General features: G+C 44.8%; 2 protein-coding genes across 2 annotated transcripts; one reads left to right on the forward strand and one right to left on the reverse strand.

Annotated features, from left to right (window-relative positions):
• Positions 1-17,735: 17,735 nt before the first annotated feature.
• Positions 17,736-41,686, forward strand: CD8A (CD8 subunit alpha). Its single transcript, NM_001246223.1, is given in 6 exon segments — positions 17,736-17,927; positions 18,071-18,436; positions 19,910-20,026; positions 21,678-21,785; positions 23,100-23,130; positions 41,542-41,686. Coding segments are annotated over 6 exon segments (714 nt in total). The 5' UTR covers positions 17,736-17,872; the 3' UTR covers positions 41,579-41,686.
• Positions 41,687-54,537: 12,851 nt separating this feature from the next.
• Positions 54,538-116,408, reverse strand: RMND5A (required for meiotic nuclear division 5 homolog A). Its single transcript, XM_056813180.1, has 9 exons — positions 114,934-116,408; positions 92,209-92,351; positions 77,381-77,515; positions 73,988-74,088; positions 60,576-60,742; positions 59,176-59,341; positions 58,383-58,485; positions 57,813-57,967; positions 54,538-57,344 (listed from the first exon to the last, which is right to left on the reverse strand). The coding sequence occupies exons 1-9, from the start codon at positions 115,073-115,075 to the stop codon at positions 57,281-57,283; spliced, it is 1,176 nt and encodes a 391-aa protein (XP_056669158.1). The 5' UTR covers positions 115,076-116,408; the 3' UTR covers positions 54,538-57,280.
• Positions 116,409-144,179: the final 27,771 nt, after the last annotated feature.

Raw genomic sequence — 144,179 nt, forward strand, 5'->3', positions numbered from 1 at the left:
AGCTTCCATGATGTCATTTAGAAAACCAGCCACATGAGCCTCAGAGTAAAGGGAACAATTCAAAATTGAGGTTATGAAAATGCTTGAGTTCGACCATAGAAATCTATTCCATTTGTGGAACGCTGTGTAATTACAATGGCCAGGTCTGACCCCAAAGAGGAGATGAGAAAAGGTACTTGTACCTCCTTTCTTTACAGAGGGGAGGACTATGGCTATGGAATGTCACCTAAACTGGCAGGCAGACCAACATGTTGATCAGTTTTGCAAACCTGCTTCCCCATTCTTCCCCCTCTCTTTCTATTATTTTTTCTTTACACTCTTGCTTTCTGTTTTAGTAGCAATCCTAAAACAGAAGGGCAAGGACTAGGCAAATAGAGTTAAGTGACTAGCCCAGGGTCACACAGCTAGAAAATGCCTGCAACCAGATTTGAACTCTTTCTATTATTTGTTAGAAGAGTAACCCCTGGGGACAGGTAGATTATTTGGGGAAAAGTGATATATGAACAAGAAATTTCAGTAATCTAACATTTTTTGATAATTTGAATTCAGGTTTGATGCATAAATGTGATTCAACTTTTATTTCCCAGGTGACTAGCTTTTTTCTTTTCCTTAAATTGCATTCAATGATCTTAACACCAAATACAACAAGTTTTTCTCACTCTTCATATTCCTTGACCTTGACACTCAAAGTTCTATGGATGCTCTCCCATCCTTTAAAAACAAACAAACAAACAAAAACTCTTACTTTCTTCCTTAGAATCAGTATTGTGTATTGGTTCCAATACAGAAGAGTGGGCTAGGTGATGGGAGTTAAGTGACTTGTCTAGGGTCACATAGCTAGGAAGTGTCTGAGCTCAGATTTGAACCCAGAGCCTCCTGTCTCTAGCCTGGCTCTCAATCCACTCAGTCACCTAGGTCTTCCTTCCCCCTTTTTTTTTTTAAACATCACTGCCACTTTCCAATGACTCCTCTTCTCCAGCCTCCAGAGAACAAACTGTAACAAATAAATACATCCAAGCAAAAGAAATCATTGGCCATGTCTGAAAATGTTTGACTCATTTTGAACCAATAGTAGGCTGCCTCCCTGGCAAGAGACCTCCTTGGGAGGAAGGCCAATTCTTCCACATAATCTCATTCACTTCCATTTTTCCACCTAAAATTACCAGGTAATTTCTAAGTGTCTATCTCCATCCCCAACCTCTCACCCAATCTCCAGCCCTATTCTTCCATCTACTTATTGGATATTTCCACTTAGGCATTCCTAGGATTCAAGGTCCCTCTGTAATCAAGCCCCAACCTATCTTATTGACCTTTTTCCAACTATTCATCCCCCCCAAATTCTCCACTCCAGCTAAACTGACACCCTAATGGCTCCCCAAACATACCATGTAATTTCCACTTTTGTTCATGTCCTTCCATTTTCTCAAAACATCCTTTTCATCCATCTGTTCGATTGATTCAATATTCTGTATTTCCTACCTATTCAAAACATTTCTATGTTATTTGCAACCACAATGGAAGAATCAGAGAGAGACTAGCTGAGCCATAGCTGATGATCTGGCACGGGAAACTGACTATTTTAACCCTCTTATCTGGAGTCATGATGATCCTCTCATTTTGTTTCTTTGATTTTTTTGGGGGGGTAACTGAGACAAAGGGATGCTCCCTCATATCCTCTCTTTCTGTTTCCTCTGTTTTTGGTCTGGGATTTTATTTGAGATGAAAGATCTTGAGGCAGAGGCTAGAGATGCTGAGCCCCAAACATTAAGCAACTTGACGGAAGCCAGTAAAACTCTGATTAAGGAGGTGCCCTAGTTGAGATGAGGTGTATTCCAATGGAGCTATTGTGTTTCTTCTGGTCATATACCTGTCAGGGAAGGAATGAAGGAAGGAAGGAAGGAAGGAAGAAAGGAAGAAAGGAAGGAAGGAAGGAAGGAAGGAAGGAAGGAAGGAAGGAAGGAAGGAAGGAAGGAAGGAAGGAAGGAAGGAAGGAAGGAAGGAAGGAAGGAAGGAAGGAAGGAAGGGAGGGAGGGAGGGAGGGAGGGAGGGAGGGAGGGAGGGAGGGAGGGAGGGAGGAAGGAAAGAAAGAAAGAAAGAAAGAAAGAAAGAAAGAAAGAAAGAAAGAAAGAAAGAAAGAAAGAAAGAAAGAAAGAAAGAAAGAAAGAAAAGAAAGAAAGAAAGAAAGAAAGAAAGAAAGAAAGAAAGAAAGAAAGAAAGAAAGAAAGAAAGAAAGAAAGAAAGAAAGAAAGAAAGAAAGAAAGAAAGAAAGAAAGAAAGAAAGAAAGAAAGAAAAAGAAAGGAAGGAAGGAAGGAAGGAAGGAAGGAAGGAAGGAAGGAAGGAAGGAAGGAAGGAAGGAAGGAAGGAAGGAAGGAAGGAAGGAAGGAAGGAAGGAAGGAAGGAAGGAAGGAAGGAAGAACCTACTTTGTTGTAAGCTTTACAAATACCATTTGATCCTCACAACAACTCTGAGAAATAGGGGCTATTATTATCTTCATTTTGAGGAAATTCAGTTGAGAAAGCTTAGGCAGGCCTAGTCACACAACTAGAGTCACATAAATAGAGGCAGGTTTGAATTCAGGTCTTCATGACTCCAAGCCCAGCACACTAGTCACTGAGGCACCTTGCTGTCTCTGCTGGAGATAAATTAAAACCCCTCCCTCTTATAAATTACAGGTGTGCATTGCTGGGAGCTTCTTACCATCCATGCAGACAGTCCTTGGAGGAAGGAGACAGGATGAAGAAAGTTTATCTATTGGTCTGCATGATATCACATGTTTTTAAAACTTGGTCACAAAATACTGAAATGTCTGGACCTATGGATGCTGTGAGAAGATAATGAAGAGAATAAACTATTTCACCAGGTTAGGGCTATGAGTCAAAGCTCCAGATAACAAACTTCCTATCTTATTATATCATATATATAATGATTCATGTTTTAATATTTCATTTCATCCCCTAGATTAATTTGGGAACTGGTCAGGGAGGAGTTAACAAAGCTTCTTTTGCATTACGTGGATCTTCTGTAGTGGGTGAGTAAGTCAAGTGTGTGAAAGCTGAGCACTCTCTAGTGGTCATCGGTGATGCTGTAGCTTCTTAGAAAATGGACCAACTTCATTTCCTCTCAATGGAAGGACTGAAGAAGACTGTGTGGGTAGATCAATTAGAGTGTCACCTAGTGAATAAATCAGTCATGACACTCAACTAATAAAACTCCTTTGCTGGATAATTAACATGGTAGCATGCTGTTTCCCCTTATGATTAAGAAAGACAGCTGTTGAGCCTCAACAAAATATTATGATTATCCAACCTTTTCAGTTTATGCCATTTTAATGAGATTGTACCAGTGATAATAACTGGTATTTATATATCTCTTTAAAGTTTGCCAAATGTCTATTTGTAAGCACCTTATTAGAACCTAATAATTCTGTGAACCCCCATTACATTAAGATCATCATTCTGAGTATGAAGCTTCTTTCTATAGCATTGTAGATGTAGATACAGTTATAGAAGCCCTATATCTTAACTTCACAGAGTAGAGGAAGATTTAAATTAATATCCAATAACTCCAAGTATTATATTTTATAAGATTTATTAATAATCACTTGAAGTAAAATGAATAAAAGACAAAAAGTAAAAGCCTGAGTAAAGAGACTTTTTCCTAGCCGCATTTGTGCAAAGAGAGAGAGAGAGAGAGAGAGAGAGAGAGAGAGAGAGAGAGAGAGAGAGAGAGAGAGAGAGAGAGAGGCGGAATTACACACAAACTTTTTCTCCAAAACATAAGGACCTAAAGTGAGAATGAAAATGGGATGCTGGGAATTGGAGTCCTGGGGTGCAGATTCTAATTACACAGTAGCCTACCATTGCTCCTTTTGATGAAATCTTTTGATTTGTGGACTCTAGCCATCTTTGTATGGTTTCCTGAAATCTTCTTTCCTAACAAAAGAATAAAAACTCAGAAAATGAATTCTAAATATTTTACTATACACACAGGCAGAGCTCCTTCCAGGAAATACTTGGCTCTTGTAATTACAGTAAGGAAGTCCCACTTCTACCACCAACTCCCTGGGTAACCTCAAGGCAAGTCATTTAACCTCTCTCATGAGTCTTGATTTTATCTGTAAAACAAGGGAGTTGGATTAGATGATCAATGACATGCCTTCTTCTAGCTCTAACAGTCTCTGTATAAAAATATACTCTACTTGGGTTGATGAAAGAAAAAGAGACAGAGACAGAGAGAGAAGAGGGGGGGAGAGACAGAGGGTGGAGAGAGAGACAGAGAGAGACAGAGAGAGAGACAGAGAGAGAGGAGGGGGGGAGAGACAGAGACAGAGGGTGGAGAGAGAGAGAGACAGAGAGAGACAGAGAGAGAGAGACAGAAGAGAGGAGAGAGAGAGAAGAAAGAGAGGAGAGAGAGGAGAGAGGGAGGAAATAGGAGAGAGAGAATGAGAAGTGGGAGGCATCAAAAAACTGTAGAAGAGAAAATAAATTATGTTAACAAACAAGAGAGCAATCAAATGCAAGAAAGCCAATGGATGGACAGATTTACTATATGGCATTGCATAGTCAAAAGAGCAGATTATCGTCTGATGTAGTTTCTTAAAAAAAAAAAAAACCCTTACCTTCCATCTTGGAATCATTACTATGTATTGGTTCTAAGGCAGAAGAGTGGTAAGGGCTAGGCAATGGGGGGTAAGTGACTTGTCCAGGGTCACACAGCTGGGAAGTTTCTGAAGTCAAATTTGAACTTAGGACCTCCCATCTCTAGTCCTGGCTCTCAATCCACTGAGCTACCCATCTGCCCCCTGATGTAGCTTCTTAAAAGTATTAAGTTTGTGGAAAAGTCACAGATTTCTAAGATCTATAATATATGGAAATACCTACCTACAAGTCAAATCTAATCAGTAAATCACATTTTTCAGGCATCTATGATGTGCCAGGACCTCGGTTAAGCAATGGCATGGGGAGACGGAAAGGCAAAAACAGTCCCTGTCCTAAAGGAGCCAATATGCAAACAACTAAATACAAGCAAGATGCCCACAGGACAAAGTGGAGATGATCGCAGAGGGAAGGGGAAATAGTGAAGACTTCCAAGAATTGATGAAGCAACGAGTGAGCCAAACGAGGAGGATAATTTCTGCGATGGCAAAAACCCTCTAAAGGCTTCTTGCAGAATGTAGAATTTTACTTGAGGCTTAGAAGAAGTCAAGGAAGCTCAAAGGCAGTGATGAGGAGGGAGAGAATTCCTAGCAGGGAGGACAGCTGGGGAAAATGAATGCCACAGAGGAGTCCGGTGTCGCTGAATCGTAGAATACCTGGAGGGGAGGAATGGGCACAGCCCGGGGCTTTGGAAGACAAACAAGAACCATCTGAATCCTGAAATGAAACTGAGACAGTTTGGAGAAGGCGATGCCTCCTAGATCTTCTAAAGCTGCTCTCATTCCAGTCAATGCTCCTAGGACATGCGTAACCACCCTCCAAAAATCAAAAAAAGCCAAGGAAGCGCCCAATGGCTCTCTGGGACCATGTCTCTTTTGGCTACGATTCCAGAGCTGTCATTTCAGGAGTTGGCTGCCCATCGCCGTCTATTTTCATACCCCTGCCCTGCCCTCTCCTAAAACTGCAGCAAACGTGTTTAGATTTGTATTTAAGGGAGAGGAGACAGGGACTAGAACGGTGATTTCATTGGCCTAGGGAACTCCCAGATGAAGGAACTCCTTCAGCCAAGGCTGGTCAATACCATTTCTCAATTTGTCATCTTAGGGAGTTACGTAGAGAACTAAGTGATTTGGCTAAAGTCACACAACCCGTATTTGTAAGAGGAGAAAATTAAACTTAGATTTTTCTGACTCCAAGGCCAGTTCTCTCTCTACTATACCATATTGCCTTTCAATTCCCTTTTTATTCAAAGGGAATTCAAACACATTTATTTTGAGATGGAAACAAATTGGAATTTAAAAAAAAAACTTGTATTTGACTCTTCATAATCTCATTTGGGATTTTCTTCCCAAATGGTTTACCATTTCCTTCTGTAGCTCATTTGACAGATGAGGAAACTGAGACAAAGAGGGTTAAGTGGTGCAGAAATGGAGATTTTTGAGCCTTTGGACTTCATCCCCCAGAAGTCCCTGAGTATTTCCCAAAATTCCATTTTCCTGCATCCTCACATTTTGCATGATTGTATTTAAGTGGCTGTAACTCCCCCCTCTCTTTCTTGGGCCTGTGACCTGGCTGAAATCAGTTCTTTTGTTTTAGTATTATTAATAAAACTTTATAAAATATAATAGTTATTGATTATTAATTTGTTTTAGTATTATTAATAAAACTTTATAAAATATAATAGTTATTTATTATTAATTTGTTTTAGTATTATTAATAAAACTTTATAAAATATAATAGTTATTGATTATTAATTTTAAAATTCGCAGTGGCTTGCCTAGGACCACAAAGCAAGTAAGTGTCTGAGACCAGATCTGAACTCAGATCTTGCTGACTCCAGCACTAGTGCTTTATCTACTGAGCCACTGCCTATGAATACAGAAAATAATTTGATACGGGAAACAAAAAAATGGATTCAATAAATCAAAATGAGGGCTTAAGATTAGATTCCTCTTCCTCCTTGTCCAATCTTAGCTACTCTGTAAAAGCCCCAATCAAACGTACCCTCAGAGCCAAAAAGGAAGAAAATAACTTCTGTTCCTTTCATAGAAGCAAAAAACCTGAAAACTAAGCAAGTGTCTGTCCCTTGGAGAATGGCTAAATAAATGATGATGTATGAATGGAATGGAATATTATTGTCCCACAAGAAATTATGTAGTGGACACTTTGGGAGGAAATAGTGAAGACTTCTGTTAACTGATGCAGAAGCAAGTAAGCAAAACTAGGAGGACAATTTATACAACGGCAACGAAACTATAAAGAAATACGACTCTAAAAGACTCGAATTCTGATTAATATTACAAACCCTGATTCCCAAGTACCAAAGATGAAAAATGCATGCCAACCAGAGAAAAAGATCCAGGCACAGCTATTGAAAATTTATTATTAATTTGACAATAAATATTTTCTTTTTCCTATCCACATAAATGCACTTTAAATAAAGTAATTACAAACAGATATTACAATTTTACCTTGAAATAATTTTTTTATCTTTTTCTCTATTTTCTTTGACACATCATTTTTAAAATATATATTGCAGGGGGGCAGCTAAGTAGCTCAGTGGATTGAGAACCAGACCTAGAGATGGGAGGTCCTGGGTTCAAATCTGACCTCAGACACTTCCCAGCTGTGTGACCCTGGGCAAGTCACTTAACCCCCATTGCCTAGCCCTGACCACTCTTCTGCCTTGGAACCGATACACAGTATTGATTCCAAGATGGAAGGTAAGGATTTTAAAAAAGCTTATTATGTGGCTGTGTGACCCTGGACAAGTCACTTCACACACACACCCCCACTGCCTAGTCCTTACCACTCTTTTGCCTTGGAACCAATACACAGTATTGATTCCAAGATGGAAGGTAAGGATTTTAAAAAAGCTTATTATGTGGCTGTGTGACCCTGGACAAGTCACTTCACCCCCCCACTGCCTAGTCCTTACCACTCTTCTGCCTTGGAACCAATACACAGTATTGATTCTAAGCTGGAAGGTAAGGGTTTAAAATATATATATATATATTGCATTAATTGGCATAATTTGTATTGTTAAATTCTGATCCTCCTAAGACATATATTTTTGTATCCATCCAATGTAAGAATTTGTTTTGCTTGACTATGCAAATATGTTATAAGCATTTTCTTTCCATTAGTGTTATCATAGGCCATTGGTGGGGAAAGTAGGAAGGAGAAAAAAATAATAAAATTAAAAAAAAATACTAAAGCTGTTTCATCCATGAAGGTTTCCAGATAAGTCAACAAAGCTCTTTCTTGGCCCTGATTTCATAAAACATTCTGCTTTGCACTTTGGGAGGGTCTTTTTTCTTTTGATGAAAAGGTTAGCATATTGCTCTTTTTCTTTCCTTATTATAAATCAACTGACTTCTGATCCCCCCACCCACTAGTGCCTCCCACCATTTACAAAATTCCCTCTTGTAAGGTTGGGGCTCAATGACTCAATGGATCAAGTCATCCCATCCCAACTACATCTAGGGAAAGAGAGTGAATATTTTTAAACACCGCCTATATGTCAAACACTAATATTTCTAATACCTTTAAGCAAAAGAAAACATCTTGATTGAGTCCAGCTACTCAGGGGGGTTACTAATACCTAAATAGCTCTATTCCACCAATCAGAAATATAAGACCAAGTTGAAAAGACCTTGAAAGCCATTGGACGAAAGGGAGTAATGTGGGCAGGAAATCCCTTCTCCCTGATGGAGGGTTTGATCACCTTCTAGTATATACTAGAGCTGGGGTGGAATCCAGCAGATTTTAGATCATGATAACCTAGGAGAGAAAAGAAGAGAGAAGACAAGTTCTGACCAAACTCCCAAGGAGTCACCTGGGGTAGGAGAAGAGAACAAGTCGTTCTCAGTTTTGGTTTCCTCCTCTGCCATCTTGACTGAGAAGAAGCTTATACACTAGCAAGGGTCTAGAGGATTTGGTCTCTTTCGTTGGCATCCTAGCTGTGTCCCTGGAGTCGGTGGCAGTGCCAACACTGAGATCTGAGAACTGACTGGCCATAATACTTAGTGTCCATTCTAAGACTGAGGATAAGGGTTTCTAAACAAAAGCAAAACTCTTACTTTCAGTCTTAGAGTGGGTATGGATTCCAAGGAAGAAGAGCAGTAAAGGCCAGGCAACTGAAGTTAAGTGACTTGCCCAAGATCACACAGGTAGGACATGTCTGACACCACATTTGAACCCAGGACCTCCTCTTCTGAGCCACCTAGCTGCACCAAGCTTTTAGGTATTGTTCATTTATTTTAATCATGTCTGACTCTTTGTGACCCCAATTTGAGGATTTGGGGGGCAAAGTTATTAGAGTGGTTGACCATTTCCTTCTCCAGCTCCTTTGGCAAATGAGAAAACTGAAGTCAACAGGGTTAAGTGACTTGCCCAGGGTCATACAACTAGTAAGTGTCTGAGGTTGGATTTGAACTCAGGAAGATGAGTCTTCCTGACTCCAGGTTTGGTGTTCTGTACAATATGGTGCTACCTAGCTGCTTTGCACATAGTACGTGCTTAATAAATGTTTTCTGGTTGGTATTTATATTTAAATATAATTATATTTAATAAAATATTAAGTTAATTTTTAAATTACTAGAATATTACATTAAATTAAATATTAATTTCTTTGTAAGTGTGATGTTAGTAATGAGAGTAGACAAGTCTAAAAGACTCAGTGGATAGAGACTTGGATCTGGAGTAGTTAGGAAAACCTGAGTTCAAATCCAACCTCAGATGCTTACTGGTTGTGTGACAAGTCACTTAAACTGTCTGCCTCAGTTTCCTCCTCAGTCAAATGGAGATAATAATAGCACCTATATCCATGGGTGCTGTGAGGATAAAATGAGAAAATATTTGTAAAGTGCTTTGCAAACCTTAAATGATGCTATAAATGCTAACTATTATTCAATCTTTGTGACTCTCTCCCATTAGTATCATCATCACCATTATCTAGCAAGGTGACATGCATGGGTCCTCCAAGCATTACAAAGACAGTGCTTAGCACAGTGTCTTGCACACACATAGTAGGGACTTAAATAAATTTTTTATTAATTAACAACCAGAAGAACAGACTTTTTTGAAAAATTAATTTCACGTACTAGAGAGAAATCTGTATAGCTAAGGTATGCAGTGTGTAGAGTGCCAGACCTGGAGACAGGGAGACTCATCTTCCCAAGTTCAAATTTGACCTCTGATACTTGCTAATTATGTGACCCTGGGCAAGTCACTTCACCCTGTTTGCCTCAGTTTCCTCATCTGTAAAATGAGCTGGAGGAGGAAATGGCAAAGCATTCCAGCTTCTTTGCCAAGAAAACCCCAAATGTCACCTTGAAGTCAGGCACAACTGTACAGCAATAAAGACAGAGATCTGACCTCAGAGTCAGGAAGACGTGTTTTCAAATCCCACCTCTGGACACATAACAGCTATTACCGGGGCACAGCCCTTCACATCTCAGTGCTCTAATGGAGGCAATTTTCTACATCTTTAAGTTGCAGTTCACATGCATTAGTGAAGGAAGTTTCCTCAGCTGGGAGAATTCTGTACCAATAAAATCCCAAGGAAAACCTCTATCTTTATTATGAACTTGCCAACATCAACAAACAAAGAGGATTTTGTATGAAATCTTGAACTTGCTATGCACATTTGGGGTGGGAAGAATGCTTCCCGCCCCCCCCCCGAAATTATATTTATTTACTTATTTATTTTTACCAATTACATGTAATAACAAATTTCCATATAAGGTTTTCAAAGTTATCTGATCCAAATTGTCTCCATCCCTTCTTCCCTCCCCTCCTTTGGAGCTGGAAAGCAATTTAATCTGGGTTATACATATAGTTTTTTATTCATTTTTGTGAGTGAATAACCTTATAAAATTCAAACTCCAAAACATACACCCAAATAAACAAGTGAAAAATCATATATATTTTCACCTGCTTTCCTATTCTGACAGCTCTTTCTCCGGAGGTGGCGAGCATTCTTTGTCATAAGTCCTTCAGAATTGCCCCAGATCATGTACTGCTGAGAGTATCTATGTCTTTCACAACTGATCATTCTATAGTGTTGCTGTTATTGTATACAATGTTCTCCTGGTTCTGCTGATTTCACTCTGCATCAGTTCATGAAGGTCTTTCCAGCTCTTCCTGAAATCATCCTGTTTATCATTCCTTACAGTACAATAGTAATCCATCACCATCCTATACTACCATTTGTTCAGTCATTCCCCAATTGAAGGACATCTTTTTAGTTTCCAATTCTTTGCCATCACAACAAGAGCAGCTATAGATATTTTTTCATCCATTTATTTATTTGTATTATCACGCAAAACACACTTCCATGGTCATTGTTGAAAGAGGACACCATACAGAACTAAAACCTCAAAATAAAAATGTAAATACTCTAATGTATGCTTTGATCTGCACAGCTATAACTATTTTTGCATAAGTATATCCTTTCCCATTTTTTTTAACTCTTTGGGATTCAGGGGAGACGTGCAATTAACTTTAATAAGGTCTTAATTATTTTTTTACACTTCTTTAATATGTTAACAATACTTGGGAGACAGTGTGGTGTGATAGAAAGAGCATCAGATTTGATGTTAAAGGATCATATCTTCTTGGGATTTTGGGTAAGTCATTTGAACTTCTCGCTGTCTCAGTTTCCTCATCTGTAAAATAAGGGACATTGGATGAGATGGCCTTGAGGGCCTTCTCTAGCTTTAACTATATGAATCAATGTAGTGTTATGATTATCTTTGCATGTATATAATCTATTTCCTTTGTATATATGTGATCAATTCCTTTTACACTTGATAAATTTCCTTTTATGTGTATAATCAATTTCCTATGCATGTATATAATCTATTTCCTTTGTATGTCTATAATTGATTTCCTTTGTGTGCATGTAATTCATTTCCTTAGTATGCATGCAATTGACTTCCTTTGTATATATGCAATTTGTTGCCTTTTATATGAGTAATCAATTTCCTTAGTATGCATGTAATCAATTTCTTTTGTACAGATGTAATTTCTTTCTTTTGTGTGCATGTGATCTATTTGCTTTGAATGTATATAATCAGTTTCCTCCTCAACTATGAGTTCTCTGAGAACAGAAACCAATGTCAGTTAAACTCTGCATCTTCCTTGAGACCAGCAAGGCGCTCCTTGTGCAATAGCTGTTTAGAAAACATTTACTAAACTAAATTTGCCGAGGATCATACTAAATGTGAATTAATTCAAGGAAAAGATATTTAATCAAGAGAACACTTTGGTTGGAGGAGTGGAGGATGATATACGTCTTTAAGTATCTTTTCAAATAAATGTTATTGTTGTCTTTTCTTTTTGTACCATCTAGTTTTCTCTCTCTTCCCCTCCTCCTCTCTCTCAGAGAATTTTTTCTTCAAGTATTTGAAGGGCTAGCATGTGCAAGGAAGGATTATTATAGCCTTGTTCTGTCTGGTCCCAGAGAGAAGAATTAAGAAGTGTGGGTGGAAATTACAAAGTAGCAGACTTCAACTTGAAGTAAGGAGCTCCTCACCCCCTAAACTAATAGAAATCATCCCAAACTGGATTGGGCTGCTTCAGAAAGGAGTGGGGATCCCACTGCTGGAAGTCTTTCAGCCAAGGCTAGATATCTACTTGTTAGGTGAGGTAGAGGGAATCCTCTGCCTAGAACAAGACCTAGATCAAGATTCCTGGAGTTTACAAGCCTAAAGGGCCATAAAACTGTATACACCCTTTGACCCAGCAATACCACCACTAAGTCTATACCCCCAAAAAATCAAAGATGGGGGGAAAGACCTACTTGTATAAAATTATTTATAGAGGTTATTTTGTGGTGGCAAAAAAAAATTGCAAAATGAAAGGATGTCCGTCCATTGGGGAATGGCAGAACAAGTTTTGGCATTTGGTTGTAATGGAATACCATTGCAGCATAAGAAATGACAAACAGAATGATTTCAGAAAAACTTGGAAAGACACATAAAATGTTGCAAAGTGAAATCAGCAGAAAAAGGAGAAGATCGTATACCATAACAGAAATATTGTATGATGATCAACTGTGAGGGACTAAACTATTATCTACAACGCAAGAATCCAAGACAGCCCCAAGGGACTCATTGTGAAAAATGCTATCCAGAGCCATAGAAGGAACTGTTAGAATGTGAATACAGACTGAACCACACTATTTCTCACCTATTTCCTTCATGAGTTTTTCCTTGCTTGTGTGACCTATGTCTTTTTTCACAACATGAGGTACATGGAAATTTGTATGACATTAAAACACTGGAATAACCTTACTTTCTGGGGACTGGGGAGGGAAGGAAAGAATTTGGATTGCAAAATGTCAGAAAATAATTGTTTTTAAAATAAGGCATAGAGGAGCAGCTGGGTAGCTCAGTGGATTTAGAGACGGGAGGTTCTAGGTTCAAATCTGGCCTCAGACACCTCCCAGCTGTGTGACCCTGAGCAAGTCACTTGACCCCCATTGCCTAGCCCTTACCACTCTTCTGCCTTGGAACCAACATACAGTATTGATTCTAAGATGGAATGGAATGGTTTTTAAAAAATAAAAAATAACAGAAGGTATAGAAAAAACAGAATCATTAAATTCATAATAAGAAATGATCTTGGAATTTTAAAATCACGAATCCAAAGCTAAAAGGCCCAAAGAAGTCATTGAGCCCTCTCTTCATCCCTCTAGTTACTCAGTGCTCCCTCCTCCCCCCGTTATCTTGTATTTATGTATAGTTTTTACATAGTATAACACTTGCTGTCTCCCTCAATAGAATATAAACTCTTTGATAGAAAGGGATGGTTTTTTGTTGAGAGGTTTTTTCTTTACAACCAAAACATTTCATATGGTGCCCGGCAAGGAACGTTGATTGGTTGTGTCCACTTTACAAATGAGAAAACTGAGATATGTGGAGGTTAAATAGCTTGTCTAAGGCCACAAAGCTAGTAAATGGCAGCACTGAGATTAGAAGGCAGGCCCTCCCAACTCCAGACACGTTATGGTCCCCAGGGCCCAGTGATACCTTAGACTAGCTGAGATCCCTTCCATCTCTGATGCTCCATGGTTCACCACATGGTATCCAAGCTACTGGTCTACCTAAATGCAATTGAGTTTAGTTTTGTCTCCCAAGCTTTGGGTCTGTGGTCAAATCTAGGTCATGGGAGCTCATCTGACTTGAGCACTGAAAGACTTAGCCAAGTCCATGTTCGGTCTGCAATATGTCAGGGTCCCTCTGCATAACTCATAGCATCTGCATGCTTCTTGCAGGGAGGAAGTCGCTGTGGTTTCGTTGAAACCCCACTGAGTTCGGCACAAATATCATTGGGGTCATGAAACCACCTGGGTGGGTTTGACACCCCCCCCCTCCGAATTGTGCCCCCCTCAGTGCAACTCAGTACAAAGAGCTTGCCCAAGCGCCGACTGTCTTTCTGAGCTCAAAGGATGGAAGAAACTCTAGCCAGCTGCAGCTGGTTTCCTGGAGGCTGACACTTGGATGCCTACTTCTTGGTAGTGTTCTAACCATAACCTCCCCAGCGTTCACTCCCATCTATCATAAAGAATCTTGATTTTCTAAAAGTTCCATTATTTTATTTTGTGGCAATTCAGTGGAGCGTGAAAGAGTTGCTGTGGCTGAGTCGATCTCAGTCCTATCTGACTCTTTCTTCATGACCCTTTTTTTGGATTTCCTTGACAAACATACTGAGGCCAACAGAGTTAAGTGACTTGCCCAGGATCACACAGATAGCAAATGTCTGAAGCTGAATTTGAACTCGGGTCTTCCTGACTCCAGGATCAGCACTCTATCCATTGCACCACACATGTCTTTAAAATATATATATATATATATACACATATATATTTAATTAATTAATTTAAAATATATTTCCATGGTTACATGACTCATGTTTTTTCCCTCCTGCTCCCCCACCTCCCTCCCATAGCCAACACACAATCCCACTGGGTTTTACATGTGTCATTGAAACATGTGTCTTGTGTTGAAAATGGAGAAAGACAGTGTGGGATAATAAAGAGCCCTTACTTCAAGAGCATATTACCCTGGGCAAGTCACTTAGCAGCTCTATGCCTTGGTTTCCTCTGCTGTTAAATGAGGGAGCTGAACCTGAACGACTTTAAATTGATGGTCCCACGACTATGGATAAGTCAACCGACCCTCAGACCCTCAGGCAACTTTCTCAGCTCGTTTGTTACAGAGCACTATGGGTACTGCATTGGCAGAGGGGAATTTCCAGCCTAAAAATATCCTACACAGATTCAAAAAAATCCCAGGTTTGATCCAAAACCAAGCCATATTGTTGCTTCTTATTTCTATATCAGAATCATTTCTGTATCTCCCACCTCACCACCCACCACTGCCTCGAGCCCTCTCTTCTAACAAAAGAAAAACCCTTCAGAGAAGCCCACCAAGAAGACAGAGGCTAACTTTTGTTCAGTTATTCGGTCATGCCTGACTCTTGACACCCAATGGGGGTAGGCACTGGAGTAGTTTGCCAGTTCCTTCTCCAGCTCATTTTACAGATGAGGAAACTGAGGCAAACAAGGTTAAATGACTTGCTCAGAGTCACACAGCCAGTGAAGTCCAAGACTAAATTTGAACTTGGTCTTCCTAACTCCAGGCCCAGTGCTCTAGACACTGAGCCACTATTCTACCAATATTCCTCCACCTTTCTATGAAAAGGAGGGAGGTACTCTTGTCCTTTGACCCTCCAGGGCCAATGATGGTCATTACAATACACAGAATTTAGTTCATCTTTCCTGCTGACCAAATCTGGTGTATATATAAACCAATCTTATTTCTTCCGCGTCTACATCTCTCACCCACAACCCTCTAGTTCATCTTTCCTCTCTTGGACTATGGCAATAACTTCCTAACTAGGCTCTTTTGATTCTCCATCATCCTTCACATAGCAGCTAAACAAATATATTCCTAAAGCATAGGCATGACTCCCCAGCTCAAGAAACCCCAGTGGCTCCCTCTTGTCTCCATGATCAAATGCAGACTCCTCTCTGTGGCATCCTTACAGTCTAGTTCTTGTCCACCTTCCCAGACTTATCATATATTATTCCTCTTTGCACTCTCTATAGATTCATGAATAGCTACTCATGCATAGCTTTCCATCCGCCATCTTTGTGCCTTCATACCTGGTCTATACGAGTCGGTGGTAATAACATTAATTACCACTAATTACTATTCATTACCTTAAGATTTCAAGGAAGGGAGAGATCAAACAAAAAGTAGACTGGGGAAGAAAGGGAAGATTTCTCCCAAAGGTGGGACTTGGGCCAGATCTCAGAAGAGAAGGATCTAGAATGGAGAGAGGAGGAGATGACCCAAATGAACCAAGACCCAGAAACAGAAAAGAGTATGTACTCAAGGTAAGGAGTTCAAGTTCGCGGCAGATTCCTTTTGGGGAAAAGTCCATTCTAGTGCTAAATCTGATGGTCCCATATCTTAAGCAAGAGCTCTGGCAAAAGTATGCCTTCCAAGGGGCAGCTGGGTAGCTCAGTGGATTGAGAGCCAGGCCTAGAGATGGGAGGTTCTAGGTTCAAATCTGGCCTCAGCCACTTCCTAGCTGTGTGACCCTGGGTAAGTCACTTGACCCCCATTGCCTAGCCCTTACCACTCTTCTGCCTTGGAGCCAATACACAGTGTTGACTCCAAGATGGAAGATAAGGGTTAAAAAAAAAAAGTATGCCTTCCCCTCTCCCATTCCTTCCTGAAAGAAAGCTCTCTCTCTCTCTCTCTCTCTCTCTCTCTCTCTCTCTCTCTCTCTCTCTCTCTGTTTCTCTCCCCCTCCCTCCCTCTCTCTCTCCCCCCCTCTCTCTCCCAACTGGAAATCAGAAGCTCTGACCCTAACTAGCTCCGTGACTAAGCACATTGCTTGACCCCTGGGCCACTGTTCCTCCTTTTTAAAATGAGGGGAGCTAGACTTGGCCTTCGAAGCTTCTTTTCTCTACATCTATGATTTTCTAGACTAGGTTCTGAACCTTTTTTGTGCCCTGGGCCCCTTCGGCAGCCTGGCGAAGCCCATGGGACCCTTCTCAGAATCATATTTCATGCCTACTCTCATAACCAAAGGAAATGCTAAGTTTCATTTTGAGGTTAGTGAAAATTAAGAAGTGACTTTATTCCCACCCAAGGTAATGGACTTCCTGAAATCTAGCCATTGGCCCCAAGAGAAAAACCACTTCTGGGTCCTTAAAGCTCTTTTTCCTGTCCTCTCCCTTCTTCCTCTGGAAGGCTTAGGAAGGAAGGTCCCAGACCACCCTTGAGGATGCCTACTCTGTGCATAAATGACTTTTTTTAAACCCTTCCTTCTGTTTTAGAATCTACTGGTCCCAAAGCAGAAGGGTGGTGCTAGGGACTAGGTGTGACTTGTCTAGGGTTATACAGCTAAAAGAAGTATCTGAGGTCAAATTTGAACCCAGGACTTCCTCTCTCCAGGCATGGACGTCTATCCATTGAGCTACCCAGCCACCCATAAAATGGATCTTTTCTTCCCCTGTAATTGACTTTAAAACAAACAAACAAATAACCAGCTCTTACCTTCTGTGTTGGGACCAAAGTTGGTTCCAACGCAGAAGAGCTGTAAGGGCTGGGCACTTGGGATGAAGGGACTTGCTCAGGGTCTCCAGTGAAGGCAGTGCTCCCTCCCTACTCTGGTCGGGGCTCTCCTGGGTCCCCTGAGCCACCTAGCTGCCCTGGTAGTGACTTTTAATAAATGCCAGTTGAGTTAAATCGAATCACGTCTTCTTCTCTCCTTTTCTCTCTGTCAAGTCTGCTCCCGAGATCAGGCTAGGCTTCCCAAGCCCTCTCCCCTAGCGCATCCCCAGCCGCTTATCATTTGCCCTTTCCCTGGCTGGACCAGAGGATGCTTGGCAAAGATTCTCACAGCTCAGCCCCACCTGCAGACTTCTCTCCCACGCTTTCCCCTGAGCCCCCTCAGCTCTACGCCACTCGCAGGTGGGAGGTGGCCAGCCTCGGGGAGGGAGACTTGCTCTTTTTTTGTGGGGTGACATCACAGCCTCTGGTCTCCCGGGAGCACTGCAGAGAAGCCTCCCCACCCTTCGCTCAGCCGGAGCAGCCCCCCTCCTCTTACCTGGAATCTTTCCGTTTTCTGGCTCCAGTGGGACTGCTCGCTGGCCCTCTGGCCCGGCGGGAAGTTGCAAGGGAGCTAGGGATGGGCTGGCCCTCCGCTGTCCGCTCCCTGCTCTTGCCGCTCGCCCTGCTGCTGGGTGAGTAACCCCTGCGCGCCGAGGATTTATGGCCCTGGTCAGTGGCCGGAGGGGCGGGGAGAGGGAGGGATCCGGGGCTCGCGGAGTCCCTAGGGCCGTGGCTCGAGCTCTTCTGCCCACGTCTCCCGCTCTCTCATTCCCAGAGCCCCTCGGAGCCCAGGAGCACGTGACATTCCGTATGAATCCAGTGGAGAAGCGGGACGCCGGGCAGGGTCGGGAGCTGAAGCTGCAGTGTGAAACGGTAAACTCTTCCCCGACGGGCTGCTCGTGGCTGCGCCTGACCCCCGGCGCCGTGGTCCCCACCTTCTTGCTCTACCTGTCGGGCAGCAGCCAGAGTGTCAAGGTGGCCCCAGAGCTGGACTCCAGGCGGTTTGGGGGTTCGAGGTCCTCGTCCAGCTACTTCCTGACCCTGAAAGATTTCCAGAAGGACGACCAGGGCTACTACTACTGTGTGGTCGCCCGCAACTCGAGGCTATTCTTCAGCCCCTTCGTGCCCGTCTTCATGCCAGGTCAGGGCTGGGCCCCGGGGATGGCACGGCTGCAGGGGAGCCTCCTGGGCTCCCAGAGGGTCAGGGTGCGCACAGCCTCCCGGGAAGGGCGCTTTTTCTGGAGCGGCTCCAGAATCCCTGGGTAGCCTGCCCCCGGAAAGCAGCGTGCCGGGCCGGCTGTCCGAGCTCAGGTGAGCAGCCGTCAACCCTCACCTGTAAAACGAGGGCATCCGAGGGCCACCTCTAATTACAGAAAGGGTCCATTGGATGTGCCCGTTATTATTCGGGATCATTAGCGCATCCTCCCTCTCCATCACAGCCACCCCCAACCCAGAGCTACCCCGCTAGATCCAAGGAACCCAGAGAGACCCGCAGACGGATTCTACACAAAAAGTTATCAAATGGGGGAAGCTGGGTAGCTCAGTGGATTGAGAGCAAGCCTAGAGACGGGAGGTCCTGAGTTCAAATCTGACCTCAGACACTTCCCAGCTGTGTGACCCTGGGCAAGTCACAACATCCATTGCCTTAAAAAAAAAAGTTATTGGATAATCCCAATAATTTTAGATACCCCCCCCAAGGGAGAAAGCACACTGGGTGGAGCCCCCTGTGGCAAACTCCACTAGGACAAGAGTGGCTCAGGATGGGCACCGGTGAGTTGTTTTATGCTATAATTAGCATCCCTGAACCTGAACTTCCAAACTGACGGGCTCACACCCATCTAAGTGTTTTAAAGTTCTGAAAGTGCTTTTTGCATAATATTTCATGTGCGCCTCACTTACAAATGAGGAAACTGAGGCTCCCAGAGATGCCCTGATTTTCCAAGGTCATATATGCACCACAGTTAGCTAAGAGCCAGGACTAGACCCCTCTCTAAGCCAGAAGTGCTCTTTCCATTCTTCCCACCCTTAGAGAGGAAGACAGATCTAGGGAGGTCCAACAGTTTACTCAGAGATGATAAATAGCAGGATTAGAACCCAAGGCTACTGGCTCAAAATCCACAATGGATCTCTTGCTCCTATAATCTGGGAGAATGTTGTTCAGCCTGTGAAACAGATAACCTATGCATAGACAAAAGACAAAAAAACCTTCCACCTCTGAATTGGGAAATCTCCTGCTCCATCTCTAGATAGTTCCAATCTATCAAGTGAATCCTGTTAGGATTGACTCAGTTTGCTCTCCTGTTGAATGAATGAATAGCCTGGGCAGAAATTTCCTCCACTGACTAAATTGTGCAAGTGGTCCCTCTGCTTCCAGCCTGGGGAGAGAATTAGGGAATTTGGAGGGACCTGGGAGGGAATTTAGGACTGTTTGGTAGATAACAGATCCCTGTGGCCCAGGATCTCAGCATTCAACTGAGAAGAGAGGGAGGATGTGTCTTGCCTGGGGATAAGGAGCCTGTAGAGAAAGATCCCTGACTTTAAAAGAGAAGGAAAAACTAAGAGGAGAGTCCACAGACCCTTTTGATTCACTCCCCATCCTTTTGTCTCTGCCCAGTAAAAGCCACCACAGCCCCTGCACCCAGGCCCAAGCCCACCACTCCTGCAGCCACCAACTCTTCCATCCAGAATGCTGCAGGATCTGAGAAATGCAAGTCCTTCTCCAACACTTCAGGTGAGGAAATGAGTCCAACCCCCCCCTTCCCGCCCCCCTGCTGCTTAGGTTTGGGGGCTCCAGGGAAAGCCTGACATCTCTCAATGGAATTAGAGGGGTTGTGCCAGCAGAACACTAGAGTACACCAGAAGCTTGGACTTTGTCCCCCACACACACTCTCTCTCCCTGCTCATCACTGTCTACTGGCCCCATTCTCCAAACCCCTAGTGCTGGCCAACAGCAGGCAAAGGACATACCCAAGAGATCAAGGAAGGTTTTATTAAGTTCATGAATGCTCCATGTAGAGCACTAATGACTGCCAGCTCTCAAGAAGCTTATAATCCATTTGGGGTGAGGGGAGAGAAGGGTTAGGCAGATTCACAAATCATTATTGGTTACCTTGAGGGTAAGGTCCAAGCTGAGGGCTATGAATAATTGGAGGGGGGAATAGAGAAATCGAGTCCAAGTGGGGAAGGTGCGGAGTGGGCTTCTTAGAAGTTGCTTCTGAGTTGGCATGGGAGGAAGAGAGAGATTTTGACGAATGAAGTAGGGAATGGGAGGGTGTCCGTTCTAGGCACAGAAAACACTACCTGCAAAGACCCAGAGAGGGGAGCACAACTTAAGGAAGGGAGGGTGAGGAGTCCGGTTTGCCTGGAGTCTAGAGAACTAAAAGGGGAAGAATGTGAGCTAAGGTTGAACAGCTCATTTGAAACCAATGTGTAGAAGGCCTTGAATGTCAAAACCAGGAGTTTATACTTTATTCTGGAGGACCTACAGTATAAAAAGGATACGGAAGTTACATTGAATTGGGAGAACAAAGTCCCTTTATTTTTTCTTTATTTAATTAATTTGCTTCTTGATTATATTAAAATTCCCAGTTATCTCCCCCTTTCCTCCTCACCCTTCAGTAGAGAAGGCATCATTTGATCACAAGAAAATGGATATATAAACCATGTCTTGTTTCTGTTTATCAGTTCTTTCTCTGGGGGTAGACATTCACAAATGTTTTCTTCAAACATTTCTGTAGCTATATATAAAGTTCATTTCATAATTTCATGTAAGTCTTTCCTTTTTTAAGAAAATTAACTTGTTCATTGTTTCTTACAGTGGAGTAGTATTCCAGCACAATCATATGCCACAACTTGTTCATCCATTCTCCAATTGATAGGCTTCCCCTCAATTTCCAGTTACAAAGGGAGCTGCTATAAATAAATTAGAACATATAGGTTCTTTTCCTTTTTCCCATTCACCTTAGATCAATTGGGTACATAGCTATATATATTCTCTGGACATAATTCCAGAATGCTTAGTTAGATCATTTCACAGTTACACCAACAATGTATCAGTGTTCCCATTTTTCCACATCCCTTCTAATTTTTGTCATTTTGCTCTTTTATCATCTTAGCCAATGGAAAGCCTTTAGAAAGGTTTATTATTTTCTAAATGCTGGAGAGGACATCTTTGGCCAAAACTGTGCTAAAATAGCCTCAACTGGCAGGATTCTCTAAAAACCAGGCAGGTTGAGGATCCACCCTGTGTCCCCTAGGACTGAGAGGGAATGAATTCCTGCTTTCATTTGGATTTCATCTTCATTCTGACAGCTTCCTGGAAATGTTAGGAATTCTGGGATCCAGCACACCTTATCAAGTTTCCCTCTGTTTTGTGTATACAGAAAAGAATGGACTGGATTTCTCCTGTGACCTCTACATCTGGATGCCCCTGACTGGTGGCTGTGTTGTCTTGCTCCTGGCCCTGATCATCACCATAACCATCTTCCGGAGTAAGAGGCATTCTTCCTTTCCACACATCCCTCCCCACCCCCAGAGTGACTGCCTGGTCTCTTAACTCCAGGAGGGTAGATAACACTCCCTCACACCATGCCTGCACTGGGTCATTTTGGCCATTCTTTCATAGCACTCCCCACTGTCTTGTAGAGACTAGAGTCTCTTTCCCAGTGTTACACACTTGGGGGAGCTGAGACTTAAACCCAAGTCTTCTGATCCCCATACCAATGTTCTTTCCCCCACAGCAGGGTCCCTAGAGCTCAGCTACCAAAGCTAAGGAGACAAAGCCTCAGCGGCAGGCAGCCTTGGGAGGGAAGGTTTTATTTGTGGCAACCCCCCAGATCACCCAGTTTTGAGATGACTGATTCAATAGAGCCTGTCTCTGTTGGGTACATACCGTTCTATTCAGTCAACCCTCTGTCGTGTTCCAAAATGAACTGGCCTTGGAGCCAGGAACACATGAGTTCAAGTCCTGCCTCTGACCCATACTGGAAGGGGGATCCTAAGAAAATTGCTTAAACTCTCAGAGCCCCCAGGCAACTCTGAGATTTAGTAGCAGAGAACCTGTGGCCTGCACTGGTATAGGAAGTTTCCTCACCTGGTTGTTTCTTCTTCAAGTGAAAATATAAATCTAGTCCCTCACCTGTGTGCCAGGTCCTGGGGATACAGAGACCAAAACGTCTGTCCTCAAAGAGGACTATGGGAGATATAACATATCCATGGAATAAATACAAAGTAATTGAGGTGGGGTCAGCCACTACAACTGGACTGAACACAGCCTTAAAGGGACCTAAAGGTTCCAAGAATCAGGGATGAGGGGAAAAGGTATTCCCAGCATAGGGGACAGCTTGAGGAAAGGGACTGAGTCAGGAGATTGAGTGTCCTCCTGGAGATTAAGCAATTAGATGGATTTGGCTGGAGTAAGAAGTGGGCAAGATGGCAAGTGGGCAAGTGGGCAAGTGGGTAAGAGGGCAAGAGGGCAAGTGGGCAAGTGGGCAAGAGGGCAAGTGGGCAAGTGGGCAAGAGGGAATAATGTGTGATCAGCCTAGAAAGACAGGCAAACAGACAAGAGACTCTACAATGGATGCCCCATTCTTGCTCTAGGACACCAGCTTAATGGGAGGAATCTTAAAAGGAGGAGAGAATTAGTCAGTCAACAAGAATGAAAGTGCCTACTATGTTCCAGGCACTGTGCTGAGCTCTGGAGATTCAAAGGAAGGCAAAACCCATTCCCTGCTCCCAAGTAGTCTAAAGGATAGATGTCACATTTCTTATCTGTTGTTTTTTAATTCTCTGATTTTTCCCCCAAGGGTCACGAAGACGAGTCTGCCAGTGTCCAAGGTAAGTCCCCCATAGTTTCTTTGGGTGAGATGGTTGTGACTTGAATTACTTGATCATTATGCAGTAAATGCTTGATTGAGGCGATGTGCTTGGAATAGAGAAGTCTGGGGCTCAGATCCTGCCCCCAACACAATCACCGATCCTTTAAGAACTTGATGAACACTAAAGGCAGAATGTGGTAGATCCCAGCCTCAGAAACCAGCAGCTCTGGAGACGGGAAGGAAAGTTCAAGGGCTGGTGATGCTCATTATTGGGAACAGAGCTGGCTGTGAAATGAGGATCCTGGGAAGGGAAGCATGAATGGACTGGCTGCCTCTGTCTTGACCCAGCCTCCATAATCCAGAAATTTTGGCATGAATGTTTGTGAGTCATAGACAGAGCTATATCTGGCAGGGAAAGGCCATCTGGTCCAACCCTCTTTCTTACAGAAAGGGAAATTGAGGCTCAGGAAAATAAGAAGACTTGTCTGAAGTCATACAGGTAGTCAGCATTAGAGGAAGGATTTGAAAAGGAAAGTAAGCTCAGGGAAGTAATAAGACTTGTCCAAGATCATACAAGTAGTCAACATCAGAGGCAGGGTTTGAACTCTTAACTCTAGAATCAGTGAGTTTTCAGTTGGACCATGTTGCCTCAGATATACCAGGAGTTGTGATCAGATTCCCTGTACTCTTAGGTCTTCTGCTCTGATGACCTACTTGAAGAGTAAAAATGGGATTCTAGGCAGTTTATTATCTTTTGATTTTATACCATCTTCTTTTCTATATATTTCTTCCCTCCTCTTTTTCCCTTGGTGGCAAAGAATAAAATAGACATAGAAGGAAAAGCAGTTCAGTAAATCTAGCTATGAATTAACAGTCTGGCAGTATCAATGAAGCAATGAGCATTTATTAAGCATCTTCTGTGTACCAGGCACTGTGCTAAATGCTGGGAACAAAAACACAAACCTGGAACAGCCCCTATGAGAAGAAACAACATGTACAGATCTAAACATAGGAGATAATTGGGGGGGGGGTGTAAAATTAATGGTTGGGAGAAACAGGGATAGCCTTGTATTTGTTTAGTTGAAAGCATCAAGCACTTGACCTGTCTGATTTTTTTCCCACTTAAATGACTCTAATGGCCAAAATGCCTACAATGGTGCCTGATTTGGAGGTCTCTATAAATTATAACCTAAAAATATCCTATGGAAATGAAGCTATAATATATATTATATGTTATATATATTAGAGGGGCAGCTAGGTGGCTTAGTAGATAGAGAGCCAGGTCTGGAGTTGGGAGGTCCTGGGTTCAAATGTAGCCTCAGACACTTCCTGTGTGACCCTGAGAAATTCACTTAAACCCAATTACCTAGCTCTTACTGCTTTCCTGCTTTGGAACTAATATTTAATATTGATTCTCAGACAGAAGGTAAGAGTTAAAAAAAATACATCATCTAGACAGTCCAGGAAAGAATCAAAACAAAAACAAAACAAAACAAAACAAAAAAGCCCTATCACCTTCTACCTGAATGATCTAGTGGTTTTAGGAAGAGAAAAAAAAAGTTCTTTCTAATACAACAGATTTAAGCCCCTAGTGCATGCAAGGCACTGCAATTTTAGCTTCAAATATGTAGATAATGATCTCTATTCTCCACCTCCTTTCTCACCCTGGCCTCAAGGGGTTGGAGGACTGCCAGCTGACAAAGGAACTTGAGGACCAGTTGAGCCTTCAGGGGGCTTAGAACATGTAGGGGATTGGAAATTTTTGCTCTCTGCCCTTTTAACACTTTGGTAGAGGATAAAACTGTAGAGTTTTGTGAGAGGCAGCTTCATGTAGGGGACAGGGTTTTGGTCTTGGAGTCAGGAAGAAGTAGGTTCGGAGCTCAAGGATGAAATAGATAGTAAAACTATACTAGTGGGAGACCTGAACCTTCCTCTATCAGATCTAGATAAATCAAACCCCCCAAAAAAAAACTAAGAAAGAGGTAAGGGATGTGAATGAAATCTTAGGAAGAAGTGGGTTCAAATCCATTCTTGGACTCTTATCAGATGTGTGAGCCTGTATCTATAGTCCTCCATTTCCTCATGTGTAAAATGAAGGAGATTGACTGGGTGGCCTCTTCTAGATCTAACGGCAGCTAGGTAGCATGTTGCACAGAGGATTGGACTTGGAGTCAGGATCTACCTGAGTTCAAATCCAGCTTCAGATGCCTACTAGCTCTGCAATGCTGAGCAAGTGCCTAAAACTCTAGCTGCCTTAGTTTCCTCATATGTAAAATGGGAATAAGAGCACCTACCCCCCAAGATTGTTGTGAGGACCAAATGGGAAGATATTTTCAAAGTGCTTGGCAAATTTTAAAAAGCTATACAAGTAAATACTAGCTATTAAGAAATAAGATCTTTTCAAAAGAAAAGGATTCATTATATTGTCTCACTCTCTCTTCCCTCAGTAAAATAAGTACATACCCAGAGCTATTGTCCCTCTCATTTCCAGGGAAGATTAATCAGTGAATTATTAATTTAGTAGTAATTATTTAGATAAGATCAGTACCTTTGTTTTCAGTCCTGATTACCTATTTGACCTCTTACCATTAAATTCACTGGCACCCTACCTTTAATCATTGAGCAATGTCTTCATTGAGGCTCATTTCATTGATGGAGAAACTGAGGCTCAGAGCAGTAAAGTGTGACCTTGGGCAGAGATGGGATTTGAATCCAGGATTCTTCGATTGTAGAAAGAGTGATTGGTCTTTCCATAGAAATGCATGGCTAAGGGTTTTCCTGCTTGAAAAGAAGCCCAGCCCCAACAGAAAGAGTTCCCAGCCTTTAAACAAGAGTATGAAGCCAGCCACCTTGTCTTAACTTCTGAGCCACTCCTCTAAAAAGAAGAAATTACAAAAAGTTTTGGGGTTCTGGGGGTGGGGAGGCAGGTACATTCTGACGACTGGCTATCTTCCAGCACCCACGTTGCTGAAAGAGAGGAAGAGGGCTCAAAATGAGGTCAACTGATTTCTACATTAAGCCACCAACCTGGACATTTGTGGCTGTGAAACAAAAGATTCTTTCCTGAGTTAACCCTTAGAAAATCATGAGACAGAATCTATTCTCCCTTCTCTTAAATTCTATACAAAAGAGAATTGACAAGGGGCAGCTACATAGAGACAGGAGGTCCTGGATTCAAATTTGACCTCAGATTTTTCCTAGCCATGAGAACCTGGGCAAGTCACTTAACCCCAATTGCCTAGCCCTTACCTCATCTCTGCCTTGGAATCAATACTTAGTATTGATTCCAAGGCAGAAAGTAAATTGACAGGTACCAAGAGTTGCAAAGAAACTGTTCAAGTTGTATCTGGCCATAACCATCAAGTTACCGTTCTAGACAATTCTCTAAAGCTTCAAGTTGAAGAGAAGGTACTATCTTGTCTCAGGAGAAGGAATTTCCTCACTGAGGAGTTTCTTTTGCCAATGAAACCGTAGGCCCTATCCATATGCTATTATTAAAAGAAATAAACAGGGAAACTACATTACACATAAAGAACCATAGACAATGAACCAATATCCATACTAAACATAAAAGCACTGATGGCATAGTTTGAAATTCATAAAGAAAAAGATAACTGAATTGCAAAAAGACATAGATAGAAACACAAAAATCATAGGAGAATTTACTGTTTCTTTCTCAGACATTTTCCAAATGGGAACATTAAAGAATGTACATATTTCTCAGCACTATATCATACTTTTACAAAAAAATTAATAAATAAAAACCTTAAGCCATGCATGCACTGTGGCACAGAGGCTAGAACAAAATTATAATTAAATGTAAATAAATCATAAATATATAATATATTCTTTATAGATAATAATACAATAAAAGTAATTATCATGGAGTAGACATAGACAAAACATACAAAAACTAATAAAACATTATAGGAAACAATAATAATGCGAAAGAGAATTAGAAAAATAAAACCATACTAAAATTTCTGAGATGCAACTAAATCTTGCCTTTCAGTAAAATTTGTCTTTGAAATCATATATTAACAAAATAGAAAAGAAAGGGATTTTTAACCCCCCATTGTCTAGCCCTTACCACTCTTCTGCCTTGGAACCAATACACAGTATTAGGTAAGGGTTTTTAAAAAAGAAAAAAAGAAAAAAATTAAGAAGTGGGGCAGGTATATGGCTCAGTGGATAGAACCTAAAAAAGAATTTTTAATCCAAACTCAAAAAAATAAATAGAAGCAGCTATGAAATAAAAAAGAGATTCAGATTAGGATTATTGGCAGTTTCTTCTTTTTAGAGGAGGAGCTCAGAAGTTAAAACAACAATATGGTTAGCTTCATATTCTTGTGTAAAATGTGGGGAATTCTTTTGTTGAGGCTGAGCCATCTTTTCAGGCAGAAAAGACCTTTGCAGGTCAGACATATTTATAGATAAATTCTATCTATCAAGTGTTTAACAAGCTATGAATATGTCTGCCACACAAATTATATTCTCAAAAACGGAGAAAAGAAAACACTCTAAAAATGATGAGGCCAATACAATTCTAACACATAAACTGGGGGAGGTTAATCTTAGCAAAAAAGCTGTTGCAATAGAGCTAAAAAATGATTAATGATGGTCAAGTTAGGTTTAGAAAAGGGATGGAAGAACAGAATAGCATTAGGAAGACAGAGTCTAAGGGGTAAGGTGAGGGTGAGAACATTGATTTTAGAGAAGTAGGGAGGCAGAGGCAGAATTCAAAACCAAGTCTATTGATGTTAGGTCTCTTGTACCGTGCAGTCTCCTGGCAGGGGAGGTCTCACAGCTTTCTGTTTGTTTCCAAATGATCCTCTGTCTGTGTAAATTCAGTTTACACAACATAAATCTGAGAGCTTCTTATATGAATGAGAGGACTTTTTCCATTTGCCTTATATTTTATGTCCCCATCTAAGAACAAGATAGATCTTTCAATTTATTGAATTATTTTTTCCTAGTTCTGGATCTATAAAGAACTTTGGTGGTCCTTAGATGCTACCCCTCCATTTTTCAGATAAGGAAACTGAACCTCAAAGATGTCAAATGACTTGCCAAGGGTAATACATCTTCTAAGTGCCTGAAGCAGGATTCAACTGATCCCTAGTCCAACAATACTATAAGTTTTCAAAGAGTGGTCCAGGGATCCTTTGAGGATCTCTAAGACTTGTTCAGGGGGTTCTATGAGGAAAAAACGATTTTCATGATAATACTGTCATTTTAATTTCTACCCTGGTAATTATCAATAGATATAACCCACATAAAAGCTCTTCGGGGTTCCTCAATATTTGTTAAGAGTGTATAAAGCTGGGAAAGCTAGGTGGCTCAGTGGATAGAGGATTAGGTCTGGAAAGGGGAGGTCCAGGATTCAAATGTGGCCTCAGACACTTCCTAGCAGTGTAACTCTGGGCAGGTCACTTAACCCCAATTGCCTAGCCTTTAGGCTCTTCCCTTGGAACTGATACTTAGTATTGATTCGAAGACAAAAGGTAAAGGATTGAAACAATTAAAAAGAAAGTGCAAAGGAGTCTAGAGATCTGCTTCTCATTTTATTTCTTCCATTGTGGTTTCATAGTTTTCTTTGAGTAACTTTGTGTCCAGAGTTAAATTAATCTTTCACTATTTCAAATTCATGTTGCTACTATGAGTGAGAATACAACTGGGGAGTGAAAAGGCAGATTTAGATAGCTACTTTACATAACTTATTATCTACCTCTAGTCATTTGGGGGAGAATTTTTAAAAGTATTTGTATTTGTAGACTCAGAGAATAGCAGAGTGCCTGCTACATAGTAAACAATTAATGCTGATTGACTGACTAAACATGTTGTAACAGAGCCATAGCTAGAATGGGGTCATTATAGCTTTTCCCAGGGATGCTAAAATTTAGAGGACACTGGCACCACTCAATCAATACAAATTAAAAATTTTAACTATCTTAGTTTAAAATAGAAATAGCAGTCCTTTTCTTTTCCCCAACTTGTTTGGTCATACGCTAAGTGAAGTAAAGACTCCAGTCTTCCTGGTGTTTCCCTGCTGACTCTTTTGAATCTATCTTTAAAAGTTGGTTTGAACGTATATTTCATGAGTTTTCAGGTTGCTTGCTCAAATTTCAAAAATTGCTAGTTAAAGCTTTATGTGTGACAATGTATTCTATTTGCTAAGATTTAATTTAAGATTGTTTTTGCCTGAGTTCACAAGTGAGATCAGTCAATGATAATTTTCTTTTTTGGTGTTGTCTTTGCCTGGTTTATAAAAGAAAACCATGTATATTTCGAAGCTGTTCTGTGGCTGGCATCAATGTAGCACTTGAAAGGCTTTACAAAATTCCTTAGCTTCATTTAATCCTCACAACTACCCCCATGAGGAAGATGCTATCATTATCCCCATTTTTTAGATGAGAAAATCAAGGATGGAAAGTTTCATTACTTGCCCAGGGAAGCATAGTTAGTAAATGTCTAAATAATTGAATTTTGGTCTTTTGACTCTGGGTCCAGTGCTCTACCACTGAGCCATCTGGATGTTCTTTACAGCTTTAGGAAAATCCTCCTGTAAGAGAATTTAATCTCATGTGAGTCAAATACTTTTCTTCATCTCTAGTTTTCCTTTTTGGCATTCTTTAACTGTTGTTGTTGTTGTTGTACAATCATGTAGATTCTTTGTGATCCCATTGGGGGTTTTCTTGGCAAAGGTATTAAAGTGGTTTGTCATTTCCTTCTCCAGCTCATTTTACAAATGGGAAAACTGAGGCAAACAAGATTGAGTGGCTTGCCCAAGGTCACACAGTTAATAAGTATTTGGGGCTGGATCTGAACTCAGATCTTCCTGACCCTTAAGTGCACTGTTCTATCCACTGAGCCACTGACCCCCCCACCAGTTAATTAATAATATTCCCTATTTATTCCAACTGGTTATATACTCTTTCTTGCATTTTTAAATCCAAGAAATTTGTGCTTTTGTAGGGAATCATCCATTTCTCCTTGGTAATCACATTTATATGTATAAACATGGTATTTATTTCCTAAAACAAGATAAATATTCCCTAACCTCTTTTAAGTTGGTAGAGAATCAAGGTAGCATAGTTTTTGTTTGTTTGTTTTTAAAAGGGATGCTGAACTTTATTGTAATCAGGAGGGCCTTGGTTTAAATCCCACTTCTGACACTAATTCTCTATCTGAAGGCAAGGCTCTATCCCACCCTAGTCCTCAGTTTCCTCATCTGCAAAATGGAGATTATAGTACCTCCTTCAATTCAGTGAGGTTAACTGAGAAAATATATGTAAAGCATTTTGCATTTGTTAAAGTATTAGATAAATGTTAATACTATTTTTCTAATTTTTAATTTTATTCATTTGCTTTATTATCTTTTGATTGGTTAGCTATATTGTTTTGTCGGTCCCACTCCTTTTTTCAAAACAAGATCTAATACTTAAAGTTTCCATTTCCTCCTTTTCTTAGCTGAATCTGTGATCGGTGGTCTGAAGTCCTTCTTTTGAGTTTAGAGCCTGTCCCTTGTTAAGCCTCGTGATTACAAGTCTTAGTTTCCTCAGCTGTAAAATGGTGAAAATAATACTCAACAAAGGTTATTGGGAGAAAAGCATTCTATAAAGCATAAATTGCTGTTCTCCTTCCGAGTTCTTTGGGTCTGTTGTTTAGTCATTTCGGTCATGTCTGACTCTTCATGGTCCCATTTTGGGGTTTTCTTGGCAGTGTTACTGGAGTGTTTTGTCATTTCCTTCTCTAGCTAATCTTATAGATAAGGAAACTGAGGCAAGCAGAGTTATGTGACTTATCCAAGATCACACAGCTTGTGAGTGTTTGAGGCCAGATTTGAATTTGGGGAGATGAGTCTTTCTGACTCCACAGCCAGCTCTCTATACTCTCTGTCACCTAGTTGCCTAGTTCTTTAGATAGAGAATTCATTGTCCTACTTTGTCTATCATTTAAATTTTGACATTGCATTTGTATTTTTATTGGTTTTTTAAATATTATGTATCATATTCTAGGTTTCCTCTCTAATTCTGGTGTTATCTTAGCAATCTGGTTGCCTTTTTAAAAAATTTCCATGAGGTCGGAAAGTTCTAAATTATGTTTCCGTTTTCTAATTTTGTTATATCGAGGTCTGAGAATATGACATGTAAATCTTCTGCTTTTTTGTGTTCTTCGGAATCCTGGCATACAGTCAATTTCTGTGACTAATTCACATACATTTGAAAATCAGACGTTTCTCCTAACATATGCTGATGCATTCTAACACATCCTTCAAACTCTTTCATTTGTTTCAACCCTTCATATGCTTGCTTTGTCATGATCTTTTTAAAATTTTTAGTTAATTTAATTTATTATTTATATACATAATATAAATAATATATTTAATTAATTAATAAAAATTAATTAAATTTAATTTTTACTTTGTCACTTTCTGAGAGGAGAGTGGTGAGATCTTCCATTACGGCTACACTTTTATATTTCTCTTCACAGCTCTATTAATTTTTCAATTTTGCATTTTGCTATGTCGTTAGAGATAAATAATTGGCACTCTCGAGGTTCCATTTTTTGGCCATTCTTTAATCATCTTGCTGATTTCCTTTAATGCTCTTTGCTATAAAACCTACTTTATTGAATACCATATTACAGACCAATCCTTAACTCACTTAGATTCCTCTCATTCCTTTCAATTCAATTGAATAAATATTAAGTAAATACTGATGAATATTTAAGCTATTAATGATTAAAATCTGCACTAAGACTTTGGGACACCTCACATCAAGAATCTTATAATGGGAAAATCAGGGAAGCCTTCATGGAAGTCATCAACTCAGTCTTAAAGGAAAGCAAAGAGCCTGGAAGGTAGGGGCAAGTGAGAGAGTGCATTCCAGGCAGGGAGGAAAATGACCTTTGAAAGTAGGATTGATGGAGGCTGGAAATTGCATTAATTTGGGGTTTCTCTGACCCTCATTTTCCAATATGTCTTTCTTCTTCCCCACACCTCCAAAGGCATCCCTTATAACAAAGAAGAAAAGAGAGAAAAATCAGCTCAGCAAGCCTAACCGACAAGATCAGTGGAATCTGACTGTTCTACCTTCACGGCCCCCCACCTCTACAAAGAGAAGGAAGTACATTCTTGCCTTCCATGCCCGTGACCTTTATTTTATAAAAAGGGGTCATGATGCCTGTGTACACGTTAGAAAAAAAATTTTTTTTTTAATTTTAAGCCCTTTGCTTCTGACTTGGAATTGATACTAAGAATTGGTTCCAAGGAAGAAGAGTGTTAAGGGCTGGGCAATTGGAGTTTAGTAAATTTGTTCTGTATCACACAGCTAGGAAGTTTCTGAGGTCAAATTTGAACCCAGGGCATCCCATCTCTAGGCCTGGCTCTCTATCCCTAAGCCACCTACCTGCCCCTTGGGTACATTTTTTAAATCTATTTTTAGGGGGCAGCTGGGTAACTCAGTGGATAGAGAGACAGGCCTAGAGATGGGAAGTCCTGGGTTCAAATCTGGCCTCAGACACTTCCTAGCTGTGTGACCCTGGGCAAGTCACTTAACCCTCATTGCCTAGCCCTTACCACTCTTCTGCCTTGGAACCAATACATAGTATTGATTCCAAGATGGAAGGTGGGGGTTTAAAAAAAATCTATTTTTATTGTGTAGTAAAAAAAGGGGGGAAATATATTGATTAATTATTAATGGATTAATTATTAAATTAATAAATTAAATTAATTATTGATCAAATAATAAGATAAGAACTTTAAGAAAAGGGTCTTTGAGGGTACAGGCAAGGCAGAATGCTGTGCGTGAGATCAGAATTTGGAAGGTGAGAAGCAGATGAAATTCTGACAGTCGGTGACTGAGCTGAGAGAGTTCCTGGCACTCCCTCACTAGCTTCAATCAGAGGAGACTCTCTCAGGCTTCTGGTGAAGACAGACATCTCGCACCTTGCTCTTTGCTACATATAGAGGAGAGACTCTAAACCAGCTGAAGAATCCATCTTGGAGAAAGAAGCTGCCCATCTGCTTTGGTGGAGAAAGATCAGAGGCTCTTTGCCTGAACTCTGCCCAGCTTTTACTTGGAGACATCTTTAATAATCTTAAATTAATTTTAATAAGGATTAGAGTTAGATTATAGTCAGATAGCGGTTTGGTTTGGGTTTGGTTTTCTAAGTGGTGGCAGTTTTAGTGTAGCCGGAAGAACAGAAGAGCCTGCTGCGAGGCAGACGTAGTGGGGAGTGGTTGGCCAGAGTTCCCTGTTAGTGGTAAGGCTTCCTTGTCATTAATTCTTATATTCATGTCGTTAAATATAAATAAATAGCTTTTTATTAAAATATTTAGTCTCCAAGAAACATACCTGGTGAAGGGAAGCCATCCGTGGCTTTCCTTCTGAAGGGAGAGCTGAAAGAGACTTTTTTTTTAAACCCTCACCTTCCATCTTGAAATCAATACTGTGTATTAGCTCCAAGGCAGAAATGGGGTAAGGGCTAGGCAATGGGGGTCAAGTGACTTGCCCAGGGTCGCACAGCTAGGAAGTGTCTGAGGCCAGATTTGAACCCAGGACTTCCTGTCTCTAGTCCTGGCTCTCCATCCACTGAGCTACCCAGCTGCCCCTCTGAAAGAGATTTTTGTGAACATCAACAAAGTATTTCTCCACAGCATCTTCCTCAAACCAATCAATAATAATCCTCCATGTTTCAATTGTTTTAAAACATCTAAAATTTTTTTTCAATTAGTAAGCATTTTCCCCCTTACTTCCATCTCACTCACCTTGCATTGCATAGAGAAAGAGAGGTGGAGATAGAGAGAGAAAAAGAGAGAGAGAGAGAGAGAGAGAGAGAGAGAGAGAGAGAGAGAGAGAGAGAGAGAGAGAGAGAGAGAGAGAGAGAGAGAGGAGAGAGAGAGAGAGAGAGGGAGAGAGGGAGAGAGAGAGAGAGGGAGAGAGAGGGAGAGGGAGAGAGAGAGAGAGAGAGAGAGAGAGAGAGAGAGAGAGAGAGAGAGAGAGAGAGAGAGAGAGAGAGAGAGAGAGAGAGATGGAGGGAGAGAAGAAGCGAGGGAGGGAGACACTTCCTAATTGTGTGATGTTGGGCAAGTCATTTCTCCTCTATAAAAACCTTCCTCCCAAAGTGGTTACAATATTCAAATAAGATAATATTTGTAAAGTGGCTAACAAATCTTAAAGTGATCTGGAAATGCTATTATTATTATTCAACTATTCATTGGTCTGCATACATGGGTTGTTTCCTGATCTTTCCTCTGGTGACCTTAGTTTTAACTTTAATATCCAGCTAGGACACATCTGACATCATAAGCCGCCCATCCATATTTTACTGCTGGGTAAGCACACCTTTTTTGCAGTTGGTCACTATTTGCCTCCTCTTTTTATTTACATATTTTCTATAGGAACCATGAAGTCATTTTTCAAATATTTTAATAATTACATTTCAACAAAATTGGTTTCCTTTGTATTCCTGTATTTTATTTTATTTAAAAACATGATATGCCAAAGGAATCCATACAGTGAAAAAAGGTTAAGAACCTCTGATCTAATCTGACCTATTTTGCAGATTAGGAAACTGAGGCTCAGAGAAGCTTAATCACTTGCCTGTGGTCAAACTACCCATTGTGGTGTCATAAGTAAGTGGTGGAGCTGGAATTTCGACCCACGTCCCCAACTCTGAATCCAATGGCCATTCTTTCACCTCTGCCATATTGCCTCCCTCCATGACCTTGTCCTCTTGAACCAGAACCCTCTTTTTCTTGTGGTCCAATATATGCTAGGGGCTTCTTAGCAGTCTTTGTTCTCGAGTTGGCTCCTTCCACCTTTAGCAGCTGCCTTCCTCCCTCTGGCCGTAGCCTCTAGATTCTTCAAAGTTTTGTTTTACATCAGCATCTTGGCATGTTCCTTTTTCCATGTGACTTTAGTGAATGATGGAGCTCCTCCCTTGTCCCCAAGACAGTGCAAAAATGGTACTTGCCCCAAGCCTCCTAGTTCAACCCTTCCCCAACCCATCCCCTAGCAGCATCTTCCATGACAGATTGCATCATTCACATACACTGAAAAAGAGCCTTGTTTCTAGATAAGAGCTCCTGGGTTCATCTCTTGGCTCAGTTATCCATTATCTACCTCTGTGATGCTGGGTGAGTTATTTACGAGAGCCTCAGTTTCTTAATCTGTAAATGAAGGGATTAACTAGCTAATCTCCAAGGTCCCTTCTGGGTCTAGGATCCTTTGATAATGGCTGGTGAAGCTCAAGAGTCCACGCTGTGCCCCCCCCCCCACACCTTTCTATTTCTCTTGATTGTTGCTATAATGTTTGTTGATTGGAACTGGGTGGTTCTAGGGGTTCTTTTTTGAGATTTTTCTCATTGCTTTCTCATTCTGTCTTACTGGTATTTGTTGTCCCATCTTTCAGGAAGGACATTTCTTTTTTCAGTAATATTAAACAGGTAGGACATTTATCCTCATTGCTAGTATCTACCCTACCACCATCTTCCTTTCCGTTGTTCTCTGCCAGTTATTCTTGAGCTCTTTCTTGCTATGGCATGTTGTGGCTCCCCATGTTTTTTTTTGGAGGGGGGACAAATGATCTTCAGGTCAAAAAGTTTGAAGATGCTCCTGCCACAGTGCTCAAACCACTGGAAGGACAGAGTTATATTTACACCATGAGATAGTCATGGAATCTTAGAGCTAGCCAAGACCCTGGAGATCTTCAACGTCCAAGGAAGCTGAGGTCCAGAGAAGGCAATTTACCTGCCCAAGGTTACAGTGAGTTAATGGTCAACCAGTAGCCAGATCCAAATCTCCTAACGATGCTTTACAGAATTATTTGGATGTGCAGAAAATGTGTTGTTTTCCTGTGGCTCGTGTTGGAGTGGTCCATCTGACGGTTCTGGGGAATAGAACCCTTTCTCTACAAAATGAGACCTGTTCTGCTTTTCCCATGGTCACCTACTTTCTTTCCTGTGTCTCAACACTGGTTCCTCCAATTTCAAAGACCGGATGATGTCTCAATTTCAGACAAAAGAGCTTCCAGACTCAAGCATCCGCCTACCTGACTCAAAGCAGTAAATGCTCGGGGTGGGAGGCTTGCTTTACCCACTGGCCCCTCTTCTCATCTCCCAACCCCCACTCGTCCCCAACCCCCCTTGTGCTCTCTGATCTGTGCTGCCTTCCTGTGTAAGCTCTACTTTAATGGGTATTTTCACCAAGTCTGGGGTGAGGGTCAGAAGGGATATAATTTAGTCTCCTTTGGCATTAGCTTTACCTGTCTTGTCTGTTCGCTGTTCGTCCTGCTATTTACCCAACTCAAAACTCCATTTCCTGAGTGAAAAATGAATTAAAAGAACTTGGGGGCCACCTATGTGGTTCAGTGGACTGAGAGCCGAGACAAGAGGTTCTAGGTTCAAACCTGACCTCATATACTTTCTAGCTGTGTGGTCCTGGAGAAGTCACTTAACCTCCAATCCCATTCCTTACCATTATTCTGCCTTGGAACCAATATACAATATTGATTCTAAGATAGAAGGTGAGGGTCTAAAAATAAAACAAAAAATAAATAAATGAAAGGGATGTTGACTCTAAAGAGAGCTTTGTTCCATGCCTCATTTTCCCTTCTCTCTGTTTTCATTGTTTCTCTTCCTTTCTATTATTGTTCTCTCTTTTTGCCCTTTTCGTTTTTGCTTCTCTTTCTTGCTTACGTAGCCTTAAGCCTGGTGGAGAGGGCAAAAAATGAGATGGGGGGAACATGGCTACCCCTTAACCCACCACCCCCAAGAATTTCAAGGCAAAAGAAGCGCCACTGGCCATTGTGATTTAGATCAAGCAAGACCCACCCAAGGCAAAACCATGGAGTAGAGGAAGTTGTCTCTGGTGTCCCCACATCCTCCTACACTTGTGTCCCCCACCCTATCCTGCCTCTCTCTACCTTCCCCCACACCTCCCAGGCACTCTTGGTTAAAACTGCCATGAGCACCCCACTCAGGTCTGTACTCCATGCTCTGAACCTGTCGGGTCTCCATCTTTCTTTTGTCCTGAGGACTGAGATGGGGAAATCATTGTGGGTTTCCAAGGTGATAACAGGTTTGATGGATGGAGTTTGGGGCATGGAAGCAAGGAGATTTGTGTTCAAATCCTATCTATGGCACTTGCTACCTGTGTGTCCCTGGGAAAGTCTCTTAGCAGCCCCATCTAATGGATTTGATGGCCTCTTGGATTTCTACCAGGTCTAAATCTATGATTTTACAATCCTGATCTGAGAATATACACAAGTAACACTTTTTTTTTCAATCCTAACCTTCCACCTTAGAATCAATATTCGGTATTATGTCACATATATATCATTATATAATCTATAATATAACAATATTATGTTCTATTTATTATTTATTTATTTATCATTTATTATAATTTATATATTTAAAAGTGATCTTAATACAAGGGATTGACTTTAATCAAGGGAAGCAACTTGTTAGCAGAAAGAACAAATGAATTTGGAATCAGAAAACCTAGTTTCCAAGATCCTAGTTGCAAAGATTAAAATTAATCATCGATCACTAAGTAGTATATTTTAAAAGTTTTAGTAATAATAACTAAAGTAAAAGGAAGGACCTTAACTCAGTCCAGTCATGTAAAAGAGAGAGAGAGAGAGAGAGAGAGAGAGAGCATGGGAGGAGTTACATCCAGTTAAATACCAATAACGTGATCTCACCAACGTGGAAATGCAGGAAAGATTATAGGGAATTTTGGGAAATACTAAGGACTTCTGGAGAATGAAGTCAAAGGTTCAAAATCTCCATTTATACATAGTTCTTCCATTTATGACCTGAGTAAACATACCTCTGTGACTTCCTATCTGTGTGGCCCTTGCTTGAGTCACTTCCCATCCCTGGACCTCAGTTCCCTCATTTGTAAAATGAGAAGGATGTACACAATGTCTTCCCAAGTCCCTTCTTACTCCAAAGCTAGGATTCTATGGAGTTCAGAGCTGGTAGATCCATGAGAGAAGGAGAGGCTGAATCTCCCTGGAGTCTACAGGTGAAGACACCCTAAGCATCCCGCTTACAACTCACCCATCTTCGTGTTTCCTCCCTGGGCAATAATTAGCAGAATCGTAGGGTTGGAAGAAGGAGGTCAACATAACCCTCACTTAAAAGGCTTTATGGATGGCATGGCTACACAGGGGAAGTGACCTGATGCCTGATGGAGACCTAATTGGCCCAGATGGCCCAATACTTGATGGCAATTGTTGTTGGTTGGTCCTTGGGTCACATCCAACTCTTTGTGGCCCCTTGGACCACAGGTATCCATGGGATTTTCTCGGCGAGGATACTGGAGTGGTCTGCCATTTCCTTCTCCAGGAGATCCTTTTTGTGCTTTATGTTTTATAAACCAACGGATACAGTGGCTAAGAGCTTTAGCCCCTGACTAACTTGGGTGACCACTTGCTTTGCCTTTATGAGACTTGGTTTCTTCATCTGCAAAATGTGAGGGATAAATTTGATGCCCCTTACCTCACCAGATTACAAAGATGTGCAAAACAAGATAGAAACATAAACTGTTATTTTTATTTATTCCAAACTTTACTGAGAGAATGAATAAAAAAGTATTATGGGGGCCAGCTAAGTGGCTCAATAGATAGTCAGATCTGGAGATGGGAGATCCTGGGTTCAAATCTGGCCTCAGATACTTCCTAGCCGGGTGACCCTGGGCAAGTCCTTTAACACCCGTTGCCTAGTCCTGACTGCTCCTCTGCCTTAGAACCAGTATATCTTAGGATGGAGGTAATCTCATCATCACAGCCCTCAGGAAGCTTCTCTTTCTAATAAGGGAGATAATATACATGGGGAACAGTGCCCTGGGAGTGGGGCTTTGGTCTAGAAAATTACAGGGAATTTACTGTCAATGAAAACATTCAAATGAGCAAAAGAAAATAAGAAAAAAATTGCTTATGAGACTAAGTTCCATTATTTAGGATTTGCTTAGTTTATTAGCTTTAGCCACACAATGGCCAAAATTGTCCTGTGTCCCTGGTGCTCTCTCAACTCATTTTCCACTGTGTATTTTTAGGGATTCTGTTGATATTAACTTTGCTTAAAATATACTATATAGATTTGTCTACATACATACACAAATGCACTTATATGTATATACACACATATATCTATACTAGAAAATAGAATTGTTTAAAACATGGTCATCAGTTTTTATATTCTTCTGTTTCTGATTTCTTAAGTCTGGATCAAGAGACAATTTGGTGCAGTATATTTGAAAGCAGAGGACTTGAGTTCAAATCCTAATGCCATTATTTGCTTCTACCCACAAGACCTTGGGCAAGTCATGTTCTTTCTCTGTACCTCAGATTCCTCATTTGTGAAATGAACAGAGTTAGACTGGATGGTTGCTAAAATTCCTCCTAAAATCACTTTATTTAAGTCTTCCCAGATAGCTTTGTATTCTTCATATCTGATTCTTCTTTGGCGGATAGAGTACTGAGCCTGGAGTCAGGAAGACCTGCGTTCAAATCCAGCCTCAGACACTTCCTAATTGGGTGATGCTGGGCAAGTCATTTTTCCTCTACAAAAACCTACCTCCCAAAGTGGTTGCAATACTCAAATAAGATAATACTTGTAAAGTGGCTAACAAATCTTTAAGTGATCTGGAAATGCTATTATTATTAGTCAACTATTCATTGGTCTACATGCATGGATTGTTTCTGGATCTTTCCTCCTGTGAGAATCTATTTTTCATACACTATATTAATTCCTACGATTTAGGGAGAATTACCACATATTCTTCTGTCTGGGATCTGGGTCAGAGATACCATCCAATCGGCTGCTTTTTGCACTTTCTTTGGCCTTGGAAATCCCAAGGAACGGCCATCCTTTTGAACAGAATTTGGTTAATAAATGAAGGGAATGAGCGTTCTTTTCCTTTGTAGGGGACCTGTGTACCCGTGGGGATGGAAAGGGGTGGCTATGTTGATGGAGCACCTTTGAATGATCTATCACTAATCAGAGATGCCTTGGGATGATCATAGGAAGGACCGAATATGGAGCTCCTGGAAATCTCCTTATGAGGTTGCCAGACTGTAATTAGAAAATGTTGTGCCTTTGAACTACCTCTCCCAGCATCCCTTTCCTCTTTCTCCCCACTTCTGCGTTTGTTACGCATGTGTATAGTTCTATAACTCCTCTCTAGCTCTCTCTCTTCTTTTCCCGTGTGCACCGCTGGCTGAGCTCTCTCTTTCTCTAGCCTTTTATTTTCATTTTTTGCTTCAAGTTATTATTCATAAATTTTATTAAATAGAATACTCAGAATATTTTGGATACTGATTTTAATCTCACAAGACCCAGCTCCATCATGGCAACCGTTATCACTTTCTTGGTCCCAATGCTGGTTATTATTCATAAATCTTATTAAATAGAATACTCGGAGTATTTTGGATACTAATTTTGAACTCACAAGACCAAGATCCATCATGGCGACCGTTATCACTTTCTCGGTCCCGATGCTGGTTATTATTCATAATAGAGAATACTCAGAGTATTTTGGATACTAATTTTAATCTCACAAGACCCAACTCCATCATGGCGACCGTTATCACTTTCTCGGTCCCAATGCTGGTTATTATTCATAAATCTTATTAAATAGAATACTCGGAGCATTTTGGATACTAATTTTGAACTCACAAGACCAAGATCCATCATGGCGACCATTATCACTTTCTCAGTCCCGATGCTGGTTATTATTCATAATAGAGAATACTCAGAGTATTTTGGATACTAATTTTAATCTCACAAGACCCAACTCCATCATGGCGACCGTTATCACTTTCTCGGTCCCGATGCTGGTTATTATTCATAAAATCTTATTAAATAGAATACCCAAAGTATTTTGGATACTAATTTTAATCTCACAAGACCCAGCTTCATCATGGCAACCAGTATCACTTTCTCGGTCCTGATGCTGGTTATTATTCATAATAGAGAAGACTCAGAGTATTTTGGATACTAATTTTAATCTCACAAGACCCAACTCCATCATGGCGACCATTATCTCTTTCTTGGTCCTGATGCTGGCCTGACCAATAAACCTGATGTAATAAACTTCTCTTCTTACCCCAAAAATCAATCTCAAGATCATTTTCATTGTAAAATAAAATACCGTATCCTGATACAAATGGCTCTTCTTAACCTCCTTTGGATATAGTACAAATTAACAAGATCCTTGGCTCTGTGGAAGAGAAAATTGGTGCCACCTTTTATCCGTTCCCTCTCTCTCAAGTCTCTGTCAACACTTTGGTTCCTTCTTGATTCCCCACTAGTACAGCTCCAAGGATACGGAGGACCTCGTAGCTCTTGCTAGTGATAATCAGAGTGAATGTGAAATAGTATTAATGATAATCATCTCTTCCTCCTACTCTGTAGGCCCCTGATCAGACCAGGAGGAAAGACTGGCCGCTAGGAGAGATGCTTTTGACCCAAGCGATGGACATGCAGCTGGAGCCGCCATGATGGTGCCCTCTACTAGACTTACCTGAGATATTTCCCCATATAAATGAACAACCCCTTCCCCCTTCTCTGTCTTCTTTCAGCTTTTTTGGGTTGTTGTTGTTGTTGCTGTTGTTGGGGTTGGGGCAGACGTCTGGGGTGGTAGAAGAGAGTGTCTGCAAAATGGTGGCTGATCTTAGATACGTCGCCCACCCCAAGGAAAGCCTTGGAGAGATCTATGAGCGTTGAACCCTGCTGGAAGAGGCCCGAGAAAGACAGGAAAAGGCTGTCGCAGAGATTTCCTTGGAGTTCACTTGGCATTGGAAGAGGAGCTTCGAACACTGAGTTGTGCCCTTCATTATACCGCGGCCCAGGAAAGGGAAGGGATTTGCCCAAGGTCACACGGGGAGTCAATGATAGAAGCTGAGCCACTGGACTTCCAGTCTGACTCTCCATTCTGTCATCTCACCCCTCATGCTGTCCCAGAGCTTGGGAATGACTGACTAGAGAGCCCCAAGGACAGAAACAACAGCTCAGGGACGGACAGAGTCTTCCCCCTAAAAACTACAAATTGGGGTGTTTAGGGGGTGGGGGGAGGGTTGTGAGAAAATGTTTGTTCTGGTGTCATAGGTTTAGAAAGATTTTTTTTCTCATGTGGGCCATGATTCTTCCCCATTCATTGAAGCAATTAAGAAAAGTTAAGGAGGCTCTTTCTGCCATTGGGGTCATTGTTGAAGGGGCAGCTAGGTGACTCAGTGGATTGAGAGCCAGACCTAGAGATGGGAGGTCCTGGGTTCAAATCTGGCCTCAGACACTGCCTGGCTGGGTGACCCTGGGCAAGTCACTGAACCCCCATAGCCTAGCCCTTTCCACTCTTCTGTCTTGGAATCATTACAGATTCTAAGGTGGAAGAAAAGGATTTTCTGTTTGATCTCAGAGGTGACAGGGAGACCCTAGAGCTTATTGAATAAGGAGGTGATGGTCAGACCTGTGCACAAAGCCTGAAAAAGTCTATTCAGGGAAGGAATTCCTTCTAGGATCAGATCTTTAATTTTAATTGTATGATAAAGAATAAAATAAAACACAAGCCTGAATTCTGGGGCTGGAATCTGATATCCAAAAGGTCCTCATGCCAGAATTAACACTCCAAGAGAAAGAAACAGGGACTTTTCTCGAGAGATCTCATACAAAAGGGTGCCATCACTACCCAGTGTTTAGTAGATTGAACAATATGGAAAATGCAGAAATCTCTGACACCCATCTGCATCTCTGACTCATACAGAGCACTAGAGAAAGCAGCTAATGGAGACCCGACAAGGATTAGAAATCTGCCAGCTGTGTGACCCTGGGCAAGTCACTTCACTAAGTTTGCCTCAGTTTCCTCATCTGTCAAATGAGCTGGAGAAGGAAATGGCCAACCACAAATGAAACAACTGAATGATGACCAAATGGGCTTAATTATGGCACTTACTGAACTCGGTGGCTATGATGATCAAAGGAGACCTTTGTAAAGCACTTAGTACAATGCCTAGTATGTAAGCAGGTCCCTAATAAAGGCTTGTTTCTTTCCTTCCTTCCTCTACCCCAGTTCAAGGGTTCTTATCCTCTCTTGGCCAGACTATTGAGATGGAGAGCCAAGATGGCGGCTGAGCAAGATGGCGGTTTAGTAGCAGCCAAAGCTGAAACGGCTCTGAGAATCCTTCCAAACCAATCTTTAAAAAGAGCATCAAAATGACAGAAGTCAAAAACCAACAGCCTATTGCGATGGCCTCCTCCAGCCTCTCCTCCTTTCCCAAGGCACCATGTTGGGACGACCAGCCAACCATGTCTTCCCCCTGCTCAACAAGCACCAACAGCTCCTTCCTGCTTCTCGGATTAAATATAAGATCCTCCCTATCGAGTTTCCACCCATCTTTCTGGGCTTCTCTCATTCCCCACACATAGGACTTGCCTCTTCTGCCTCCCTACAGAACCTCCAGATCTGCTGTGCTATCCCATCCCACCTTGGTGATATCACCATCACCAAGAAGTCACTTCTGTCTGTTAGGTTCAGGGATCTCCTCCCCCAGGAAGGTCTCCCTGACTTCTCTACTCCTCCCCTTGAAATGACTAACTCTAAGTGTAAGTTTCTGCCAACACATCTGGTTCTTTTTTTTTCTTAAAACCCTCACCTTCCATCTTGGAGTCAATACTGTGTTTTGGCTCCAAGGCAGAAGAGTGGTAAGGGCTAGGCAATGGGGGTCAAGTGACTTGCCCAGGGTCACACAGCTGGGAAGTGTCTGAGGCAAGATTTGAACCCAGGACATTCCATCTCCAGACCTGGCTCCCTATCCTCTGAGCCCCTCTAGATGCCCCCAAAGAAAGCATTTATGAAACTCACACTATGTATCAGGCCTGGGCTGAGAACTTTACAAATATCATTTTATTTGCTATTTCCTTATTTACTGAATGCCTACCTCCTGAAGTCACTGCAAGGCAATTGTAGGAAACGGAAATTTCCAAATTATAGCCCCAAATTCATTGCAAAAGCGTGAATTTCCATAGAGTGGGTTTCCATCAAATAGGACAGTCCTGATGTTCTATGGCACTGGCTCGCTCCCTGATTGGTTTCCCTTGAGCCCAGAACAGGAGTGAAGGAAGAAGAAATTGGGGACCCTCATCAGTAGAAAAACAAAGACCATCCAGAGACCCTCCTCATTGCCCCACACTGCCCTTCCCTTGCCTCTGACTGCTTACAGGAGGCTCCCACTGGGTACCTGTGGCTGCCAAAATCCCAATCATCCTTCTAAACACAGTTCAAATCCCACCTCTTCCATCAAGCCTTCCCAGATTTCCACATACACCCCCAACCAAGAAATGAACTCTCTCACCTCCAATTTCCCATATCCCTTTGTTTATAGTTATCTGACGCTCCTGCCACAGGCTTTCTGGTATCGTTGCTCCCCAAGTCCCTGCCCCATCTCCCATCCTAGGCAGTAAGCTCCATGAGGGCAGGCGTCTTATTTCCATGAGATCATAGATCTAAGCTGGAAGAGGCATCAGAAGCCGTCTTGTCCCACATCCTCATTTGAAAGATGAAAAACTGACCTCCAGGGAAGTCAAGTGATTTGCTTAAGGTCATGCAGAGGATGTGCCACAGAGGCAGGACTGGAAACCAGGTCCAGCTGGGGACCCAGACAGGGATGGTCATTTTCTCTTTTTTCTTTTCCTTCCTTCCTTCGTTTCTTCCTTCTTTCTCTTTCTTCCTTTTTCTTTCTTTCTCTCTTCTTCCTTTTTCTTTCTTCCTTCCTTTCTTCTTTCCTTCCTCCTTCCTTCCTTCCTTCCTTCCTTCCTTCCTTCCTTTCTTTCTTTCTTTCTTTCTTTCTTTCTTTCTTTCTTTTCTCTCTTTCTCCTTGTCTTTCTTTCTTTTCTTTCTCTTTTCTTTCTTTCTTCTTTCTTTCGCTCTTTCTTTCTTTCTTCCCCCCCTTACTTTCTGTCTTAGTAACACCTCTAAGACATTAGTGCAAAGACTAGGCAGTCAGGGTTAAGTGACTTGCCTAGGGTCATGCAGGTAGGAAGTGTCTGAAGTCTGAACCCAAGTCCTCTTGACCCCAGGCCTGGTGCTCTGTCCCCTGCACCACTTTCCAAACCTTGCTTAGGGTAATGGATGAGTGACCCTGCTCTGGTAATAAGTGCTGAATGAGATGGATGGGGGAGGCTCATCACCAAAGAGCTGGGAAAGTTGCTGAATGCCCAGAACAAAGCCAGATAATTATTTTCTACAGGATTTAGATCTGGAAGTAAAGATTGATGGCAGGCCCATCATTTTATAGATTTGGAAACTGAGACCTGGAGAAGGTAATAGACTTACTCCAAATCAAGTGTTTTCTCAATAGGCAGTGTGGAGTAGTGGATAAAGACCTACACTTAAAGAGTTCTGCCTTAAGGACAGCGAGGTGGATTTGTGGATGGAAAGCCAGTTCTGGAGATAGGAGGTCCTGTGTGACCCTGGGCAAGTCACTTGACCCCACCCCCTCAGCTTAGCTCTTACTGCTCTTCCGCCTTGGAACCCCACTTAGTATCGACTCTAAGACAGAAGGAAGGGGTTTAAAAAATAAGTAAAGTCTGCCTTGGCTTCCCCTCCCACTTCAGACATTTACTAGCTGTGTGACCTTGAATAAGTAGCTTCTCTGTAACTTTCAGGCTCCTCATCCCTAAGACAAGGTGGCTGGACTCAAGGCAGGTCCTTCCTGGGTCTAAATCTGAGAGCTTAGAACTGAGCAGGGCCAGGATTGGAAGCTCGGCTTCTCTGACTCCATGGCCAGCTGGGTTGGGTGGTTGGGCTTTTCCCACATCAAAGCTGAGTTTCTCCATAGGCACAGTCCAAGGCAGGAGCGCTACGCCTCAGCAGAGTTCTGAACTGATTTTATTGGGGGGGGGTGCTACTGCCCAACAGGAAAGAGGATCTGGGGAGAGGAGGGCGAGTTCAGCCTAGATCTAGGACACAACCCAGAAGAGACACTTCGGTTGAGTGAAGAAAATCCCCTGTACTATGTGGCAAAATCAACAACCGTCTACAAGTACCTACTGTGTGCCAGAGACTAGAAATGCAGCGATCGAGTGGCATCACTAGAAGCTTCAGGAAGCCACCATTCTAGCGGGGTACAGCATGGTCACAAATCATTGGGGCTTTCCAGGAGGGAGACTGACGGCCACATCTCTCCGCACTGCTCTTAGGAAGAAGTTAGGAATTCCTCCAAAATGGCGGGGAGGATGGAGGGTAAAGTAGATTGGGGGAAGGGGCTGACCATTGCCAAAGGGAAGAAGGAAGGGCATGGACCATCCAGTATGGAGTAGAAATACAGGTCACTCTACACAAAGGAGACCAAAGGGAGGTGGGAGCCAACAGGATGAAAAGATGAAGATTTTGCATTTTATCCTATTGGCAAAAGTAAGCCACTGAAGATTTCTGAGGTGAGATAGACATTTTAAGAATATTAATTTGGAGGCAGCGAGGTGGCCAGATGTAGAGGCAGGAGGTCCTGGGCTCAAATCTGAATGTAGATACTTCCTAGCGGTGTGACCCTGGGCAAGTCACTTCACTCCCAGTTGTCTAGCCCTTGCTGCTCTTCTGCCTTGGAATCAACATTCAGTATTGATTCTCAGTTGGAAAATGGGAGTTTTTATTTATTTTTCAAGGTGACTAAGTCAATCAGTGGAATAGATCAGGTACATTATCTATAATAAATGAGCACCGTAATGTAGCGTTTGAGAAGTCCAAAGTTCACTCATTATTTGACAAAGACTTCTGGGAAAAGTGGGGGAAAGTCCGGCAGAAACTAGGCACATAAAATATCAATAATATGGAAATAGGTCTTGTTCAATGACACAGGTAAAACCTAGTGGAGTTGTGCGTCCCCTACAGGAGGGGGTTGGGAAAGAACATGAATCTTGTAACCATGGAAAAATATTCTAAATTAACATGGAAAAATATTCTAAATTAACATGGAAAATTTTCTAAATTAACATGGAAAAATATTCTAAATTAACATGGAAAAATATTCTAAATTAACATGGAAAAATATTCTAAATTAACTTTAAAATATTCTAAATTAATGTGGAAAATATTCTAAATTAACATGGAAAATTTTCTAAATTAACTTAAAAATATTCTAAATTAATGTGGAAAATGTTCTAAATTAACATGGAAATATTCTAAATTAACAAAAATATTCTAAATTAACATAAAAATATTCTAAATTAATGTGTAAAATATTCTAAATTAACAAAAATATTCTAAATTAACTTTAAAATATTCTAAATTAACATGGAAAAATATTCTAAATTAACTTAAAAATATTCTAAATTAATGTGGAAAATATTCTAAATTAACATGGAAAATTTTCTAAATTAACAAAAATATTCTAAATTAATGTGGAAAATGTTCTAAATTAACATGGAAAATATTCTAAATTAACAAAAATATTCTAAATTAACATAAAAATATTCTAAATTAATGTGGAAAATATTCTAAATTAACATGGAAATTTTTCTAAATTAACAAAAATATTCTAAATTAACATAAAAATATTCTAAATTAATGTGGAAAATGTTCTAAATTAACATGGAAAATATTCTAAATTAACAAAAATATTCTAAATTAACATAAAAATATTCTAAATTAACATGGAAAATTTTCTAAATTAACAAAAATATTCTAAATTAATGTGGAAAATGTTCTAAATTAACATGGAAAATATTCTAAATTAACAAAAATATTCTAAATTAATGTGGAAAATATTCTAAATTAACATGGAAAATATTCTAAATTAACAAAAATATTCTAAATTAACATAAAAATATTCTAAATTAATGTGGAAAATATTCTAAATTAACATGGAAAAATATTCTAAATTAACTAATTGAATGAAATCTCCCCCCCAAAAAAAGAAAGAAAAAGGAGGCATATACCATGGTGCCTTGATACATGAGCACCTTAAGTCATGAGCAATGAGATATGAATGCTCATGACGGGGATTTTTTGCTTTCAGTCACGAGCCAATATTTGAATCAGGAGCTTCCACCACCCTCCACTATAGAGTCCGTCCAAGGTTTGGTTTCACGAGTTACACGAGGCTCTTGTTCAGTTCAGTGTTTATCTGGCCATCTGTAGTGAATTGCTTTGGCTTTCTCGTTTCTTTTTGCCTTTATTATCCTTTTTTTGGCCAATTTCTTAAGGTTTAGCCATGGGCCCTGTCAACAGGGGAATTGAAGGAGTTTCAGCAGCAGCAGCAGCAGCAGCATACAGAGGTTTTGCAGGAAATTGGTGGAGAGGAGCCATAGGTACAAGCAAGATTAAGGAACTGTTGAGGATTTGGGGGAAATTAAAGAGTTTATTGAAAAGACACACCCAGAAAAAGTTGTGCCAGGTCATGCATTGGCGCTGTGGGATGGTTTGTTTCACACATTATCAAAACGTTCTGAAAGGGAGGAAGAAACAAACTTCTGTGGACAAGTTTTTATTGAAACGGTCTCTACGGGAAATCGAGGAAAGTGTGGCAAAAAGGCCAAAATTCAATGAAGAAAGTGACGCTAATTAAGTAAAAATTTTTAAATAGGCATGAAGTTTAGGGACAAAGTTGCATATCGTAAGCAATGTGTAGGGTCAATTTTGCATTCGAATGTAGCATTAAGTGTTTCGAGAATGGGTTATGTTAAGCAATAGCGCAAGAAATGAAAATCTTCTCCTGACCTTGAAGGTAAATAACATTTCATAAGCAAGTTTATTTCTTTACATTCTTTCTTATTATCTATAAATATATTTATTTGTTATTTGTAAAGTACATTTTCATATTTAAAAGCCTATCAAACAAAAAATTCATGTGTTTTTGGAGGGGGGGACTGGAAGAGATTAATTGTATTTCCATTCATTTAAATGAGGAAATTCAATTGGAGACACAAATTGAGTTACGAGCTTGGCCGTGGAACTAATTAAACCCGTGTGTCAAGGTGCCACCGTACCAACGTCTCAGACTGTATGCCACAATAAACTCAAGATGAGTGCATGATTAGTCCTAAAGGATGACATCAAAAGCAAATGAATGGAGCCTGAAAGATATCACCTGTCAGAGTTCACAAGTGATAAAACGGCTGATTTCAATTATGCAAAATTAGAAGAAGTTTGCACAAATAACAAGAAAGAAACTAAAATATGAAGCTGGAAAAAAATCTTTGCAGCAAGTTTCCCTAATAAAGGTCTCATTTCTCAAATATAAAAGGAACGGAGCTTATATTTACTTATATTTACTATAAGAGCCATTCCCCACTTGATAAAGGGATAGAAACTGGCAGTTTTCATTAGAAATCGAAGCTTTCTATAGCCATGTGCAAAAATGCTCTAAATCACTAATAATTGAAGAAATGCCCATGAAAACAATTCTGATGTATCACCTTGTACCCACTGGATTGGCTAAAATGACAGAAAAGGAAAGATAAATGCTGGAGAGGACATGGGGAAATAGGTGCACTAATACACCACCAGTAGAGTTGTGAACTGGTCCAATCATTCTTGATAACGATTTGGAACAATGGTCAAAAAGCTATTAGACTATTAAACAGTAGCATCACTACTAGGTCTATACCTCCAAGGAGACAAAAAAAAATAGGAAAGGCCCATACATGCACAAATATTTATAATAGCTTTTTGTGATGGCCAAGAACTAAGACATGAGGGGATGCCCATCCATCAGGGAATGGCTGAACAAGTTATGGTATATGGTATGGGCTAGGCAAGGAGGGTTAAGGGACTTGCCTGGGGACACCCAGCTCGGCTACCATATTTCATGATGAAAAAAAAAAGAAATCCACCTCCGGATAAAGAACTGATGGATTCAATGTAGAGAATGAAGCATATTTCTTTCTTTCCTTCATTTCTTCTTTATTTTCTTCCTTTTTTAATCATGGCTAATGAAGGAATTTGCTTTGCATGACTTCATTTTCGATGGATATTATATTTCTCGTCTTCTCCAATGAAGTGAGAGAAGAGATAGGAAAATTAAATTTAAAAAAAAGATGAATTAGTTCTCCCCTCATTGGAGGTCTTTAAGCAAACTGTTTGGTAACTCCTTGTTTTGTAGGTAGATAAATAAGGCTTTCTTTAGGAACTAGGTTGGCCATTGGGTTCCTGCCAAGTCTGTGAAATGTATACTGATGGAGAAACTCATTAGACTGACTAATAATTGCATATTACGACATGAGAAATAGTTAAGTCCACTTTGTGTGAAATGTTTTGGCTGGTCTCTTTTAAATTATTATGGATTTGGGGGACAGCCAAGTAGCTCAGGAGATTGGGAGCCAGGTCTAGAGATAGAAGGTTCTGGATTCAAATGAGACCTCAGTGATGCTGCAGGGTGTCGAGGTGATGGAGGTACGTCCCTGCTTTCTCTTCTGCTTGGTGCTGTTACTCAGCAGTTCTTTATTCTGTTGTCAGAGGATCAGATGTGACAGGGGCATGCATGTGAATGGGAAATGCTTTGTTGCAAAAGAGCCTTTTAGGGCTGCCTCTTGTTCTAGACATAAGCTTCTTTCTTATCACCAAACAGAGCCTAATCTACACATTTCAGGTGACTGTATGACTGTATCCTTCTCTGATCTAATAAGCATTCAGCATTAGGTGCCAGTCACAAAGATCAAACGAACAATGATACTCACTTTCAAGGAGCTTATGCTAGATTGGGGTGGGGGAGATATGACATATAAATACACTTTATTGGGGTCCCGTGGCTGGCACATATACACCTAATCAATGCTTCAGTCAAATTTCACTGGTGGAAAAAGGTTGGTATAGTCACACAGCACTTGTGTCAGAGGCAGTACAGGTCTTCCTGCCCTCTCTCCTCTCTAAAGCAGCAGAATATAAATTATTATTTTGAGCAGGGAAGAGAGCCTTCACATCTAGAGAATTCTGGAGAGACTTCCCAAAGGAAATGACAGGGGAAAATGCCTTTTGAAGGAAGGTGGAAATTCTAAGAGGAGGGAGTGCATTCCAGGCACAAACTGCACAAAGGTGGGAAATAAAAGTTCCTTTTTAACTTGCTTCATATACATACTAATAAGTGTATACATAATACATTTTAAAAGTATCCCTGTAGGGGGCAACTAAGTGGCCCAAAGGATTCAGAGATGGAAGGTCTTGGGTTCAAATTTAGCCTGATACTCCCTATCTGGGTGTCCCTGGGCGAGTCACTTAATCCCAGTTGCCTAGCTCTCATGGCTCTTCTGCCTTGGAACCGACATGCAGTATTGACTGTAAGATAAAAGTTGAGGCTTTTTGTTTTTAGTATCCCTATCCTTTTCCCTCTCAAACTTAATTGGGTAGCTGCCGGAAGCCATCAAAGATCACGCTGTTTGACACAGTCCATGTGGAAACCGGGAACTGCAAAGCAGCCCCCAAGAAGGATGGAAACACCCACTGAAACCCTAGGTGACATTCCTTGTTGGCATTCCCTTATTATTGGAATTGCTATGATTATTATTCTTACTTAGCCCAAGGAAAAATAGATGAGAGCAACATGCTTGCAGGGTTAATAGAGAAGTCCCACTCTGTCCCCCCAGGATATTACCAGGAGATCCCACTTACAAAATTAAACCTAAGGATTCTTATATACCCACTTAGATAGGACCCTCTTTTCTGGACATAAAAACTTCTGGCAAATCTGTGCTCTGAATTCCCTAACCTATATCTGGGTCATGTTGATTCTACCCTCTGATCCTGCACTTTGCAACAATGTTTCATTGACTATCTCCCTAGGCTTCCTGTCTGTTGTTCAGTTATATGGAAACATGTATGTTGAGAATGAAACTGTGTGCCAAGTAGATGTGTGATCATGGGGGTATAAAATAAAGCCAGGCCCCAGCCAATGTGGAACAGTTTATCCTGTGAAACCTGTGCGGTGGGTTGAATGTGAAAGCTGTGTCCCATCCATCATTTCGCCGACACCATCCCACCTCCAAGACCCCATACCCTGTAGGAGGCTGGCCAACCCCACAGCAGGTAGCTTCCTAATCTTATAGCCTTTGACTACTACTTTCTAATCCCATTTCTGCACAACAGCATATTACATTTTAATTCAATTTGCACATATTTCCAGCAATGTTGCATGAGATTAAAGCTCACCACATTGACACAATGGATCTGTTCCAGTTGACATCTATTTTTTGTCCTTCCAATATCAACAAATGCTCTCATTCATCTGGTTGAGCTGTGTCAACCTTTCTGCAAGCACATTTTCCCCATAACCACTTTTCATTTTGCCAGACTACACTGTGCTCCTAATATTCTACTATCCTTTGATGTAGTGATTTGCATGTAAGCCCATACCCTAAATTAGTGTTACCCTTAATGATGATTTGTTTGACAAGGAACTCCAAATGTTTGTTGGATGAGGGCTCGCTCTAGGTTCTTTGGTTTTAAAGGTTCTGAATCAGCTACATTTCTAAAAAAATAACAGAGCCACTATCTTTAATTTTATCCACTTTTCCAAGTTTGTTCAACAGGTAAAAGTGGGGTTGCTAGGATTACTTTTTGCCCTAACTTTAGCCTTTCTCAATCTTTATATTTTTATTTGACTTGAAGACATTGGGGCATTCTAGCAAAGATCACTTTTCCTGATGTCCTTCTAGGCTCTTGATTTCTGCAGTTTTCCATACCTCTTCTTAGAGAAAGTTCTCATGAAGGCTTTTGAGTACTCTCTAGTCCTTGATCCCAAACCATGTTCCTCCATGTAGTGGAACCCAGCATGGAAGTCATCAGTATCTTAATGCCATGTTGATTGAGTTTGGAGAATACTGTCAAATTACCTGAGAGAATTTCTCCATTCTATGGCAGTCTGCTTTTGCTCATTTTGAACCCTACAAGGCAAGACACTCATCTTGCATTAAATTTCTTGCTGTTTGGGTGACTATGATAGAAACAACTCTGCCAACTTCTTTATTTAGCTGGGAAGAATTTGAGCTGCCCTTCCCCTCCAATTAGGTGTGTATTTTTTTTTTATCTTCTAGCTTCATTTGTAACAAGAATATTTAACATGTAGTTCAGGTCCTCCAAAAGGATGTCAATTCATTGTCTGGGAATAGAATGCCCATTCGTGTGTATCATTTCAATGATCTGTGACTTCACAGTCCTATTGTGAGGATCAGAATTCCAAAAGTGTGTGATGGATTTTGGAAACCTCAAAATGTCGACTATCGGCTATTTCCGATGTCTCGAAACATACAAATGCCAAGTTCTATGAAGATTTCTGATCGTCCACTATGGAAGCGCTCTCTCCCGAATCTGACCACAGAGCACTCTGGACACCTTGGGCTAATCAATCATCAAGTATTTGTTAAATGTCTCGTGTGGATCAGAAACAGGACTGAGAACTCTTTTGTACTTATGACTTACGTTGTCTGCATTTTTAAACCTCGTCATTCCTAATTAGGTCAAAAGCTGCTCGACAACAGGGGCCTTATTCTATGTCTTTGGATCTCCCAGGAGCCTAGCACTGCACAGAGCAAGCGGACCAAAAATCAAATTAGGATCCCAAAGCAGGCTCCTGGCTTCAAGTTCACCTTGCTAACTACAAATCAGAGATGGTCAAAAGCTTCTGGTAGAGGATGGAAGCTTCCCCAGCACGCTGTCGCTTCTCTGGGTCCCAGGGGTCCTCAGCCACACGTTTAGACCTGGGTGGCCCACCACCGAATGAGGGAAATCCCAAAGCCTTCTCGGTGTCTGGGTCTCTGAAAATACACGCAGGGACCCAAATCAGGGACTTCCCTAAAAGGAATGAACGTTGTGCCGTGAGATTTGGGCCCCAAGCAAGAGAAACTCCTTCGTCAGAAGATACAAAGTGGTCCTTCAGCAGGTCCACGGGAGAATGTTAACAGGTGTGGAAACAAGTGAATTCCGGAAGGCAACATGAGGATGATCAGGAGGGGAGACATCTAAGGTCTCTGAAAGGTCCGGACGTCCTCCCTGGCTTCTGGGAAGAGAACCATCTTGTTGGGTCTTCTTTGCCTCACTCCAATACGCTCTCTTACAACGTGAGGGGGTCTGTGGGCTGGGAAACGGGAAGGAGTGGGCACGGCCATAGGACGGAGGACGGAAAATGGCAGAATTCTGAACGTTTAGCCACAAAAGCTTGCAGAATACACGCTGCCCACGCCGGCGGGGAAGGGGCTTTCTCCCTCCTGTCCACAGTCCGCTGGGCAGCGCCTACGAGGGGACTTCATAAGGTACCCCGGGAAGGCGCCGTGAACGCGAGGCACGCTGGGCACAGGCTCCCCCAACACAGTGTGCAGGGGCACAACGGCGAGACGCATAGACTCCATGGGGACGCCGGACCCCTCAAGTCCCTCACACGTGCCAGAAGCTCCCGGGCCCTCCCCAAAGCAGACGGACAGAACAGGCCACGGTGCACGTGTTAAATAGTGTTTATTGTCAGCGTTATTGCCTATGGTCTAGGGTGCAGCTTTATTGTGCCTTTGCAGATACATATTTAAAAACGGGCCCGATCTCGTACATGGAGCTCCGTAGGGTACTTACAGTGCAACGCTGTGTGACGTCCTGACAGACACACAAGACAGCCCTACAGCAGAGGAGCGACACAGAGATCCTGAGCCGGAGGAGCGAGGACGGGAGGCGGCGCCTGCCACAGAGGCTTCGGAGAGCCTAAGAGCGGGGACGTCGCCGCGCGCAATCCTGAGGAGACGCCCGGCCCGGCCCTCCCTGCGGCGCCCCCCCAGCTCACCCCGGGGAGCCCGTCCCCAGCTCGTCGCGCCACAGACAGAACGAACGGAGGGAGCGCCGCTGAGCCGGCGGCCCCCCGAGAAGAATCACTGCGGGGGGAGAGGACGGAGAGTGTTCTGGAAGCCGACCTTGGCTGCAGAAAGGCCCCCCGCCCGGCGAATGGCGGGTCCTTCCGCCCAGTTTTGGTATCTGTCGCGGCCCCTCCCCCCTCCTTCCCTGCCTCTGGGAGGGTTTCTCGTGAAATACACACACTGACACGGACGCCTCTAGTGCAGGGCGGCCGGGGCCCAGGCAGCACCAGGACCCTTAGTAGAGGTGAGAGGCGGCCTCTTTCCCCGTGAAGAGGAGCTCAAACGGGGAAGCCAGCCCGAGCCCCGAAAACTGGGCCGGAAAGAGAAGAGCCGGGGCTCCCAGAGTCCGAGGACTCGCACGGCCTTCCTGCGGTCCGCCAGTGGCCCCATAGGGAACCTTGAGCATCCGCTGGGCAGGAGGCCGCCCCCGCCGCTACCCTGAGGAGGAGCCATCTCGCGCCTGCTGCCCCTCGTCTTCTTTGGTTACCAGGTACAAAAGCTCGGCCGCGCGTCGTCTCGAGCGAATGGACACGCGCTTTACCCCCGCGCTGACTGGCTCCCCTGGGGGCGCCCACGCTGCCCCGCCCGGGGGGCCGGAGGGGGGATGGAAAGTCACATCCAGACGCTCTAGTGAAGTCGCTTCTCAACGTAAGCTTTGCGAGCTACAAGTCTACCAGAACGTCCTGCGCTGAGACAAAGAACAGTCTGCGGCAGGTCTATGGCTTATGGTCTTGCCGACGGCCAGTGTCTGCTCGGAGCGTCCGAGCCCCTTCTTCAGGCACTCTTGGGTTCCCACGAACTCAAGGGGAAGTCCGAGGAGGAGCCTGGCGGGGGCTCCACCTGCCCAGGGAACAAGCAGACCCCGCAGACCCCAAAGGCAAGGAGCTGCTCCGGGCCGGCCCCCAACGGTGGCCCAGATGCCATCTGCCGGTGTCGGATCTCGTCCACGTGAACGTGAGGGCCATCCAAGGTCCACAGCCAGCGGGAGAATGGGTGGGCACCAAGGGCCACCCCGCAGAAGAGGCCCAAGCACGGCCCAGGGGTTCCCGGCGGGGGTTCACGCGGTGCCTCGGACGGCACCGAGAGTCAAGCTTGAAGAGGGTGCCCTGTCTGTCTGCCTCCTTCTTCACGCCTCAGGAAGTTCTTGCATCGATGCCCAGTTCCGAGTCCAAGAAAACAGAGCTTCCGAAACGCTACCACGGTGCCGTGGGCGCTTGCTCCGCCCAGAGAACGCCGGACAAACAAAGCTCTTTCACGGTCACCTTCCACGCCGCGGGCAGATGAGCAGCGCATCCAAGGGGGCCTCCCGAGAGAGAAGGGCCAGGCCGCATCGGGAAGAGCGTGAGGGAAGGACGCCTAAAACACAAACGGCGACCAGCAGATGGACTGAGGGGCTCGAGGACGCTGGCCGGCTTCTCAGTCGATGCACGTTGAGCACTGCAGCCTACAGCCGGACACGCACCCCCCAAAGGGCCAGCGAAGAAGCGGCCGGCTCGGGGCTGGCCACGACCCACGGGGCCCTGGAAAGCCACCTCTCGAGGCAGGCGTTCAAGGATCCGGGGAGCCCCGTCCCCTGCAGGGCTCTGACTTCCTAAACCCTCATATGGAGTTTTCTTCAAATAAGCATCTCTCGTAGGCCCCAGCCAGGCTGCAGATGACGGCAAAGCCGGAGGTGGAAGTCCAACCGTCGGCCCTGGGAAGGGCCACGGACAGACAGGCAGACAGACAGATGACGGACATCCGTGGATGCATGTCTGACGTCTACAAGAGTTGCCAGGAGAAGGGGCAGAAGGAAACACTTGAAAGCAGACACTGAATATATCACAGCTTGTTTTCTTCTTTAAGCAAAAAATACAAATGCATTTTATAAGCACTATTCAATTTATCAAACGTTTTCTGAAGTGTTTTTAATTATGTACACAGAACAGGAAATAAAACTTTCACAAACATTCTTCGGAGATGAGAATCACCAAGAAGAGGCTGACAGAGTAAAAGCAGGAGAAGTATTCAACACAGGGGAGGGCGATTCCTCATTTCTGCTCTTAAAAAGTAAAAAATCACCATAGAATGAAGTACAAAAACCGGCATTGAATGACAAGTGCTGGTGTATTGACTTGATCAGAAACGAAGACCAAGAGTACAACGAAGCCCTGCGGGAGGTCGGCCGGGAGCCCGCGCCCTCTGCGGCGTGGACACAGCCAGGGCTGAGCGCCGGCTTCGAGCGGCCCAGCAGTCCACGGTGTGCGGCGTCCATACAACGAGTGCGGTCGGGTCTTCGGAAGCGCCCCTGCAGCGCTCCCGGGGCTCCCTTACAGACAGACTGCTGCGAGTCTCCTCTTCAGAAAAAGATCTGCTTGGCGTCTCCCGGGCTCTGCTCCATCGGGCAGTAGGGACACTTCAATCTAGAGACAGAGGGACACGGTCACCGGGGGGGGTCTGCGCTCGTGGGGCCAGGCGGCTGGATCCCACGGGCCCCAGAGAAGGAGCTTTGCTTAGGAGAGGCTCGGCCAGCCTCCTTCACCAACAAGGTGAAAATGGCCTGGCACGAACTTGGAACGCCTCGACGAGGGAAGCCCGACCCCCGTACCTCCGTGCGCACACTCGGCCGAAAGGAACTCACGGCTGCGCCAGAGTCCAAACGGCCGCCACACACAAGGGGTCGGGGGGCCACCAGCCTCCTCCTTTACAGGGAAGAGGGCGGAGCAAACCCAACGGACAGAGCCCCCGGGGCCGCCAAAGGCCCAAGGGACGAAGGGCCCGGCCTGGGCTCGCACTGCATGTGTGGCCCTGGAAGAAGGCAACCCCAGGAGGCCAGCACGAGCTCGCCACCCCCCGCCGCCCCGGCTCCCACGGCCCCTCGGGACACTCACTTGCTGCCGTTGAACATCTTGTTGAGCGCATCTCTGGAGATGATGTGGCCGCAGACCAGCTTCATGGGCGGATTGTTGTCCGTCGTCTGCTGGCGAAGAATGGGACAGGCAAATATAGAGTGGTACCAGCACTTTTTCCCGAGGTCCACTTCAATCTGTTTAGAAACAAAACACAGAGAGATGAAGCCGAGCAGCTGCTGGAGGTCAGATATGCTGCGCCTCCCCTCGCCTCTGCTCCTTCCTCTCTCTCCACCCTTGCCTCCTTCATGCTCTGCTGCGAGCTCCCAGCAGCCTCTGCTCCTTCCTCTCTCTCCACCCTCGCCTCCTTCACACTCTGCTGTGAGCTCCCAGCAGCCTCCACTCCTTCCTCTCTCTCCACCCTCGCCTCCTTCACACTCTGCCGTGAGCTCCCAGCAGCCTCTGCTCCTTCCTCTCTCCACCCTCGCCTCCTTCACACTCTGCCGTGAGCTCCCAGCAGCCTCCGCTCCTTCCTCTCTCTCCACCCTCGCCTCCTTCACGCCTATCCCAGGAGGCTGGGGGGGGGGGGGGGGGCGGCGAGCCTGGACTCACGGGCAGCTCGTCCTTCTGGTTCCACACGCCCGTGCACTGCCTCTGCTCGATCACCGCCTTGATGTTGATGAGAGCCGGCAGGGCCACGCAGCCCGCCGAGAAGCTGCCGGGGACAGAGGAGACACCAGTGAGACCCGCCTCGAGGCCCTGCAGTCCTCGCTGGGACCAAAGGCGGGGGAAGCCCCGAGGGAGAGCGGGACCCCGCGAGTCTTCAGTGGATTCTGAAGCCCCTCGGCAGCAGCGACCCAGGAGCGACAGCAGATGCTGTGTGCACCTGCTGACCGGGCGGGGACGTGACCCCCAGGGACCCGAGCCGCCTTTTACATCGCCCAGAGAAGGGAGGGAAGCCCGAGGCCGCAGGGAAGCAGCCTCGGGCTAAGTGGAACAGCGACATTAGAACCCGGGTTCTTGGCCTGGAGAGGCGGCAGCTCTTCCCGCCACTCCCTGCCGTCCTGGGCTTTAGCTCCACTTTTCAGAGAAGCGCCAGGCGCCCGCCCCCTTCTCTGCCCCCCAAGGAACCCCAGCCCTGCCGGGCACAGCTTCCGGGATCTCCAGCCGCTGGGTCCGCCCAGAGGCCCTCCCGGGGTGCCGCCACTCTTGGGCTCACACTAAGAAGGCACCTCCGACTCCCAGCTCGCTCTGTGATTCGAGCACGAGAGGCACCAAGCGGGCAGCCCCCGACACTCCCAGAGCAGCTCAAGCCTGAGGCGGGGTGAGCTTGCGGGCCCCTGGGAAGGGCGGGCCGGAGGCCCCAACGCCGCCCCGAGCCACCCGAGCCCGGGCTCCCCCGCACCTGACGCTGAGCGGCGACTCCACCGACAGCCCGAGCAGGGCACAGGCGTCCCGGGTGAAGATGTCGCAGATGTCGGCCCACTGGTTGGCATCGAGCAGGTGCACGTAGGGCGAGTTCTCGATGCCCTGCCGCAGGTACACCAGGCTCCCCATCAGCACCTGGATGTCTGAGGGACAAAAGCAGCGTCAGCAGCCCGACACGGGCTCTGGGGCGGCTCCGAGCTTCCCGCCTTCCCTCGTCGGGGCCTTCTGAAGCACGGCGAGCCGAGCGGATCCTCCCGGGGAGGAGAAAGGTTTTCTGTGCCAGGCCTCGATGGGCGCGCGCGCACGCTCCGACGCGTCCAGCCGGAGGTCGGCCCCGGCCCTGGAGGCCCCCAGATCCCCCGACCTCGCGCACGCCTGGGCCTCCAGAGGCTCCCTCCCGACTCCACTCCTCGGGCCACGTTCCCTCCCTGGCTGGCTGAGCCCGGGCGCTCCTTCCCTCAGGCACCCTCAGATCCCTCGTCAGCGGGCCCTTCGCGCCTGCTCTGTGAGCTCGTCAGAGCCAACGAGCCGGCGGGCCCTCCCGGGGCGCCATGGGGAAGCACGCCGTGCCCGCGGCCCCTCAGAGGGGAAGCCCTCTGTTCCGGGAGGCAGGAAGGAGCAGAGACGGAGCGAGGCCCGCAGGAAGCCAGGAGGCAGGAGCCTGGGGAGGAGCCTCCACGCGTGGGGCCGAGCCCTGGAAGGGCCCGGCCGCTCAGTCAGGAGACAGACGGGGAAAGGGGAAAATGGGAACGGTCCAAAGCGGCCAGGCGGGGGCAGCCGGGAGAGCTGGCTGAAGGGGCCGGGCTCTGGGGAGAGCGCCCGAGGGGGCGGGCCGGGAGCCAGTGGGCAGCAGGAAGGACGACGGGTCCTCAGCAGCCTCAGCCAAGGGGGAGAAAGAGTTCTATTGGGGCGTCCGAATTCAAGAGGCCTAACAGGCACTTGGGGAGGGAGGGCCTGGCCAAGACCCAAGGCCTGGGCCCTCCGGAGAGGGAGGAGAGAGGCAGGGCTGCGGCGAGGGGACGCCCACGAAGAGGCCTCGGACAGGGCCCGGACCGTCTGTGTGCCCACGAGGAGGGCCTGCGCCGCAGCAAAGGCCGCCGGAGAGGGGCCGGAGGCAGAGGGCAGCTCCAAAGGCGTCCGGGAGGCCTGTCAGGGACTTGGAGCCGCCAAAGGGAGGAAAGGGAAGGGGACGGGCGGCCGGTCCCCCGTGGGGGAGGACGTGGGTTCCGCTGGGTGGCCGGGTGGCCCCATTGCATTCGCCTCGCCCCTGCCTTGTGTCTCGGAGCTGTGGCCAAGCCGGAAAGGAGGAGGCCAGGAAGGGATGGAGGACGCGCCTCTGACTGACCGGGCCCGGGAGAGGGACGGAGGCCCCCTTACCTTTCTGGTGGTTCAGGGCGAAGGGCTGGAAATTCTTGGCGTACTGCAGGGCCTCGCGCTGGTTCGCCGTCCCGCCCATCAACAAGCTAATGAAGTAGAGTCGGTGCAGCTTGAACTCCAGGGAGCTGTTCTGGGCCATGAGCATCTCCCGATTGGACACGGCCCATCTGCAGGGAAGGAAGAGGACGCGTCAGGTAGTCGCAGTCAGCCTGTCCAACAGCACTCCGGAAGGAGAAGGGGCGCGCTGCCCCCTGGTGGGCCGGCCGGCACCTGCGCCGATCCCCAGAGCCCAAAGGGGGCTCTTTAAAAGGGCAGCAAACCATGCAGAAGAGCTGAGGGCCGGGCAATGGGGCTTAAGTGACTTGCCCAGGGTCACACAGCTAGATGGGAACCCAGGCCACCTCCAGGGCGACCGCTCCACCCAGACGCTCACTTGGCCCGCCATGAGCCTTGTCTAAGACCAACCGTGAAACAGAAGAGCCAACCTCGGGGCTGGATCTTCCTGGGAGCGACGCGTCAGCACCGCGCCGGCAGCCTGCCTTGGTCCCGGGGCACAGGCAGCCCCCGGCCGGCACCCAGGACGCCTTGACAAGGGATTTGCTGACTGAAGGCGCAGAGCCACGCTTGCCCGCTCTGGAGCCTGGCCTGGCCCTCACCCGCTGGGCGCCCTCAGGGCGTCTGACCAAGGAGGAGCCCCTGGCAGAAGCCGGAGCTCTGGAGCGCCTCTCACTGGCCACGCTCAGGTGACCAACAAGCTCCTGAAGGCCCAGACGGCGATCGCCACACCTGAGGCCACAGACCGGGCCCGAGTCAGGGAGGCCCGAGTTCAAACGGTTGGGAGCGCTTTTAAGCTGGGTGAGCCTGGGCAAGTCTTGGAGCCAGCGTCTGCCTCAGTTTCCTCATCTATGGAATGGGCATAATAATAGAGCTTCTCTCTCCGAGCTGTCGGGAGCCTGAAATCATCGGACACTGGCAGCCCTCTAAGAAAGAGGCGCAGACATGAGCCGCCCACCCTTCCGTCTCCCTGCCCTGGACCACGGTAAGAGCCGGCAGAGCCAGGAGCTCGCCGATGGCCGGACACACAGGGCTCCGTCTGCTTTCAGTGCGGAGGGGGCAGCCCACGCTGGGCTCCACGGAGGCCGAAGGCTCCTGGCCCAGTCCCGGGCAGTGATGCCACGGGAGAGGGTGAATGGAAGGATGCTGGGCCGGAAGGCCGGGCGCTGGCGCAGAAAGGAGGGGAAGGGGAGACAAGAGGCCCGTATACGGGGGACACGGGACGGGGATGGCTAAAAACAAGCTCAGAAAAACAGGGCCCAAAGAGAAAACGCCGCTCACTGGCTGGGAAGGATAAACGAGGCATGTCTGGTTGTAAAGATGGCCCAGGACGTGGCTGGGTGGAAACATGTTAGGATCCGGAGGGGAGAGGAGGTCTGGGGCAGGGGCGGCTCCTGAGCTGGAGGGACGGAGGAGGAGATGAGAGTGGGGAAGGGAAAGGAGGGACCACTCCTCAGACCAAACCACAGAACAGGGCAGGCGCGGGGCTGGGGTCCTCCAGGGAAGAGGGGAGAAGCGAAGCGGAGACGATGCAGAGGGTCTGGTCCTGATCAGCAATCAAGGCACTGGGTCACCCCGTCACAGACGTCACTTAACATCAGTGGATGTTCTGGGTGTGGATTTTAGACTGAATTCCTTCCATGGTCTTTTGAACCTCCTTTTCCATTTGGTCCATTCCACTTTTCATGGCACTCTTTTCTTACTGGATTTTTGTACCTCTTTTTTCCAGCTGACTAATTTTGCTTTTTAAGCTATTATTTTCTTTTTGTATTACTTTCATTCCTTTTTCCTATTTTTCTTCCACCTGTCTTGTTTGAGTTTTGAATTTCCTTTTAAGTTCTTCCCATTTTGGGGGTAAGTTTTGCATGTGGTTGCTTGGATCTCACCATCCCCGGATGTGCTTTGCTCTTTGCCCCCAGAGAAATTTTTGAGAGTTAAGTGTTTTTCTGCTGTTTGCTCATTTTCCCAGTCCTTTTCTTTCTTTCTTTTTGCCTGTGGTCTGGGAATTCTGAAAGCTGCTTGCTGCTTCTGTCTCCCGTGCTGGCTTCCAGGGATTTGTCCCAGGCTTGTCAGAGCGCTTTCAGCTTTCCCTGCTCCTAAACCGCCATCTTGCTCCGTGCCTGCCTCCCCCACACCGTATTTTAAAGCAAAGGATCTCCCTTCTGAAGCTGTGCACCGCATCACTCGGAGGCCTCCCCGCAGTGCTGAGGACTCTTGGCATCTGGAAAATCCTCCTGGGATCCGGACCGACGGAGGTCAGAGTCCGACGAATCAGAGCGGCTCAGGAAAGAGACACTGCGAGGACCCCGAACTGGACTAGAAGCGAGGACGCTGGCAGCAGGGCCAAGTGTGACATGGGGAGCGCGGGTGCACACACACTCACACACACACACACGCACACGCACATGCACACACACTCACACACATGATCGGGCTTGGAGATGGCTGGTCACGTGAGACCCCTTTGTAAAATTTACTGTTTCTCCGTCTTCACTCGGGGCCACCTCCAGGCTCCGGCCCTCTTTCCGGTTCTCAGAGCAGCCACACGTGCCTCCTCGGCCCTTCCTCTCGGAGGGAGCAGACCCGGCTCTTTCCGATCAGCTCTGTTCCTCTGCAGCGGCTCCTTCCTCCTCCAGGCTGTTTCTCCTGCTGCTGCTGCTCACAGACCTCCATCACAAGGGCAGAAATGAGCCCAAGGAGGTTCATACCAGTCCCTCTGGCGGCCACTCGTGGGGAGAGCCGACCCCCGAGGCTCCACGGGCAGCTTCAGGGTGCCGCGTTCTCAGCAGTCCGTGGCCAGCCCCAAAGGGGCACCGGCCAGCATTAGCCTGAATGACCCCCGCCGGCTCTCTCCCTCACCCACACTGTGTCCTGGGGCTCTGCTTCAGGCAGCTCGCAGCCCCAGGCAGAGGGAGAGACAGGCTGCAGCCAGCCCTGGTACAAGAGGCAGAAGGCCAGTCCCAGAACCCAGGTACCCCCGTCCGCCCGCCGCCTCTCTAGAGAATGCCGGCACCTCCTGCTTCTTCGAGGCGACTCTCCATCCATCCCACGGTTCCCAGGGAGAGGCTGACGTGAGCAAGTGTGAACGCCTCCGTTGGGAGCCTCGGCAATCAGAGTGGACGATGGCGCCAGCCCCGGAGAGCAGCACCCACAAGCGCACCTTGGACCCGCCCAGCAGGGGGAGGACGGGCCTGTCCGCCCGGTGCCCATCCCTTCGCTGCCCTCGTCCTTGGCTCCCCGCCGCCCGGTGCTGCTCTATTCCCATCGCTCCCAAGCCCAGGCTGCCCAGGCCTCCCGCGGGCTCACAGGGACAAACTAGCCCCCCTCTTAAAGCTTCTCCTGTGTCCGGATGGCCGTCCCGGGTCCTCGATTCACTCGTGGTCAGGACGGGGGAGCCGGAGTCCGCCTGGGCCCTCGGCCCTGGGCAGCAGAGGCGGCCGGCGGGCCCTCTTCCTGCATTAGCCCCCTGCATGGCTCCTGCGCTCTCCATCCCCAGATCCCCGTGCCCTTCCCGCCCCCCCGTGGCTGCACGCGGGGACCCCGCCATCCTCTGCCGGCCCCCCGGGTTCCCGACCGCTGAAGCTCCTTTTTCTGGTTCACCAGCTGTCGTTCCGCCTCCCCTCGGGCCTCGCCACCTGCAGCCTTCCGCAGGCCGTCCTGCCTCAGTGGTCCGAGCCAGGCTCCCCTCTCCTGGCCGGCCGGCCGCCCTCTGGAATCCCTCCCAGCAGCCGCTGCTTCTGCTCCTGCTCATGAGCTGAAGGAAGGTGGAGGAAATGACGCAAGTAGGCTGGCTGGATCCGCCACACACGTACGCTGCGTCCTGGCCAGCGCAGGACCAGTGTGGGAGGCTGCCCGTCTGGGCCAGTCCTGGGGGCTCTGCCAGCCTTCTCAGGGCGTCTCCTCCCCCACCCCTCGGGGGCACTCCAGGCCTGCTCCTGCCCCGCTGCTTCCCTGCTGCACCTCCATCCCCACCTTCACAACCTCTCCCTTGGTCCATCCCTGCCCCCTAGCTGTTGCCATGGCTGCGCTCCAAAGGAACAAATGCCCCAAGCGCTGCCGTTGGGGGAAGGGGCTCATCTGATACAAGACTCTGGATTTTCTTTTCTTTTTCTTTCAGTGGGGGATGGGAGGTTGGGAAAAGGAAGAATAAAAAATAAATGTTTAAAAAAAGCATTTTGAGGTAGCTCAGTGGATAAAGTACCAGAGTCGGGAGGTCCTGGGTTCCAATCTGGCCTCAGACACTTCCTAGCTGGGTGACCCTGGGCAAGTCACTTCTCCCCCATTGCCTAGCCCTCACCCCTCCTCCCCGACAGGGTTTTAAAATCTGAACACATGGTGCCAGCAGAAGGCGTTCTAGAGCCACTCCAGGACGGCCGCTTCTGTCCTGCGTCTGGTCAGATCCCTCCTGAAGCCTGACGGTCCGTTCCACGGCTAGCCTTCAGCACCCCCCATTGCGCCGGTCAGACCAGGTGAATCCGGGCCGGAATCTGCAGTCCTATCAGCGACACACCCTCAGCTCAGGGATCGAGCAGTACAGCCAGCCCTGGGCGACCCTCCCCGTGGGCAACGGCCCCAGGAAGGCCGGCCGGCGCTGGCAGAGCATCAGCGTCCAGCGTCCGCGGCAGGGAGCCTGCCCTCTCCTCGCCGCAGACAAGGCGGAGGAGGGCGTCGGAGAGGCAGAGCCGCAGCCAAACTGCCAAAGACACCACTTGAGGCCGGAGGGCGGGAAAACCTCCCCTCCAGCACGCCGGGAGGAGGCAGGTTTCGGGCCAGACACCCCGAGATACCAAGGAAAGAGGGCACGGGCCCTGCCCAGGCTCCTGCGAGCAGGTCAGTGTGTGAGGCCACACCGGAACTTGGGGCCAGTGTGTGTGGGGGGGGGGGGCCTCGGAGGGGAGGAGGCAGGTTTCGGGCCAGACACCCCGAGATACCAAGGAAAGAGGGCACGGGCCCTGCCCAGGCTCCTGCGAGCAGGTCAGTGTGTGAGGCCACACCGGAACTTGGGGCCAGTGTGTGTGTGTGTGTGGGGGGGGGCCTCGGAGGGGAGGAGGCAGGTTTCGGGCCAGACACCCCGAGAAACCAAGGAAAGAGGGCACGGGCCCTGCCCAGGCTCCTGCGAGCAGGTCAGTGTGTGAGGCCACACCGGAACTTGGGGCCAGTGCGGGGGGGAGGAGGCTGGGAAGCACAGGGTACACCTGGGGCCTGCCAGGCCGAGCTCCAGGGGCTGGGGAGGGCCAGCAGGCTGCTAAGCAGTTGCTGTCCGGGATATTTCATGGCAGTGACGTCACAGAAACAGGAGCCACTAAAGGAATACTGAAGGATGGCTCCAGGGCGACTCGCTTGAGAGCCAGGCCTGGGGGTGAGAGGTCAAATTGGGCCTCAGACACTGCCTCTCCCTGGGCAAGTCCCTTAAACTCACCTGCCTAACCCTCGCCCTTCTTCTGCCCTGGAATTGATACTTAGTACTGATTTTAAGACAGAAGGTAAGGGTTTAAAAGATATATAAGGGAGGGGCAGCTGGGTGGCTCAATGGATGGCACCAGGCCAAAGAGGGAGGTCCTATGTTCAAATCTGGCCTCAGACACTTCCCAGCTGTGTGACCCTGGGCAAGTCACTTGACCCCCATTGCCTAGCCCTGACCACTCTTCTGCCTTGGAGCCAATACACAGTATTGACTCCAAGACGGAAGGTAAGGGTTAAAAAAAAAAAGATATACACAGATTCCTTTGGGTTGCATATTAACTGTGAAAACCACAAATTAATGCTATCATTGGTTCTACTGTATTTTTATTGATTGTTAAAATATTTCCTAATGACATTTTAATTTGGTTCCCAGGCACAAGAGTAGCTGACAGCTCTGTTTTACGTAACTCAATAAAACAATAAAATTCATTTTTAAAAAATCTTGAAAGTCAAAGGAAATGTGTAAAAAAAGAGAGGATACGGGCAAGGGGGTTAGTGCTTGCAGACCTCAAACTCATAAAGCAGGAGTAATCATAACCACATGGTAATAAGTAAAAAGGAGAGGGGTAAGTCAATAGAACAGACGAAATAAAGGGAAATCAGAACCAATGAAACACAGGGACCCAGGATTTGATAAACTAGAAAACATAAATTACTTAGAAAAGAACCCCCTGTTTGATATACTCTGCTAGGAAAACCGGAAAGCATTCTGGCAGAAAAGCCAGGCTTACGGCAACAACCTTACACAATGCTCCACAATATATAGATAAAATGACTTAATATTAAAGAACATACTATTATAAAACTAAATAGAAGTAGAGGATGTATCTCATAGTTATTGAGTAAGAAGTATATACTTAGCCAAACATGGAAAAAAGAAACAAAACAGGTAGATTGAGTACACGACAATAAAAAGGTTCTATATAAACAAAATTAATGCACCTAGGATAAGAAAGGAAGAGACTGAATTGGAAAAAAAAATCTGTATCAATTTCTCTGATAAGGCCCAAGGTAGATAAATAATTAATAGATGTTACAAGACAAAAAACATTCCCCAACAGATAAGTGGTCAAAGGATATGAACAAAGGGTTTCCCACAGGGTTCTGACCCAGGCCCTCTTCTCTCCTCCCTCTACAGTACTTAACTTGGTGACCTCCTCAGCTCCCACAAACTGAATCATCTCTATGCTAGTAATCCAGCACTGGCCTCAGCAAACTTGCAGGGTCACATCTCCAACTGCCTCTCAGGCAACTCACACTAACTATCCAGCACACATCTTAAACTCGGCATGTCCAAAATTGAACTAATTCTCTTTCCCTCTCCCCCAAGCCTTCTCTTAGTCCTGCATCACACCACCGCAGTGTCGTCCTCCACACTTCACTATCTTTCACCCCACACCCAACCTGTTGCCAAGGCTCATTTAAACAAATTTGTTCAACTTGACACTTTAGATTTGTCCAAAGCAAAGAGCTCGCTTCACTTTTTTTAATTGGATTTTATTTTATTTGGCCAATTATATTTAAAAATAAATTTCCAACATTTTAAAGAGAATGTTGAGTCTTAAATTCTCCACTGCAACCCCTCCTTGAGATAGTAAGCAATCTCATATAGATTTTATATGTGCCACTTTGTAAAACATTTTTCCACATTAATACATTTATGGAAGGAATCTCAAAAAAAATTAAGAAGGTGAAAAAAGTTTTCTTTGGTCTGGATTCAGACTCCATCAGTTCCTTCTCTGAATGCAGATGGCATTTTTATCACGAGTCCTTTGGGATAGTTTTAGATCACTGTATTGGTGAGGGTAGCTAAATTGTTCACAGTTGTTCCCTATACAGTATGCTGTCACTGTGTACAATGTTCTTCTGGTTCTGCTTATTTCACACTTGTCCAATTCATGTCTTTCCAGGTTTTTCCGAGTTCCTCCTGCTTGTCATTTCTTACAGCACAATAGTATTCCGTTATAATCACATACTATAACTTACTGGGCGATTCCCCAAATGATGGCCATCCCTTCACTTGCCAAATCTTTGCCCCCCCAAAAGCTGGTTTAAATACTTTTGTACACACGCCCTTACACCCTTTTTGTTGTTCATCTCTTTGGAATACAAACCTAGCAGCTGTATTGCTGGGTCAAAGGGGATGTACTGTTATGTCCCCCGCCCCCTTTGGGCACAGGTCCAAATTGTTCTCTAGAAAGACAATCAGTTCACAACTCCCCCAACCATGCATTCACGTCCCAGCTTTCCCATGCAAGTTTTGTCGTTCCTTTTCTGTCGTAATAGCCACTCTGATAGGTGTAGGATAGGATCTTGGAGTTGTTTTTATTTGCATTTCTCTAATTAATAGTGATTTAGAACATTTTTTTTGCATGACTGAAGTTTTAATTACTTTTGAAAATTGTCTATGTACAGCCTTTAATCATTTATCAACTGAGGAATAATTTGTATTCTTATATATTCCAGCTCATTTCTCTATGTACTTAAGTAACAAGTTTATTAGAGACTTATAAAATAATTTTGCACCATTATGACTGCTGTTTATTATTCTCCATCCAGTTTCCCCATTTAGTTTCTGACCACTACATCCCCCAATTTGTCCTCTTTTCTATGAGCCCCACCTTCCATTCTCTTATCTCCTTCTCCTCTTATCCTGAAGAGTAAGATAGATTCTATACCCAATTGATTGTGCATATTCTTCCCTTATTGAGCCAATTCCAATAAAAGAAAGGTCCAACTTCTCCTCCACTATAAATGCTCTTTCATGCCTCTTTTATGAGATAATTTACCCCATCTAGTTTTCCCTTCCCTCTCCTCCCAATGGACTCCTCTTTCTCATGCCTTAATTTTATTTTTTTATATCATCCCATGATAATCAACTCCATACCCTTGCCCTCTGTAAGTGCTCTCTAATAATGACAAAGTTCTTTGACATTACTAGAATCATCTCCGCATGTAGGGATGTAAATAATTTAACTTCACTGAAGGTCTTGATTTCTCTTTCCTGTTTTTCCTTATTGAGAGTCAATTTTCCCTTTAGTTCTGGTCTTTTAATCAGCAATGTTTGAAAAGTCACTATTTCACTGAATACCTGTCTTTTCCCCTGAAGGATTATGCTCAGTTCTGCTGATTCTTGGTTGTAGTCTTAGCTCCTTTGTCCTCTGAAATACCATATTCCAGGCCCTCTGAGGATCTTTTAATGTAGAAGCTGCTAAATTTTGGGTTATCCTGACTGTGGCTCCATGTATTTTAACTGTTTCTTTTTTTCCTGCTTTTCTCCTCAACCTAGGGGTTCTGGAATTTGGCCAAAATATTCCTGGGAGTTATCCTTTTGGGGATCTCTTTTAGGAGGTGACTGGGTTGACTTTCAAGTTCTGGTTCTAAAATATCAAGGCACTTTTCCTTTATAATTTCCTGAAAGATAATGTCTAAGTTGTTTTGTTTTTGGATCATTGCTTTTAGGTAGTCTTGGGGGATTTAATTTCTTAGTTCCCCACAGTAGTTCAATCATTTCTCTTGGATTTATTTTCCAGGTTGGTTGTTTCCCAATAAGATATTTCACATTTTCCCTTATTAAATGAAAAATTCTTTTGATTTTGATTACTTCTTAATATTTCATGGAGTCATTTGCTTCCACTTGCCCAATTCTAATTTTTAAAACAGGATTTTCTTGAGTGTGCTTTTTGTATTCTTCCTTTTCCATTTGGCCTATTCAACTTTGCAAAGAGTTCTCTTCCTCCGTGAATATGTGTACCTCGTTTTCCAGATGGACAATTCTGCCATCTTGCATGGGAAGCGGGTCAGGTCCCATCTCTCCTTACATCCTGATCCCTTACACTTCCCTGTTACTAGATGGAGGAGACCACCCTCCACTCAGCACCTCCATTCCCAAGACATTTCTATCTTCACTCTATCTCTGAAACATCGTTATTGCCATAGTCCAGACCCTCATTATCTCTCACCAAATCAAAGACACAGCCTTCTAACTGCTGTTCTTGCCTTAAGTCTCTTGGCAGTCAGTCCACTCAGCTATTGAGGGTGGCTCTGGACAGGCTGCCACCTCCCCCTGCTGGGCATGCTCTCCTTCTCCCTCCAGGATCTCTCATATTTCTGCTGCCTTGTCTGTTCAAATCCCACCTTCTTCCTCACACCATCTGACAAGGGTGCTAAAGCTGCCCTTGTTTACTCTGCATGTGCCTTTTATGTGCATGGCTCTGCCTCATCAGAATACTAGTTCTTTGAGGGTAGGGACAATTTTTTGCCACTCCGCTCCAGTGACAGCATAGGAGAGAACACATAATTTAAAACTCCTGTTGCCAATTAAGATTATGTTTCTAAATATAATTGTGGACAATTCTGGAAAGGTTAAATCTGAGCTCCTTATCCTCTGGAGACCCAAATGAATTTTTATTCTTTCTCCAAAACTAGTTTGGGTCTTTAGAAGACAACGGGCTCATTACCAGTTCTGTCCAGTAAGTCCCACCCAAGGGAGCAAGAGAACAGGTTCATCTGCTTAGATTAGAGGACTGGCATCATGTTAGTATTTTCTCCCATAAACAAAGATAGGACTCTGGCAGACCTCAAAAATGACAACTGCAACTAAGGACACTATCTAAAGCCAGCTCTTTGGAAAAGGAATGCACTTCACAATGGTTCTGTTGAATGAAATATGAAACACTCTGAACCATTGAGCCCTCAACACATAAGACTTCTAGCTATTTATCTAACACAAAAATGCTATAAAGATATTCTCCAGGAAGTCTATGGGAAAAGCAAGTCATCCGGTTATGTGAAAAAGAACAGACAGATGGACTGATGCCCATGGATACCTATGGAATTAAAAAGCCCAGCTATAGGGAGGCCCCTGGGATGTTGGAAAGAGATCCTTTAGGGAGAATCTGGGCCAGCTGGTGTTGGCAAGGTGGACAGAGCACAGAACCAAGAAGGCTCTTCTTCATGAGTTCAAATCCAGTCTCCAACACTTCCTAGCTATAGGACCCTGAGCAGCCTTAATCCTGTTTGCCTCAGTTTCCTCAAATGTAAAATGAGCTTAAGGAGGAAAACTCCAAATAAGGCTATGAAGAATTGGACACATGAAAATGAACAACAAAAGGGAGGCCTTCGGGAAGACCGATGCCAAGACCAACAGGTTGAGAAAGGGTAGCTAGACTGTGATGGGGTGAGCACAGCTCCACTGGGGCATTCAACAGCTATTTCCTCTGCAGAGTCAAAGAGCTATTCTTTTTTATCTGCTGGAAGACTTCAAACCATGCAACCTTAGCTGAAACCATATTTGTTTTTTAGGAACTACTCATTCCCAGCTAGAGATAAATAAGCTGAACCAGGACGTGACAAAGTAACTCATAGAAGGTCCCAAAGCAAATCTGTCCTGGGGAGGAAAGACTGAAAGAACTCTGGGCTCTTGGACTTTTTGTTCCTTATCTTGAAACAGCCCATCCCGCTACCCTCTGATAGTGGCCACCAGCCAGAAGAGATTAAGCTGAATTTAAATTACTTTAGCCAAATATCCTAACTCTATGGAGGGGTGGTTTTCTCGGCTGGAACCTTCTGGATTGTATCTCCCACCCTTTCTGGTGAACAATGCAACTGCTTTCCCTAGTGAGAGGCCGGGGCACCACTGGAGTAAAGGAGCAACCAAGGCGTCCCTAGAATACGGCTAGTCATCCCTCAACAAAGAAAAGGAAAGGTTAGCCTAAGCTGGACAGCCTGGTGTGGCGTGGCAGACATACATGGAGGAGTCCAGAGAACCTGGATAAATCACTGGACTTCTGGGCCCTGGACACTTCCTGAGACTATCCGTGACCAACTGTCCATCTGTATTGGCAGGAGTCATCCACGTATTGATTAAATGCTTCCCAAGCGCCAGTCCCCATGACGAGGACAGGAGGTGCAGAAAGTGGCAGAACCGGCGCCTGCCCTCAAAGCACTCACAGTCAGAAGCCCACAAAGAGAGGGAGGGACGGAGGGACGGAGGGACGGAGGGACGGAGGGAGGGAGGGAGGGAGGAAGGAAGGAAGGAAGGAAGGAAACCATAATGACAAAGGTACGGGCAGTGGGGGGCAGGAAAGGCCTCCTGCACAAATTTCAGGTGGGGGGAGACACCGCAGGAAGAACAGCGAGGAGGCAGGCTGTCTGGAGGGGTGCAGAAGCCGCCCTGGAGCTTACTATAGACGGGGGCCAAGGACAGGAGCACGAGGAGGCCTGCCCTGGAGAACGGGAACACGCTAACAGAGAGCCTGAGCACCCGTGAGCTGCATGGGATGTGTGTTCCCAAAGTTCCTACACAGGCTAGTTGCAGTCTGGGAGCTGGAAAATCCGACTCCTCCGGAGCAGTTAGGAAGCCTTTCAGAGAACTCTGCTTCTGCCCCGGGTGATAAGGTGAGAACGAGAGCCCCGGGCGCCACGCCCAGATTTAAAGCTGGCACAGAACGGGGAGGAGATGTACCCCCACCCCAACCTCTGCTAAAGGCCTGGCCACCCCTGCTCTCGGCCCACACCACCCCAGGCCCATTCAAACCTTAGTTCTAGTTGTACTTGTCAGGTGAGATGGGGGGTGCGGGGAAGGGAGGAATGCCAGCCATACTAGAGTTCTGGCCTGATGGAGGAGCCACCCAGAACATCCATCTCTCTGCCTGTCCCAAGGCAGGAAATTAAGCCAGGAAGGGAGGAAGGGAGGAAGGGAGGAAGGGAGGGAGGGAGGGAGGGAGGGAGGGAGGGAGGGAGGGAGGAAGGGAGGAAGGGAGGAAGGGAGGAAGGGAGGAAGGGAGGAAGGGAGGAAGGGAGGAAGGGAGGAAGGGAGGAAGGGAGGAAGGGAGGAAGGGAGGAAGGAAGGAAGGAAGGAAGGAAGGAAGGAAGGAAGGAAGGAAGGAAGGAAGGAAGGAAGGAAGGAAGGAAGGAAGGAAGGAAGGAAGGAAGGAAGGAAGGAAGGAAGGAAGGAAGGAAGGAAGGAAGGAAGGAAGGAAGGAAGGAAGGAAGGAAGGAAGGAAGGAAAGGTGATGCCAAAAGTAGAAAACAACCAGGTGGGCAGGCACCCGGGCGCTCCAGGGCCCATTACAGGAAAATGGGAATTTCAAGAGCAAGCTCATGCTGATCCTGGCCGTGCCAGCACCTGTGAGAGGCCTGGGCACTGAGGCACTGGAAAAGCCCTCAAAGAGCAGCGCTGTGGCAGCCGGGGCCCCAAATAATCTCTAACACCCCCCCCCCAACAGGGCCACCAAGAATCCCACCTCGGGAACCCCAAGGGCTTTTTTGGTGAGGAGTAGGAAGGGGGAAGGGGGAGAAACAAAGTAGGCCAGGGAGGGGCCAGGAAAGCCTTTCTTCTCCAGAAACCAAACACAATTATCAATACCACACAGTGTCCACAATTCACAGGTAAAACAAGAGTTCCAGGGCTCAGTGTCTCAGTTGCCCCAAGAAGTATCTCTCTATCTGAGTCAATGGCATTTAGGGCTGGCTGTGTGCTGGCCTGGGGCACAGCAAAGGAAGAGAGGCCGGGCTTGGCGGAGACAAGGCCTGGGGCCGGCCAATGGCCCCCTCCCTGCCATCTCTAGGGCGCATTAGGGGATCTGCTCAAGGGCATTCGGTCAGATTTTATCAGAAGAAGAACTTGAACCCAAATCCTCCTGGCTGGGAGACAGCCTCAAAAATCATGGAGTGTCAGGAGACCAAAGTTCAATGCTGCCTCCTCGGACACTAGTTTCACCTGTCTGTCTGTTTCTTCAAGGATAAAATGGGGGCAATAACAGCACCTACCTCCCAGGGGTGGGGAAGAGGATCCAATGAGACAATAGGGTGGGTGCTCTACAAATGCTTTTTGACTTCCCTTCCCCCTCTCTTTTCAAGATATTCAAAAGAAATCAAGTTGAGTAACTCACTCTAAGGCAGGTCTCAGAACTCGGACTTTTAATGCTTCCAATATTCGATTTAACTCCACAAATGGTTCTTTTTGACTTGGATCTATGGACAGGCCAGATTCCTGCAAAGCAGAAAAGTTCCTTTGTTATCTACAGTCAGAACTATGAAACAGCAGCAAAAGAAAACAGAAATTAGGGACAATTTAAAATGAACTTTGTTGGGGGCAGCTGGGTAGCTCAGAGGATTGAGAACCAGGCCTAGAGACAGGAAGTCCTAGGTTCAAATCTGGCCTCAGACACTTCCCAGCTGTGTGACCCTGGGCAAGTCACTTGACCCCCCCCCCATTGTCTTAAAAAAAAAAATGTTGAAAAGGGTACCCTCTGAAAAGCACACAGAACACTCCCAAGTCTCAAATTCTCTGAGGCATCCTTCTAGTTCTCCTTGATCTAGGATTGAAATGGGGCAGTCCAGCTTCAGTAGCTAAACATTCCTATCATAGGTTATTTGCATCCTAGTTCTAAATAAGTTATTTACCCCGTAAAGGTATTTTATCAATTTATCCCATTCAGAAAGGAGAAGATGCTCAAGTTTGTAAAATATGTTGAGCTCCCAAATCAGTGGTTCTCAAACTTGGACTGGTTTCAGACACCCATTCAAGGGGGTCCATAAGACCAAAAACCATTTTCATAATAATGATAAGATGTATTCATTTCTATATGGTAAATACTGAAAGATATCCCAAAACAAAGGCTCTTTGGGAAGACCTTGATAATGTTTAAGAGGGGAAAAAGACTCCTGAGACCAAAAGGTTTGAGAACCACAACACTAAATCAAAAGGCTTAAAAGGGGCAGGTAGATGGCTTAATGGATAAAGAGCCAGGCCTAGCATACTGGAGCTTCTGGGTTCAATTCTGACCTCAAACACTTTTTAGCTGTGTGACCCTGGGCAAATCACTTAACCCCTCTCTCCTAGTCCTTACCACGCTTCTGCCTTGAAACCAATACACAATATTGATTCTAAGATAGAAGGTAAGAGTTCAAAAAAAATTTTTTAAGCTAGAATGAAACACAAAAATAATTTTGGGAGGTTTGCTAATTTGGAGCAAAATTTTAGATAGCTTTCTGATTTCCACAGATTGAGAAAAACAGATCAATACTTGCATTCATTTCTCTCCTCTTTTTCTCTTTTATGTCATCTTCACCTTAGTTGTTAAAGAAGATAATGGGAAAGAAAACAAGCCCCCTCCAGGCCCCGAGTCCAGTCCCACTTCGTTGTCTTTGCCCTCTTGTCAGTCAGACAGCAAAGACAAGACGGAGAGACCTTGTGGGTAGAAGGGCCTAGAGAAAAGCAATCACTATCAATAATGATTCTTTTAAAAGTGTTTCCCAAACATTAGATTACTATGGCCATTTGCTACCGTGGCCTGTGTGCCTAATCTATTCCAGTGATCCAACATTTGACGAAAACTGGAAAGCAATTTGCTAGAAATCAGGCATAGACTAACAGCTCACAGTTGATACCAAGATGAAGCCAAAATGGATAAAGAATTAAGATATAAAGGGTGACATCATAAGTAAATGGGGAGAGTGTGGAAAAAATGTACCTGTCAGATCTATGAAGGGAAGAGTTTATGACCAAACAAGAGAAAATGAATTAAGGAAAGTAAAAGAATTTTAATTACATGAAATTTAAGGGGGTTTGCACAAATAAAACTAATGCAGTCAAAATTAGAAACAGGAAAAAGGGGGGATTCTATGGCAGGTTTTTCTGATAAATTTTTCATTTCTCAGTTATATAGAGAATTGAGCAAAATTTGTAAAAATGAGAGCCATCCCCAGTTGAAAGTCAAAGGATAGAATAGGCAATTTTCAGATGAAGAAATCAAAGCAATATGTTGACAGTCACTTGAAAACATGCCCTAAATCACTACTGATTAGAGAAATGTAAACTAAACAACTGTGAGGTGCCACTTGACACTTAACAGATTAGCTAATATGACAGAAGAGGAAAATGACACACTAGAGGGGATGTGGCAAAATCAGGATATTAATGCAACTGGTGGAGCTATGAACTGCTCCAACCACAGTGGAGAACAATTTGAAGGACACCCAAAGGGCTATCAACTTTTTGACCCAGCAATACCACTTCTTGACCTATATTCCAAAGAGATCAAAGAAAAGCAGGCCTATCTGAACAAAAATATTTATAGCAACTCTGAGCAGGTTAAGAGGCAGAAATCAGGGTGATGCCTGTCAATTGGGGAATTGGCTAATACATGACTGCAATGGAATACTATAAGAAATAATGAGCAGAATAGTTTCAGAAGCATCTGGGAAGACTTACACGAACACTATGATGCAAACTGAAATGAGCAAAACCAGGAGAACAATATACACAGTAACAGCAATACTGTGACAGTGATCAACTATGAGAGACTGGGCAGTTCTGGTGATCAAGACAATGACCAAACAATTCTGGAGGACCCGTGATAGACAATGCTCTCCACCTCCAAAGAGATACCTGATGAGCTCTGAATGCACATCAAAGCAGTCTCTGCTTACTCTCTTCATTTTTATTGTTTGGAGTTTTCTTTTTTTTTTTAATTTTATTTAATTAGATGATTTAGAATATTTTCCATGGTTATAAGACTCATGTTCTTTCCCTTCCCTCCCCTCACTCTCTCCCATATCTGATGCACAATTCCACTAGGTTTAACATGTGCCATTGATCAAGACCCATTTCTATATTATTGATATTTGCACCACGGTGATCATTTAGGGTCTACATCCCCAGTCATATCCCCATCGGCCCATGTGATCAAGCAGTTGTTTTTCTTCTGCGTTTCTGCTCCCACAGTTCTTCCTCTGGATTTGGGTAGCATTCTTTTGAGTTTTCTTTTGCAACATGGCCAATATGGAAATGTTTTACATAAATTCACATACATAATCAATACCACATGTTTGCCTTCTCTAGGGAGAGGTAGAAAATTAGGTTATCAAAATTTGAAAAATAATTGTTAAAAATTGTTTTCAGGGGATAGCTAGGTGGCTTAGTGGATAGAGAGTAAGGCCTGGAGATGGGAGGTCCTGGGTTCAAATCTAGCCTCAGACAGTTCCTAGCTGTATGACCCTGGGCAAGTCACTTAACACCTATTGCCTAGCCCTTACCCCTCTTCTTCCTTAGAACCAATATTAGTTCTAAGATAGAAGGTAAGACTTTAAAAAAAATTCACACACAATCAGAAAATCTTGAACAAAATAAAAATAAATTTAAAAACTTAAAAAAAAAAAGCTTTTCTCCAGTAAGGACCAGCTCAGGCTCTAAAAGTAGAAATAGTGAAGACAGACAATATCCATGGCCAATGGAGCCCTACTTTAGAATGATCAAGCCCCAGGCCTTTGTTTCCAGTTACCTGACAGAGCTCCTCAGCTACATCCAGCATTCCTTGTCGGAAGAAGTGCTCCACCATCACCTCGTTGAGGATCCGCTGGCTGTCTGCCTGCCAACAGCCATCGATTCCCACGCTGCTGATGTCAGAATCGAAATTCTGAAAGGCACAAATGAGCACGAGTTGGCTAAGGAACACCACCTGGGAAGCCATGGGCAGAGCCCTGCTCACCCTGGGTTTGGTTTGCTTCCTGACCAATCCCTCAATCCCTCCCAGGACTGCGGTAGGACATCTTCCTTCCTTCTCGAGCCACGTCACGGGCACCGACTCGGGAGAGGGAAAGTCTAGCCAAATGAAAGGACAAATCCAACCCTCTTCTGGAAAACAAAGTAAAGAATTTTCAAAAGCGAGCATGTGAAAACAAGAAAAGTGGCAACCCGTGATTGCAAAGGGCCATTTTCTGCCTTGGAGAGGTAAAGCCTCCCAGCCAGGGCCCACGGGGGAAAAGGGGTACATGGATGTCGCCAGGAGGCAAGCACCCACACCCCACCGCCGGCTTGTTGGACCTGGAGATGTTACGGTCTCTAAGCCTAGGACCCAGCACTGCCCTCCACAGAACTGCCCAGTCAGACGCCTAAGACAACAGTGGCCACCACCAAGGGGTCAATGTGGAAACATGGAAATACTAAGTGTTTCATTCTGTTTGTTATTTTCTCTGCACAGACCACTCTCTAGAAGGTTCTGCATTAATTTGTTTTATGAAAAGGGGCACCACAAAGCCCCAGTAGGAGAGAGAATGGTTGCTGTCAGCCAGGCCTGGAGCGGGGGAGACCCAGCTCCATTACAGCTTATGGGAGCAGGCATTCGACAGTCTATCCCCCATCTTTGTGTCCTCTAGGACAGCCTCGGCTGTCCCCATCCCCCTCACTGGATTCATTCTCTGAGGTGCTCACATCCTGGGAATGGAGAAAGATGGGATCACAGTCTGAACGTCCCGCTCCCCACCGCAGCCTACCAAGGCACGGGGAGCAGGTGCCTAGAAATGGGCTGAGGGCAGCTCTGCCCGGGCACAGCTTTAGATCCGCCTCGTCCCCAAAGGCAGAGAGGAGACAAGAGCAAGGCTCTAACGAGCCCAGGAACGTCCAGGCCCCACCGCACTAGTCCAACTAAAAAGCCCGCTCTCTTCCCCAAGTTTCAAAGGTGGTCGCTCTAGGAAAATGAAGCGAGAGTCACAGTGACAATGGCGGGCCCCGGTCATGGGCCAATCAATTCTATGCAAAAACTCGTGTTCAGTCAGATTTTATAGCTCCCTCTCAACCCAACAAATAGGTGCTAAGCATCTACCACGTGGACGGGGGAGGACTAGGCAAAAAAAACAACCCTTTAATTATTAGGTTGTGTATGTGTGTAAAAATGGGAAAACCTTTGCTCTCTCAAATGATGTCTAGACTATTTAACTGCCCCCTTGCCTGGCAGCTGGTCCTATAAGCTATAATTGAGCATGGATGTGAAGGGAGCTCGATGGGCCCGTGAGGCCCCATCATGGTGATTTAATGTCCAACTTCGTCTCCCCATTGAGAATTATCATTTGTGCTAGCTCTGTCTCTCCTGACCCAGTAACAGAAATCAAAATTAAAGTTCGACCAAGTGTCTGGGAGAGGCAGCTCTGGGCCTGAGGAATAGCATCAATGTGGCAGTTGGGGAGGATGGATGGGAAAGGGAAAACACAGACTGCCAAGAGAATGGTTTAGCAGCGTTTGCGATGGCCCATGGGAGACCGGAGGAGGGCTTGGCTGGGGACTCGGGCATCGGTGGGTATGAAGGCTGTGTGGAGGTACCAAAGCTTAAGGACAAGCCAAGATGCGCACAGACCCACAGGGCGTCCGTCCTAGGACTATTCCAGCCTGCCTCTCCACAGAACAAGAGCACCATCTATTGCCGTCGCCTTTTTCACCAGGCTCCTAGAGTAGGTTGGGTAGGCGTTAGCCCCATTTTTCTGGATAGAGAAATGAAGGAGAAGAGAGTTAAAAGCCACTTGTCATTCCATCAACTGGAAGGAGAAGCACAACCCAGAATACAAATGAAGGGTCTCCTAAAAAGGCAGAGGGGCAAGACTAGGACAAATGATGGATTAAAAAAAAAATCTCCCCTCAACAGATGGGGGATGTGTGGTTAATAATTCTGTAGGAAAAATATGCTGTTTTAGAGGTCTGCAAAGCAAGGCCAAAGGTGCAACATGAAGGCCCTCTTGGGCTTTGTGAAATTGAGGTTAACTCCACCCTACTTATTCTTTAGAATTTTAGCCAGCAGGAATGTAGACACCTCCAAGTAAGGATTAAGTGTGAGGGAAGAAGGTCTGTGACCTATGTGTGCTAGCAAGAGACAAATCAGAAACAACTGACTGCCTCCTGGGCAGGCCAAAGACAAGTTTAAGCCACTATTGATACATGTAAGGCACAGGAAGTAACATAAAGCACTGCCTTGAAATTTCATGGTCACTTCCTGTGAGGAGGTCTTCCTCTTAGAACTTGACCGTGGAGGAGCTAGAGCTTGAGATAGATCTCAGACTGCTTCCCTTTGGACTGTCACGTGGTGAGTGAAAGGCTGACTCCCTTTCCTTGGCTTCTTCTGGAGGCACCAGCCTCTGGAGAGGCCCATCATCTTGGGACTCCTTTTCCTTGGCTTTCTAGAGACAGTACCCTCGTCGTGGAGGAGGCCTCGTGGCTGTAAGTTGTTTTAAATTTAATTCTTTGGGGGCCTCCCCACCCCCACCTCTTGCTGGGGCTCTGAATTCCTGACTGGTTCAAACCAGGCCAGAGCAGCTCTCTCTCTCCCTTTCTCACTCTCATTTCCTTAATTTCTTCTCTCTATTTGTAAATAAACTACCATAAAAACCATTCTGACTTGGGAAATTCATTGGGATTTAGTAATTAAATCCCAGAAATCAACTCTCAAATATTCAGATCAACCATAATTTTTACCCCTTACAGCTTCCTTGAATGAGGCTGCCCAGCAGAACCCACCAGAGCCAGCCACATCGGCCTTGGTTTAATGCTCGGTTCTGAGCGTGACACCATTGGAAGGACGTAAGACAGCACCTCCAGAGGATGGAGACAGAAGGGTCTGTGAAAGGCTTCTGGATGACAAACAGCACAGGAGCCTAAGGAGCAGCATTTTCAGAGCACTGATCTCAGTGAGACATCATCCAGACAAAAAAACAATAGCAGTGACATTCCCCAAGGGAGACAGCTGCTCCCTCTGTGGGTCTCCACAAAAAAACAGGTATCCTCTTCCCTTCCAACTAAAGATGTTTCCACTGGAAAGAAGGCTGGGAGGCATGACAGCCCTTCTCCCAAGTCTATGCAGCGCTATCACATAGAAAATGGCCCCAGACTTGCATGGACCCCAAAGGACAGACCAGAAGGCAGATTTAGAGCTGATGGAAGGACATGCTTCACCACAATGAAAGCTATCCCAAAGTTGAGTGGGCTGCCTCACAAAGCTTCCCTTTGAGAAAAGTCCTCAAGGAAAGCCTGAATTACCCCTTGTTTGATACTCAAGGAAGGAAATAAACATTATCAAGTACCTGCTATGGACTAAGCACTGGGCTAAGAACTTAATGCTATCTCCTTTGGGCCTTACAACAACCCTGGGAGGTAGGAGTTGTTATTACAGATGGGGAAGCTGAGGCAGGCAGAGAAGTGACTCACCCAGGGACACCGAGCTAGTAAATGATTGTGACTATAGTCTTTCTGTCTCCAGGCCAGGGTTCTATTCACTGTACCATCTAGCTCCTGGAGAAAACATTTCCTTTCTTATAAGGAGTTCCAGTTCTGAGGGCCTGCAGTCCCCGGAGACAGACACACTGTATTGTTTCTACAGTCAAGTGTCGAGCAAGATCACCAAAGGATGTCTCTACCCTCAATCTTCAGCTATGCAGGAGAATAAAATGTCAGTCACTCGGTCTCTCTATACGTTTTCCTGTTATATTTTAAAATGATTCAAAGCCTGAATGCACAGGCCCCTCAAAGCTGAAGAAAACCACCCAGAAACATGCAAACACTAAGGATCCAGATCTCCGTTGCCAGGGTGACTCCTGTAAAAGGACGGATGTTCTGGAAAAGAAGGAAGTCTCACATGCAGCATCTTTTACGCAAAGGAGTTCCCCAGAGGGCAATAACTTCACCAAACCTTACTAAGAAAGGCCAAACGTGCTCACTTAGAACTCTTATAACTGACAAAACTCAAGTCCATAAGAAGTAAACAATTTTTACTAGAATTTCACTTGGAAGCAACCAGGGGGGGGAGGCAGCGAGAACCAAGAAATCCAAAACGGACATTGCTTTAAATCAACAAATCATCCTGTTTGGGACCATAACATAACTCTTTTAATAATTCACCATTTACAAACAATCTGCTTGGAATGCATTTTATGAAGCTGGCAGTGGGGACCCAGACAGTCAAATTCCAAAGGAGTAACAATAACTGAGGCTGAGCACAAAGAATACTTTCATTCACAAATACTATTTTCTCCGGAAAACCAGCTGCAGGAGTTATAGATTTACTCCCCCTACTCAAGAAAGAGATGATGACAATGAAAACCACATTTCTATAGTGTTTAAAACATACCTGGGAGGGGCAGCTGGAGGCTTTCCAGATTCAAGTAAAGAACCTAGAGTCAGAAGAATCGTAATTCAGATCCAGCCTCACACTGTGTGACCTTGGGTGAGTCACTTAACTGTTTGCCTCAGTTTCCTTCTAGAGTCATTTTGAGGATCAAATGAGAGAATATTTGTAAAACACTGCTAAGCTTAAAGTGCTACATAAACACAGGTTATTAATAGTACTCTTCCCATTCTTATAGAACAGGGAAGTGGAGCAGGCAGCTGAATGCCTTTCCCAGAGTCACATACAAACAGACTCATACAAATCTGAGACCATCTGAGCCCTTCTAGAGAGTCATCTCAAGCCCCTTGCTGTTGCTCCCTGCACTCCCCACAGCCAGGAGCCTCTTCTCCTAAGTGCTGGGAAGCTGCAGTCCCACAGAACAGGCCAAACCCACTTCTGGCTCTGCCACCAGCCAGGCAGGCCACAGAAGGCCAATTGCTTCACACCTCACAGCCTGTCAAAGGAGAAGCTGCTCTTCTTGCAGGGTCCCGTCCCCTCTGAAAATCTCCAATTTGGGCAATGTACACTTTTAAAATTCTCCAAGGAATGCCAAGATTCTCTGGGGCCCACCATGTAACAAGAATAAACAAAGCAAAAACTTGTGAAAAAAGGGATTTCCCCAGGTTTTACTATTTCTATTTAATCTGATCAATTTTGAGTCTTTTAAATCTAAGCATGTACCAATTCAATAATCAATGAAACACTCCTTCCCTCCTGGCCATTTTTTCTAAAGATGGTATACAAAAAGCTGCCCCAGTATAACTGACAGCTGCTTGACTAAGGCCAGGTCTTTGCTAATGCAAGATGTGGCTTGGACTGTGCAACACTGAAATATGGAGGCCCACAAAAAAATCAAAGATAAAAAACCTGAGGATTTTATTCTCCCAAAGTAAAAAAAAAATCATAGCCCAGAATTTTTCCTTTTGAATAAATTTTCTAAGGCATTCCTATTGCTATCTAACCTTTAGGATGCTAAAAAAATTCTAACCACCACACAGAACAAAGAGGGAGGACCAGACGCCATTCCACAAAATTAAACTCTCCCAAAGAATTACTTGTATGATAATGAAAGATGAGTTCACCAGCCAAGACACCAAGAAGTCAGACACACTCGCTCAGACCCATCTGCCAGTGCTCTCAGACCTCCTCGGCTAGTCACTGCCTGCAAACCTTGCCTTGTGCCCTCACTCCATCACTCGGTGCTGTAGGGAGGGGACTATGTATGTTTTCTAAAGAAAGGGAATTGGGTCAGGGTTCCAGCTTGCATGAGGGGGCTTTGCCAGGCCTGACGTCACTTAAGGCAAGGCCTGATCTGGTGAATTCTCCAATGTGAAAGGAGGCTGAGACAGCTTTGAGGTCCGCTCTTAGGGTAAACCCGACCTTAAAGGGGAAGAAGCCGGAAAGTGGGCATGAGGAGATCATAAGGGAAAAAACCCGCACCAAAAATCTCAAGAAGAAAACTCAATTAAAAATCTAGAACATAAGTAGATAAGCTATATAGGAAGACATTACAAGAGAAGGAAAGATGACTACTAAGACAGCTAAATGACCACAAAATTCCTAAATAAATACAGCAAAAAAAAAGGGAATCCACTCCAAACCTAAAGAAATGGAGGCTCCTGCATTGTCCCTAAAACCAAGAAAGTAGAGTAGCATATTTCCAAATGGTTCAAGAAAATCTGAAATAAGCTTGTACCCCAAAGAGATAATAAGGAAAAAGACTTGTACAAGAATATTCTTAGCTGCACTCTTTGTGGTGGCCCAAAATTGGAAAACGAGGGGATGCCCTTCAATTGAGGAATGGCTGAACAAATTGTGGTATATGTTGGTGGTGGAATACTATTGTGCTAAAAGGAATAATAAAGTGGAGAAGTTCCATGGAGACTGGAACGACCTCCAGGAAGTGATGCAGAGCGAGAGGAGCAGAACCAGGAGAACATTGTACACAGAGACTGATACACTGTGGTACAATCAAACGTAATGGACTTCTCCATTAGTGGCAATGCAATGTCCCTGAACAATCTGCAGGGATCTAAAAAATACTACCCACAAGCAGAGGATAAACTGTGGACGTAAAAACACCGAGGAAAAGCAACTGCTTGACTACAGGGTTTGAGGGGATATGACTGAGGAGAGACTCCAATTGAACACTCTAATGCAAATACCAACAACATGGAAATGGGTTTGAATCAAGAATACATGTGATACCCAGTGGAATCGTGCGTCGGCTGTGGGAGAGGTGGGGGGGGGGGGGGGGAAGAAAAGAAAATGATCTTTGTTTCCAATGAATAATGTTTGGAAATGACCAAATAAAAATTAAAAAAGAAAAAGAAAATCTGAAATTGAAAGAAGTTAAAGGGGAACAGACGGTAGAGCTTACCATGGGCAAACTAGACATAACTAACAAAGTAGAAAAACTGGAATCCACAGTGGCAAGTGTCGCCAACGCCGCAGAAGAGAGAAGTGGCTGGGGCTACCATGTACTGCCGAGAAGGACGATCCAGATAAGCCAAGAGCAAAAATACCGCCAGAACGCTGCTTCCACTCCACGCCATCTCCCTACAGCGGCCTCCGTCTCTGCTCTCTCTTCAATCTCTCTCCCTTGATCTATGCCCATTGGCCGGCGCCACGTCTCTTCCCCAACTGGCAGATAAGCGACTCCACCTGCTCTGCGCTCTCACCACATAACTTCCTGCAGCCCAGCTTCTCGCCACGCTCTCCCCGGCGTGACCAGGGGCTTTGGGCAGTCTTCATCCTTCTCAGCTCTCTGTAGAGGTGGAATCAGCCTGTTCACCTTCTTCTGGACAGCCGCTGCTCACCCCACGATCCTGGTTCTCCTGGACTCCATCCGGGCCACAGCTGCCAAAGGTGGGTGTCCCCGGCTCTGGGCTCTTCTCTATGATCTCACTTGGCGATCTTTTAACCCCTCCCCATCTCCCCCCGCCATGCCGTCCCCCACTGCCATTTCACCTGTAAGGTCCAGGGGCAGGGCCGACCCAAGGCCAGCCAGCTGACAACTAGAGAGTCAGAGGGATTCGTGTTTCTGGTCAGGGCAATCCACAGAATCATCTCCAAAAACACGTGCCATCAGATAAGTAATTCTCAAAGATGAAATCGCCGAAGCAGAGTCCCAAAGTAATGACAAACAAATGGAAGAAAAAATACTGGAGATAAATGGATTTATCTTTCGTAAAAACCTATACATGATAAGAAAGAAGGTCACACTTGGGGAAAAATCCTAACAAATGCATAAGAGCCGACATGGAGAACTCACTGGTGGTTGTACATCACTGTGTCGGGGTCAACGTATATTGTGACCGACTGGACCAATCAGACCAACAGGAGGTTGAAGTCTCTACCACAGGTCAGGCACAAATAGCCAATTGGCGCATCTCGGATTTCTTTGGAGCTACTGCAATTCTGCTTTGCTCAAAAGGCACAATGCTTTTTTGGGCAAATGTCATGAGTATTTTTATATTTATTAGTATGCTGTTACCATATTTTTCCCTAGGATTCCAAGGAGCTAGGTGATTTAGTAGCTACATACTGGGCCGAGAGTCAAGAAGACCCGAGTTCAAATCCCACCTAGGGCACATCCTTGCTGTGAGCACACCATGCTGGACGGCACTGGCCAGGACCTCCCACGTCTCCCAAGCTATACGAACGTTCTTCAGGGAGACCCTGAAAGTGTCTTGGCCTGGCTTCTTCCGCGCTCCCTGGGAGCGCCTGCTTTGGGAGCTCTCCACAAAACAGTGCTGTAAGCACGGACACAGCCGGCATTCTGAGGGCGGCCACCCGTGGAAGCTGCATTCTGGGCAGTGGAGTGAGTCGGAAGGGCCTCAGCCTGGTCCTGCAGCATCTTCACCGGCCCCCCAGCGGACAGACGTCCCTCGGAAGCAGCACCCACAGCACTCGGCCCTTCTCCCTGACGCCACGTGAGGGGGGAGCCTGGGGAGAAGGCCGCTGTCTTCGTGTTCACTGTCAGCCCCTTCGGTCTCTGACCCCGAGGCCGGAGGACGGCCTGCCACGCACGTCTGACGGCTGGGCCCGTGCTGGCACTCAAGTCGCCCAGCATGACGCACGTGTCCTCTCTGGACCTTCATAAAAATGGCCTCCGATCTCCTCGGGGCTCAGCGGGGTGGGAGCAGACCCTGTCATGAGGGCCCAACGAGAGCGGAGCGCTGGGGTGACCCCCCAGCACGGGACCAGATGCCTGCCGAGTCCTCTCCCAACAGGAGCCGGTGGTCCCTCGTGTTGTCCCTCGGGCTGCACCCCCCCTTCCATGAGCCAACTGTGAGGGGGATCATCTTCTGGGCGTGTGTCTGGGCCCAGGGCCGCCTCTGCCAGCCCCTTCCTCTCACCAGGTGAGCAGTGACCCCCAGGAGGCTGCTTCGGCCCCGGGAGAAGAGGACCGTGGGGCCGGGGCCGCAGGACCTCAAAGAAGGTGAAAGAGCAGCAGAGCCAAACAGCGATGGAAGGAGGCAGGCACGATGTCTTTTGACGCCGGTAAATCGGCTGTCGGTGAGGCAACTGAACAAAGCGGTCAGCCTCACCCTCTCGCAGTCTTCGGAGGCCAGCGAGGGGACAGAGGTGAGGATGGGGGGCGCCGGCGCCGGAGCACTGGATGAGCGCGGGGTCTTCGCTGTCTGCCCGAGCTCTAAGCACTCCCAGCTTGGCGTGGTCGCCCCTCTAACTCACCAGCCAGTCAGCCGCAGACCAGAGGAGGAGGAGGCTCGGCGGGCCTCAGCCGGGGGGTGCTAGTGTGCGCCTCTGTAGAATCCACTGCTCTCAGTGACCAAGCAGCCCACCCCACAACCGGAAGTCTGTCTCCCCAGTAAGTCAAACAGAGACTACTGAAAACCTCCCACCGGCTCTCCTCAGATTTGTTCCCCAAAGGCAGCCCCTCCAGACACCGTTTTACAGCGACGGGCTTTCTGGCCCTTTGGCAACAAGTAGAGATCACGAAGCGCCGCGGTGCTCCGTGGAAAACTCATCGGCTTCTTACTTGGCGGCATCACTGCCGAGAGGATTCCTAATGCCCTGAACCGTACAACCCTCGAAAGGGGCACATGGGAAAAAGAAGGCAAATGCTGACTAAGAAGCAGAAACTCCTTAGCTTATTCCTTGGCAAACTGCACCCTAGCTGGCACATGTCACCCCACGGAGCCCCTGGGGTGGGGGTGGGAGGGCTCAGGCTCACTTAGTCTTCAAATGGATTACATTCCATTTCATTGCTCCAGACTAGGGGAGGGAGGGCTGTTGAAATGCCTTGGGCTACAATGGCCCAGAACCTACCATCCCTCCACCCTTCCCAGGATGGTTTGCCTTGATGCCCCGGGGTGTGCTGGAGCCAGGCTTCATCCTTAAAGTGAGCCTCTACCCTACACTAACAATCAGGGCTCCATCTGCAGCAACTGGATGCATTAACTGTCAGCCTGGAGAAAATATGCAGATTAAACTTTAGAATAGGTGGTGCCTCTATTCCCCACCTCCAGCCTGCAGAGCAGACTTCTTAACCATTCACCATCTCTGCCAACAAGAAGGTTCAACGGCTGAGAGGGCGACGCAGCAAGGCACTGTGGAGTGCTCAGGGCGTGTTGGAGCACAAAGGACAACACGGCCATCCAATGCAGCTGAGGAAGTCTCCAGGTGTAATGATTTTTCGTGCCACTGGACCCAGGCTTCCAACGCCGAGAGAGTGGGACTGTCTCTGTGCATAGACTTTTCCACTTAAATCTTCATGCACAAAGACAATCTTCATCCTTGGTTACTACTACTACTATAACACTCTGCATACCCCAGGCAATCTCTAGGAGCTCTAGGGCTAAGTTAGGAGGGTGTGAGCTAGAATCCAGAAATCCAACCTCCCATTAGCTCATTTACTTGGGACTCTGTTCCTCAGTGTCTTCTTCTAGATCTAAATCTAAGAAGGAGTGCTTGAAAAGCCCTCCCACTTTTGAAGAGCTATAAAGAAGGAACCTGGAAACAGGAGCAACCCTCTCACTTGGGTGTTCTTGTCTGAGTTTCTTCACCCTTTATCTCCTGGTTCTTCTCCTACCATCTGACAGCCCCTTCAGGGATTCATCACCCACCCCCCAAACCCAAAATGGCTCTCCTTTGGACTTCTCTCTCTTCTCATCTTCTAGTATCTATCTTGTTGACCTCATCCGTTCCTGAGGCTTCAATGATTGTCACCATGCAGATGATTCCTAGAACTAGACATCTGCCAGTCTCTTTCCTGAGCTCCAACTGCCTCGTGGACATTTCTAATGGGATGTCACACAGACATCTCAAACTCAGAATGCCCCAAACAATCTCGTGGCTACTCACAAAGCTGCCACAGCTCTTCGGGTCTTTTTGACCTCTCAGCAGGACTGCTACAATCATTTTTTTCTAAGCAAACTGCGAAAGCCTACCACTATCTTTGGGGGAAGGGGGACAATAACTCAGAATACTGAATTTTCCAGGTAAAGTCCCTTCTCCAGAATCCATCCTCCACACAGCAGCCACAGGTCTAACTATAGCGCTCCCATACTCCAATTGCATCAGCTCCCTATTGCCTACAGGATTAAATCAAAGTCCCTCTGGTTGGCACTTAAAGAGTTTCACGACCTGGCTTTCCCCTTCCTTTATAGGTTTATTACCCACTGCCCTTTGGCACACTGTGCAGCGCATTGGCCTTCCTGCTGTTTGTCCCCTACATCATACTACCATCTGGATGCCTTTGCACACATCCTCTCTCTTCCTCACCTCTACCACTCGGAACCCCTCGCTGCCTTCTGAGAGCCACTCGAGTGGCTCTACCTACCAGACAGCTAAGGCCCCACGTCATCTAATCTGCCTGTTTGTACATGTTTCCATCACCCCTGTGGGGTCTCCTTAACTACAGAGGTTTCTAGTCTAGTCCTTGCATCCCCAGTGTCTATCTAGCCACATACAGGGTAGGCGCTTAATGAACGTTTGTTGAGTCAAAGAATGATGACTTTTAGCAGGCTGAGTGCTCTAAATATGCAGATCTGGCACTGTCTTTCAACTACACTATTCTATTTGTGGTGCACCTAAAACTAAGGCCATGGCCCAAACCCAGGAGTCACCTGCAGGCCCTAAATAGGAAATACTTGAGTTTTAGAGGACAAGGCTGCCAAAGAATGGGTAGACTATAGGTAATGAGTGTTTGCCTACAAAAACAAATTTCCCTTCTCTAAGCAAATCATCATCCTTACCTTGTCCACCATGAGCTCAGCACCGCAAAAAGGATCCAAGTCTTCCATTTGGAAGAAAAAAATCAGGGAGTCCTCTTACCAAACACCAAAAAGTGCTTTTTAGAGCTCATTGCCAGGTGGCCTTTCAAGCTAAAAATCAGACCTGGCAGAACATGTTGGCCTAAAATGCCCTCAAATCATCATCTGTTTGCAACTACAATTGGTTCCATTATTTCCAGTACTTATGCTACAAAATTATTCCAAAGGCTAATAGGATCAGTTCATTCACCACCTGGTCTGAATGGCTTCACAGCATAACTTTTGCAGCTCTGAACTGTAATCCAAAATTCAGTAAATAAGAAAGTTGAATCACTCAGTGTTCATCATCATTAACTTTTACAGGCAACTGACAGGACTAAATGGGAATAACTGAGCTTAAAAAAAAAAAAGAAAAACTATGGAGGGCAGCTGGATGGTTTAGTGGCTTGAGCCAGGCCTAGAGATGGGAAGTCCTGGGTTCAAATCTGACCTCCAACACTTCCTAGCTGTATGATCCTGGGCAGGTCACTTAACCCCTATTGCCAATATACAGTATTGATTCAAAGATGGAAGTTTGAGTTGTTTTTTTTTTAATTGTGGAAACCACTCAAAGGATGTTCAGAACTCTTCATTGATGGAAGTCATTTGGGACTTTATCCCATTTTTCTGATGCTGCTGCAGCTGAGGCATCAATAAAACTCCTCAGAAAAGCCCTTCTTAAAGCTAGATAAACTGTAACCTGACAAGAGATCCTCAAAAAGCCCAAGCACAGGTCTGCTCTGTGCTTAAGCTCCTTTACAAGCAGTAGGGAAATGACACGGTTTACTCTGAAGACATTACCAAGGATGAGCTCTGGCTCCTTCCAGTTCAGTGGCTCCAAGGAGCGTCCACACAGCGCTGTGAGCCTCAGAGAGAACATCCGGAGATGGCGGACACAGCCGAGTGGGATCAGCCAAAAGCCACCCCTTCACCCCTCCTCTAACTCACTGAAGGCCTATCCTCGTTGCTAGGGGCAAATCCCCCTCTTTCCAGATGAAGAGCCACGTGCCAACCTCACCAAGCCCCCTCCACAACATCCCCTAATGCTTTTACCCACGCCGACGAGGCCTCCATTCATTTCTCTAAACGGCTTTAAAGTTTAAGAAAAGTTCGTTACAAACTGGTCTGCCTTTTTGAAAGACGCCCTATACCGTGTCACAGACATCCGACAGTCGTCTCGGACCTGGTGTCGTCCCACTCACTGAGCTGCCGGCACGGAGCAGCCTCTCCGCCTCTGGAGCTCAGGGTCCCCGGTGCTCAGACCCTGCTGGCTCTTCTCTAGCCAGCCCCAACTCCTCCAGGGAGGGAGGCGGCCTCGGATTCTCTACCATCTTGGCCCGTTGATTCGCTCGGCCGTGTCGGGCTCTCCGGGACCCTGAGGACCACACGCCAGGCCCCCTCTCCTCCATAGCTCCCCGAGTGTCCGAGCTCATGGTCACGGTTTCCCCGGCCCTCGTCCTCTTCTCTTTCCCACCCTTGGGGTCTTGTCTTTCCCAGCGAGTCCTGTCCTCTCATTACGTGGCCAGAGTCCTTAGGCCCAGACTGCAGCGTGCTCTGATTCCACGGGACTTTCAGAAGTCTTCTCCAGCACCACAAGGGGAAGGCTCACGGCCACTCCTCCAAGCTCTCTCCGGTCCGGAGACAGCCCTGTCCTTCACTCGTTGAGCCCCTGCAAGTGCCATCATCCCCAGCCAGCGGCACCCGCGTTCTTGTTCCCCAGTCAGTCTTCTTTTTCCCTAGGCTCCTTACACACCTAACCCTGTTCTTTCCATTGTGACTTCCATTCCCTTCACCAATTCCATCTTTCAGGGGGCAGCTGGGTAGCTCAGTGGATTGAGAGTCAGGCCTAGAGACCTAGGAGGTCCTGGGTTCAAATCTGGCCTCAGACACTTCCCAGCTGGGTGACCCTGGGCAAGTCACTTGACCCCCATTGACTCCAAGACGGAAAGTGAGGGTTTAAAAAAAAATCCCATCTTTCCTCAGGGCACTCTCCTCCCTCTCCCATCTTGATTCTTCAGAGAACCAACTCTACCACACCCTCTTCTTCCCCCTCAGTTCTCTGGCACCCTTGTCCTAACACCCGCTGTGGCAGGCTAAGCTCCAACCCTGGACCATTCTCACCATCTGCTTCCGGCGTTCCTATTTACCTGCTGGTGAATGGAGCAGGAGGAATTTCTCAACGCATCCACTACAAATCTGCTAAAGCTCCTCTCTCCCGAGCCCTCTGCTGGCCTGGCTTGGCTCCTCAGCCTCTCCGGTAGCTCTCCCCCTCCCCCTCCTAAAGCCGCCTCATGCCTCCGCTTCTCAGCAGCCTCCTTGTTACCTTCTCTGCCCTCTCCCTGCTCTGCAGCCAAGGCGACACCTCTAAAACCCAGACAGAGCCATGGCATCCCTCAATGAGCTTCAGAGGCTCCCTATTACCTCCAAGCTCTCTTGGATCTACGGCAACGTTATGTGAAAGGGAAGAATGAACGCCTCCAGAGAGGCTGCCGTATTTACACATGAGATCAGGAAAAGAATCCGTTGCTAAAAGGTCCTTGCCAGCTCCCCTGCTCTGTGGCAGACTCTCACTTTCTAAAAGCCAAAAAGGGCTGCTGGGGGAAGAGAGGACCTGGCCCCTTCCTGCACAGGGAAGCCAAGGATAAAGCTCCCTAGTCCAAAGGGGAAGTGGGGGCAGCCAGAACCCCATAAGGCCCTTGGGGGGTTGGGGGGGGGGGGGTGGAGCAGGCTTACAAGATTCAGGAGCCCCAAGCATCCCATACAACTGGAGGTGGCAGCCAGTGTTCACGGTGAGAGAGCCCCCCACCCAAGTTCCTCCAGGCCAAGGCCTCTCATTTGGAAAGGACGACCCTTGGGAAAAGTTACCAGATTCTTAGCTACTAAAGCACACAGTAAATAACCTACCTTATCAATGGCTTTTCCAACCCGGGAAACACTGCTGTGGATGTCTTTGTGATCAGAAGCCAGTTTTTGGACTGTGTCCTTTATTCTTTTACAGCACTGTGTCAAAACAAGTGACAATGTCCCTGATAATTCGGCATCTTGGCCTATATGAAAAGAAAATGAATTACTAAAGCAAAACCAAAGGAAGCTGGCAACTCCCTCAACTTAATGAGGGCAGAACAATTAACCCAAATCATCAAAGGCATCATTCTAAGCAAAGAGAGGGTTGCTGTTTTAAAAATAGCAATCTAATTATTGCATTCTTTTTTTTAATGGAGGCCATCAACTAAGGGTTGGGTTTGGTTTTGAACCCATCAATCAATAAGACGGAGGGGCAAGAGTCTAATGCACCACGGATCAGGTTAAAGCCAAGAACCTTGGAGTTCAAACCCCATCTCTGACTAGCTGAGACCACAGACAAGGGGCCAACAATTTTTCTCTCTCCTGATTTAGTAGCAGAAACTCCCATACGCTGAGTTCCTCATGCTTAGGAAAGCATCGGCCTTTCTTCCCATGTGTTTCTAGGGACAAGATGAACTTTTGGAATCAGTCGTCACAAGATTTATGCTCCATTTCCCACCATACTTTAAAAATATCGTCTAGTCAGTAATCACTAAATGCTTAGGTGAATCCTCAATTACTTTGTAGACAATTAAAGACAACTATAAGAAGGTTTTGTCGTGCTTTCATACCCTTTAAAGAGGGGCTCAGCCTGATGATCCTTTCTGGCCCCACACACGCAAAAGACATCCCCCAAATCAAAGCTATCATGAAACCTCTGGTCAGACCTCTGATCACTTCCAAGCACTTCCCATTCCCCCAAAGCCTTCTCCAGACTGCCTTCTGTTTGGAAGAAGAACAATGTACACTCTCGAGGTCAACGGTAACAAGTAAAATCTGGAGACCCCAGAGCAAAGGAAGGCAGTTTACCATCAGGTTACACAGGACGGGAAATACAGCCTCTCCCTCCTTGCTGTCACCCCCCCCCACCACTCCCACACACGTGCCCACTTTACTGCCCATGAGACACGACTGGTTTCTGACCCCAACACAAATCCTGTTTGAAAATGGGGGCGCTAAGGGAGGAGTGTAAACACAATGCAAGAACCAGCCAGAGGTCAGAGAACAACAAAGCCAGTGCAGGGAGGAAACAAGAGAAACTCCTCTCGTGTCTGAAATAGATTGAAACCATCTCCTCTAATCTCAGCCTTCCTAAATGTTAACCCACAACATGTAGGACCCGTGCCCACGTTTAGCCCCCTAATGTCCAACCTCTCAGAACATCACTAGCAGTGACCTCTTTCTATCCACCTAATTGAGGCTCTCACCTCATCTCTTCCCTAGATTTTTTCCTAATAGCCTTCTAAAGGGCAGTCTGACTTTCCCCTCTACAATCCACCTTCCACACGCTGGCCAAAGCACCATTCCTAAAGCACTCAGTCTCTAGACAACAAGCCTAAATCCTTGCCCTACCTGCAGAGTCCCTCCAAAGCAAGCTGCTCTCCAAGAACCCGGGATCAAACAGCTTCCTTTGCCTTACTTCTCAGATATCAGGAGAGTCGAGCCTTAGGCAGCCAGCAAGAGACTAGCCCGCATAACCTCCTATCTTTTGAACCACCTGGCACCTTCTACTTTATCAATAAACATGGAGTATGAAGGAGTTCTGTTCACGCCTCCTAAGAACTGGTCAATCCAGCTTAGCCCTTCCCCAGATTCAAGGATCCCTCTCTGAATCCTTCCATCCACGCCTCCATGTTTCTCTTCTCCTACCTCTGAAAAATCCTTATTTTCCTTCAAGACTCTTCCCTGAAGCTTTCCTAATAACCCCAAAATTTTAGTACTCTAACCTTCAACAATTTACCTTGCATTTACTTAACCACAGATCTATATATGCTAGTAAAACATCAGTGACTTGTGAGCAAGAAGAACTCTGTCTAGCACTTAACTCAATGCCTTTCATAGACTTGACACTTAATAAATACAGATTAAGGGGGCAGCTGGGTAGCTCAGTGGATGGAGAGCCAGGCCTAGAGATGGGAGGTCCTAGGTTCAAATCTGACCTCAGACACTTCCTAGCTGTGTGACCCTGGGCAAGTCACTTGACCCCCATTGCCTAGCCCTTACCACTCTTCTGCCTTGGAGCCAATACACAGTATTGGCTCCAAGACAGAAGGTAAGGGCTTAAAAAATAAATAAATAAACAAATACATAAATGAATGAATAAATAGATAAATAAATAGATGGATGGATGGATGAATGAATAAATAAATGAATGTATAAATGAATGAATAAATAGATAGATAAATAACCAAATAAATAAATGTGGGTTCGAATTTAAAGATATTGATCCCAAAGAAGAGTGAGGTGAAAACTCATAGACAGCAATGACTTTTAAAAGGCACACCTTTATTTTTGAGTGGTGAAAATGTGAAATTGCTACATCTATTATACCTAATATAACTCATGAACCATTTTCCACCTTCAATAACTTCTTCAGTACCTACAAAAAATGAAGCATTTTCATTCTTTAAGATTTTCAGCCTCTGCCCATTTCACCCCCAAAAAATAACCTCTGCAAAGAGCTCCTGAGACTCTAAGGTAACAAAATGTACAGCAGCCTCTGCTCCTGTCTCCACTGAGAGGGACTGACCTCCTCTCTCCATCACTGTAAATGAAACATAAAACCTATCTGGACAAAAGAAGCCTCCCTTTCCCAAGTACTCCAATGCACTGGGCTCCGCCACCCATTAATGCCTTGTGCACTACTTCTCATCTGCACCATTCATCTGGCATTGTGATTCTGTGTTGGTCTCTTGAGATCCTATGCCAATGGGGGCCATGCCTTGCCCTTGCAGAGAGCAGGCACTCAGATACTGATTATAGAAGAAACTAGTCAAGTTCAAGAAGAAAGCGAGTGATTCTTCAACACGTCATTGTGCCGTGGAAGTAACGATGGGCCCTCAAAAGTCAGAGTTTTGGTCCATCCTATGGAGCAGGAAAAACTTTGAATACAACCAAACCTGGGTTCTGTACCATCATCCAAGGCCCAGGCCATCTCACATCTGTTCTTGACCACAACACTGTCATAGCAATTCCTGAAAAGTATCAACATGAACTTGGAAAGGAATGGCAGTCTCCGTAAGTGACAATCCCAGATCCTTTTAAGTACTTTAGACTGAAACCTCCATCTATCAAAAGCCTCTGTACAGCTGTTTCTGTGGGTGATGAAGGACAGAAATAAGCTTGAAAAGAGGCCACTAAGAGTGGGACTTTGGCAATATCTAGTCACATCCCTCCAAGTCCGATATCCCCAAGGAATGTTAAATACTTTGGAAGCTTCGAGATCTTTCCTCCGAGTTTCCTTGTTTAATCACCCTACACTTATTTTCCCCCTTTCTTCTAGTTTTGTTTTTACTGATGCATGATATTAAGCATCTCTCTCATATTGAAATTTTCTTGTGTTTTTCTATGGAAAGGCCATTTTATTTATTTTTTTTAAATATATTTTATTTGATCATTTCCAAGCATTATTCGTTAAAGACATAGATCATTTTCTTTTCCTCCCCCCCACCCCCCATAGCCGACGCGTAAGTCCACTGGGCATTAGATGTTTTCTTGATTTGAACCCATTGCTTTGTTGATAGTATTTGCACTAGAGTGTTCATTTAGAGTCTGTCCTCTGTCATGTCCCCTCAACCTCTGTATTCAGGCAGTTGCTTTTCCTCGGTGTTTCCACTCCCATAGTTTATCCTTTGCTTATGAATGGTGTTTTTTTCTCCTGGATCCCTGCAAGTTGTTCAGGGACATTACACCGCCACTAATGGAGAAGTCCATTACGTTCGATTATACCACAGTGTATTAGTCTCTGTGTACAATGTTTTCCTGGTTCTGCTCCTCTCGCTCTGCATCACTTCCTGGAGGTTATTCCAGTCTCCATGGAACTTCTCCACTTTATTATTCCTTTTAGCACAATAGTATTCCATCACCAACATATACCACAGTTTGCTCAGCCATTCCCCAATTGATGGGCATCCCCTCGTTTTCCAGTTTTGGGCCACCACAAAGAGCGCAGCTATGAATATTTTTGTACAAGTCTTTGTGTCCATTATCTCTTTGGGGTACAGACCCAGCAGTGCTATGGCTGGGTCAAAGGGTAGATATTCTTTTGTCGCCCTTTGGGCATAGTTCCAAATTGCCCTCCAGAATGGTTGGATCAGTTCACAACTCCACCAGCAATGAATTAATGTCCCTACTTTGCCACATCCCCTCCAGCATTCATTACTTTCCTTTGCTGTTATGTTAGCCAATCTGCTAGGTGTGAGGTGATACCTCAGAGTTGTTTTGATTTGCATCTCTCTGATTATAAGAGATGTAGAACACTTCTTCATGTGCTTGTTAATAGTTTTGATTTCTTTATCTGAGAACTGCCTATCCATGTCCCTTGCCCATTTATCAATTGGAGAATGGCTTGATTTTTTGTACAATTGATTTAGCTCATTATAAATATGAGTAATTAAACCTTTGTCGGAGGTTTCTATGAAGATTTTTTCCCAATTTGTTGTTTCCCTTCTGATTTTAGTTATATTGGTTTTGTTTGTACAAAAGCTTTTTAGTTTGATGTAGTCAAAATTATTTATTTTACATTTTGTGATTCTTTCTATATCTTGCTTGGTTTTAAAGCCTTTTATGGAAAGGCCATTTTAAACAAACATTTACAACAAGAAATTTACCTGAACTCAGTGAAATTTTAAAACATATTTCAACATAAATAACTTCCTTTGTAATCCTACATATTTTATATTATGCTCTTCAAAATCTTATTCTGAGAAAGAAGCTCCTACCTAGGTCAGTGATGGTGAACCTTGTAGAGACTTTAACAGATAGAGTGTCCAAAATGCAACTCTCCCACCTCATATGAGCCCCCTGCCTTAACCCAGACAGGAGAGAGAAGAAGTGCTTCCATTGGGCTGCTGAGCAGAGAGGAATGTCCTCAGGCACAAGTGGAGAAAGGGAAGAGAGAAGTCCCCTCCAGCATGCTCCAGCTTGCATGCCATAGGTTCATTCTAGGTGATACCTAGACTTTACCAATAGTCATGATACAAAAAAAGATTGAGAAACCAGTGCCTGGCCCATAGCAAATACTTAAGTAAATGTTTGTTGACCAGCAATCATTCGTGGAGTCAACTGAAAAGGATACCCAGGGAAACCTGGTCAGAGAAAGCTTCTATACTACAGCATTTTTAGATGGACTAAATGGAAAAAAGCCAAGGATGAGAACTAAAGCTTAGAAACTGAAGCCATAATGCCCAAGGACTCAGGAAGTACCAGGCCCAGATCCCAAAGAGCCCTCTAACTGAGCTCATGTCTTTAGGGAAAGACTATTTTCTTCCTTCAACAACTCTCTGGTGTCCTGAACACCACCAATTCTCCTCCAGGTTCTCCTCCTATACTCTGTCTGAACTACATCTTCTTCCTTCTAATTTTCAAAGGGAGCATTCCCACAAATCCTTTCTCCAACCCTCTTCTATTTCTTGGCAATTGCTTCAATCAATACACCCAGGTGAATGACTCCTATATCTCTATATTCAGGTCTGAACTTCAGACCAGCATTTCCAGCTGATGGCTGGTGCTCACCATTTTGATTTACTGTGCCCTCAGGACATTTTCCCTCCAAAACTAGCCACTTCATCTTGCCTGGTTCTGCTGATGGTACTTCCATCCTTCTATTGGGTTTTGTCTTCTGACATTACTACTGCCCCAGTTCAGATTCTCATCACGTTTTCATTGTTTTTAAAGCCAAGGTCTCCCCATCTCAATCAGGCTAGCAATGCAGAGTCTATTCACAAGGCTGGTTCCACTACTCATCATCACAGGAGTTAAAAATTGCTATTCCTCTCCTTCAGCAAGCCCTCCACTCCTAGGGGTTCACCACTAGTGCTAAAGCTAGTGCAGAAACTCAGCTATCTCCCTAATAACTCTCTTCCAGTCTCTTCCTTCTCCAATCTATCCTTCACATAGCTGCTGAAATTTCATTCTTCACTTACAGGTGTGTTTAACTTCCCAGGTAACACCTCCCTACTGCCTACAGAGCAACAACACTTAAACAACTCATCTCCATTCAAGTCCTTTTCCAGCCTCATTGCAAACAAGTCTCCTTCACACACCTGGAACACAGCTCCCCTCCTCTCCCCTCCAAACTGCCAAATCAGACTCTCTGTAGCCCAGGACACTGCAGAATCCCTGGCCACCTCCTCTCCAGAGTCTTCAGGACACTACTTGCTTCTGTCCACTCCTCTATCCACATGCCTAGAGGCTCCTTTCCAGTGCACTTGGCTGACTCTCCATCTATATCATACCCCTAAGTAGAAATATTCCAAGGCTCTGTTACAGACTTCCTCTCCTTCTTATTCATCAGATCCCAAGAATTTGTCTTCTTTATGAAGATGACTACTGGACCTATAGATTCAGCTCTAGTCTCCTAAGCAACAGTCTCTCATCAACACCTGCCCATAGGCCTTTTCAAACTGAAAGCTCTCTAGGCATCTCAAACTGTCTAAAACACAATTCATTCCCCCCCCCCCCTTCCAGAGCTCTCTATTTCAGTGTAAGGTCCTATCCTATCACCCATATCTAAAACCCTATCATCCTCCCTCAATCCCTCACTCTCCCCTATCCCAAATATATAATCAGCTGCCAAACATTGTCCCACAATATCCATCTTCTTCACTCTCCTCACATAGTCACCACCCTAGGTTAGGCCTTTTCCCGCTCTCTGACCTGAACTTCTTCAGTAGTCTTCTGATTGGTGGTCTTGCCTCAACACTCTCCTCACTTCTATCCATCCTCCCCACAGCTACCATTGAGAATGATTTGTCCACTCAACAAACTCCAGTGGCTTTCCCATTACTTTTAAAATAAACTTGTCTATTTTCTCATTTAATGTCTCTCACAATGCCTTGGCCTACTGACCCTTCTAGCCTTATTATAGTGCTGCCAACCTGGCCTTCTTCTTGGCCTTGTGGCAATTCATCAATGTCTCTTCAATGACTGTCACCAATGCATAGAATGTTCTCCCTCCTCACTTCCATCCAGAAAAACCTCTAGTTTCCTTCAAGGAACCACCACAAGTGTTAGCCTGGGATGGGGCACTATGGCCCTCCCTCACTGGCATCTTTGTATATATTCATCTAAATCCCTACAAATCAAAATAGTATTTTTAAAATCTAGTGATTCGAGATTCAGAGCTAGATACAAAGATTGATTTTTCAGGATTTTGTCATAATCAATATTCCCCCTTTACCACCACAGCAAGGCCTCACCAATGCAGTTAGTTCCATGACACTCAACAAACCTACCCTACAACTATTCAAAGTGGGTCCTTGCAAACTGGCCAAATCAACAAAGATGGGGCACATGACACTGACTCACTGTGGGGAGAATTTCAACGGGTCTAATCCTTCTGGAAAAGAGCTTGAATTATTCTCCCACCCCTATACCCCAAAAGTGACCAGAACAAAAATGTGTGTGCCCTTTGACCAAGGAATCCCCACCCACAGTAACAGAACCCAAAGAGGTCAAAGACAAAAAGGTCCTACATATATGAAAATATTCAGAGCCACATTTCTCCCTCAGAAAAAAAAAGAACAAAAAAAGGATTGTATATGAAACAGTGAACATATTATATAGACTGGTTTTAAAGAATGAATATTAGATGTAACATGGAAGTTACTGGGAAATTGCTATTTGTGTCCTTTTCTGACCTTTTAAATTTTCTTCTGAACATTTTAGTGCTTTCTTGATACTTCTTTTCTTCTTCCCATTAACTCCCCCAAGAAAGCCTACATAAGAAGTAAATCCAAACCAAATAAAATAGCTGTGGTTCATTCTGTGTTTTCATCTAACCCTGAAAATAAAGTAGATCCCAATCAATTTAGAAATGGAAATAAAGATTATGGTATCTAAATAGAATGGAATACCTCTGTGCCATACAAAACAACAAACAAGGGATTCAGAGAAACCTGGGGAAAGGGATATAGAGGGAAACAAACAAAGCCTGGCCAACAGCACACACTATAGCAAGATAAATGAAAGAACAGGACAAAACCCAAAGCTGTGAAAGTGGAACAGCCAAGCAAGATGATCTTTGGTTCTACAAAACTAGTTGGGACTGGGTGTTTTTTGCTTAATCCCTGGTACCAGGGAAGGCTCTTTGGGTAGGAGAGGAGGGACTTAAATTATTTTTTCAATTACATGTAGAAACATTTTTAACAACTGTTATCTGACATGGTGATTCAGATTCTTTCTCTCCTTCTCTGCCCTGCCTCCCTAAAACAGGAAGTGATCTCTTACAAGTTACACCAGTGCTTTCAAGCAATCCCTATTTCTATATTCCCCGTGCCACGACAGAAAACACATAGCACAAAGACTGGAAAAACCTCATGAAGGAAATAAAGTGAAAAATGGCATGCTTTGATGTGCAATCGGAGTCCAACAGCTCCTCCCTGGCTGTGGATGGCACTTTTCATCACGAATCCCTTGGAGCTATGTTAGCATCTTGATTTGCTGAGAGTAGTTTAGCCCTTGACAGCGCTTCACAGTACAATATTTCTGTTACTATAGGCAGTGCTCTCCCACTTCGGTTCACTTCACTTTGTATCAGTTCATGCAAGTTTTTCCATGTTTTTTCTGAACTCATTTTGTTCATCATTCTTATGTAGCAGCAGTATTCCATTACAACCATATACCAAAGGAAGGCGTGTATCTAGAAGCTCGAGGATGACCACCAGGAACAGATTCTCAGGTGGAGGAGCACCAGAAACTGAGAGGCAGGCAAACACCCAAGCTCTTGGTTAACAGCCTGTGAGGCGGCTGGAAATGTGACCTGGTGGTCACTTCTGTCAGAATGTTTCCTGCCATCGGGCTCAGAGCACACCCGACTTGGCTCTGAAGGGGCTCCTTCTAATGCAGGGGTTCTTCACCTGGGATCCCCCACCGTGATGTTTTAGAAAACGATTTTACTTCCAAACAAGTAGGCGGCTAGGCAGTCAGGCGCTGGCCTGGAGGCAGGAACAGCCGTGCTCAGATCCAGCCTCACCCACTTAATTCCTGGCTATGTGACCAGTATGCCATTTTGTTCTTAATGTGCTTAAAAAGGTCCTTTATCAACTATCCCATCTTCCACAGCAGTTCTTCCAAACTTTCTCCTCCCTCCTCAAACACCCCCCTCCCCGCGCTGAGAACCTTGCGCCACATTTTACAGGGCACCATCGAGTCCATTCCCTGCGAGATCGCCCTTCTCCTCACACTGGGGTGCCTTGGGTCACTCTCTCTTCCCGCCCTCTGCCTCACTCCTTAGCCAGGCTAACCCTCTACCATCCCGTCTCCTCTAACGCTTAGCTCCTTTGCCATCCTCACTTCCTTATTTTCAATTTCTCCCTTTCTGGACTGTCTCACTTCTGACTGCCTACAAACATGCCTGAATGTCCTGGAGCCCAAGACCCCCCACTTGATCCTCCTATCCCTGCTACCTTTCACCCTGTGTGTCCAACGAGTGCCTTGACTTCACCTCGTCGTAAACTGGCTTCTGAGCACATCAGTCCAGCAGAAGTGTTACTAATGGCCGCAGCTGCCAGATCCCTCTTCCCCATTCTCTTTCTCCTTGGCTCTCTGCAGCCGCTCACACTGCTGTCTCCTCCTGGACGCTAGTCTGTCTAGACTGGCAGAAGCCCTTTCCTCTCCCTCTGGTGCTGAAGGCAGACAAATGAGCCGGCAGCTGAGGAGGGGGTTACGGAGGCTCCGGCGGCCAAAGCAGCAGCATGAGCGGATATGACATATTCCAGGGTTTTCCATCAAACAGGGCATAGGGAGTCAAGGAGGATGGACAGCAGCTACGCCAGTAGCCGGAGCTGGGAATCCGTGGGAGTGAATGGAATGGCAGGGATGTCTGGCATGTCCAGCATGAGGGCTGGAGGGAGAATGTCGGTCCGATCACTGACTCTTGGGCAACTTAAAACACAAACAAAAATGAAGTTTAACAGTTTTGCAGTGAAATCAGGATCGTTTTTAAAACTTCAGGTTCAGTTTTTTTGAACACTGAAAAACATTGTAATCACCAAGTTGAGTAACGACTGTTAAACATTTTAGCTTTTCTCAAGGTAAGTTGTGTTGTAGGCCTGCAGTTCAACAATAACTATTCGGGTTAAAGCAGTTTTCATTGTTTGAGATGAATTGGGAGACGGGTTTTTTGGTAAAACAAATGTAGGAGCTGGGTCTGCGATTCAAAAGTGAGACACGACATTTGTTCTAGTTGGTTCTTTGCTAACCTACTATTTTAATCTTTTGTTTAAGTTAATGGGGACAATTTTAAGACACAATATGGATACTTTGGAATTTTGATCTTGGTGTTTGTATTAAGTTGTGGGGCCTTGATTTAAATCTGTTATTGTATTGTGATTTAGGTGTATGCTAAGTGAAACTTGTTCAATAAATCTTCCTTCCCCACCCCCAAAAAGACAACAAGTTGGGGCCATATTGTAAAGGTTTACAGGGAAAGAGAGAAGCTAATGATATCCTGGAGTATGCAGGACAGAACCTGGGGGACCCCCTCCCTGAGCTAGGGTACATGATAAGTACAGATGAAGAGGAGGCAGAGGAGACAGAGCCAAATCCAATGGCTTTTTCATGCTGTTCAATCTCCTTTACTTCTCGGAAGTAATTGCCACTTAACTGCCCTTTTCCCTCTCGCTTCCTCAACACTCTCCCAATGTAGGTTTTCATGAAATGGCTCTCTTGACACTGGTCTTCCTGCTCTGTTTCTTCTTAGCCTCCCTGGCTCGATTATCCCCATCCCATAACTATGGGGCTACTCCAAGGCTTTGTCTGTCCCAGGCCATCTTCTCTTCTCACTCTCTAGGTGACCTCACAAGTTCCCAAGAATGTAATGAACATCTCTATGCAAATGATTCTGAGACCTACAAATCCCTCTTGGAAAAGGTTGCTATCTCCCTTTGGCTGTGGTTTGGCGACTGCTCCCTTAGGGTCTCCCAGCGACCTATGTGAGAAGTCGGAGAAAGAATCACCAATGATAAATCCTAGACGCACCCGCAATCTCCCAAATCAGAAGACTGATTCTAAAGTGCTACTTTCAAGCTCGATAACGGAGATTCTAAGGACTCCCTAAGGGAACTCATTTCAGACCACCTAATATAGAAGTATTGGCACTATATTGATTGGCTTTTCCTTCTCCAACCCAAATGTAGCCTTTCAACAAATGTAGACGTCCCACTGCCTTTTAAAGTAATTATTACAGTCCAATATAGTTTTATGAAGCTCACACGTTAAAACTTTCGCCAAAGATTGCTCTATACAAAAGCGAATAATATGGAAATGGGATTTAAGCGATAACATAGGGATAAGCCAATGGAATTGCCTGTCAGCTCCAGGAGGAGGGAGGGAAGGGGAGAGGGAGACCACACGAGACATGTAACAAATGGAAAAATGTTCACCATTAAGTTTTCCAAGCTAAGCTACACGATGCTCACCCCCTCTAAAAACAAAGTTCTCTCTTCAGGACAAGCAAGTTTATGTTGACTAACAAAAGGCTGCGTAGAGATGAGCAGCTCTAAATGCACCGCGGTGGCCACTCACAGAGGATGCGCTGCCGTCAGCAGTGTGCTCAGCCACCCTGGGCATGCCTACAAACCAAGCATCTAGGAAGGGCCCCAGGTGCCAGGTGTGCCGTGCCAGAGATAAGGCTGTCAGTCCAAAATGCTGCGGGTGCTGCGCACAAGGTGATTTCGGGGAGATCGTCAGCTTCGGACTTTTGTACCCGAGCAAAGCCTCGAATATTGAAAGGAAGAGGTAAGGGAGAGGGAGTTAGGAAGGTTAAGTACGAGAGCTTATTAAAAAACAAAACACAAACAGCACGGTGAGTGGTCCTGGCCCTTGCCCAAGCCCTTGGAATCCTTTAACAATAAGCGGTTCAAGGACAGTTACTGCCCCCAGAACTATTTTTAGAGCATAATCCTAAACTCTGGGGAGGATTCAAAGGCCAGCCACACTTCATGAACAGAATCACAGACCGGATTAAGCCAGACGCATAAAAAGATTTCTCTGAGCTGAGCCCACCCACTGCAGAGTCCATGGAAAGTCGTCTGCCGGAGCCAGACCCGGAATGCTGGTCAGTTCTGCTGAACAGTTTCCCCTCCCATTTGTTCCTTGTGACAAGAGGCAGCTCTCTGGGAAGGGAAGGAGCAAAAGATGCAGGCGAAAATGGAGACATGGAGATGACATACACACAAAAGTGTTAATAAAACCGAATCTCTCCTAAGTTCAAGAGAGGTACAAAGATCTACGTGAATGCAAAGAAGAGATGTCCTAAATGGCTGAAAACAGAAGGGACACCAAAGGCTGCCTTTGTACTAAGAACTGAATAATAGGCAGTATTTCAGCTGAGAAAAATGGATGTTGAGGAAACTAGATGTGTAGAGGGCAGAATGCAACAACTAAAAAACAGAGAATAGGGGTCAAAGTGGATAGAGTTTAACAGGTTCTACAATTATAAGTTTGGCATTCAAGGCCCCTAATCTGAACCAGTAGGAATGGAAAGAGGATAGAATTGGGATATATCATAGATGAAGAATTTGCAGATCTTGGAAAATCACTGGATATAATGAAGCTGAGAAAAAAAATAAAGATGATGTTACTTTCTTTTTTAATTTTTTAAAAATGCTAAATTCTTACCTTCCGTCTTGAAATCAATACTATGTGTTGGTTCCAAGGCAGAAGAGCGGTAAGGGCTAGGCAACAGGGGTTAAATGACTCACTCAGGGTCACACAGCTAGGAAGTGTCTGAGACTGGATTTGAACTCAGGAAGAAGAGTCTTCCTGGCACCTGTCCTGGCACCCTCTGGCTGCCTAGCGCCTTCCTTACCTTGTTTTGGCCCCTTGTGGAAGACCTCCCCACAAGAAAGTGTTGTATTGGTGAGAACTCAACCCTCACCAAAGGGCTTTCTGTCAGGAATGGAGAAAGGCCAGCCAGGTCACACACAGGTGGCGTTTTAGAACCAAAGATGATGGAATGAAAGACCACAAAAAAGGATGTCAGGTGTCAGCAGTGCTGAAAAGCTGAGCAATCCCTCACTGAAGTTATAATGTTGTGCTCAGGGCAGGGTTCTATTAAGTGAGCCTAAGCAGGAAATGACACACTCTTACCAGGGAAAATATCCTCCAAATTGCTTGTAGTCCCTTTTCCAAGAAAGTCTGGACTCTAAATGGTCCTCCAAGAGAACCAAGAAGTACAAAATCTTTGCTCTTTCACAACTATTTTGCCTCAGGACATGTTTATGCTTTTTCTTCATCACTACTGCAAATGCAACCAAGAGGCATGGAGAGAGCCATGAAACCCACAGGCCCCTGGCTTTGGTATTCCTGAGTATTTGCCCAACTTCCTCTCCTACCAAACTAAGGGGGCAAAACCAAATCCTCTAGATTGCCATCTCTTGTCTTCAAAGGGCTGCGAAAGCTCTTGCCTCCTTTTCTGGTAGAGTAGCAAAGCAGTAAAACGTCCCAATATTTATCAGCACAAAAGGAGTCTCTAGGAATTTGCAAGATGTTCTTCTATTTGTTTTTTGTCTTTCTAAATCCCTTATGGTCTGTCTTAGTATCAATTCTAAAACAGAAGGGTGGCAATCCAGGTTGTCTGAGGCCACATTTGAACCCAGGCCCTCCTGACTCCAGGCCGATCTATCCACTGTGTTACCTAGCTGCTCCGGTTCCTGTATTTATTGAGCAAAGGGGATCGATCACTGGTCTAAATTGTGCAGCACCTCCCATACTGCTGGTTCAGTATTAAAAGATAACATACTTCCATGGTACTCTGGGATTTAGAGCTGAAGGGAAAGAGAGAGTGGCATTTATAGAGCACCTACCAAGTTCCAGAACATTTGCAAATAATTTCATTTGATCCTTACGTCAATTCCAGGAAAGCAGGTGCTATTATTATCCCCATTTTGCAGCTGTCAACTTGAGTTCTGGAAACCCCAAGTTTTGCCTCTGTCCCTTGAGAACCACCTTTAAGGGAAGTCCCCAAAGTGACTTAGACTGAATAAGGGATCTCCCAGTGCCCGTTAAGTGTCCTAAAAAGGAGTAAAAGAAATGTTCAAATTCTCAATCACCCCCTTAGTCTTGGAAGTTTTCCCTTGTATCAGAGATCCTGTTCCCAAGAAGCCCAACACCTGGGCCGGGACCATCCTTTCAGTCCATTGCAGTAGACACTCCCGGATGCTCCAGCCTCTTTCCCAAGCCTGCTTCCCACTTGTCAGGGTGTTTGCTCTGCTTAATTCCCCCCCAAGTAGATGAGATCCCCGTGTTCCATTATTCTTTGGTGACACTGTCCCCAGCACCCCCAGGACCTCTGGGTGGCAGCCGAATATTAAGGACCTGTCTCTTTCCTGATTAAAGATTTGGTTTTGCTGACTTTAGTGGTTCTGTGTTTTTCCAGGACGCAGCTAAACCAACTGAGGCAAGCAGAAGGTAAGTGGCTTGCCCAGGGTCACACAAAGCTACAAGCACCCATGTCTGTGTCAACTGGGTTTTGGGGAACCCCAGGTTTGACCCTGTTCCCTGAGAACTCACCCCAAGGGAAGTCCCAGACTCACCTTGATCAGACTGAACAAGAGACCTTAAAGTACTTAGTGATGCCAGTTTAGGTGGGACTAGTAGATGCAGCCAAAAGTTAAGTACCCTTTTGTCTGAGAAGTTTCCCCCACTGTATCAGAAATTGGCTCCCGAGAAGCCCAACACTGGGGCAGGGACCATCCTTTTTGTATCCATTGTAGCAGCCCCCTCCCGGGTACCCCAGCCTCTGGCTCCAGCCTCTTTCCCAAAGCTGCTTACACCTGTCAGTGTACGTTTGCTGTACCTTGTTCCCCAAAAGGTATAGAGGATCCCTCTGTTTTCCTGTTCTTAGGAGAATCGGGTCACGGGGATCCCCTCAGAGATACCTTTCCCAGAGTGCCAGAGCCCTTGGCTCTTTTGGTTTCTAGGTGACTGAGTCTGTGTGGCAGCCAAATATTGAATGCTATCTCTTTCCTGATTAAAGACTGGGTTTTATCTGGCAACTTCCGTAGTTCTGTGTTTTTCCAAGTTGACGTCTATATTATACATTCGAGTCAAATCCTCTCCTTAGAAAAGATCAAGAAAGCCATACCCATGAGGTCTACCCCAGAGCGGCTCTCCTTGGATCTTCCCGAGTTCACAAGTCCCTATTCTGGGTGTTCTTAGTAAAAGCCCAGAAATCTTTCAAAATACACATGGATTTATTTGTCAGCAGGCCCACATCTCAAGAGTGTCTAGTCACAGTAGACTCCCCGGGTCACCTGCTGGCACCTTTCATTTTTAAAAAGGTTTATTTGTGCTTCTAAAAATGCCATCATCACTCAGCTAACAAGGACTACAGTTTTCATACTTAGCCACATCAAAAGCAGAGAGCTGAGCTCCTCCCACAGAAGCCAGGCTCACCACCCAAACTCCAATAATTCAATGAACAAATTTTTGCCTTCAGTTTTACAGCTGTGTTGAGTCACCCCATTGAATTCCATTATCTCTTTTCTAAGAATAAAAAGAATACAGAGAGGAAAAAAGTAAAACAATCTAGAACACAAAACACACACACAAAAAATTTCTTCAATAAGTGATTATAGGAAAAATTACTCCAACAAAATGTAATTGCTAAAAAAAAAAACCTAAAAAGCCTATGTATGAAGGACTCTTCTTTAACAGGATCAAAAATATACATTTCTAACCCAGATCAGACTGCTTACCATCTCTGGGGGGAGGGGGAGGAAAGGGAGGGAAGGAGACCATTAAAAGTTATAATTTTGAAAAATATATGTGAAAAATTATTATTATATTATCTTTTAAAAAATAAATCAATTCAACACCAAAAAAAGTTAAAATTTAAAACCAAGGGCTAATATTTGCCATGGAGAACTTCTAAAAATTTTCTCAGTAAAAACGAGGTCAAACAAGGATGACCCCCCCCCATTACTAATTATCAGATAGTTGTGGAAATGCTTGCTATAGCAATAAGACAAAACAAAATAAAGATCTAAACATCAGAGAAAAAGTATTTTCAAATGACACAAAATACTTCAGAAAAAAAAATCCAGGGAATCAGTTAAGAAACTTACTGGGGCTATTGAGCTCTCAAGCAAGGTAGCAAGATACAATAGAAAGCAACAGAATCCATCAGCATTTCTAAACAACACAAAAGAAAAAGAGAAATTGCATGCAAAGTTAACTATCAAATGCATAAAAACTATCTGGTAACCAAAGGAGGCATCTGAAAGATTTAGATAAAGAAGCCTACAAAAAAAATTTTCACTTAAAAATTGAAGAGCGATTCACAGCTCATGGTTGGGCCTTGCCAAAAAACAAAAACAATAATGATACTAAGTTAATTTACATATTTAGTACCATAGCCCTATCACATTACCAAAGGAATACTTTTATGACTAAACACAACAAAATTCATTTGGGAAACAAAAGGTCTAGAATCTCAAGAAAAATAAGCGGAAAAATTGGGAAAGAAGGGAGCAGAGCATAGCCAGCCCTCCAACAATATAAAGCGGTAGCCCTGAAACCTTTCAGAGGGAGAGTGCACAGCAAAGTCAAATGAACTAGATCAAGAGAAAATAGATGCAAACCAAAGCAGTGAGCCCATGTTTGACAAGTCCAAGAATGCACAATTCTCTGAGGACTCCCCTAGAGACAAAAAGTGGAATACTGGAAGCCTCTGGCAAAGTCACAGCCGCCACCGGTCACAGCCAGTCACACTTTATAATGTGTGGAACAATATACTCAAAAGAGATGTTTTGTCCACCTAAAAATGTCCCACCACAAAGGGAAAAGGGCAAACCAGACCTCTGGGTTAGGGAAAAAAAGGAGGGAAAGGATAGGGAAAAGGAAGGGTGGCAGCTACACCTGGCGAAAGAATTCCTAACTAGAAAAGGAGAGATGCTGGAAGACAGCCCATTGTAACGAAATTAATTGTTAAAATTCCAAATAGCACCAGTCCTCTGACCAAACTGAGAACTCAAAGTGTGTGTGTAGTATCTCTAAAAATTATAACTATACACATACGCATCTATCTTCCATCTAAGAAGGAGTCAAAGAGCATCACCTTTCCAAGAGAACTGTCCAGGCTGCTCGCAGTAAGAGGGGATGAGCCGAGGTCCAGAGCCTCCCTTTCCCCATCCCCCGGACAGCCTCCACTCTCCCGGTGACCTCCACATGGGCAACCCCCAAATCCACGGGCAAGCCGGGATCCGTGAGACCAGCAGTGGGGCAGGCCGGGGGCCTCTGTGGACTTCCGCTTCCAGGGAAGGGTGCTGTCATCGATGCTTCTCCGCATTCACCCAGAACCCAGCAAGGCGTTTAACATTAAAAAATATAAATAAAAACCAAAGGGTTTGTCTGCTCGAACAGCAGAGAATATTGGTGTAAGTCCACAGAATGGGCGCGTTCAATCCTCTCAAGGAGGCCATCGAGGTGTTCTCCCTACAACAGTCGGCGTTCGCCTCTTCTGATCCTCACAATAGCCCTGGAAGGTCCAGGCTGATACGATTCCTACTTTATAGAAGAGGAAACTGAGGCAGAATGTGATTGGGTGACTTGTCCAGGGTCATATAGCAAATAGTGTCTGTGGCCACATTTGAATTCAGGCCTTCCTGACTCTGAGTTGAGTCTCTCCACAGCGCCACGTAGCCATCTTTTCCTTAAATGCTCACAGCGGGCTGAGGACTGGCTGGGCCACCTGCTGATGACAGAGGCAGCGAAGGCACACACGGCCTGGGGGCCCTCCTGCAGGGGGGGGGGGGGCCCGATGGTTCCGAGACCATCCGTGAGGACGGGCCTGGCTCACCCACCTCCAGAGCAAAGGGATACGGGCTTGGAGGTGCTTCATTTGGCTCGTTACTTTCCGTGCCAGGTCAGGGCCGGGCAGTGGGGAGGTAAGTGACTTGCCCAGGGTCACCCAGCTTGTACATTTTTAGAATGGGGGCATGGGAGGCAGAAGATTCAGAGCTAAAATAACTGGGTGAGGTGAGTATGGCTCTATAGGAAGGACACCAGAGGAGGAGTGTCAGGCCACAATCTGGCCCCCGGAGGGAGGGAAAGCTTGGGCCTTGGCCTGGAGGCTGCCCTCAGATGGACACTTCAGAGGGCTCCCTGCATCCCGTGGAGCTGTGCCTGGCTCAGGGTCTGCGTGGCCGCTTAGTGCCCATAATGAAGACGTCCAATGGATTCAGTTGGGCACTCCATGAAGCCTGATGACAGAAGATTCAGGCCAGTCCAAAGGAGTATGTCCAAGAGCTTTACAAATGTAAATAAACGACCATACAAAGGAAGGAATCATCCCAGGAATGCCAGCTGGATCCTAAGAACAGCTTGGGGGCATGTCAAGGAAAGGGCTGTCCCTAGAGCCAAGAGAGGCCCCAGCAGAAATTCCAGCTCATGGGGGCAGTCGGGTGGCTCAGTGGATTGGGAGTCAGGCCTAGAGATGGGAAGTCCTAGGTTCAAATCTAGCCTCAGACGCTTCCCAGCTGGGTGACCCTGGGCAAGTCACTTGACCCCTATTGCCTAGCCCTTACCACTCTTCTGCCTTAGAACCAAGATCCAGTACAGATTCCAAGGAGGAAGGTGAGGGGTTAAAAAAAGAAATTCCAGCTCAGACACTGACCCACACTGTGTGACTGGGTAGGACAATTCACGAGTCTCAGTCTCCTCATCTGTAAAAACCTTAGACCAAGCTGACTACCCAAAAGAATTATCTCAGAGTCAGAAAAAAATGACATAATTCATCCAGAAAAACAAAATAACAAAAGAACCAATTAAAAAAACCAATACAAAGGACGCTTCACTGTACCAGATCACTTCTGTATCACAAAATGACAACTATCGAAACTAAGACACAGTGGTGGGCCAATAGAAAACATTAGACACTCAACACATAATAGTAAATGACTGCGGTAGGTAACCTGCTGCTTGACAAACCCAAAGATCCAAGCTTTTGGAAGAGGAACTCACGATCTGACCAAAACTGATGGGAAAACTGGAAAACAGTATGGCAGAAACTAGGCACAGACGGACACCTCACGCCACATACCAAGGTAAAGTCAAAATGGATTCATGACTTAGAATTAAAGGGTGATATCATAAATAAATGAGGGGAACATAAAATAGTTTCTCTATCAGATCTATGGATAGGGATGAATGTATGTCCAAACAAGACATAGAGAATATTATGAAATGTAAAAGGAACAATTTTAACTACATTAAATCAAAAATCAAAATTAAATCAAAAAGGGTTTTCACAAATAAAATCAATGCAACCAAGATAAAGACAAAATAAGACCAGGAAAATCTATAGCAAGTGTCTGACAAAGGCCTCATTCCTCAAATATGTAAATGAGTCAAATTTATAAGACTAGAAAGCATTCTCCAATTGAAAAATGGTGAAAGGATATGAACAGCCAAGTCTCAGATGAAGAAGTGAAAACTATCTTTAGTCATATAAAGAAATGCTCCAAATGACTCCTAATTAGAGAAATAAAAATTAAAACAACTGAGATACTACTACGCACCTATCAGACTAGCTAATGTGACAAAAAGGAAAATGATAAATGTTGGAGGGGATGTGAGAAAATTGGGACACTAATGTAGTCAGTTGTCGTGAAGTGATAGAACCATTCTGGAGTCATCTGGAACCAAGCCCAAAAGGCCATAAAATTGTGCATACCCTTTGACAACTAGTTCTGTACCCCAAAAAGGTCAAATAGAGGGAAAAAAATCTACTTGTACAAAAATATTTATAGCAGCCCTTTTTGTGGTGGCAAAAAACTGCAAACCAAAGGGATGTCCATCCATCAACAGGGGAATAGCTAAACAAGTTGGGGTATACTCTTGGATTGGAACACCACTGTGCCATAAAAAAAGACAAGCAAGACGACCAGGAAAAAACCCTGAAAAGGCTTCTATGAAGTGAGCAGAACCAGGAGAACTTTGTACACTGTAAAAGCAACAGCGGATGATGGTGAACTGTGAATGACTTCACTGTTATCGACAACTCCAAGGGACTGGGGCTGGAAAAGGCTAGCCACCACCACAAAAGGAAGGCAGAGTCTGAATGCAGGCTGAAGCATGCCATTCTACACTTATTTATGACAACATGGGCACAACCTATAGCATATCGCCTGCCTTCTGGGGAGGAATGGGAGAGAAGAGAGCATGGATTGCAAAATGTCAATGGGCATAGCTGGGGAAAATAAATGAGTCAGAACAAGACACTTCTAGAAACACTGCTGGAAATGACAAGGTGAACGGACAGTACATGCACATTTACAGTATTGAGCCCTGGATTCGTTTCCACCTCAGGATAGTTTATGTGAGTCCAGTAGGTCAATTCCCTCACAGCCTCCTCAGCTCTTATTAGACATGTGCCCAAGTGGGGCGATGCTGCAATTTTGGAATCATTCCAGGATCGTGTCACAAACAGGGTTTCAAAATACTTAACAACCACCCAGCTTGTCCAAGGAGTCTAACAGCTGCCACAGGGAGGAAGAAGCGCAGAGGCCAAGGACTGGGTGAGGACCAGACACACCAGGCCGGCCATGCAGGTTCTTTTCCGGGGGAGCAAAGTCAGGGGCCTTGGAGCCACCCGAGTCCTAAGCGGCTGGTATTACCGGTCCGGCACACTGGCCACCACACAGACACACCAGCTACCCGGAGGGAAAAGCCAGATGCTGGCCTGGGGAAGACCCACAAAAGCCGCTAAAGGGCCCATGATCTAGCGAGGAACAGGGCCCCGCAACAGCACTGGGGGAGACAGTGGCGAGAATTAGGGCGCACCGCTGCTGAGGCAGCCCCACAGCTACAAGGAGGGCTGGGAGGAAGGGAGGGGGCAAACTAGTGTGGGTTGTGGCACACCAAAAGCCCCTCCTGCACGTGGAGCTTCCCCTTCCATAGCGCAGAGCAATCACATGACCGCCATGGGACAGCCCAGGCCAAGCGTCACCCGGGTACAACTGAGGCAAAGGAAGAACAGGGATGGGCAGGCTCCTGCCAGAGGCTCCACAAATCCTCGGCTTTCTGGGGAAGATGCCTGCTGCACCCTGCCTCCGGAGTACACCAGCCGGGGGGCAGCGGGGTGACTGGCCAAATGCAGCCCATTCCCAGGAAAGAGCATGGGCTCTGCAGGCTGAAAGGAGGAGCCCAAAAAGCTCCAGGGAAGACCAGGGTGTTCGCAGAGACCCCTAATGGAAACCCAACGGTCCCGCTCAGCTTCGAGGACCCAGGACCAACTCCTCTCCCACAGAATGTCCCAAGCAGCCAGTCCTGGAGCGGCTGGGACTGCTGGAGGCATCTTTGCAACCATTCCATCCCTCCCCGCCGCTTTATTTACAGCTCAGTCCCGACCTCTCAGGAACACCCGGCACTGTCCTGGCAGGCCTGGGAAGGCCTTCAGTGCCCGGCAGCCGTGCAGGTTAATAATGCCTGGAGAAAGGAAAAGCCCCGGAGGCGGGAGGAAAGGGCCTGGAGATCAACAGGAGACGCTGGAAGGGCCCGCCTTAGAGGAAGAGAGGGAGCTCGGAGACGTCTGGAGGGGCAGCGGCGGCGATGGCTCCGGTGCTCGGATGCCTGGACAAGGAGGCCTGCCTGGTGCGAGCTCCGACTGCGGGCAGGGGGCGTGGGGCCCCAAACTCCGCGGAGAGAGGCAGGGAGTCCAGTAACTGGGCTGCAGGGGCCGAGGCTCAGGTCAAACAATCCCCAAGCCGCTGGTGCTCAGAGTCGGGAGGGCCTAGTGCCCCGGGGAAGGGGAGAGCAGAGACCCTGCATTGCTATGGGACACGGGATTCTCCTCGAGGTCCTCGGAAGGAAGGGAAGAGATAGCCGAACCGCCCACCCGCACTGGGGGAGTTCGGGGCCGAGTCCAAGCTGCGAGGAGGACGCGGACAGGACACAGGAGAACGTCTCGAGAGCAGAGGCAGAAAAAAGCAAACCCAGCCCAAACCCGCAAGCTTCGGGCAGACGGGATCAGAGTCAGAACATTACCTAGTAGCCCTCCGCAGGAAAGGGAAGCAAAGACAGTCAATGGAAAGGATTGGGAACCCGAAAGCTCCGGGTTCAACCCAATCTCCAGGAGAAAAAAAGAAGCTGCACCCGGAGGTGGTAAAGTCAGAGCTGGAAGTGGAGGCCCTCCCTTTACAGAGGAGGAAACTGAGGCTGGGGGCAGGGGCGCTGCTGGGGTCGGAGCCCCCCGGACTTCCCCAAGTCCGACACTGTCCCGCCATGGGGGTGATGGGAGCTACAGGAGCCCTAGAAAAGGGAGAAGGGGGAGGGATCCAAAGGAAGAGTTTGCGAGACCCTGCGGGTGGGCACGGACTGACCCCTGAGGCCTGGCCTCGAAAAGCCCGCTGATTGCAGGCGCTTCCTGGGTGGGGGGGACAGCTGGAGCCACTCCGGACGTGGGAGTCCAATGTGGACCACACTATGGAGAGGGAGGGGACAAGAAGAGCACACTGGGCTGCGGAGGGGGGGGAATCTCGTGGAGGAGAGAGGGTTAGAAAAGCGGCCTCCCCCTCCCCCCCCCCACCCCGCGGCAGGGCCCCCAGCAGCGCCGGCCCGTACCGTGGCTCTGCAGGATCTCGTGCTTGAGGCCGCCCGTGTAGTCGATGAGCTCCTCCAGGCCGCGCTCGCACAGCTGCCCGTAGCCCGAGAACTTATGCAGCACCTTCTCCAGCTCCCGCTCCACCGTCACGCACTGATCCATGCCGGGCCGTCCCGAGGCCGAGTCCCCGTCCACCCGGGCCCGCTCCGGGTCCTCGTCTTCTCCCGCGCGGCGGCGGCGGAGGAGGCGGCGGGGGTGGCTCAGCGGCGGCAGAGGCGCTGACGAGGACCCGGACTGCCCGCGTCCCCCGGCCCCATGACGCCCCGGCCCAGGCTAGCCCCTCGCCCGCTGCTGCTGCTTCTGCTGCTCCTCGGCCGCCGCCGATTGTTTTTGTTTTCACGGGAACCGACCGATGACCTGGTTCTCTCCGGGACGCACCAAGCGCCGCCGGCCTGAGGGGGTGGGCGGTGAAGGACCGCCTGGCCGCGGATCGTACCAAGAAGGGCGTCCGAGCAAAAGGCAGGGGGGACTGAGAAATAAGAGAGCACCGCTGCCAGGGACTCCAGGAGCGCTAAGCGCGGGGACGGTCGCGCGCAGCCGCGGTTAAAGCGTGGGCCGTACCACCAGGGACCAGACAGGAGGGGAACGGGAAGAAACAACCGGACACCCCCACGCCGGAGGGCCAAAGGGCGTGAGGGAAGGGAGAGGGGGAAGGCTCCGAAGTAGCCCGAATCCAGTGAGAAACGGCCTCTAACCCCTCCCCCGGGGACTGGCTGAAAACCAGCCTATGACCGGGCGTAGAGAGCGGAGGAATACGTCATGAGGAAATCTCCTCCAATCCAAGACCGCGACATCAAACCTCCTCCAATCCCTTCCGAGCTGGCCAAACCAAAGACTCGCTGTCGGAGGGGGAAACTACTCCGGGGAAGGCAAAAGAAATCCCGACTTTTTCCTAAAGAAACCCGCGCACCCCGTGCAGGGAACGGAGGGGGGGGGGTTGGCCGAGCCTACAAAACTCTATTGGTGGCAGAGGCGCTGCCAGTCGACCACTCGCCTACTGTCCTGGGAAGGGAGGGGACAGCTCAGAAGCGACTCCCCCACAGAAGCAAGCCAATAGCTTTTATTAGTTATTGTGATTAATTAGGGACCTGAGAACCCGGTTGGCTCGCCGAGTGGGGGGAGGGGCAGTGTGCAAAGAGGCAGGAAGGGCGCAGGCGCAGGCGAGGGGCGGAGCCGGGCCGGCACGTGCGGCGGAGGGGGCGGGTTCGCTGTGGTTTCCATGTGTCTGTGTGTTTGTATATATATCTGAGGGGGGAGGGGAGGAGCCACCAGGCTGACCCACCCAGCCTTGGGACTTGGAACCTGCCTCTTCCGTGCCTTTCTATAAACTGTGCCCTTTGCCCGGCTCATTCAGTCGTCTTCCTCATAAACTGTTCACTTTCTCCAAATTCCCGTTTTCAACCTCGTCAGTTTCCAAAAAATAAAAAAGTGTATCTCAGGATTCCAGCCTTTTTTTTTAACCCTTTCCTGCTGTCTTAGAATCCATACTGTAAGGGCCAGGCAATGGGGTTAAGTGACATGCCCAGGGTCACACAGCTGGGAATGATCCCGGGACCTTCTGCCTGGTGCTTTTTCCACTTTGCCACCTCGCTGTCCTGGAATGGACATTTAAAAAGACCTCTTTTCTGTGTAACCCCGCTAAAAGTGTGTTCGTCCTTGAGGAGAGGAACTGCGGTGCTTACTTGTACATAGCAGGCGCCTAGTTAGCGCTGAGCTCGTCCTTCCCATTTTAGAGATGATCCGAGCCCCTGAGAGACTGCCTTGCCCCAGGACGCTCAGGGAATAAGCAGATTGTACCCCCAAACCAGAATGCTTGCTTTCCATTGTGCCATTACATGTCCTGCCTCTCCCCAGTCAGGGAAGTGATGCAGGAACCACACACGGAAGGCAGCTTTCAAATGTACAAGGTCTCATGGCACAGGCAACCTGGAGCCCACAGTTTTTGCTGAAAACGGTTCAAGTACATTTCAGGTGTCAAAATAATTCACTTTTAAGGACTCCCAAATCCGCTGTAACTGTCTTCCTTTTAAAAAAACGTTTGATCAACCTTGCAATAAAAACTAAAGCTGCAGACATTGGGGGGACTTCTGGATAACTAGCATTGTCTCAGGACTTAGGATTGTCCTCTCAAATGTTTATGGACCTTTTGTACATAGAGATAGTTGGGGACTATGCAACTTCTATTGCTGCCTTCCAACTCTGGATGATTTCATGGGGACATTTCCATATATTTTCCATATTTGATCTTATTTAGATTGATAAGATTTCATCTCAGTCTCCAAGCAGAGTCCACTTAGCCATTTGGTATTTAAGGTTTCTATTTTTTCAGTATTCCACCAAGTAGTGGGGCAGCTGGGTGGCTCAGGGAATGGAGAGCCAGGCTCAGAGACCAGATGTCCTGGCTTCAAATCTGGCCTCAGACACTTCCTAGCTGTATGACCCTGGGCAAGTCACTTCACCCCCATTGCCTAGCCCTTACTGTTCTTCTGCCTTGGAACCCATACTTAGTGTTGATTATAAGGTGGAAGATAAGGTTTAAAATATATATGTGTGTGGAGAGAGAGAGAGAGAGAGAGAGAGAGAGAGAGAGAGAGAGAGAGGGATAGATAGATAGATAGACAGACAGACAGATTCCACAGAGTATAAACTACAAATAAATTTGTACAAGTTGTCTTTTTTTTCCTCTGAAATATAGATTTTGTATCATGATGATGAAGAGGAAACATCTTCCCTATAATTTTTCCCCCAATTATCTCTCTCCCTGTCTCTTTCTCCTCTCCTCTCAATTTCCCATATACTCTTTCCTTCCCTTTTTTCTTCCTTGCCCCTGTTTGGCTCTTTCTTTCTCTCTCCTCATTTCTCCCTTGTCCCCTTGTCTGACTTCTCTAGTCTCTTCTCATCTCTTTTTCTCTCTCCCTCCTTCTCTCCCTCTCTCTCTCTCTCCTCCCAATTATTCATTTCAATACTTATTCTGAAACCGCCACTTTGGTGTTAATTTCTTGGCTCCCCACTCAACAAGATTCGAACAAATAGAACCAAGTGAACATTATATACAACTGCAGATTTAATATTGGAAGAATAATTTGTGAATGTCCATCTCCAGAGAATGAACTGAGAAGTGGAAACACAAAAGACATTCTCTCTCTCTTTCTCCCTCTCTCCCTCTCTCCCTCTTTCCCTCTCTCTCTCTCTCCCTCTCTCTCTCTCTCTCTCTCTTCATCTCTCCCTCTCCCTCTCTCTCTCTCTCTCTCTCTCTCTCTCTCTCTCTCTCTCTCTCTCTCTCTCTCTCTCTCTCTCTCTCTCTCTCCATCTATATATCTGTTTGCCCGATGATGCCCTCAGTGATGTGAGGAGGTAAGTGAGGGGCTGAATAAAAAATGAATAAATGAATATGAAAGAAAGAATAAAAATAAAAAAGATTCATTGGTGGAGAGCTTCGAAATCTTCAAACAAAAGCTTCTGCCAGAATGTCTGTTTAGTCCAATGAAAGATCCGCTTCCATTTCTCCACCCATCCCATGTTGCCTGGGGAAATCTGCACCATTTCCCACAGGGTGTCTGTGAGGGCATGAGATCATTGCAGTCTAAGGCAAAGCCACTCAAAATTATTTTTACACATTGTGCGTTGGTTATGGATCTGAGTCTTGGTGACTGATCTTTAATCATCCCCAAAGAAGCCTGTGCCATTATGTGTGTTAGATATTTTGCTGGGTATGGTAAATAGAGATGTGTCAACAAAGCCTTGCTGTTGCAACAAAAGACAAATGCTTCTATTAATAATTCTCTCCATTGCGTCACGTGGAGAAACAAGTGAGGTCATTATTCAGCTTTACTCGCTTGCCCTACTGAAGTCTCTCTTGATGTACTGTGTTCCAAAAAGCAGGCATTATCTTTCTGAAAGCCAGTTGGCACTCTGTGATTTGAAGAGGTTGGTATTAAGCAGTGAAAATGAAACAAAATGGCGGGATGGTGTTCGGCAATTAGAATATTAAAAAGAAGCATAATAAATGACTACAAGGGCTCGAAGGAGATGGTGTTCCCCCAATAAGAGGAAGAGATAATGATAGCTTTGCCAGAGACAATTCACAGAGGGTCCCAAAATATATAGAATGGCATCTCATTAGGATTTAAGTTAAACGAAGACATATATATTATTATTATATAACATTATAAAGTAAAGAACTTGCTGTTTCTTAGCATTGTCTGCTTACTGGGAAGAATTGAGTGGAACAATAGACACTTTTAAAATTTTCTTTTTTGTGGTTTCAATAAAGTACTGATCTTTTACCATTGCTTTGGGCAGGAGGAAGTCGGGTGGTTCAGTAGATAGAGCACTGGACTTGGAGTTAGAAGATCTGGGTTCAGATCCAACTTTAGACCCTTGGCAGCTCTATGACCCTGAGTAATTTCCTTTATCTTTGTCAGTCTCTGTTTCCTCATCTGTGAAATGGGGGTGATACTATTATCACCTACCTACTAGGATAGGCATGAAGATCAAATGATATATTTGTAAAGAATTTTTCAAACCTTATAAAGCACTATAGAAATATCTGAAGAATTACAACAAATACATACAAACAGCATTTGAAGGTTTCTAAAGAGCTTTCACCTAGTCTCAGCCCAAAATCAGTTTATATATTACTTATATATTACATGTGATCATATATATCATGTCATATCCCATTATCACATTATATACCTATGCGATATATATAATGTTATCTATTACATTATTTCATATGTTAACAACTGAAGTTTATCCCGTCTGCTTAGTTGGGGATTTCTGATGAAAGGAGCCTGAATCTTCCAAACTGTTGGCTTAGAAAAGGCAATCCTCTTAGATCAGCCAACAGGGAGGAAGTACAAACTGCAGCGATGTTGTGATTGTATTTTATTTTAAATGTTTTCGTCCCAGCTTTTCTAAGAACATTATAAATAAATACCAAAGGAATTCAGCCTGAGTGTGTGCTTAAGGGAAGGTCCAAACATCGCTCCGTTCAGTGACTCTGCATGTGATTATGCCAGTTGATGCCAGAGACACAAAGAGCCTTTACAAGAGCTGGGTGGAGGCTTATATTTATAAATATTTATCGTCACCAGCAGCAACTGTTGACCAGCTGCCACCAAGAGACAGATAAGCCCAGAAGCCCTGGGATGGGCAGCACACCCTGCCCGGACCAGGTTCAGCTTCCAGCCCAGTCTTTATGGCCACGATCCAGGGAAGTAGGTCCTGCAGAGATGGAACCAGCCATCCCCACCTCCTGTGGCTCACAGACCAGGCAGGTCAGCCTAGCTTGTCTAGGGAAGTCAAACCACCAGCTCCCCGCAGATCACCGCTCCCAGGAGCCTTGGCAATAGCAGTGCTGCCAGCCCAGTGCCCTCTGCCATCCCCTTGGGAAGCAGCCCTCCTGGAGGTACCAGCTGGCCACAGCTCTTGAAGCCCCAGAAAAGAGAACGAACGCTCGCCATCAGAGTCCTTGGCACTGTCAAAGGGTTCAACATCAGAAATTTATATTTTAATCAGCAGAAATATTTTTTTTAACTCTTACCTTCCATTTTGGAAAGGATGCTGAGTATCAATTCCAAGAGCAGTAAGGGCCAGGCAATGGGAAATAAGTGACTTATCCAGGGTCACACCACTAGAAAGTGTCTGAGGCCAAATCAGAACCCAGGTCCGCCTGGACCACTGAGTCACCTCTCTGCCCCTGTCATGTGGTCAATTTCAAGAGTTCCAGAACTTTTCTAGAAAGGCAGGGGAGGGGGGATTTCCTTGGCTGTATAAGCCTCTTGAGGAGTAGAAATAAGATGGAGAAGCAAAAGACTTGGCTGGACTTTGCCCTCTGATCCTATCAGAAATGATTCAGATGGTGCCAAGAGGAGTCTCGAAGCTGGCCTAAATCCCCAGTGTGTGAAGCGAACCCCCTCCCAGGATCACGTGGACTAGAGTTTAATTCAGTCTTAACATCAGGGAGGAGGTAGAGTCACTGAAAAAGAAGTCTTGGCTTATTTACGGGCTCCTGGGAGTCCTTTGGATGGTCTGCATTGTTACAGAATGAACCGAAGGCTGTCCTGTCCCTGATGTCTCTTCGTTGTGTTTCTTATCTATGCCAACCATGTAACCGCTGGCTTTCCCCCTGTTTGGGTATCAACTCCTTTTGGGGCACATTTGCATTTGTAAGGCTTGGCACAGAGCCTGGCACATAGTAGGCATTCAAGGAATATTTATTCTTTTTTATTTATTTATTTATTTATTTTTATTTATTTTTTAATTATTTATTTATTTGTTATTTATTTTTATTATATATATAAATAATATTATTTATTATTAAATTATTTATTTAATTATTTCTATTTAGAAATAATTAAATGATCATAATTTAATAAAGTTGATTGGATTACCATGAGAACTTGCATAAGAGCTGAGGGTCCTTTTGATGCTCTATAGAGACCTAGATATTCCCTTTGGGATACATAGTCAGGACACCTAGAGGAAATTCTGAATGCAAATGAATCAAAGAGGTATTCTTCTGAGTATACCCAAAAATTGACCCCACTCCAGGATTGTGGGGGTCCTGAGTCATAGACTGCAAATTTTAAGGGAGAAAATAGCTAGCATTTCCATAGTGCTTATTATGTGCCAGGCACTGTGCTAAGTGCTTTATAAATATTCTCTCATTTGATCCTCACAATGACCCCGGGAAGTAAGTGCTACTATCATCCCTATTTGACAAACGAGGAAACTAAGGCAAACAGAGATACCTATTTTTAATGGCTTTCCCAAGGATACACAGCTAATGTCAAGGGCTGAATCTGAACTTAGGTCTTACTCATTCCAGGCCCAACTTTTGATATACACTCACACAAGACAAATAAATCTAAGAAAAACCAGTTAATCCCTCAAAATGAGCTTTGAAGGATGACACTAATTCTGAAAGTTGGAGATGAAACAGCCTGCTCCTACTGGAAAGTCCCTCTGCCTCTGCTTCCCCTTGCTCTGGTAGGATATTTCTTTCCAGAAGGGCCTCTAGGGCTGCCGTGTTCACACCATCATTGCTTCCTCTTTGGTCCCTCTCTGGGCTTCTTGGTCCTCAGTGCTCCCTTGTGTTAAGGGTAAATTTAGGGTTGAGACTGAATATAAATTTAGTTGGTCACCAGGGATTTAATTTCTAAATTCCAATGAAACACTCAAGTTAGAATGAAATTTTATGGTGGTTTATTTACAATAGAGGGAAGAAATTAAGAATGAGAGAGAAAGAGAAAAGAGAATTTAAACTGCTCCAGCCCAGGCTGAGCCAGGCAGGAGTTCAGAGGCCTTGGCCAAGGGAAAGGGGAGTCAGTCTTATCACTCGCCATGTGACTATCTAAAGGAGGCAGTCTGAGGAGCTCCTCCAGGCTCGAGTTCCAGGATCAACTCTGTCAAAGCTCCCTCCCCACAGGAAGTGATGCAAAATATAAAGGCAGTTCTTTACATCACTTCCTGTGTCTCACATGTGCCAATGGTGGCGGACTAAGCAAAATGGAGAAAATCTAAAATTCACACCTGTGAGGAACCCTACCCTCATCCTCTTTCAGCATTCTTTTATAAGTTGTCCTTTCCCACTAGAATGTAAATTTCCTTCTTTCTACTTCTATTTATATTTCAAGAACTTCATACACTGCCTGGCAGATAGTAAAAATTGGAAGAAGTCATAAATTCTGATTGACTTGTTGAAATGAGTAGAGTCTGGCTCTAGGTTCAGCATCCTTTGGGGTCCTATCCTGAGTCATTTTCTCTCCTCCTCCTTTCCTCCTTCCATTTGATTTAATGGTCATCTCCAAGCTGATGATTCCCAAATCTACCAATCCTGCCCCCCAATCTCTACTGATTCCCAAACTCACATCTCCATCTGCTTTCCAAACAGCTCAACCTGGATGTCCAAGAGACAGCTTACACTCAACATAAGAGTTCATTCAATACCACAATTCATTATTTTCCCCCCTAAATGATCCCTCTCCCCACTTTCCTGGTTTCTGGAGAGGGTAGCACCACTGACTGTCCCAGTACCTCAGGCTCACAACCTAGGAGTCATCCTGGATGCCATCAGCCATATCCAAGCTGTTGCCAAAGCCTTTCCATTTTATCCTCACATTTCTTGCACATGCCCCCTTCTCTCCTTTGACATTGATCCCATCCTGGTACAGACTCCCTTCCCCTCCAACCTGGACTATTGCAATAGCTGCCAATGGGTCTGCCTGCCTCAGGTCTCTCCCCATGCCAATCTAGTCTCCATTTAACCAATAAAGTAATTTTCCTAAAACACAAGTCTGACCATGTCACCCTACACACGCACACACACCCACACTCAGTAAACTCCAGTGGCTCCCCATTGCCCCCAGGAGCAAATACAACATGTTCCGTTTGGCATTCAAGGCTTTTTATAACTAAGCCCCCTACTAACTTTCCAGTCTTCTAACACTTTACTCCCCAACAGGTATTCTTTGACCCGATGACCCTGACCTCCTGGCTGTTTCACAAACAAGACCCTCCACATTCCGTGCCTCCAGGCATTCTCTCTGGCCTTTCCCCTGTGCCCAGAATCTCCCTCTTCATGTCCAACTACTGACCTCCCTGGTTTCCCTTAAGTCCTAAATAAAACCTTCCCTTTTCGGTATAGTGCCTTCTCTCCATTAACCATTTCCTAGTTATCTTGTATGTATGTATGTATCCTCTGTAAGGATTTGTTTTTATATTAGATCATAAGCTCTTCAATGGCAAGGACTGTCTTCTGCCTCTTTTTTATCCCCAGCATTTAGCACAGTATCTGATATATTGTAAGCACTTAATAAATATTTACTGATTAATCAACTAATTTAATTAAACAAAACCAGAAGAACAACTTATACTCATGTAACTCAGCCTGAGATTCCCTGCTGACCACATCCAAGAAAACACTCCAAGCTCAAAGAACATGCCCGAGGGAACACCAAGGAAATACAACCCAGGATCAGAGCCATAACTAGAGTAGGGCAATCAGGGTTTTGACTCAGTGCACCAAAATTTAAGGGCTGATGCACTCTGATGATAATAATAATTAATAATAACCAACATATATCATTGACTGTGTTAGGTACTGTGTCAAGTGCTTTACAATTATTATCTCATTTGATCCTCACAACAACCCTACAAAGTAAGATGCTATTATCCCCATTTTATAAATGAGGAAACTGAGGTGAACAGAGGTTAAATGACTTGCCCAGGATCACACAACTAGTAGGAAGTATCTGAGACTGAATTTGAACTCAGGTTTTCCTGACTCCAGGATTCTGTCCACAAGAGTAGAAGCAAGTAATTAAAATAGGGAACTACCAGATGGAAGTATTTCTAATAACATCCATCTGTGAGCCACTATGATCACTATTTCCCCCTCCCACTCAACTGAATTTGTTTTTCTTACTGCTTAAGTTCCTTTATGCCATGAATTACACAGTTGATTTGAGAACAGTTTTGTGCCCTTTGCTATTTCTCCACCCTTGGCCCCTTCTTGCTGTTAAGCCACGATTCTCACCGGAAGTCTTCTTCCCTCTCTCTCCAAGTACTCTAACAACTTCTCTGAATGCTCCCCATTCACAGTGTTGTGGGGGCTGGCTTCCAAGCCGAGGAAGAGGAGGAGGACGGGGATGCTCCCCTGAGCTATGAGGATGCAGCTATGGCTGCCCACCTTCCCAGAGGTCCCCAAAATGGCGGGCTCTCCATTACTAATGCTTTTCTCTCATTTACATGAACCATGCTTCCGAATTCTAGGCAGACAGTCCACAAGCAGTCACCACTCCAGTATCTTTGCCAAGAAAATCCCAAATGGGGTCACGAAGAGTCCGACATGACTCAAGGGACTGAATGTCTCTGTGACTCTGTGACAGGTGCAAGGCTAAGCCTTAGGACCATAAAAAAGAGCCCACATTTGAATGGGGAAGACAGAGAGTAAATAGCTGTAATAAATACATTAATAACTGTAAATAAAGGTAAAAGAAAGGCAATCTGAGGGAGAAGCAGCTGCAACAAACTCCATTTAGCATTTTCTGAAATACCTTCTTTTGTTTTGCTAATCCTTTATTTATACGGCATATGACTTCACTCATCCCAAGAGACAGCACAGGTTCTATAAGCAATAACAAACACACCCTGGCTAGATGCAGGTCTGCTTGAGGATTGACTAACTAACCACAGTGATGGGATTCTTCCCAGGCTGACTCTTGGCTGGATATAATCAACAATATAAGAAGGGAGCCAGGGGGCAGCTGGGTGGCTCAGTGGATGGAGAGTCAGGCTTAGAGATGGGAGGTCCTAGGTTCAAATCTGACCTCAGACACTACCCAGCTATATGACCCTGGGCAAGTCACTTGACTCCCATTGCCTAGCACTTACCACTCTTCTGCCTTGGAGCCAATACACAGTATTGACTCCAAGACAGAAGGTAAGGGTTTAATTAAAAAAAAAAGAAGACGAAGGGGGCCAGAGACTCCAGAGAAGAAGATGGTATACAGTTGAACTGGTTCACCAAACAGTCAAGATGGGGAAAAGAGTCAAGAGTGGCTAATGCATGGGGTTATAGCCTGAGAGAGAACTGGGGGAAGGGGTGGTTGAAGGATTGGGGGTCACAGTATGGACAAAGTGGGGTTTGGTATGAGAAGAAAAAGGGAGAGATGGAAAGCCAATAGAGACAAGGGCATTTCAGAATTCTTGAACATGGATGGTGATGGTGCATTTGAGAGCGATGGCAACATGGTGGATGTGACCATCTTTACATATGGCCAAAGCAGGGTGGAGAAGAAACTCATGGAAAATGAGAAGGTTGAGGAACAAAGTGATTAAGGTGTTTGGGAGAAAGTCTATATCTTTATTCTGTGTAGTTAGACATCTTGAACTCTTAGATTTCATCTCCCAGAATCCTTTTCCCTTTGTCCACATTGGGTCCTCACATTTGGTAAATAAGTTGTGCATCACTCTGCCCTTTCTCTCTCTTCTGATGGTGCTCTGTGCTCTCACAGTCACACGTGGGGTCCTGGGAAGCGTTCTTTCTTTACTGAGCTATTATTTTCCTTATGCTTCAAGTATTTATTAATAAACTTTATAAAATATAACACTTGGAGTATTTGGGTATTAATTTTTAATCTTACAATTCTAGACATATAGATAGATATAGATTGAAGTACTCTGGTAAGAGGGCAGGAGTTGAAGAAGAAAGATTGTGATCAGTTAATGAACTCTGAGGAAGAGTTCCCTGGAGGTCCATAGACAACAGCTACAGGACTTTGATTGGTTAGAAAATGTGGATTGTGTGGACTTCAAAATAAAAGAAGTTAGAGAGATGGGGGGAATCGAAGTCCTTTCTCACTTCCCTCCCTCCACCAATGAGCGGAGAGGAATGAGTGCAGCCTGTTCTGGGAAGGGTGGTCAGGGAGTCTGTATCCTCAGAGAGAAGGCAGGTCCTTGTGAGTACTACTAAAAGATGGAAGGAGCGGAAGAGGGAAAGATTGAAAATAAAGGCAAATTGACCTACGGAGCAGGTGTTACAGAGGGCACAGTCGAAGGAAGGGATAGGGTTTGGTTGGGACTTTGGGGTGAGAGGAATGGGAATAAAGAATAGAGTGATGGCGGATGGAGAATAGAATTTGGATGATGACCTACAGGGCTTGGGAATCACTGGGATGTGTAGGGTATGACCAGGTGTGATCACTGAGTAGAGGAGGCTGGAAAAGATGACTAATTCAGCAAGAGATAGAAGTCAAATGTTCAAAACAGGAGCCAGAAGTTCCAATCCCAGCTGACTTCCGTCTTCCCCTACCCTTAGGGGGAAGGAAGTCATGATAAGAGAAATTTTAACTTATCCTTCCTCTTCACCTATTAGACAGGTACAATAGGAAGAAGACCTCTCAAGCTCAAACTTGGGCCTCCTTTCCTTGGAGCAGGAGATAGAGGCAACTCGGTGGCCCTTCATAGAGCAATGGACGTGGAGTTAGGAAGACCTGAATTCAAATTCAGCCTCAGACCCTTAACCTGCTTTATGTTCCTAGGAAAATCACTTAACTCCCATTTCCCTCAGTTTCCTCATCTGTAAAATGAAACTAATAATACTACCTACCTCCCAGGTTGTTGTGAGGATCAATTGAGAGATTTGTGTAGAGATAATTTAAGGGTTGTGATTTAAAATCTAAATTAATTTGCCACTAGGGAAAAAAATCCCAAATAAAATACCCAAGTCAGTCTGGAAATTTATGGTAATTTTAGTTAATATAGAGGGAAAGAGTTTAAGGAGAAAGAGGGAAGAGGGTATAGGATTTCTCCCTCCTGGCCTGTGCCAGGGGGGGAGTTCAAGATCTCCGCAGCTAGGTCTCTGAAGGAGATTAGAGGCTTCTAAGAGGATAAAGTTTGGAAGTAAAGGAGGAAAAACTCAGCCAGAAACTCACCACCAAACCAGACAATAGCTGTAGCCATGCCAAGATGCTGAAAGGCCCAGCACACTGCCACCAGCCAACTCTCTGCCGCCAAAAGGTAATGGAGAGAGGAAGTGACGCAAACTATATAGACCTTTTACTCTTGTGTCCCCTCCTCTCAATTTTCAGTCTACTAATCATATCAAAGGCTTTCCTCCAGAACTGCCCATTCTTTAGTTCTCATCTTCTTTGATTAGATTATATCTTTTGAGTTACTTAATACTTCTTTGTTAAGTTCACCTTTTTTAGTTACTTAACCTTTTTGTGATTACTTTACCCTTTATAGTTACTAAACATCTTTTTGTATTAAGATCTTAAAATGGACTTAGCTTAAAATTCAAGCTTCACTATAAAGTAAGAACTAAGTACCTTCATTGTTCAATCAGGAGATTACAATTTCATCTTCTCCATAAAGTAAGATCTAAGTAGGGTGGAGTAATTTAAATTTCACATTTGTAACATGCTTAGCACAGTGCCTGACACATAGTAGGTGCTGATTAATGCTATTATTATTATTATTATTATTATTATAAGGCCAGCAAAGGAATACTCCTCTTTCATCTCCCCTTTATAGACAGCCTTCCCATTTGAATCTTCTTGAAGGAAGGGACTGTCTTGTTGCTTGTATTTCTATCCTCAGCACTTAGCAAAGGACTTGGTGCTTTATAAGCACTCAATCTAGTTACGTATTTCTATCTACTGCACAGGCTCTAGAAGGAAGGAGCATTCTCCCTTGGTACCTCCTGGAGCATGGCCTGCCAGGATGAGATAGTCCACCAGGACCTGGTCAGCTCTGATTCTTGGGAGCACATACCATTGTGTGCCATCCATCCAATCAAAGGAATCATGAAAGACTCAGGACGTTTCATCTTTGCTCTTGTTGCCCCTTCTTCTGCGGTATCTTCTGCCCTATTCTAGGGATTTCTAAAGCTGCCTTTTAGCACAAGTTCGTGATAAACTACATGGAAATACATGAATGAATGAAAAAAGCACTTATTAAACATTTGCTATGGATGGCTCTTCCAAACCCTGGGAAAACATACGAAATCTGAGATAATCTCTGCCTTCAAGAAACTTACATTCATTCTAATAGGGGAAGGGGATGCAGCTAGAGCGATGTGGCCAGCAAGGGATTTTCAGCTTTGGAAATGTACTGGCTGGTAAATTGAGTCATTGTTGAGACTAACAGATGATTCCCAGTAGCAATGGCAGTACGAATTTGATTATAGTTTCAAAACTGAAGAGGAAAATGGGGAAGGAAGGGGGTGATAGGATCACAGATTTAATGTTGGAAGGGACCTTAGTAGTGGACATCAGGTCTTTTAGCTCCATTCTACAGGTAAGGAAACTGAGGCACAGAAAAGCAAGGATAAGGACTTGCCTGGTGTCATATAACTGTGGTCTGAAGTGGAATTTAAAGCCAGGTATCTGACTTTCAAAAGCCAGGACAGCAGGTGAGAAATTGCCAGAGGGTGCATGAATCCTGGCTGGGGTTCCCAAGAGAAAGCAGAGTAAGAATTCACCAATCAGAAAAACAGGGAGACATGGAGCCAAAAGGGTTAATCATCCCTGTATGGGAACTCATCAGGAGCATCTGGTACCTCGCCAGTCTTGGGAGTTGCCTTACATGAACCTGGACAAGTTATTTAAGCATTCAATGCTCCCAGCAATTTTCAAAGACTATAATTTGCAGAGAAGGTGTTGACATGCATTGTTACAGGGAGTTCTCTTCACCAAGAAGTTCTTTATGCCATTTAGTTTACAGACCAGATTAAAAATTAAAATTCAGACAGTTTGGCTAAAATATCAGAGGCGGTGATTGCCAAGCAACCCAGCAGCCTTTAGGGGAGTCTTTGGCAGAGGTGGGGGAGGAAGAAGGCAAAATAAGGCACTCACTCACTCACCAGTGACTAGCAGCCCTGAAATGTATTTCCTGAAGGAGGAGCCCAAATGACATAGTGTCACTGCAAGTCTAGGGGACAACTGTGAGCATTTGTAGGAAAGCAGGAGTCCCCGGAAAAGGAAGAGGATTATGTGAATTGTAAATAACCATCCTCTGTGGGGAGTAATAAAAGCTGCCCTCGACACACTGCCATTGTTATCCCGAGTGCTTATGTGGGATCCAGGCATCCCTTTTTCCCATCTTGGGGGAGACCTAGACAAGAATGATACTGGGTGATCTGCCCTGTGTGCATTCTGAGGGGGGCCTTTCTGAGCCAAAGAACTCCGGATCTCTTAGGAGGGCACCGAAATTGGACCTGGTCTAGGTGAGCCCAAAGCCTGCAGGGAGCTAAGCCACACGTTAGACGAGTTTAGCAACATAGAATATATTTGATTTTCTTGTTTTCCCAATACAAAACTGGAGCCAAAATGTGTACTGCCTGACATCTGAAAGGCTGCCACAAGCTCCTTCTTAGTTCCAAACCAGAACCTCCTGGAGTGCTCTCTGACCGTCCTTGAGCCAGGCCACAGGCCTCTTAGCCCTGAGCCCCAAGATAGCCCTTCTGAATTTCCTTTCGCTTGAGTAACCAAATGGCTCTCAGCTCCTGGGATGCTAAACAGTGTCTGAAAAACTCTTGTTACTGAAGTCATTTGATAAGGCCTAGAACGACTGTGTTTTCTTCTAAGTGGGTGACTCTAGGTGCCAGCCTCTCCCCTATGGATCTGAATTTCAACTGGGTTGCCAATTATGTAACCTTGGAAAAGTCTCTTAAATTCCCTGACTTTACTTCTTTCTTTCTTTCTTTCTTTCTTTCTTTCTTTCTTTCTTTCTTTCTTTCTTTCTTTCTTTCTTTCTTTCTTTCTTTCTTCCTTCCTTCCTTCCTTCCTTCCTTCCTTTCTGTCTTTCTTTCTTTCTTCCTTCCTGTCTTTCTTTCTTTCTTCCTTCCTGTCTTTCTTTCTTCTTTCCTTCCTTTCTTTCTTCCCTTCCTTCCTTTCTTTTCTTCCTTTCTTCCTTCCTTCTTTCCTTTCTTTTCTTTCTCTTTCTCCCTTCCTTCCTCCCTTCTTTCCTCTCTTCCTTCCTCCCTCCCTTTCTTCCTTTCTTTTTTCCTTCTTTCCTTTCTTTCTTTCTCTTTCTCTCTTTCTTTCTCTTTCTCCCTTCTTTCTCCCTTCTTTCCTCCCTTCCTTCCTCTCTTTTTTCTTTCTTTCTCACTCTTTGTTCTTTCTTTCTGCCTTCCTTCCTTTTTTCTTTCTTTTTCTTCCTTCCTTCCTTTCTATCTCTCTCTTTACTCTTTCTCTCTTCCCTCCTTTCTCTCTTTCTCTATGTCTCTCTTTATTTCTCTCACTCTCTCTCTTTCTTTCTTTTTTTTAACCCTTACCTTCTGTCTTATCAAGTATTGGGTCCCAGGTAGATAGCTGTCAAGGCTAAGCAATTGAGGTTAAGTGACTTGCTTAAGGTCACACAGCTAGGAAGTGTCTGAGGTCATATTTGAACCCAGTACCTCCCATCTCCAGGTCTGGCACTCTAAAGCACCTAGCTGCCACTCTGGCTTTTTTCAAGACTCACCTCAAATCCTACCTTCTGCAAAAGGACTTTCCTGGTGTCCCCAACTATCCCTTAGATTATCCTTCTGGCTATTCTGAAGATAGCTCATAAAGTGTCGAGTAATTTGCATGTTGTTTTTCCCACTAGAAACTATGCTCCTTGTATCCCTTCGTTCTCAGCACAGTGAATGGCATATAGAAAACACTTAATAAGGAAGGGCTTGCTAATTGAGCTCTCAATACCTCAGTTTTATCATCTTTAAAATGGGGATAATATTCACCTCCAGAGGAAAAAAATTGTGGGAGTTAGATGCAAATCAAAGCATACCGTTTCTCACATAATTTATGTTTATTTATGGGTTTTATTTGGGGGTTTGGATTTTATATATATGAATATATGACCAATATGGAAGTACGTTTTGCATGACAATATATGTATAACCTGGATCAAATTACTTTACCCTCTCTGAGAGGGGGGAGGGAGGGAGCCAACTTAGATCTTAACACTTTGGAAAACATATGCTGAAAATTGTTATTACATAGAATTAGGAAAATAAAATAACTGAAAATAAAAAACAAAATAAAATGGGGATAAAAGAACTACTCATGCAGATTTATTGCCAGCTTTAAAGAACTATGCAAATGTCAACCATTCCTAAAACAATTATGTTTATATTACATTGGACTGATTGCAGTCAAACAAGAATCCATTTAGAATAAGTTTTTGGGTTGACACTCTGGAGGCAACTAGGCGGCTCAGTGGACAGGGTATCTTTGCCAAGAAAACTCCATATGGCTCACAAAGAGTCAGACCCAACTGAACAACAACAATTAACACTCTGGACTTATCTTCCTGACCCACCTGGCTGTGCTAGCCGCCCCCCACCCACCCACCCACCAGGGTTCTCAAAATATATGTCACTCCCTTCATCTCGCCCTTTCAGGGTTTTAGAGATTCCCATGAGCCCTTAAATCCTATCAGCTGGAGCCTCCAATCCATTGTGTTCTCCTCACTATCACCAGTTACAATCTCCCCTATATCATTGATTGACTCATGTGATTAGCAGGTGGCTAGATGGCTCAGTAGGTTCAGAACCAGGTCTAGATGTGGGGGGCCCTGGGCTCAAATATCACCTCAGATACTTTCTAGCTAGGTCACCCTGGACAAGTCATTTAACCCTTTTTGCTTAGCTTTTACCACTCTTCTGCCTTGATACTGATACTTAGTATTTCTTCTAAGACAGAAGATAAGGGAAAGAAACAAACCAGGAAAAAAAGGAAGGAAGAGAGAAAGAAAGAAAGAAAGAAAGGAAGGAAGGAAGGAAGGAAGGAAGGAAGGAAGGAAGGAAGGAAGGAAGGAAGGAAGGAAGGAAGAAAGAAAGAAAGAAAGAAAGAAAGAAAGAAAGAAAGAAAAGAAAGAAAGAAAGAAAGAAAGAAAGAAAGAAAGAAAGAAAGAAAGAAAGAAAGAAAGAAAGAAAGAAAGAAAGGAAGGAAGGAAGGAAGGAAGGAAGGAAGGAAGGAAGGAAGGAAGGAAGGAAGGAAGAAGAAAGAAAGAAAGAAAGAAAGAAAGAAAGAAAGAAAGAAAGAAAGAAAGAAAGGAAGGAAGGAAGGAAGGAAGGAAGGAAGGAAGGAAGGAAGGAAGGAAGGAAGGAAGGAAGGAAGAAAGAAAGAAAGAAAGAAAGAAAGAAAGAAAGAAAGAAAGAAAGAAAGAAAGAAAGAAAGAAAGAAAGAAAGAAAGAAAGAAAGAAAGAAAGAAAGAAAGAAAGAAAGAAAGAAAGGAAGGAAGGAAGGAAGGAAGGAAGGAAGGAAGGAAGGAAGGAAGCTAGTTTATTGGCTATAGGAGGGGGGAGGGAGGAGGGGAGGGAAAGAACATGAATCATGTAACCATGGAAAAACATTCTAAATTAAATAATTAAATACAATTTTAAAAGAAAGATAGAAAGAAAAGAAAGGAAACAAGGAAGAAAGACAGGAAGAAAGAGAGAAAGGATTGCAGTGAATTAAAATGATACAAAGGAATTTAGTCCAAGACAAATGGGTGATGCTCAAGAATGATTTTTTTTTAACTGTTACCTTCTGTCTTAGCATTAATACTAAGTATTGGTTCCAAGGCAAAAGAGTGGTAAGATCTAGGCAACTGAAACTGTGACTTGCCCAGGATTACACAGCTAGGATGTATCTAAAGCCAGATTTTGAATTCAGCACCTCCCATCTCTAGGCCTGACTTTCTATCCAGTGAGCCCACCTAGCTGCCCCCAATTTTATTTTCAAAAATGAAATTCTGAAGATACAATACAAAGAGGGAAAAATCCCAATACCAAAGGAAAATGTACTTTGTCTGTATGTATTCACAAGTAACTTACCAACAACTAATATATCAAAAAGAAATGTGCAGAAGATGAAAGCAAGGCCAAACAGCAGAGAATGAATGTAAGAGCATACCATGGCCCTGTAAAAATAGTGACATGAATTCTAAAGCTTATAATGATTTGAAGCTGGTGAGGGAAGCTAAGAAAAGAATAATGGATTTTTTAGTTGTACTGGGGGTGGGGGGGGAAGGATGATCAAAGAATGGATAGAGCCTTTGCTTAAGCTGGATGGGACGATAACAACGAACAACAGAGAGAAGGCAGAGGTACCTAATTCTCACTTTACATCTTTTTTCCTTTGCCAAGGAGAAAAATGGAACAAAAATGATTAACAGGGAGATGATACACAAAATAAGTAAAGGGATACGAAGAGAGCCTTTCCTGCCCTTGATGAATTCAAATAACCTGGCCCAGATGAATTATATACTCAGATCCTGAAAGAACTGACAGGCACTGCCAAACAGCCATCAGTAATTTGGAAGGTCATGGAAAACAGGAGAAGTGCCCCAAAATTGGGGAAGAAAAAATAACCTGATTTACAAAAAGAGGAAAGATAACAGTATTCAAACTACAAGCCAATGGATTTGACTTTAATTCTTGGGAAAACTCCAGAAGTGTCCATTTAAGAGATGTTTGGCAAACATATAGAAAGGGGAGCAAGAATTACAAAGGGCCAGTATGGCTTCATCAAGAACAGGCCATTTCCTTTTTTATATAATTGCTAAATTAATAAATGAGGAAAGAAATGCTGTAGATAAAGTTGTAGATTTTAGCAACGATGTTGACGAAGTATTTTATACTGTTCTTGTGAAAATGGAGAGACATGAATTAGACAATCATCTTAATTGGATTGAGAATTAGCCAGATGGGAGCATCTAGGTGGCTCAGTGGATAGAGCATTAGGTCTGGAGATGGGAGGTTCTAGGTTCAAATCTGGTCTCAGATACTTCCTACCTATGTGGGCAACTCATTTAATGCTAACTACCTAGCCTGTGCCACTCTTCTACCTTGGAACCAATATTTAGTATTGATTCTAAGACAGAAGGCAAGGATAAAAAAAATTAGTTGAATGGTCAGATTCAGTTTTAGCATATGTGCTGCTGAAGCAAGCAAGCATAGATGATAAGATTCAAAGTGTGGTTTTTAATGGTTCAATGTCAGTGTGGCAGGAAGACTTCAGTTCAGCACCCCAGAAATCCATGCTTAGCGTTGGGCTTTTTAACGTTGTTATCAATGTTAAATTTAGCTGGAATGCTCATCAAATTTACGGATGGCCCATATCTGGGAAGATTAACTAATATATCAGATGCATATTGAACATCTCAAAGGATCTTGATATCGGAGAACAGTGGTCTCCAGTTTTTTTTATCATGTGTTCGTATCAGTAAATACTTCCAGCTAAATGCATAAATGTGGATAGATGTGTGGATGGATCATCAAGTATAGACCAGGCATGATAGATATCTGAAGTGGGATCTCTGCTGCCCTCTCTCCAAGGAAGGCTTGGATTTCTGCCTTTGTAAAGAGTAGGAGGTGGGCATGATTACACCATCAAGGAATTACACCTTCAGGAAGGAGCCAGGTAGGATCTAAGATAACCATCCTTAGGCAATATCTCCTTTGTTTTCTTATCTCCAAGGGGAGCTAGGGTCGAATCAAATGTTGATTGGGTAGGGTATGATGCCCTTTAAAGGTTCAGAATCTTTTTGAAAAAATCATTTTCTCTCCCACAATATTTTAGCAACCATGGAAACTGTATTGCTCCTGATTGGGTACCCCTATGGATGCCTTGTAAGCCAGACTGATGATAACCAATGGGCCTCAAACCTTTTGGAAAGTTAGGGAGTTGTCTACCCAAGCATATGAAGACTTTCCCCCAAAGGAACGGACACATGGGAAAATTTTGTTTCAATAGGCTATGAAAGAAGCAGGCGCTGTGGAATACTTAGAGCTTAGTCAGACATCAAGGATGCCTGTGGAGGACCAAGGGGTTAAATCCCCCCAAACTCTCCTTCCTCTATCCTGTAAGTTCACAGAGGACACAGGTATGGGGGGAGAGCAAAGTCACCTTGAGAATAATGATGTGAAAGCAGAGAGAAAACTCCCTCCCTGGCTCCAGAGGCCAGGCTCTAGTCAAAATTAGTTTTGTTGACCATTGGCTTCCCTTAATGAGCTGCCTTGGTAGAGAGTAGATAAATATGCACATTGCTTCTGGCTGGGGAGCTGGAACAGCAGATGTCTAAGAGAGCAAACAGTAGCCTAAAGCCTGTTGATAGAGTAACATGGTGGATTAAAGCTAGACTGTTAGGAGCATGCTGGTGACAAATATCGTTGTTTTAACTCTTCAGTAACCCTCACCCCTGTCTTGTTCTGAGACCCTGTGTGACACTCCAGACCACGAGACATCATAGTAAATCGTTATAGATGCCAAGGTCATCCACTGTATCCTGAGCCATCACCAATCATCTTGACTTTTGTTCTGCCACTGGATTTGGATTCTAGAAGAAAGAGTGAGGCTGATGACTTCATGGAACTCTGCCTCACTTAAATCCAATTTAGAACTGAATCAGAAGATATTACCCATACCATTTTGCCATTTACTATTTTATTATTTGACTATTTAACTATTTTGTTATGCTATTATTTCACCTTCTTTGAAGTCCTATGGAGATGAGTCAGTCCACTGGGAACTGTAGTCACAGCCCTGCACACAGGCGTCCCAGAGCATATGGCCATTTTCTCACTGGACCAAAGCAGCAGTGAGATTCAGTGGCCTCTTAGGTATCTGAGCAGCCCATTTAAGGACCACACTACTCGAATTCTGGCAAGAGGAAGGGGCTAGAAAGGGTGCCCTAAAAACTGTTTGCTTCCCCCAACTTTCTGAACTGTTGCAGAAGGATGCCAGAAAACCTACATTATATCAAGAAGATCCAGAATGAACTTTGGGTGTGGTTGTTTGAACTGAAGTTTGATTGAACATTTATTTGAATGTATACTCTTATGCCAAATGGGACCTGCCCCCTAATTGGTTTTTGTCAATGCACCCAGCAAACATTGTCTTTCTTCTGTTTCCCTCTTCTATCTAACTATTGTAATTTCCTCTTAGAAGGTGAAATTATTTATGCACCTGCAGTTATAAAATTTGGAGGTGCAGGATGATTATGTTTAGTGATCAATTGGGGAGACTAGTTTCCCAATCATCATCAGGGGGGATTGTGAACTTTAGATTTACTCCACCCTGCTTAGTCTAACAAAACAGGAATGTCTACACCCTTACTTAAGGATTAAGTATTGAGAAGGATGGCCTATGACAGCCATGTGCTAGCAAATGACAAATCAGAAAAAACTGACAGACCCCTGGGCTGTCCTACCCTGCAGTAGAAACACCAAAAAATGTACAAATGTTTTTGTGAAGATGATTCCACTCTCAATTAGTACCTGGACTGTATGTACACTGAGGGATTGTAAAAGTTAAATTAGTTTCTAGTAATAAAAGTATTATATTTTATGAGGTTTATTAAGATTATTAGAAATCAAGGATACAAAATAATAAACCATGTGTCTAGGGCTGAGTAGCCCATTCACATTTTTCTTACTACATGTTGCAATCGCCAAGTAGAGGAAGAGAGAGACCGAAGTAGGTGTTACAGCCAGTTTAAATACAAATTGTGATCTCACCCAGGTGGGGACTCAGGTGAGATTATAGGTAATTCTGGGATATCCATTTTATAGGATGACATAAAATCCAATAGACCTGAAAGATGAAAAACTTGTCTTCTGCTCATTTTTGGCCTGACTATTAAAACCAAGAAAATAGAGGTTCCCCACCAGCCAACACTGAACCATCCATATATTTATGACCAGAGCTAGCTCAGCATTTGGGCGGCTCCAAAAGAAAGTATGAGAGAGAAGAGGTATTAGCCTGCCAACCAAACTGAAGGTCTACAGAGCCATTTAGCTAACCTCATTGTCATATGCTTGTGAAATGTGAGATTTGTGAAATGTGAGATAGTGAAGCCATAAACTGTAGTGAGTTAAAATGGTGGAAGATATAAATCGTGATAGATATAAGAGAGGGTGAGTAAATTTGACCACAGAAAATATGTTTCACTATAGTGTCTTGGTTTTAAATCAAATATAAGGTGGTCGCCAGGGAAATATTCCCAATTATTCAAATACCCAAGTCAACTGGGTTTTATAGATATTTTAAATTAATAATATAATGAGGAATTAGAGAAAGAGTAGGAAAGGAATAATTATGAAGGGCCTCAAGCCAATATGGCCTAGACCTGAGTCTTAAGAGAGAGAATGTCAGTCAGTCTTTTAACACTCACCACAAGGTCTGCCTAAACAAGGATTCTAGTGACACCAGGCCAGCTCCATCTCAGCTGACTTCACCAGAGAGCCTTCCAGCCAGAGACTGTTCCAAAGGGCCTTTCTCCAGAGCCTCTCTCAAGAGATTCTTCCCAAGCGCTCCTCATTAGAGATCCTCCAAAAGGATTTCTCCAAAAGAATATATCCTCAAGAGATTCTGCTTTTTCTTATATAGCGTTTTTTCTCCCATGTCACCTCCCCTAAGTCCCTACATCTACCAATCACTGTAGATGTTTTCCAAAAGACAGCCCATTTTGAATTCACAGCTGAGTAGATTAATCTCTTTAGTAAGTCAGAAAAAAATGCTGCTGTGTCGACTAATTTCATTAAGAGAAAACCTCTGAGTAAGTTTTCACCTTTTAGGTCTAAGTAGTTTACAAGTTGCCCCACCTTTATAGGCACTCAGCATCCCATTGTATCAATTCATGGCTCAAAGAACTCCTTGCCTTATTATAAGCATGGGTCCAAGTACTTTCATTGTTTAGCAAGGAGTTTTCTCTCCTAAAGCAGTCTTAAGTACGGGCAGAGTAGGGGTCCTCCCATTTCTGATCCTGGCGAGTTCTCATATCAAAATGGGGAATGTTTCTCAGTAGGGAATTTGTTCCAATTAAGAATTCCCAGATGGGGAAATTTTTAACATTCACAAGTCTGAGAGATTTCAAGATTTACAGAAACCTGGGTAGTCCACCACCACTGTGCCAGCAAACTGAATCACTTCCACCTGGCAAGATAAGGTAGTGGGCATCGAAGTCCTTTTTCAAGCTGAACTGCCAAAGCATTCAAACTCTATTGCAAAGAGTGCAACTCCAATGAGTCCGCCACATTGTTGGAATGTCAATCATACATTTGTATAAAAGACTATTTTAAGGAGAACTCACAGAAGGCAAACGCTCACATGGAAGTCAGAAGAAGAGATACAAGGACATTTTCAAGGTCTCTCCAAAGGACTTTGGTCTTATTATAAGACATGGGAGACGCTGGCACAGGACTATCCAGAATGGCATGCCCACATCAAAGAAGGTGCTGTTCTATGATTAAACAGAATTGTAGTAGCTCAAGAGAAACATGAGATACACAAATCTAGAGATATCCCCAAGCTCAAATGTTCATATAAGTTATTGGTACCTACCTGGTGGTAGAACCTTCTGAGCTCTTAATGGTCTGATCAAACATAGTCACACTGTACATTGATCCCAACATAGGGATATCATTTTGGTCCTCTTGGATTACTAAGGACTCAACCAAACAACCATCTGTGCCCTGTGTTCATCTATGCCAGTTGGCATTTCCAAGCATTTATTTTGTTCCATGTCCTGATAACTCAAGCCTAGCTTTTTTCAGCCACGGAAGGAAGACACTAAAAAGTAAAACTTTTAAAAATCTAAGGAAAGAACAATCTCTCTTTTCTCTCCATATTTCAAACAGCAGCCGTGTTAGAGACTGCAAAAATGAAATACAGATTCATAAAGACTAGTCTAGAGTGATTTTTTAAAGTAAAAAGTAATTTTTCTACCGAAAACTCTAAATTGTGATTTGAATGTTTTTATGAATATTTTGATGAGTTTTGGGGGTAGCAGTAAATCTTGTAAAGTTTGATGAAAATAAAAATTGCAGATGTAATCGGTCACCCCCCCCCCCGAATAAAATATATTTGCTATTTAACATGAAAGTAATACGTTGGAGAATGAAAGAGTGAGATTAGATCTCTAACTGCTCATATTTCACTAATACAGCAAAAGCAGTCAATTCCACTTTTTGATCAGCAGAAAAAGTCCAAAGTCGTTTCAATTTGCCAGTCTCCCAGTCTCGGGTACCACTTTGTGGAACTAACTTACTAATTCTTTAAATGGCACACTTCAAAATGTCCTTACAAGGACTGATGAATGAATGATGGATGAAAGAAAGCTTGACTTTTTTTCCTGATTAAAAGGCACAATAGGAAGATGTTAGATGATCTTCCATTTTCTGTCTCCATAAGAATAAAAGTAAATAAGGCTGGAATCTTATTTGTCCTTTTGTAGCTTAATTCTTTTAAACAACCAACCTGAAGACCCCAAGCAAACCCTGTTCCTCACCCTGCTTTGGGACGCCCAAATTGAAGGTAAATCAAACTGCTCCCAGAGACAGAAAAATGTGTTTTAAAATCAGGAAAGTAAGTGAATGTTAATGTTTTTCGGTGGTGGCTATACCACGTGAGTCAGTAAGAGTTAACGGAGGAGTGATTTGAAAGGAAATAGTTACACCGAGAGCCCTTCAGAAAATTAGTCTCCACCAGACACTTTTTCAGTAATGCAATTCTTGATTCTAATTGATATATGAAGTCAATTGTGTTTTAATAAAAGCAGATACTTTCAATCAAGAAATCAAAGGATGTTTCTAATGCAGAATTTTTTGACCATTTGACACTGAGGCAAATTTTATTATAAATCATAAAGGATAATTGCCTGCTTTACTATCACAGTTGGGAAAAATGATAGAAAGTCATTAGGGAAGGCTATATCAAAGCTATATCAGTATCTTTAAATGGCAAAGAGGGGGCAGCTGGGTAGTTCAGTGGATTGAGAGCCAGGCCCAGAGATGGGAGGTCCTGGGTTCAAATCTGGCCTCAGACACTTCCCAGCTGTGTGACCCTGGGCAAGTCACTTGACCCCCATTGCCTAATCCTTACCACTCTTCTGCCTTGGAACCAATACACAGTATTGACTCTAAGATGGAAAGTAAGGGCTTAAAAAAAATGTTGAAGAATTTGTCAAACTTACTGCTGGTTAATTACTGTTTAATCATTTTAATAAGAACCAATGTGGTATTATTCACAATTATATTCCAACTATTGTAGTCTCAGCATCACTTTTAAACCCTTAACTTTCACCTTAGAATCAATACTGTGTATTGGTTCCAAGACAGAAGAGCAGCAAGGGCTAGGCAATGAGGGTTAAGTGACTTGCCCAGGGGCACACAGTCAGGAAGTGTCTATCTGAGGTCAGATTTGAACCTAGAACCTTCAAGTGCTAGACTTGGCTCTCAATCCACTGAGCCACCTAGCTGCCCCCCACCCCTGCCATTACTTTTTTTTTTAAACCAATGCCTTCTAGTCTTAGAATCAATTCTAAGACAGAAGAGTAGCAAGGGATAGACAATGGGGATTAAGTGACTTGCTCAGGGTCACACTGCTCGGATATGTCTGAGGCCAGAATTGAACACAGATCCCCCCAACTCTAGGTCTGGTGCTGTATCCACTGTGCCACTTAGTTGCTCCTTACCATCACTTTGCAATCTGAGTTAATTTTTAAAATATATAATATATATATTTATATATATATAATATATATAAAATATAAAAAATAATTTTAAAACTAAAGCTTAAGCTAATTGATAACAGTGGGACCTGAAATTTGAGATCCTGGCAATTACTAGCCCTTATGTAAATTGAGATTTTAAATGGTTAACATTAATGATTATACAGCTAGATTTGATTTATTGAGTTTAAAATCAAGGTAGTGTGATAAGAATTTCTGTTGATTTAAAGACATTCAAAAATTAACTCCTCTTTTGAGGTTAGACAATCTAAAACTAAAGACAACCTTTTGAGGTTAGACGACGTAAAACCTAAAACTCCTATTTGCTTGATTAGACACAACAATTTAATAACCTACAGTAATGGAAAATATCACAAACTTTGCAAAAGGAGAAAGCAATTAGAAATGAAGGTCTTTCACAGTCAAAGAAAGTGCTTACAAGTTTCTCTACACATTTAATTACTGGCACTAAAATGGAAGTGTTTTTATAGAAGACTATAAATTGAGAAAGAAAATAGCTAAAATGTGACAAAAGCTGTTGATTGAGAACACATAGTAAAACTGCCTTTGTTCAGTCATTTATCAGTCATGTCTGATTCTTCATGACCCCATTTGGAGTTTTCTTGGTAAAGATAGCAGAGCGACTTGCCATTTCCTTCTCTGGTCCATTTGACAGATGAGGAAACTGAGGCACACAAGGCAAGGTGACAGCTAGTAAGAATCTAAGGCCGTTTTTGAACTCAGATCTTCCCAACTCCAGCCCTAACTCTCTATCCACTACACCTTCTAGCTGCCTTCATAGTAAAGTACTTAGTAATAAAAACTTGACTATTATAAGGAAAATAGAAGAGACCCTGTAAGATGCCAATTTTTGTGAGGCACTTGTGCCATAATTGATTGGACTCTGGGCAATCCCTGGTCATTCTCAAGTAAACTTGTCTGTGAAATAGATGGAGAAATGCTTCTCTAGCCTAAAAGTGGTTAACTTTGAGCAGGAGAGAGATGACTTCTCCAAAGTCATCTCATTTATTGAAATTTGTGACACTCCACAACAAGGAACAAGGAAGGACTTTAAACTTAGCAGTTGTGCTGAGTGAGTTGCATTTAGGTTTATTTGCCTATCGCTTCTAAAAACTACATTATTGTAACCAACCTTAATAGTCCAAAGAACAGTTAAACTAACACGAACCTCTGCAAGTATTTCCAACAAAGATCTCCTCCTACAAGAATGAAGAAAGATGTACTTTGGCCATTGGCTTTAGCACCTACAATTTTCACTATTACACTTTGGGGAAATGGTGAGCTCTATCTAATTGTTATCTAGTGTTAGGAAGTTATTTTATAGTTCTGAAATGAATTAGCTTTTATGTAAATAATGTGGAAATGTCTTTAATTGAACTAATGTCACCCAATAAGGAGTCTTATTTCATGTTTTACAATGCACGAGTCTGTAGAGAGAGAGACAACCTCCTTTCACATTGGACTGTTCAGTTTTCTAATGGGCTGCATTAATCATCAAATGAGGAATTTATTCTTTAAAATGGTTAACGACGCCCTTTGATCAGTAATACCACTGGTAGGTCTGTATCCCAAAGAGATTTTTTAAAAGGGGGAAAGAACCTACTTGTACAAAAATATTTCTAGCTGCTTTTTTGTGTGGTGGCAAAGAATTGGAAATTAAGGGGATGCCCATCAATTGGGGAATGGCTGAATGAAATTGTAGCATATGATGGAGATGGAGTGCTATTGTGCTGAAAGGAATGATGAACCAGAGGATTTCAGAGACAGCTGGAAAGACCTCCATGAACTGATGAAATAAGCAGAACTGGGAGAACATTGTACACAGTAACAGCAATATTGGATGATGATCAACTGGGAATGACTTAGCGACTCAGCAATATGATGATCTGGAACAGTTCTGAAGGACTTATGACAAAGAATGTTGTACATCTCCAGAGAAAGAGTGGTTGGAATCAAAGCACACTATTTGTGTTGGGGGGGGGGGGGAGTGTTAATATGGATATTCTCATACAACAATGACCAATATGGAAGTGTGTTTTGAATGATAATACATGTATAACCCAGATCAAATTGTTTACCTTCTCTGGGTGCATGGAGGGAAGGGAATGAGGGAGTCAATTGGGATCTTTTAAGTTTGGAAAACATGTTGAAAATTATGACATGTAATCAGGAAAATAAAATATTTTAAAATAAATAAAATTGTTAATAATTTATTATGTGGAGGCAAGCTTGACACAACCTTTAAGTTCCTTAGACTTTCTCATCATCCAGTGTCATGAGATCTTATCAGTCCTGCTGCAAAAGTTAAATGAAAATTTAAGAAACTAAACCAGGGTGGTAAATCTTATTTTTTTTTAACTGTTTCATGTATGAAAGAAAGCACATGTCTAACCAACATCAAATTGCTTATTCTTTGGGAGTTTGAGGAGGGAGGGAGAGAATTTGGAACTCAAAATGTTTTCTGATGGTCATGGATGTCTCTACTATTTCTAGTTCTAGAATTTGGACTGGTCCTTACTAGAGAATATGTTTTCTTTGTTTAATTTCTTTAAATTATTTTTAGTTATTTTGTTAAATATTTTCCAACAAAGTGTCTAAAAAAATTTTAACAATCATTTAAAATTTTTTAACTCCAAATTCTCTTTCTTCCCACCCCTCCCCTTGAAAAGGCAAGCACTGTGATATTGTTCATACATGTAAGGTCATGCAAAACATATTTCCTTGTTAGTCATGTTGCAAAAAAATCACAAACAAAATCAATTTTTAAAAAAAGTTTTCTTTGATCTGCATTCAGAGATTATCATTTCTCTGTGTGTTAGTGGAAGGCATTGTCCATCATGGGCCTTCAGAGTTGTCTTGGGCCTTGATTAGAGTAGCTAAATCTTTCATAGTTGATAATCCTTATACTATGGCTATTGCTGTGTACACTGTTCTCCTGATTTCGCTTACTTTATTTTGCATCAGTTAATATATCTTCTCAGGTTTTTCTGAATCCATTCTTTTTTATAGCACCATAGGACTCCATCACAATCATATAACCCAACTTGTTTAGCCATTCCCCAATTGATGGGCATCACTTTGATTTTTTTTTATAAAAACCCTTACCTTCTGTCTTGGAGTCAATACTGTGTATTGGCTCCAAGGCAGAAGGGTGGTAAGGGCTAGGCAATGGGGGTCAAGTGACTTGCCCAGG

The sequence above is a fragment of the Monodelphis domestica genome, chromosome 1 (assembly GCF_027887165.1).
Source record: "Monodelphis domestica isolate mMonDom1 chromosome 1, mMonDom1.pri, whole genome shotgun sequence".
NCBI classification, from domain to species: domain Eukaryota; kingdom Metazoa; phylum Chordata; class Mammalia; order Didelphimorphia; family Didelphidae; genus Monodelphis; species Monodelphis domestica.

Excerpts from the sequence above, each read along its gene's own strand:
- RMND5A (XM_056813180.1), bottom strand. The coding sequence starts at position 115,075 with ATGGATCAGTGCGTGACGGTGGAGCGGGAGCTGGAGAAGGTGCTGCAT. Across the intron at positions 77,516-92,208 it reads TTGGAAAAGCCATTGATAAG|AATTTCGATTCTGACATCAG; the intron begins GTAGGTTATTTA and ends TGTGCCTTTCAG. Across the intron at positions 58,486-59,175 it reads GAGTCGCCGCTCAGCGTCAG|CTTCTCGGCGGGCTGCGTGG; the intron begins GTGCGGGGGAGC and ends TGTCCCCGGCAG.